The sequence below is a fragment of the Trichomycterus rosablanca genome, chromosome 11 (assembly GCF_030014385.1).
Source record: "Trichomycterus rosablanca isolate fTriRos1 chromosome 11, fTriRos1.hap1, whole genome shotgun sequence".
Lineage (NCBI taxonomy): Eukaryota > Metazoa > Chordata > Actinopteri > Siluriformes > Trichomycteridae > Trichomycterus > Trichomycterus rosablanca.
Window position 1 is genome coordinate 30,520,973 of NC_085998.1, and position 144,179 is coordinate 30,665,151.

General features: G+C 41.7%; 3 protein-coding genes across 4 annotated transcripts in view; 1 reads left to right on the forward strand and 2 right to left on the reverse strand.

The window, feature by feature from the left end:
- The window catches only part of lonp2 (lon peptidase 2, peroxisomal), a 29,979-nt gene extending 29,277 nt beyond the window's left edge, over positions 1-702 (forward strand). Inside the window, exon 15 of the mRNA XM_063004161.1 lies at positions 102-702. Within this exon, the coding sequence (XP_062860231.1) occupies positions 102-326 (225 nt within the window). The 3' untranslated portion in view covers positions 327-702. The remainder of the gene's footprint in view (positions 1-101) is intronic.
- A 3,765-nt stretch (positions 703-4,467) lies between these two features.
- On the reverse strand, positions 4,468-36,865 carry siah1 (siah E3 ubiquitin protein ligase 1). 2 transcript variants are annotated; one of them, XM_063004692.1, is made up of 3 exons: positions 36,747-36,865; positions 19,177-19,233; positions 4,468-6,558 (listed from the first exon to the last, which is right to left on the reverse strand). In XM_063004692.1, the coding sequence occupies exons 2-3, from the start codon at positions 19,184-19,186 to the stop codon at positions 5,705-5,707; spliced, it is 864 nt and encodes a 287-aa protein (XP_062860762.1). In that variant the 5' UTR covers positions 19,187-19,233; positions 36,747-36,865; the 3' UTR covers positions 4,468-5,704. The 2 variants fall into 2 exon arrangements, with proteins under 2 accessions (XP_062860762.1, XP_062860761.1); XM_063004691.1 differs by lacking the exon at positions 36,747-36,865 and adding an exon at positions 25,566-26,174.
- Positions 36,866-50,035: 13,170 nt separating this feature from the next.
- On the reverse strand, positions 50,036-70,229 carry n4bp1 (nedd4 binding protein 1). Its single transcript, XM_063004162.1, has 7 exons — positions 69,764-70,229; positions 63,610-65,081; positions 56,035-56,165; positions 55,167-55,263; positions 54,260-54,367; positions 51,796-51,897; positions 50,036-51,703 (listed from the first exon to the last, which is right to left on the reverse strand). Exons 1-7 carry the CDS (start codon positions 70,043-70,045, stop codon positions 51,448-51,450), a joined length of 2,448 nt encoding a protein of 815 aa, XP_062860232.1. The 5' UTR covers positions 70,046-70,229; the 3' UTR covers positions 50,036-51,447.
- Positions 70,230-144,179: the final 73,950 nt, after the last annotated feature.

Consider the following 144,179-nt stretch of genomic DNA (forward strand, 5'->3'; position numbering starts at 1 on the left):
CACAACCTAAATCACAGTATCCACTTTCAAGAAAGCTGCTCATGTTGAGTTAGCATCACATCATGACAACACCTTTACGTTTTCCTTTATTCCCCTTTTAGGTGGGAGGTATTAAGGATAAAGTCCTGGCAGCTCACCGTGCTGGTCTCAAGCGGCTCATCCTCCCCAAACGAAACGAGAAGGATCTGGAAGAGATTCCAGCTCATATCCGTGCAGTACTGGACTTTGTTCTAGCCAGCACTTTGGATGAAGTTCTCAACGCTGCTTTTGATGGTGGATTCCCCACTGCCAGTATCACACATCCACAGATTAGCAGCAAGCTCTGAATTCTCTCACCTAACTCAACAGCTGTATCTGATAGAAATTAGAAGCACTTAAGTTAACAGGTTTAGCTCATATATTTGCCAGTAAAACACACAATAAAAACAAGATTGGAACAGATATCTTCATGTGAGCTTGAGAATACCAATAGTTGCTATTAATAAGGTATTAAATAATAATATTTTATTAATTTCCACACTGATAATGAAAACAGGTGTTATTGCTACTAATAAGAGGTACTCTTTAAATGTTTGGCGGGCCTACAGAAATGCCTACTGACTTGTAATTGTATTGTTTAATAATATGAATAATAAAACTAAGCACTTATATGAACAATCACTGAAATAGTAAAATAATAAAAGACAAAATATAGTTTATAAATACTGGAGTTGGTCCCATTCATTTACCTGTGATTAACGGCTCTATATTTGGTGCTACTTCACTAAAGGATTTCAGAGATTCTGGTTGATTTGTTGCTTGGAGGGTTAGGGGGTTTGGTGGAGGGGTAGATAACTGGTGAGAATGAGAATGGGTAGCCAGTTTTAACTATTCGAAAATTTAGAGAGGTATAAGGAAAGCAACAGACGGAACCCACCCTACAAAAGTCTCCAGGTGTGTTTGTTTGTGTGTGTATATATACACCGATCAGCCATAACATTAAAACCACCTCCTTGTTTCTACACTCACTGTCCATTTTATCAGCTCCACTTACCATATAGAAGCACTTTGTAGTTCTACAATTACTGACTGTAGTCAGGACCCTCACAGGACCACTACAGCGCAGGTATTATTTAGGTGGTGGATCATTCTCAGCACTGCAGTGACACTGACATGGTGGTGGTGTGTTAGTGTGTGTTGTGCTGGTATGAGTGGATCAGACACAGCAGCGCTGCTGGAGTTTTTAAATACCGTGTCCACTCACTGCCTACTCTATTAGACACTCCTACCTAGTTGGTCCAACTTGTAGATGTAAAGTCAGAGACGATCGCTCATCTATTGCTGCTGTTTGAGTTGGTCATCTTCTAGACCTTCATCAGTGGTCACAGGACGCTGCCCACAGGGAGCTGTTGGCTGGTGGACTATTCTCAGTCCAGCAGTGACAGTGAGGTGTTTAAAAACTCCAGCAGCACTGCTGTGTCTGATCCACTCATACCAGCACAACACACACTAACACACCACCACAATGTCAGTGTCACTGCAGTGCTGAGAATGATCCACCACCTAAATAATACCAGCTCTGTAGTGGACCTGGGAGGGTCCTGACCATTGAAGAACAGCATGAAAGGGGGCTAACAAAGCATGCAGAGAAATAAATGGACTACAGTCAGTAATTGTAGAACTACAAAGTGCTCCTATATGGTAAGTGGAGCTGATAAAAGGGAAAGTGAGTGTAAAAACAAGGTGGTTTTAATGTTATGGCTGATTGGTGTACATCCAGCTGTTACATTCATTAATTATTTATTTTATAAGCTACACCAACCATGCAGATGTGGCTATACAATTACTGACTGTAACCCTTCTGTTGCTTCGTACACTTTGTCAACCCCAACTTTTAATCTATACCGATCAGGCATAACATTATGACAACCTTCCTAATATTGTGTTGGTCCCGCTTTTGCTGCCAAAACAGCCCTGACCCGTCGAGGCACGGACTCCACTAGGCCCCTGAAGGTGTGCTGTGGTATCTGGCACCAAGATGTTAGCAGCAGGATGCTCGACTGGATTGAGATCTGGGGAATTTGAAGGCCAAGTCAACACCTGACACCTTTCTATCAGAACCAGCAGTAACTTTTTCAGCTATTTGAGCTACAGTAGCTCGTCTGTTGGATCGGACCACACGGGCCAGCCTTCGCTCCCCACGTGCATCAACGAGCCTTGGCCGCCCATGACTTTGTCACGGTTTACCACTGTTCCTTCCTTGGACCACTTTTGATAAATACTGACCACTGAAGACAGGGAACACCCCACAAGAGCTGCAGTTTTGGAGATGCTCTGACCCAGTCGTCTAGCCATCACAATTTGGCCCTTGTTAAACTCACTAAAATCCTTACGCCCATTTTTTCTGCTTCTAACACATCAAATTTGAGGATAAAATGTTCACTTGCTGCCTAATATATCCCACCCACTAACAGGTGTTATTCACTTCATCTGTCAGTGGTCATAATTTTATGCCTGGTCGGTGTATATAGACCACACTGACCAGATGGTTTGAGTGGTGTTGGATCATTCTCAGCACAGGAATGACACCGTAGTAATAACATGGTAGTGTGTGCTGTTTTTGTATAAGTGCATCAGGTGCAGCAGTGTTGTTGGGATTTTAAAACATCTCATTGAATTCAATAGCTTCCAGTGATAACACAGTGTCCACTAATAAAAGACTAGAGGAAGATTATCACATTGTGCATGAAAATTGTGCCTGGGAGCAAAAAAAAACCCAACTATGTTGCTGTCTGGACCCACCCTACCGATTGCACTGGAATGGGCAGCTGGAAGAAATTAAGCAATGACTGTGCAGCCAAAATGCAAAATTTATGTACATCTAAACCAGCTCACTGTGTTGTGCAGGAAGATTTTTACCAAAACGCAGCTTCCAACTGATAAGACGCATTTTTAGCAGTTATAAAAACTAGTAATCAAATAGTTGCTGGTTCAAGCCCCACCACTGCCAGGCTGTCAGTGTTGGTCCCTTGAGCAAGGCCCTTAACCCTCAGTTGCTTAGACAGTACACCGACCAGCCATAACATTAAAACCACCTCCTTGTTTCTACATTCGCTGTCCATTTTATCAGCTCCACTTACCATATAGAAGCACTTTGTAGTTCTACAATTACTGACTGTAGTCCATCTGTTTCTCTGCATGAGGTGTGTTGTGCTGGTACGCGTGGATAAGACACAGCAGCACCGTCACTGCTGGACTGAGAATAGTCCACCACCCAAAAACATCCAGCCAACAGCGCCCCGTGGGCAGCATCCTGTGACCACTGATGAAGGTCTAGAAGATGACCAACTCAAACAGCAGCAATAGATGAGCGATCGTCTCTGACTTTACATCTACAAGGTGGACCAACTAGGAGTCCTTACCCCTCAGTGGCTTAGTTAGCATACTGTCACAGTACTGTTATGCCAAGTTCACACTAAACGACTTTCCAAATCGTCAGGTCGCTGTACAGTTCACACTACACAACTGGATCTCTTGTAATCAGGAGTCTTTCAAGTCGGTGTGGCTTTCACACTACACGATCTATCACCAACTGGAATCGCAGGCGAGCTTCTCTGGTCTCCCAGACTACGTTTTGTCATGAAAACAAATGTGAGTGATGAGGGGTTTAATGATACCAACAATAAGCGAGTGATCAAAGTTTGTGTGCTGATGTGCAGCGTAAAAGCAAGTAGGAAAAATAAATGGCTACGCGACCAGCAGGGATTGTTTGTTCTATAGTGAGTTGGAGGTTAATAAATATATATTTTTTTTCAATGCAACGTTGGTGTTATGTTTTGTAGAGAACGATAAGGTCAGAAATACTGTAAAACTTGAGCTATTGCCACTGTCCCACCTTTTTACAACTCCTCCCCTGCGTTTCCGCTCACCTTGTATCTTGCGTTCTCATTGGCTGTTCGACATCCTCACTCATTGCCAGTCGGCCGACTAATATCCAGATATCGAGTGTGCTAGATATTCATCTCGGTGAGCCGTTCGGATTGTTTGTTTGTTTGATTAGGATTTTACCGTCATGTTTTACACACTTTGCTTACATTCATGACAGGAATGGTAGTTACTCGTTACCGGAGCACCTGGTGTAAACCCACGCAGACACGGGGAGAACATACAAACTCCACACAGAAAAGACCCGGACTGCCCCACCTGGGGATCGAACCCTGGGCCTTCTTGGTGTGAGGTGACGGTGCTACCCACTTAGCCACCCCCCGCTCAGATTGAGTTGTTGAGCAGTTCACACATAGCGATCGAGAGCCGGGTTTCGATCGCCGCGAGAAAGCCAAATTGCTCCCGAGCTGGCAAATCTAGCGCCAACCAATCAAAAATTTGTGTAGTGTGAACTAGGCATTAGTCGCTTTGGATAAAAGCGTCTGCTAAAACGCTGAAAATGTCAAATTTAAATAATAATAATAAAAAAAATACGAAAAATAATTATGAAAAAGATAGATTTATTTAATGGCAAAATAGAACAAAACAAACATTAAAACTAAATAAAAACAGATCAGGACGAGCAACAGTACAACATATCCACAGAGATGTTTGGCGTTTGTTTTACCCAATCCTCACAAAAACAGAAAGACGCACAAACAACAAAAATCTGTACTTACAAAAAGAACAAAAGACGAGTCTTCTGAACAACAACACTATATACAAACACTGAAGATTAGCCACAATGTTACACCAGCCTTTTCATTCCTTTTTAGGTCGTAACAAAATGATAACAATAAATCGATAACGACGGTAAAAAATCGCCCCCGTTCGTAGTCCGATATACAGGATTTGAAGAGATCATAATTTCCAGGCTGACACGATGCATCATACGCCCCCTGCAAAGAGTCATGCATCTTGTAGTTTTTAGCAGTTTTGATTAAAAGGACTTACCATTCATAACAGGCTGCTGTTAAAGCACCTGGTCAGAAGTCACAAGTTCGTCTGTTGGGAAAGAAGCTGAACATTTCAGGAGGAGAGTGGCTTTTAAGGACAAACCAGATGTGCTTCTTACAAAACCCATCGCACAGAGAAAAAACCTGGGACGAACACTGCACGTACAGTGAGGAATCTCTAATGAAATCCGGACGCATCAAGCCTCAGCCAGTGGTCATGCAAGCATCTTCAGTATCCTTCCAAAGAGAAAGGGAGGGAGGGGGGGGGGACGAAAACAAACCAAAAAAACGGGCTGAATGAAAACTAAAAAATTAGTGTTTTGGTTGAACTAAAAATGCAAAGTCAGGAGAGGATTAACGGGGTGTTAACGACAATATCTAGGGACAATTGATCATTTAACCGTTTGTAGAGCCCACCCCAAAACCCAGACGTGCTATCCTACTGCGCCATCCTTCACCCATCTTTTTAAACAATGCTGCAAGTGCGAAGAGTCCGCTTCACAAGACTCCTTACCATCTTGAAGGGCGATGTTGCCTTCAAAAGAGCTAGAATACATTAGTTTAATTATTTAACTTATTAGAATATGGTAGCATAAAATCGAAAACCAGGGGCGGGAGGTCCAGTTGCTGGCTGTGCCAAGCTTTGATAAATGCCAGTTCTATCGTGTACTCGGAACGTTCAGCAGCGAGAGGCTCTTTCAGTCGGATCACCCCTCCCCAACGGTTCTGAAATGTTGAGTGTATGCTTATGCTTTTGTAGATGTGAGTGTATGTGTGGTCAGTCCTCAGCACATGGATATAGTGACGTTAATGCCTAGGTTTCCGTTCTCGGCGAACAGCTGGGCGATGGAGGTGTCGAACACCAGACAGTCACTGTTCATGATGGCCGTGGCGATGCCCTCGTGGATCGACCGTGGCGTGGCCTCCCAGGTGAGGCGCCGCCGGTGGCCGTTCAATTCGAGCCTGTAGGCGAAGTTTTCCGCCTGTTTGCGCGTGCCGATGAGCTGCACGATGGCGAAGAACTGCTGGTGGCCGTCGTACTTCTCCTGCTTCTCCAGCACCAGCATGAAGTGGAAGCCGAAGCAGGACTGCATCATGACCCAGTCCACGGCACCCGGGAGGTTGATGTCCGTGGCCAGAAAGACAATGTCCTCGCCCTGCAGCGTCGTGATGGACTTGTGCTGGTGCAAGAGATGCGGCATGACGGCGTCCAGGGAGCCCTGCCACTTGCACGAGGCGCCCGGGCACGGGCACGAGTACGGCCGGAACTCGCACAGCTCCTCGTGCTCGGCCTTGTCTGTGTGCGGCAGGGTCACCTCGCAGCCCGACGAAGCGTACTTGCACGGAAACAGAACCGAGTTGGCTACTTTCTCCATGGCCAGGTTGCGGATGGAGCCCAGGGGGCCGCGGCACGTCGGGCAGCACGTCAGCTTGGGCCGGCAGTTGCTGCACACCAGGTGACCGCTCTGGCACTGAAGAATGGGTGGCAGCACGTAGTCGAAGCATACCGGGCATTCGAACAGACTGGCGAGGTCACTGTTGGAGGCGGTGGTGCCCGTCAGCGGCTGCGACACACGCTGAGAGGGGGCGCACTTGGAGGTTCCTGTGGGCAGCGCGGTGGCAGTCTGGCGACTCATTTCTGATAAACAGGAGGGAAAAACAAGAACATGTAGAGTTACACGCTAACATAATGCAGGACAAGACAAATAGACCTTAAACATATAGACAACGGTTCATTGTCATCAACTGCTTTTTAGGGTTGGTCAAGGTCAGGGGGGTTTGGTTCCTCCAGGAAACATTGGGCACAAGGCAGGAACATCCGAGACAGAGTGCCAATCAATCTCTGGGCTTTGGTCGCCCTCCCAGACACATTGGCCAGCCAATAGCACAGCTGAGATTCAAACCCTGAGCTCAGCACCACCCGAGCGCCTATGTCAAACACTCATGGACAATTCTGTATCTCCAATTCACCTCACTTGCATGTTTTCGGACTGTAGGGGGGGAAACTGGAAACCCACGCAGACACGGGGAGAACATGCAAACTCCACACACAAAGGACCCGGACAACTCCACCTGGGAATCGAACCCAGGACCTTCTTGCTGTGAGGCGAGAAGCCGTGCCGTCCATCATCTTGTCTTAAACATTTGTACACGGATAAGAAACAACTGTCTATTTCATAAAGCTTATTACAGTGCATTATGGGAACAGTAGTTCCCTTGAGTAAGACACAGGTCTGTTTTCCATTCAACAACTAGGTAATTACTCGGTTATATTTAGCAGAAATGTCCCAGCCTTGCATCATGCAGTGTTAATTTACCGGGTTGCACCCTTTTACGCATGAAGGTACGTAATAAATTGGATAAAAATAACATCATTGTTTATGAGCTGCGTCTTTTCCACTGTTTTGGACTCAGTGGTCCCTCAAATGATTCTGCAATATGGAACTAATTTAATATAAATAAATTCTTCTCATAATGCAGCCTCCCCACCCCCAAACAAGGACAGCAGTCAGTCACATGCCCCCTTCAGAAAGCACTAAGTCACCGACCGCTTCTTTTCACCTGCCAAAGGCGTGCGATCACAGAGCAGCTAATCTCGTACGCAGAGGCTCGCACTACCATCCGCGACTGACCATCCAGAGGCTTGGTTTGTGATTGAAGCAGAACTGAGGAACCCCTGCATGATCGTTTCCCTTCTCTACACACACGAAGCTAATCATGTCGATAGACCACTGTGCCACAGAGTATCTTTTCAACAGTTTCTTCTAGACATGGACCGATCGGGGTTTTTGGCTCCGATTCCGATCTCCTTTCAGGGACATCGGCCGATAGCCGATTCCGATCGGGGGGGGGGGGGGGGGGCGTTTAGCAGTAAATAAACTTAAAAAGAGCCTCACAGTAAAGATAAACCGGAGCAGCGTGCACGTGTGTGTGTTTGTGCCTTTAGAAGAGACGCTTTGTTCACAGTATCGCTATAAGTGATTCATTGATTCATGAGTTGATTCGTTTTTATGTGAAGCGTAAGTTTCTCTTCTCAGTTATCTCTCCGTGTTTACTGTTATTAATTAAATGTCGTGGTTTTAAATAAACACCAGCTACTACAGAACATTCTGTGTGACTCTTACATTAAAAAGCTTAATTAAACTGCTATTACCACAGATCTGTAACCGAGTCAGACTCGTTCCGTCTAAGAAGCTAAAAGTTTTCTAAAAGTTCAGCAGATGATCCTGAACTAACGAATTTGGTAATGAATAAACTTTTGCCTCGGATTGGCTCTGTAACGTCTTCTGTTCTCATCTACATCACAAGTAAGAACCGCTTACGATTTACCAAAGTGAACCAGGAGTTTATATAACGTGCTGATAGAATCGACTCAGATGTGACCGGGTTGAATTATCTTTTTAAAGTAAATATTACAATCAGCAAAATTACATCGTAAGAGCTTTCACGATGGTTTCTGTACGATGGTTGATGAATGGTGATGTGATGGTTGGCGCTTCGTAGCTCAAAGTCTGGATCAATCCACTGAGCTGTTAACTTAACGTGGTCTTTATATATCACACGATCGGATCGGCTACTTTTAGGAAATATCGCCGATCGCCGATTTTGATTAAAAATCGGCCGATACCGATTCGTAGCCGATCGATCGTCCCATCTCTAGTTTCTTCCCCTCCAAATCCTAAATATGTACATTTTATTACATTTGACATGTCTGAGAAGTTCATGTCATAACAGTTCTTTCACCGATAATAAAATGATGTAAAAGATAAAAGGTGAATCTAATAATGTGGACAGTAAATGTATATATGGTGTGAATTAACCCTTTTGTTCTGGAAGGGGAAAGACTGGGCTTATTCACAAATACTGTATACATGTTTATTTATTTATTTAATAGGATTTTAACAACATGTTTTACACACTTTGGTTACATTCATGACAGGACAGGTAGTTACTGGTTACACAAGATTCACCAGTTCAAGTCTTTAAATGTCAAACACAGTCAATTCACCTCACTTGCACATCTTTGGACTGTGGGAGGAAACCGCAGCTCCCTGAGGAAACCCACACAGACACGGGGAGAACATTAAAATCCCCACAGAAAGGACCCAGACCGCTCCACCTGGGAATCGAACCCAAGACTTTCTTGCTGTGATGCGACAGTGCTACTGAGGTATACATGTACTGTGTGTGTACTGTAGCTTTGAATGATCAGTCCTAATTCAGAGCAGAGCTATACATACGATATATGGCCAACATTAGGGCAGTGGTAGCTCAGTGGTTAAGATACTGGACTAGAGATCAGAAGGCTGCTGATTCAAGCCCCACCACTGCCACTGTTGGGCCCCTGAGCAATTGAATAAAGGTGTCTGCTAAATGCCACAAAAGTAAATGTTGCTGGTTCAAGACCCACCACTGCCAGGTTGCCACTGTTGGGCCCCTAAGCAAGGCCCTTAACCCTAATTGCTTGAATTGTATAGTCACAATTGTAAGTCACTTTGGCTAAATGCCGCAAATGTAAATGTATGCAGACACCCCATCTAGTTTTTCAGTTTTTCACTCACACTCATTGCTAACAGCTGTACAAAATCAATTAAAAAAATATACACCAAATTTTATGCCAACAACTTTGCGACAACAGCTTGGGCAAGGCCCTTTCCTGTCCTAGTATGACTGTGGAACAGCTTTGGGATAACCTGGAACGTCAACAGCAGGCTAAACCTTTTCACCCAACAGCAGTGCCTAGGCTCACAAATGCCCTTCTCACTACACTACACTACACTACACAAACTGTAAAAAAAATGGCTCCAAGCGCCCAGGTGGCGCAGCGGGATATTCCGCTAGCACACCAGCACTGAGTTTCTGAACTCCTCGGTTCGAAACTCGGCTGGGCGCCATTCGGCGGGCATAATTGACAGTGCCTGCAGCAGATACTAATTGGCTGGGTCTTCATACGCTGTGTAAGGACCCTGATTGGCGGAAGAGACGCCCGTGCAGAATGCAGGGGCGAGAAGAGGAGGGCTGTACGCGTGTCGAAAGAGGCGTGTACAGCGGCGTGCTCTCCTTGGATGCAATCTGGTATCTTTCAGCAGCCGAAGACAAATTGAGTGTGCAAAATCGGGGGGAAAATTGTTTTTTTTAAAAGGCTCCAAAATCTAGTCGAAAACCTTCCCAGAACTCGGTTATGGGGGTAAGCGCATGATTCTGAAATCCGATCTCCAACAAGCTCATAGTTTGATGTTTAATGTTCGTTATTTACCGGGAGAGCAGCACCGAGCCACGAACTGTAATTAGTCCTGCAGTGACAGTGAACAGTGCTCCCAGATACTGCACTGATAAAACCAGACCCAGGCCTCCGGGAAGTGCTCGGGGGCGTCTATTTTTGGCCTGGGCGCAATTTCCACACTTTTCTAAACGGCAGACAGAGTGCGCTGGATCAGGCAGCTGCCAGGGCGCATGTCTGCTGAAGCCATGTTGCTATGACGACGGGCTGTGGAGAGGCGAGTGTGTGGATTGGAGGCTGAGATCACAGCTGGATTATTCTCTGCTGCATGACAGAGGCAGGATGTGATCCAGTCCTCATACTGGCCTCCTTCATTTAATCTACCTGAATATACATAGAGCACAGCGTTCAAAATATGAAATAATTCAGAAACTCTATTTTTATTTGCCTAAAAATACTAATTAAATTCCCCACGGTGGCATTAAATTGATCAGGAATTATAGTTAATATACACTGATCAGCTATAACATTAAAACCACCTCCTTGTTTCTACACTCACTGTCCATTTGATCAGCTCCACTTACCATATAGGAGCACTTTGTAGTTCTACAATTACTGACTGTAGTCCATCTGTTTCTCCACATACTTTTTTAGCCTGCTTTCACCCTGTTCTTCAATGGTCAGGATCATTCTCAGCACTGCAGTGACACTGACATGGTGGTGGTGTGTTAGTGTGTGTTGTGCTGGTATGAGTGGAGTTTTAAATACCGTGTCCACTCACTGTCCACTCTATTAGACACTCCTACCTAGTTGGTCCACCTTGTAGATGTAAAGTCAGAGACGATCGCTCATCTATTGCTGCTGTTTGAGTTGGTCATCTTCTAGACCTTCATCTGTGGTCACAGGACGCTGTTGGCTGGATATTTTTGGTTGGTGGACTATTCTCAGTCCAGCAGTGACAGTGAGGTGATTAAAAACTCCATCAGAATTGCTGTGTCAGATCCACTCATACCAGCACAACACACACTAACACACCACCACCACGTCAGTGTCACTGCAGTGCTGAGAATGATCCACCACCTAAATAATACCTGCTCTGTAGTGAACCTGGGAGAGTCCTGACCATCAAAGAACAGGATGAAAGGGGGCTAACAAAGTATGTAGAGAAACAGATAGATTACAGTCAGTAATTGTAGAACTACAAAGTGCTTCTATATGGTAAGTGGAGCTGATAAAATGGACAATGTGTGTAAAAACAAGGAGGTGGTTTTAATGTTATGGCTGATCGGTGTATTAGCAATGTCATAACTTACTATTATTTGAATACAGTTGTTTCATTTACTTCATTATTTCCATTTTCATTGACCGCTTTATCCTGGTCAGGGTCATGGCAGGCCCTGTTCCCCTGGAATCACAGGCAATGCAGCAGCACACACCGGACAGGACGCCAATAACCACGTCTCTATGTAGATGCTCATCGATTGCTGGGGACTCGAACCCTGACCCCAGTGGTAGTAGGTTAGGGCAATCTACCCGAGCGGCCCCCACTTTATAACATTATACTATGTCAAATAATCGACTATTTGAGGCAATAACCATGGCATTAAATATGTTTAGGGGGTGTCTTGCTTGGATTGAATGGATTTCAGGTGTGCGAACAATAACAAAGGCCTCTCACATGTCTGGAATTTAAGCATGATTAATTTTAGGTTAAGTTAGAAACCAGTCTTACTGGGATGCTAAAGTAACGGTCGGTGAAAATAAGGCTTTGCAGTCTTTAACTGAGTCAGTCATTAGCAGATAATGCCAATTTAATGACATCTTGATAATTAAATGTATCAATTTCTATTAAAAACAAGATCTTTTTCGTGGGAGAGTATTTTCTTGTTCTACCCACTATTATCCAAAGCAAAAAATCAGACAGAATACAGTTAGAATGAGGAACCAGCTCATACGGAGTGAAGGAGGGGGAGGCGGGGTGGATAGCTAGCTGTGTGTGCACGTAGATGGCTCACAGACTGCTTGTAAACACATCTGCTGTGATAAAGCCTTGTGTATTTATATCCCTTTACTGAGCTGTTCTCATGCAACAGCCCTAGCCAAAATTAGCACGGAGCACAAGAGGCCTTCAGCCAGCCTTAAACATACGACCACAAGTGTGGTTAGGCTGTATGTGCTGGTAATTCATTTTTGCTGGGTCCTATATGTGAAAGGAGCACTTTCTAGTTCTACAACTACTGACTGTTGTCCATCTATTTCTCTACATACCTTTTTAGCCTGCTTTCACCCTGTTCTTCAATGATCAGGACCCCCACAGAGGTGGTGGATGATTCTCAGCACTGCAGTGACGCTGACACGGTGGTGGTGTGTTGTGCTGGTACGAGTGGATCAGACACAGCAGCGCTGCTGGAGATTTTAAACACCTCACTGTCACTGCTGGACTGAGAATAGTCCACCAATCAAAAATATCCAGCCAACAGCTCCCTGTAGGCAGCGTCCTGTGACCACTGATGAAGGTCTAGAAGATGACCAACTCAAACAGCAGCAATAGATGAGCGATCGTCTCTGACTTTACATCTACAAGGTGGACCAACTAGGAGGGAGTGTCTAATAGTGTGGACAGTGAGTGGACACGGTATTTAAAAACTCCAGCAGAATTGCTGTGTCTGATCCACTCATACCAGCACAACACGCACTAACACACCACCACCATGTCAGTGTCACTGCAGTGCTGAGAATGATCCACCACCTAAATAATACCTGCTCTGTAGTGGTCCTGTGGGGGTCCTGACCATTGAAGAACAGCATGAAAGAGGGCTAACAAAGCATGCACAGAAACAAATGGACTACAGTCAGTAATTGTAGATCTACAAAGTGCTTCTAGATGGTAAGTGAAGCTGATAAAATGGACAATGTGTGTGGAAACAAGGAGGTGGTTTTAATGTTATGGCTGATCGGTGTATACATGTGTAGAGAACCCTAGAGCAGACAGGGTTAAGCAGAGCTTGGATTTGAACCGTCAATCTTCCGATTGATAACCGAAAGCTCTACCCACTAGGCTACCACTGTCCTGAAGATGGATAGCAAACCAGTCTCTGTATGTTGCATTACTTATTGTTATTGTTGGAAAGTGTGCACAAACTCTAGGTGTAATAATACATTTAATGACGTGCTAAAAAATATAATTTTGTTAGTTTGTTAAGGACATTGTGTCCTGTGTGTTTTTGACACGCCGAGAGCTGGATCGAGAAGTGCTGAACGGAGCTGAGTGTGCACTGTTTAATTACACCAACACTCAAGAGTGTCTGCTTCTCAAGCACCGTCACACTGACTGATATAATACAGCAGCCAGAGAAATCGCCTTTAGATACACTTTATCTTTAGATCCAGTTACCATTCAGGGAACAGGGGTGGAAATGTACCCATCTGCAGCTACTTTGGAGTTCAGCTCAAAAAGAGGCAGAGCAGACTGTAAGAGCTAAGATCTTTTAACATCAGCAGGCCCCTTTTGTGCACCTTCTATCAGTCTGTGGATGCTCTGCAAGAAAAAAAACAACAACTGGACATTTGCTCTTAGTCCCCGCTTCAATATTCTAAGCATCAGCTTTGTTTATTATTTTTTTGGGCTAGGCGCTCAGGTGGCACAGTGGTAAATTACGCTAGCCCACATGGTGTCAATCCCTAGCCGAGCCGTCATGATTGGCTATGCCTAGGAAGGGGGTTGGGGTGGTGTGTCAAGGCCCTGAACTGGATTGGCATCATGTCCAGGGTGTGTTACTGCATTACGCCAAGTATTTCCAAGGAAACAGGACCAACCGTGACTGAAAATGATGACGTCGGGTTTTGACATACACCAATCAGCCATAACATTAAAACCACCTCCACTTACGATGTAGAAGCACTTACTTAGCAATTACTAACTGTAGTCCATCTATTTCACCCTTTCATGCTGTTCTTCAATGGTCAGGACTCTCCCAGGACCACTACAGAGCAGGTTTTATTTAGGTGGTGGGTCATTCTCAGAACTGCAGTGATACTGACATGATGGTGGTGTGTTAGTGTGTGTTGTGCTGGTATGAGTGGATCAGACACAGCAGCGCTGCTGGAGTTCTAAAACACCTCACTGTCACTGCTGGACTGAGAATAGTCCACCAACCAAAAATATCCAGCCAACAGCACGCCGTGGGCAGCGTCCTGTGACCACTGATGAAGGTCTAGAAGATGACCGATAGAGCAGTAGATGAGCGATCGTCTCTGACTTTACATCTACAAGGTGGACCAACTAGGTAGGAGTGGACAGTGAGTGGACACGGTATTTAAAAACTCCAGCTGTGTCTGATCCACTCATACCAGCACAACACACACTAACACACCACCACCATGTCAGTGTCACTGCAGCGCTGAGAATCATCCACCACCTAAATAATACCTGCTCTGTGGTGGTCCTGGCCATTGAAGAACAGGGTGAAAGCAGAATTTTAAAAGGATGTACAGTCAGTAATTGTAAAACTACAAAGTGCTCCTATATGGTAAGTGGAGCTGATAAAATGGACAATGAGTGTAGAAACAATGAGGTGGTTTTAATATTATGGCTGATCAGTGTATATACAAACAAGCTGTGGCACCTAAACACATGGTCATTTTTCCATCTGTGGTACAATTTTCCACGTCTGAATAACATTCTAAAATGCTATACTGGATTTTAAAAGCGTTTACAAAAATCGCTGCATATGTTCTTCAATGGCGCAGTAATAATAAAGCTAATCTGCTAAAGAAAACAAAAAAATCTAGCTGTGTAAAATCTAATACAGAACGATCCAGAAGACCTGTCACATGCCTCATTCCAGGAAAAAAGCTAAATTGCTGTGTGAGTGGAAAGTCTGAAGTTCATCACATTATACAGGAAACCCTGTATCCCTGGAGGAAGCCGCTTCAGCAGCCCTAGTAAAAGCCTTTACGCTAATGCCAGATAAAGAAAAAGACTATAGGCTATACTGTCTTGGCTGCTAATTGTAAAACATTTGCTATACCAGTGTGACTAATAAAACTTCAAATATTTATTTATTTTAGGGAAGGCTATAATGTGCGAAATAGGGCTGCAACTATCGATTATTTTTGTAATCGAGGATTCTATCGATTATTCCAGCGATTAATCGAGTAATCGAATAAGAAATACTTTTGCTGTAATGACGAGCAAAAATAAATACATATAAGATTACGTCTCTTAAAACAAACTGCACATTTTATTCCTTGCATACAGAACAGTTTAAAGAGAACACTTTGAAATGCACAAACATTAAAAATAAAACATTTTTTTTTACGCCACTTTCTACACTTAATTGTGTTATTTATGGCATGATAGGTGTTATGTTTAAATTAGGGCTGTCAAACGATTAAAAATTTTAATCGCGATTAATCTCAGAATTTCATATAGTTAATCGCGATTAATCGCATTAAATAAAATCTGTGTAAATGTTATAGAAAACAAGGTTTTTTAAGTGAAATGTGAAAAGTGGACGTTTCTACACGAAGTGAGTGTGTTTTGACCCTTTTGGGGCTTCCATAGTTCATGGACTAGCGTGCTTGACTCCGGTATTCAGTGCCGTAACAGATTAAGTTAATGAAGTGTTTTGCTCGACAACTTGTGAATATAGCGTGTATTTATTTCTTTATTATGCAAGTGCATCCCTACGACGCTCAGTTATATTATTTTAACAAACCGCAAATGAACAACGGTGGCAAGTCCGACATTAAAACGTTGGTTCTACCAGTCAAGTCTCAACATGAACTAGAATTTGCGTTAACGGCACTATTTTTTTTAATCGCGTTAAATTGAGATTGCGTTAATGCGTTATTATCGCGTTAACTTCGACAGCCCTAGTTTAAATCTTTTTTTTTTTTTTTTTTTTTGTTCTCATTTTTGTTAGTTTAATATTTTTCTTTTGTTTTCTTGGTTTAGGGCTTCTTTAACAGTTCCAGGTATGTGTAGTTGTTGTCTCTCTCTGGTGTATTTAGGGGATTCAATTAAGGTGTGTTTTATTGTAAGTTGTGTTTGACAGCTTTCACATGTTGGGGGGATTGTCTCCTTTTATTAGGTATTGATGGGTGATTTTTGTATGACCTATTCTGCATCTTGTGTATATAACCTGATCCTCTCGTCTTCCTTGGTGAGTTCTTGGATTGTTGTGTATATCAAAAATAAAACATTAAAATTACTTGTAAAATGTATACAGGCAACCTAAAACTAAGGCATAAATAATAATAAACATTTACATTTTTGGCATTTAGCAGTTTGTTTGTTTGTTTGGGTTTATTGCCATATTAGCAACACATTGGCTATTTTATGGCATAGACATTTTTTTTAGATCCTTACTATTAGAAATGTATTAAAAACATGTGAAAATAAATATAGCTCAGATAATTTGTTTAAAATTTAGACTTTCTAAAAAGTTAAGAATTTTAGATGGAGAAATCTTCTCGAACAGTTCTTTTATGTTCTCAACCCTGTAAAAATGGTCTCTGATGGCTGAAACTGTAGGACATTCTAATAAAATGTGTTTGATTGTTTGGGGTGTACCACAGAATTGACAGGTAGGTGGCATTTAGCAGACGCTTTCATCCAAAGTGACTTACAGTTGTGACAGTATACAATCTAAGCAACTGAGGGTTAAGGGCCTTGCTCAAGGGCCCAACAGCTGCAACCTGGCAGAGGTGAGGCTTGAACCGGCAACCTTCTGATTACTAGTCCAGTACCTTAACCACTAGGCTACAACTGCCCTATTGTTTACATAAACAGTAATACGTAAACATTGCCTCTAATTTGAGCAACCTTCAGAACTAAGTTTCAGCTACAGCTCACGCAGAACATAAGCTTTAATATTTTGTTGGGAGGTTTTGTGGCATTTGTAGGAGGTTCTGTCAGGATTGTATCTCCTAGATGAGGTACATTTGGTGTTTGTGTGTGTGTACTAGGGCTGGGCGATTTTCACGATTAATTCGGTTAATTCGAATGAACGTTTTCACCCGATGTTAGAATGTGACAATCGCGATTGTTTACATACTTTATATTTTAATTAAAATACCAACATGTCACGAAGCAGAAACTGACCAGACGCTCACGGAATATAAATCAGGGAAAGTTTAATATAAAAAGGGCGAAAACAGTGTCCAAAACCAGCGAAAACCAAAACAGTAAACGGAAGACAACAAGGATTATACACGGTAACGGTTAGATTCAGTAATAAGGAGCGCAAACACGATCTGCAAAACGAGACACAAACAGAAGAGTTTAATTAAGATTCACTGAATCAAACACCGCTGAACTGAATCAAAATACGGAGCCGATGAGCGCGATCAGGCTGGAAAGTAACGAATTACATTTACTCGCGTTACTGTAATTGAGTCGTTTTTGTGTACTTGTACTTTTTAAAGTAGATTTTACAGCCTGTAATTTTACTTTTACTTAAGTAAGTTTTGTACTAAGAATTGTAATTCGCTACATTTTAAATCACATCCGTTACTGAGTAAAAAAATCGCGTCTGGGAAACTGCTGCAGTGAATTCTGTGATGGGGAGTCGGATCTTTTGTCTCGGTTCCTTTTAAAGAGCCGTATGTATGTAACGACTCCCAAATGCGCGAATCAATTTTGGCTTAAAGGGCCGTTCAATAGAATCGAATCATTCTACGACACATAATAGTGGTTAATACAGTATGAAAGTTTTATGGGACTAAAATGACACATTACACATCCTTAAATGTTTAAAATGTTGTATCCACCCCCCAAATCACAAGAGGACAAAATTAAAGCTGAGCTGAGTGATCACTTGATGCCCCCCCATGTAGATACTGATACAGACTCACTCAGTGGTGGAAACAGCACAGTACAGGCTCGTGTTCCTTTTAAGAAACCTGTAAAGAACTTTTTGTAGTTTTTTTCCTAATGTAAGGAGGTTCTGCTGAACATTATTTAAAATTAAAGTTGTTTGTGAGCTATTCTTAGATATAGATAGATAAGGATATAGATAATTTAGATCTATTTTGTTTTAATTATTGTGATATCGTTATTGTTATAAAGTTTGAGTCCCTTAAAAGGATAATTATAGGTGGTGCTGTTACTATTTTTGCACTTCTGCAGCCTTTAATTACAATGCAAAAAAAGAAATTTGAGTCTTATTTTAATTGCATTATACAAGAACAAAAAAAATCGAAATCGTAATCGACAATCGGCTATAATTTTAAAATAATCGAGATTTTTTTTTTTTTTTTTGCAAAATCGCCCAGCCCTAGTGTGTACATGTGTGTTTGCCTTCAAAAGCCTCCAAAAAAAGCCTGTGGTGGTTGCAAAGAAGAAAAGTCAGCGTATCAACAAGACGCTCTGATGGCGTGGATGTTGTACTGAGTTTTCGTTTATTCCAGCTTAAAATGATCTCGAACTTTCTGTGGTTTTCTCTGTTCAGTCTCCTCTGTTCGCCCCTCGATATTTTCTCGGTCTCCCTATTTTGCAGTCCGCGCTATCAAGAAGATTTTTTTGTAGTTTTTTGTAGTTCTCCCATACATGTAACCTAAATGATGCTCAGTTCAGGTCATGTGACACACAGTGGCTTTGCCTGTATCTTTCCACTGCAGTTACACACTGAGAATAAAAAAAAAAGCATTCCATGGACCTGGCTTGTAACCAGCTCACAGGGACAGTAGGCAAAAGGACGTAACCCACAAGGGAGAGCTACTGGCACTGAGGTAAACTGTGATTTAAAGTCTTTAATCTCTTTACTTTTGTGCCTTTAACTAAGTGATTTTTTACTGAAACTGTATTGCACACTACTATGGTTAAACTTCGTTAACTGATCCACAGGACCGTAGGGGGTGATTTGTTCCGATCACAGATTGTCCGTGTCCCGTTACACCACTTGTATATACCCAGCACTTGGATACAGTGATCTCTAGGGGTGTTCACATAACACCACCCTTACTAAACTGCACCTGCTAAATGCCATAAATGTTCCTAAGTTAGTAAAACAGATAAAACCGAGAACTTGCCTTCGTCCATATGATTCCCCAGTAAGGCTAGCTCTTTCTCTTGAAATGTGTGGACCTCTGGAAAGAAAAAAAAGACACAAATTAACACAAATGAAAAAAGAAAAGAAACTCACCTTAAGGTCGACTGCATGGCCTACAGGCTGAGGTGCTGTTAAGCAAGTTACCCTTCTATTCAACGAGACTGGCTTTACCTGAAAGTTGAAACCAGATTTTCATCAACGTTCAGCGCAAGGACTTGCACAGACAAGTAAATGTAACGTTTCAACAAAACTGAGCTGAAATTTGTTGAAGATAAAGTAGTCAAAGTCAAAAAACTTTTTAAAAAGCTTTCAGCTGTTTTTTCTGAAGTTCCAATCCAGTATCTAGAATTGGACTTTTAACCACTAATTAGGCAACGTCATTCTCTGACTTCTTTTGGTCATATAGGTCATTTAAATTTATTTGCAAAAGCAGACATGATTTGAATACAAGAAAAAAGGAGATGCTGATACCTCACACTTTAGCAGCATAGGGGAATGACGTAAATTCAGACTCAGCTAAAATCTGAGTGTGCTGAATCAGTTGCATCAGTGTATAATACTAGACAATCACTTATGTGAATCTTTAATGAACCAAAAAAACAACTGCGGCTTTAAATCAACAACAGGGATTCGATTAGGATTCTATTAGGTGTGGCTGGTAAACCAGTTGCATGTGGCAATTATATTAAACTCAAGGCCGCTCAGGTGGCGCAGTGGTAAAAACACACGCTGGAACCAGAGCTGGAATCTCGAATACATCGTATCGAATCTCAGCTCTGCCTGCCGGCTAGGGTGAGCTGCCACATGAACAACGATTGGCCTGTTGTTTAGATATGGGTGGGACTAAGCCGGATAGGGTCTCTCTCTCTCATAACTAATGCAGTTACGACCTCTGCTGACTGATTGATGGTGCCTGCACAGAGATGAGAAAAGAGTGCTCTCAGGGTGTGTCTCTCTGAGCCGCACCGCGCTCGTCAAAGTGTAGGCGATAATATGGATACGGCATGCTGCCCACATGTCGGAGGGGGCGTGGGTTAGCTTCGTTCTCCTCAATCGGAGCAGGAGAGGAAGCATGACGCAATCGGGCAATTGGACGCACTAAAAGGGAGAAAAAAGGGGAGAAAATGCATGAACACAATAAAAAAAAAAAGAACGAAATGATATTAAACTCAGCATGTGTGGATTTGTGTATGACGTAATTTGTCAACAAAAGTGATTCGGCTATTTTGCCCCATGCTCAAATATGAAGGTGGAATTCTGCTTAACTTGTTATACTAAGTAATGTTAATGGAAACAGCTTTAAGGTACAAGCTGGATCTTTATTTGCTTAGCATATTTAAATGTCATAAACTGCTTTCTGCTGGCATTACTGCCGCCACATTAAACTGTTTTGAATTTAATTAACCCTAAAACTGGGTAGATATGAAACTCAGAGGTGTGTTCAATATTTGAATGGATTGCTATAATTTTGTCAGTAGGGCTGGGCGGTATGACCAAAAATTTGTATCATGGTATTTTTTAAGATTCTGACGGTTTCACGGTATATCACGGTATGTTCTTTTTTTTTGTATGACTGGGACTATTTATATGTCTGTGGCTTTTTCTACTGTCATAAGTACATGGAATATAAAAAGTTTTAAAATTACTATGTATATAATAAAGGTTTTGAGGAATATAAGCTTTGCCAGAGCTTTACCACAAAATGACACAATGTGTGATGGAATCAGTATGCGTGAAACTGTTGCAATAAATAAATTTTTTATTGTTTATTTAATATTTAAGTAATGTACAATCACCCCTAGCTCTCCCTTTAACAAATAAAACGACGTTTGAAAACTCCACTGTACAACTTGACCACAGGTCTGTTGTAGAAAAGTGGACAACTTTAAATATCTCGGCTTCCAGTTCGCTTATAACGTTGGTTTAGCGACTGACCTGAAGTTCAATTATTGCTCTGAAAGCTTCATCCTCAACAGTCTACAGAGGAATATTATATGATCTGCTGCCTACTGAAGCCTACAGCTGTTGTATTAACTATGCTACGGTATGGCGGTATTTGAAAAATCCATACCGTATAGGAATTAAAGACGGTATACCAAATGTACAGTCATATCACCCAGTCCTATTTGTCGGTTAACAGTTAATAGAAGATTACCAATGCTCAATCATGGACAAATTGACAACATTTGAATTCCTACTACCCACATACGAGCCAATACCTGATACTGGCCAAAATCATTCAATATTAGTTTTAATTACAAAAAGAATTACATGGACCTGGCTTGTAACTAGCTCACAGGGTCAGTAGGCAAAAGCATGTATCCCACAAGGAAGAGCTATTGGCACTGTGGTAAACTGTGCTCTTCAGAATAACACCGTGTGCACTTGTTCAAGCATTAACATTGGGCTTTTATAAAATAATATAAAAGAAATATCCTATGTCATCAAGACGTGTTTTTTGCGTCTAGCATTTCTTACAGACCAAGCGTTAAACTGATAATGGTCCATATTTTGACCCGTCCATTAATTGGCAGCCAGACAACAAAAGTGGTGATTTGTTTAGCCAATACAACTATGCTGGGGTATACAAGGATCTTGCAAGACATTACGCCAACTGTTTAAGGTGTGATTGTGAAGTAGCATACATGCTGAAGAACATGAAGACTACTATTATCACAAGTGATAATCTGTGTGCTATCCGTCTACATCAGATCCAACACTGATCCCGCATCTTAGACCAGCGTCAATTGTGGCATCAAATCAGGTCAGTCTTAACGCAGAGAGTAAAATTCAGCAGCAAAAGTAAATAGGTGTTACAAAGAAATGCATGTGATGTTCCAGTATGTTTTCCAAGTCAGCATTGTCTTTGTGAGCCAGCTTGTTCTAACCTGACCTCAGTGTTCAATAGTAAGCAGTTTAGCATTTCTGAAGTAAAGCAAGAACAGCAATCCAACATAGAAATCAAGCTTTAGATGTTTTACTGCATGTTTTATTTATGGTGGGTTAGAAACATAACAGAGCAAAAGAAATCCCTTGAAATGACTGAATTTTTTATGCAAAAACCACAAAAGCAAATACGTTGGCTTTATCAAAACAAGAAAACTTTCCTGCTTTGCCTTTCAAAGTGTCTCTCGGTCTGGTGTAAGCATTAACACAAATATACACACACACACACACACACCAACCCTACTATTTGTCAGAAAGGTTGTAAGTTGAAATCCTAGTGCTTGAATAAGGATATCAACGCTGCTCATCTTTAAGTCTGATTCAATTCAAGTTCCTGCCTGTCAAATAAATCAATGTAAACAGGGTGGGTGGGTTATATAACACCGTCTTGACACATCAAATGGCTACTAGTTGAGATTCGTCTCTACTAATTATACCAGGTGTAGATGTGATGTAAATTATTATTTTTTTACATTTTAAATGTGTGACAAAGAGTGATATTTTAGTCATATAGAACTGAAAATGAATGAACAAACACAGTTTGGAGTTTGTTGTTGTTTGTTTGTTAGGATTTTAACTAGAGATGTACCGATCAGGGTTTTTGGCACCGATTTCGATCTCCGATAGCCGATTCCGATCGGGGGGGGGGGGTTGGGTAGTTAATGTTATCCAGTTCAGTCTGAAAAAAAAAACTTAAAAAGAGCCTCACAGTGAAGATAAACCGGAGACAAACGCAACAGCGCGCGTGTGTGTGTGTTTGTGCCTTCAAGAGATGATCTGTTGAGTGTCGCTAAGTGATTCATGAGTCGATTCGTTTTCATGCGAAGCGTAAGTTCTTCTTCTCAGTTATCTCTCCGTGTTTACTGTTATTAATTAAATGTCGTGGTTTTAAATAAACACCAGATACTTCAGAACAGTTTGTGTGACTCTTTTACATTAAAAAGCTTAATTAAAAAGCTTAATTAAACTGCAATTACCACAGATCTGTAACCGAGTCAGACTCGTTCCGTCTAAAAGTTTTCTGATGATCCTAAAAGTTCAGCAGATGATCCTGAACTAACGAATTTGCTAATGAATAAACTTTTGCCTCTGATTGGCTCTGTAACGTTTTCTGTTCTCATCTACATCACAAGTAAGAACCGCTCACGATTTACCAAAGTGAACCAGGAGTTTATATAACGTGCTGATAGAATCGACTCAGATGTGACCGGGTTGAATTATCATTTTAAAGTAAATATTACAATCAGCAAAATTACATCGTATGTATGATGCACAACGTTAATGATGTTATTTTAGGTCATGAAGAGCTTTCACTGTGGTTTCTGTACGATGGTTGATGAATGGTGATGTGATGGTTGGTGCTTCGTAGCTCAAAGTCTGGATCAATCCACTGAGCTGTTAACTTAACGTGATCTTTATATATCACACGATCGGATCGGCTACATTTAGGAAATATCGGCCGATTGCCGATAGCATATTTTGATTAAAAATCGGCCGATACCGATTCATAGCCGATCGATCGTCCCATCTCTAATTTTAACGTCATGTTTTACACTTTGGTTACATTCATGACAGGAACGGTAGTTACTCATTACACAAGGTTCTTTAATTCACAGTCATGGACAATTTAGTGTCTCCAGTTCAACTCATTTGCATGTTTTTGGACTGTGGGAGGAAACCGGAGCACCCGGAGGAAACCCACGTGGACACGAGGAGAACATGCAAACTCCTCACAGAAAGGATCCGGACCGCCCCACCTGGGGATCGAACCCAGGACCTTCTTGCTGTGAGGCGACAGTGCTACCCAGTTAGCCACCGTGCCGCCCGTCAAAAGGTCGTGAGTTGAAATCCTAGTTTCATCAAGCAGTCATCATTGGGTGCTTGAGTAAGGCTATTAACGCTGCTCATCTTTAAGTCTGATTTAATTCAAGTTCCTGCCTGTCAAATAAATCAATGTAAACAGGGTGAGTAATATGACACACCGTCTTGGCACATCGGAATGTCTACTAGTTGAGATTCGGATCTACTGATTTTACCAGGTATAGCTGTGACGTAATAAGTTTTCACATTTTAAGTGTTTAGTTTTGGGGTTTTTTTACATGAAGAAAATGATAAAATGTGGCAAAGAGTGAGATTTCAGTCACATAGAACTGAAAATGAATGAAACAAACACAGATTGGAGTTAAAGTCATCTGTACTTGTTTTTTTTTAAGTTAGACACTGTACACAAGCAAATTATTTACAATGACAATGCAATCTAGACTGTTATGAAATACATAGAACAGGGCGGCACACTGGCTCGGTGGGAAGTGCTGTCGCCTCAGAGCAAGAAGGTCATGGGTTTGATTCCCAGGTGGAGCGATCTGGGTCCTTTATGTGTGGAGTTTGCATGTTTCCCCCATGTCTGCGTGGGTTTCCTACGGGAGCTCCGGTTTCCTCCCACAGTCCACAGACATGCAGTCGGGTTATTTGGAGATACAAAATCGTCCATGACTGTGTTTGACATTTAAACCTGGGGCGTCACGGTGGCTAAGTGGGTAGCGCTGTCGCCTCACAGCATGAAGGTCCTGGGTTTGATTCCCAGGTGGAGCGATCAGGGTCCTTTCTGTGTGGAGTATGTTTTCCCCGTGTCTGTGTGGGTTTCCTCCGGGAGCTCCGGTTTCCTCCCACAGTCCAAAGACATGCAAGTAGGGTGAATTAGAGACACAAAATTGTCCATGACTGTGTTTGACATTTAAAGACTTGAACTGATGAATCTTGCATAACCAGCAACTACCGGTCCTATCATGAATGTAACCAAAGTGTAAAACCTGATGTTAAAATCCTAATAAAATAAATATACATACAACATTGTGTAAAGTAAGTGTTCTGGGCTTGCAAGTGTTTCTTTCCCTTCCTTTAAACAGTAAGGCTAACAGGTAAATCAATGAAATTAATTGCTATTTCTTTTGACCAAGTTGCTTTATTGGTTAGTTAGTTAGTTAGTTAGTGTTTAGTTTTTAACACCATGTCTGCCCTTTAGGCCATGTTCATGGCAGGAAAGGTTGTGATCTGTCTTTTATTTACTTATTTCATTTGACTTAGAGAAGCTATTGCTTTATTGGTAATAATGATAGTAGGACACATTAATTACCATTTTATTTTGAAAAAGGTAAGGTTTTAGGACTAAGTACAGAACACTGATCTACATGTCCTCCGTCAATGTAGTCACTATTCAGCAGGAAGCCATTCATATAGACGACCTAAAGCAATCATTTTAGACTGCCAGGTTTGTAAGCAAGCAATGTTCTAGAACTGGGGGCTGGTGTGTAAAAAAAGCTAAATTTACTCGTATAATTCAGGCACAACGTACAACAACATACCACACAAACTTTCTAAAGCAGGCGAACAGTGAGGAGCCTGAAAGCAGTGGACTCGTGTTACCTTTAGGCTTGTTGGCCGTTCGGGCAGCTACACATGTGAAGAGCTTGAACACCCCCTTCCATGAGTACACAGGTTGTAGCCTAGCAGTGGGCGACATGGGGAGCACAGGGACTCTTCATTGCGCTTCCATACAAACAAAACAGCCCATACCAGAGGGCTCCGACCGGTCAAGAATCTGAACCAATTTTAGAGTTGGCTCAGATGAAAATACAGCTCCAATGGTTCTCACGGTTTCACTTTTAGATACTCCATTTAAAATATCCAAATAACGGCTTCCCAAAGAAACACTAAAAGAAAATCAATCACAAGGAGGAGGTTAAAAAAAATCCAGTAAGGTATTCCGGGAAACTTATCCAGTCTGGAAATAAGCTTGACCGGGAGCTCAAGGAGAGCAGGAGGCAAAAGGGAGTACAGAGCAAAACCTACAACATAAAAGCAAGTTTTCCCACTCGGCTAACAGCACATTCCAGCCCCAGCCTGAAGGGCCACTCCCTGGCTGGCCCAAGTATCCTGCATAAACTCCAGATGAGAGACGGAGAAAAAGTGTAGTCGGTGTGAGACAGCAGGGTAAACTCTCCTCTCCGTCCAGCGTTACAGAGAGACACCACCCATCCTGCCTGGCTGCACTTTCGCCAATGCAGCTTGTGGGCCGGGGAGTCGAATGTCAAGCTGGAATTGGCATGCCTCCTCACCCCCTCCCTGTACATTTCTCCCTGAGAAGGAGGAATAGAGCCGTGCTTCCCTGCCTAACTCGTGTCAGATTACGCTGCTCCACCTCCTTTTACCGTGTCGTTTAGACAAAGAGACATTACAATACTGAAGCACTACACTAAAAGCTACAGGAGAGGGCACAGTAAGAGAGCAGTCAAAACGGACCTCGTATATCCACCACTTTATTTTTACTAAACAAGTTTGTCGTCACATAGGAGGAATTTTCCTGGAAAGGATTTAGATGTTAATCTAAACATATTAACCGAAGGCGGTTATTCCTGCTTATAAGCCTTCTTTAGCTGGCTGTAGACAAACAGAAATGCAAGGACGTATTACTTCAGTTATACGGAGAACAAACTGAATTACATTAAAAACAGACCTGAATAGAATTGAAGAGTTGGTTGAGATTAGGGCTGATTTAATAATCATTTAACTTGTTAAATATTAATATCCACAATTTTACACTATTTTACTGAACTACAAGGTTCTGTCTGTCAAAGGTCTGTCAAAATGTGTTTGCCCATTTCCAGTATGTTCTATTTCTATGTTCTATAGACAACACATGTTGCTGGATCAAGCCCCACCACCGCCAGGGTGCCACTGTTGGACCCCTCAGCAAGCCTCAAATGCCTAGAAAATAAACTGCCACAGTACTGTAAGTCGCTTTGATAATAAGCGCCTGCTACATGCCAAAAACGTAAATGCAAATGTAAAGATTTATTCAAACCCTATATCATCCAGGTGAAAAAGTAACAACCCTCCTAAACGTAGTAACTGGTTCTTCCTCTCTTAGCAGTAACAACTGCAATCAAACATTTCAGTAACTTACAACAAGTCTTTTAATCACTGTGTTTTGTTTTATTAGGATTTTTTAATGTCATGTTTTACACCCTTCGGTTACATCCACGACAGGAACGGTAGTTACTCGTTACACAAGATTCATCAGTTTACAAGGTTATATCGAACACAGTCATGGACAATTTTGTATCTCCATTTTACCTCACTTGCATGTTTTTGGACTGTGGGAGGAAACCGGAGCACCCGGAGTAAACCCACGCAGACCCGGGGAGAACATGAAAACTCCACACAGAAAGGACCCGGACCGCCCCACCTGTGGATTGAACCCAAGACCTTCTTGCTGTGAGGAGCCCTTAATCAATGTAAGAATTTTACCCTTTCAAGATCTTGCCACAGCATCTGAATGGGATTCATGTAAGGACTTTGACTCCACCACTCCAAAACCCTAATTTTGTTTCTTTAGAGCCATTCAGAGGTGCTTGCTTGTGCTGCATATCCCAGCTTTGCTTAGACTTTAGATCCTACAGGATTTTTTGATAGAGAGTAGAATTCATGGTTCCATCAATTATAAAAGGTCGTCCAGGTCCTGCGGAAGCAAAAGGGCCCAGGACCGTCACACCCTGGGCTGCCGTGTCAGCTTTATGCAGATGTAACAGGACCCATGTCCACAGACTATTATCCCAAAGGTCTGGAGAGTCACCTAGATGTTTGTTATCAATGCAAGATGAGCATTTGTGCTCTTTTTGGTCAGCAGTGGTTTGTGCCTTGTAACTCTCTCATGAAAGCCATTTTTGCCCAGTGTCTCCTTTATTGTGGAATCCTGTACATTTACCTTGAGGCGAGTAGGCCTGCAGAGGTTTTGCACCTTTTCTTGGTAAGCTGAAACATGGACTGACCACAGAATATGTTTGCACTGTCTTTCGGTCGATCTCAGATGACCTGGGGTCAGAGCACTTGTCATATGGCTTCCTTTTTGCATTTCTTGATGCATATATACACCGATCAGCCATAACATTAAAACCACCTCCTGGTTTCTACACTCACTGACTTCACGTAACGTCAGAGACGATCGCTCATCTATTGCTGCTGTTTGAGTCGGTCATCTTTGAGATCTTCATCAGTGGTCACAGGACGCTGCCCACGGGGCGCTGTTGGCTGGATATATTTTTGGTTGGTGGACTATTCTCAGTCCAGCAGGGACAGTGAGGTGTTTAAAAACCGCAGCAGCGCTGCTGTGTCTGATCCACTCATACTAGCACAACACACACTAGCCCAACACACACCATGTCAGTGTCACTGCAGTGCTGAGAATGATCCACCACCTAAATAATACCTGCTCTGTGGGGGTCCTATATGGTAAGTGGAGCTGATAAAATGAACAGCGAGTGTAGAAACAAGAAGGTGGTTTTAATGTTATGATCGGTGTATATATAAGTATACGTTTTGGCTGACTGGAAAAAACAAATAAAGCAGGACATACTGTCTACTAAACTGCTAACTGCAGAATGTATCCTCTCCATAACCTCATCAGCAGGAGCATTATCGATAACTATCCTGTCCATGGAGAGCGTCCATTAGTGCACTGCCTGGAAACCTGATATGTGTGGAGAGCGAGCACTCCGACTGCTAAGACAACCAGCAGCTGAAACCATTATCAGACTAATTCAGCAAACCATGTGACCAACAGTGTGTACAAATCCACCCCACCATTCTGTCTCTGGACTTACGGCTTAGCATCCAGAGCAGTATGGTGGCAAGCAAAGCAGACACCAAGAAGATTTGGGACCAAACACAAATACAATTAGGAGAGAATTATCATAATTTGGAGACAAAAAAGGAACCCAAAGTAACAATTCTGTACCTTCAGCTGGGAAACCAGAGACTAAATAGTTGCTCCCAGCATTATGGCTATAGATGATTTACATCTGGTTCGGGAGGCAAAATAAATTCAGCTTTAATTACTTAAACTTATTCTCAGCACTGCAGTGACACTGACATGGTGGTGGTGTGTTAGTGTGTGTTGTGCTGGTATGAGTGGATCAGACACAGCGATGCTGATGAAGTTTTTAAACACCTCACTGTCACTGCTGGACTGAGAATGGTCCACCAACCAAAAACATCCAGCCAACAGCGCCCTGTGGGCAGCGTCCTGTGACCACTGATGAAGGTCTAGAAGATGACCAACTCAAACAGCAGCAATAGATGAGCGATCGTCTCTGACTTTACATCTACAAGGAGGACCAACTAGGCAGGAGTGTGTAATACTGTAGAATGGACACTGTATTTAAAAACTCCAGCAGCGCTGCTGTATCTGATCCACTCATACCAGCACAACACACACTAACACACCACCACCATGTCAGTGTCACTACAGTGCTGAGAATGATCCACCACCTAAATAATACCTGCTCTGTGGTGGTCCTGACCATTGAAGAACAGGGTGAAAGCAGGCTAAAACAAGCATGTAGAGAAACAGATGGACTACAGTCAGTCATTGTAGAACTACAAAGTGCTTCTATATGGTAAGTGGAGCTGATAAAATGGACAGTGAGTGTAGAAACAAGGAGGTGGTTTTAATGTTATGGCTGATCTGTGTATAACAGCACTTCTACTAAATACAGCATTGTTTACCAGACATAGTCTCACCATGACCTCTTAATTTAGTTATATCCAAATACATGATCGCATTTTGCATCCTCTACTGCTGCTGACCTCCATTCTGACCGAGAAGGGCCGTGACTATCACACACTCCCTCTTACACATGCAGTGGCCGACCACTTCTTTTTCACTTGCATGAGGCAGGTTCATATGGAGGTGCGATTCAAACACAAAGTCACGCACTGATCCCCTTTATCCCCTGTCTCTGAGCAGGTGCTACAGATCAGTCAGCAGATACCACAGTTGAAGAGGTCATGAGGAATCCCCTAAGACACTCCCACCCTCTGACGAGGATAGGCACCCGACCTGCCAGTAGCAAAGCTTCGAACTCAAAAGCTCTACTATTATTAGAACTATTATTTAGGCACGAGGCGTTGCAATAAAACTGCTGGAACTTCACTATTGTTAAACCACCATTACACCCTCGTTCCTTATTGTGATACCAATGTAAGCCTTCTAAGCACCAAATTAAGCATAGGCTTAAATTAGAGATGTACCGATCGGGGTTTTTGGCACCGATTCCGATCTCCGATCTCCTTTCAGGGATATCGGCCGATAGCCGATTTACTGCAAATTTAGCAGTAAATAAAGTACATCAAACAATTATTTTTTTTACCCACAGGAGACATATTTCATTAGTCTAACTGACCACACACACACACACGCAGGTTTAATGTTATCCAGTTCAGTCTGAAAAAACCTTAAAAAGAGCCTTACAGTGAAGATAAACCGGAGCAGCGTGTGTGTGTGTTTGTGCCTTTAAGAGAAATTATCTGTTCACTGTATCGTTTAAAGTGATTCACGAGTCGATTCATTTTTCGCGAAGCGTAAGTTTCTCTTCTCAGTTATCTCTCCGTGTTTACTGTTATTAATTAATGTCGTGGTTTTAAATAAACACCAACTAATACAGAACATTTTGTGTGACTCTCTTACATTAAAAAGCTTAATTAAACTGCTATTACCACAGATCTGTAACCGAGTCAGACTCGTTCCGTCTAAGCAGCTAAAAGTTTTCTGATGATCCTAAAAGTTCAGCAGATGATCCTGAACTAACGAATTTGGTAATGAATAAACTTTTTTCTCTGATTGGCTCTGTAACGTTTTCTGTTCTCATCTACATCACAAGTAAGAACCGCTTACGATTTACCAAAGTGAACCAGGAGTTTATATAACGTGCTGATAGAATCGACTCAGACGTGACCGGGTTGAATTATCTTTTTAAAGTAAATATTTCAATCAGCAAAATTACATCGTATGTATGATGCACAACGTTAATGATGTTATTTTAGGTCATGAAGAGCTTTCACGATGGTTTCTGTACGATGGTTGACGAATTTTGATGTGATGGTTGGTGCTTTGTAGCTCAAAGTCTGGATCAATCCACTGAGCTGTTAACTTAACGTGGTCTTTATATATCACACGATCGGATCGGCTACATTTAGGAAATATCGGCCGATCGCCGATAGCATATTTTGATTAAAAATCGGCCGATACCGATTCATAGCCGATCGATCGTTCCATCTCTAGCTTAAATCCTTTACACAAAAAAAGGACACAGAATTTTTAATGAGAAGTGCATCAAATTCAGAATGGAATTATCATGACATTTCTGTGGCGTGTTACTGGTAAAACATTGGAAGCTAAGAACAGTGTAAGCAACTGTACAGCACCCCTGAAGCCAAAATGATAAAGGACTAAATCTGGCTGCAAGGAAGAGCCTGGAATCAAACCCACAACCTTCAGGCTGATAGCCCAAATTTCTCCCCACTTGACAGCAGTTGTATTAAAGTTGTCAAAGGAGTCATTAATTACACCAAAGACTATTATATAAACTCAGCATAGCAGAAAATGTAATTAAAAAGTGAGGGATGGAATAAAAACACAGAACACACAAACAAAGAACAAAAACCCAACAGTCAAGGATTTATGTGTTACAGTTGGTCAAACAGATGGTCAGCCAGTATTATGATCAGTGCAGTGATTATCTAGTAGGCTCAATAGTGACACGAGGGAAAGCTGAAACAGTGGCAAGTATGTGTGTGTGATGAGTAGAGCACATGAGAGACACAACAGAGAGACACAATCAAATAGAGACAGATGCAAACCTGATAGTAAAAGGACTCAAAGGAATCAGCTGTTATTTTGCCTTGGGGTTACCGAGTGTGACTGGTTTGACATGTGCAGCTGCTAGTGGGGCTGCAAAACGCTGAGGGTCAAGCTGAGCCTAAGCACAAGGACAAGTCAACCAACACACTCAACACTGTAAGATTTATAACACTAGAAGATGAACTGGCAACACTAAATCAAGCACATACATAATCTGATTTGCATGACCATCATAGGCCAGTTTACACAGACATTAAACAGTCAATACAAATCACTAGTTGACTTACAAAACAGCAGATGCCAACTGAACAGATGATACTAAATGAAGGCCTTTTCACTGGCCATCTGTCATAATGCTTCCTTAATGTTGCTAAGGTCCCAAGAATGTTCAAATTTCGACTACATATCAGTGATTGAACTCAGAGAACCACATATCGTATAAACCTCACTCAGTCAATGTGTTTATAATTGCCTTACGCAATTAACTGTTCTGATTGAGATATCGAAGCTGTCTTCCATTATACTATGGCTATTAAGCACTGGTATACAATAACAATACATGCTCATTACATCATTTAAAGCATTTCCAATCCGTCTTAAGCACATTAAATGTCTATGGAACATGATATTACATTACTGGTAGGTGACGAATAAATCTCCGATAAGAAAATGTGGTTGTACAGACTTCTCTAGCTGATGCTCGATGCTGGTCCTTTAGCACAGTAGTATGCCATGTTTGTGTTTGATGAATGCATGGCTTTTGGGGGCAGGTCTAAAATAGGGCTGACAGGAGAGATGTAAACAAAGCAAGCAGTCCAGGCTGTGATTGTAGACACTGTTTTCTTGGGTGTACTGTATTGTAACTTGCGTTGATTAAACTGTTTTAACAACGCAATAAATAAAGAGAAATTAACCAAGGCGCCCTTAGCGTAACAATAAAGAACACAAACTGTTTTAGCAGCAAATATAAAGAGAGCTTTGGACTATAACTGTGTTTAAAAGTACATTTAACATCTTTTGCTTTACAGTGTTTGTTTTTCATCTGAACAGTGTTGCAGTTAAAATTGGATATAAATCTCAACTTACCGTTTCATTTTCCTGTCCTTACTTAAGCTTTAGATTCACATTATATTCGACAAATCTGTACAGTTTAGAGCAGTTTTGTAATGTACAGAACTAAAGAATGGTGTATACTTGAAGTAGATATGTACTAGACCTGCACATTTGCAAATCACAGCCAGCTGTAATACAATACAGAAACAGAGGTAATTGCTGTAATTTTGCTATTTTCAGTCCAGCTATTCCATAAAGTAGTGGTGGTGTTTGTGATAAGGACTGAAATACTAACTCACATTATATTTGCGTTGTTCAAAAAGTTTCAGCACTTTTGAAACTCTAAATGACATCACTTTTCTACATAATCACCTTCCAATGCATTTTTCCCAGCGTCATACCAACCATCAGCAAAAAATGCTTTGGTTGAGCGTGTAGCCACTAAAGCACCATCATCATCACATAAAAAACGTCTTCCCCTTAAAGCTTCTTTGAGCGGTCCAAAAAGGTGGAAATCAGATGGCGCTAAATCCGAACTATAAGCTCTTTCCCCTTTTCAAAGATCCCCCGTATCTACATTATCAAGGACGCTGTTTACATTAGCATGAACCAAACAACCAATACCAATACTGTACCACTACTGAACCACTGTATTTAACCACACTAATGGTAATGGAACATAACTGGATTTGAGTATGGCTCATGTTATAGTTGCCACCTTTATTAAAGTTATTTAAGAAAAAGGCTCATCCAAATGATTACATGTTTATTTTTTTATTATGATTTTAACGTCATGTTTTCCACACTGTGGTTACATTTTAAAGTCAAACACAGTCATGGACGATTTTGTATCCCCAATTTACCTCACTTGCATGTCTTTGGACAGTGGGAGGAAACCGGAGCTCCCGGAGGAAACCCACGCAGACACGGGGAGAACATGCAAACTCCACACATAAAGGACCCGGACCGCCTCACCTGGGGATCGCTGTGAGGCGACAGTGCTACCCACTGAGCCACCGTGCCGGCACAAATGATTAGATGTATATCCACAAAGTTGAATCAGTTCATCTGGACACATCTCTACAACAAACTTGTGTGGATTTGTGTACATGGATTACTGAGCATGCATCAAGAGATTAGATGTAAATGTATTACAGTGAACTTGAGATCTGTACACTGTGTCAGATGGTGACAAAACTATAGCTGTGGTATTTAAGCATTTCCAAACATTCATTTTTACGATAAGAAACTGAACTTTTTTAGCATATCTGAATGAAAGGCAGTGATCATGAGTATAACGTGATCCAGCAAAAACCTGAAGTGTCACTCTTAGGAACCTTTAACCAGACAGGTAAATCATCAATGGGAAGCATGTAATGAACAAGCAGCTCACAAACATCACAATTAAAGCCAAAGATCCTGATAAATGTAATTCAAAGAAACAAGCAATTTACCGAAACCACTGACAGAAGCTAGATTTTAGGTTGTCTCCACCGTTGGAATCTGGGTGCAGAAACAAGTAGGTGGTTTTAATTTTATGGTTGATTGGTGTATATATATATATTTTTTCTTGGACTGTGAGAGGAAACCGGAGCTCCCGGAGGAAACCCACACAGACACGGGGAGAACATGCAAACTCCACACAAAAAGGACCCGAACCGCCCCACCTGGGGATCAGACCCAGGACCTTCTTGCTGTGAGGTGACAGTGCTACCCATTGAGCCACCGAGATCTCATGATAAAATGAAAAATATGATATAGAGATAGACATTCTATTCCATATTACGTTCTTAAAAGCAGATATGATAAAGAACTTGAAAAAACTGGATTGATAACATCAGAGTGACATCAAATCTCTAGATTTTAGGTCTCCACAGTTGGGATCTGAGTGCATTTTCCCTTAATAAAGGCAAAGTGATCTGAACAGTCAGTCAGTAGGACCAGTATTGCAGCATGTTACCATATTACTTTAGTACCTACAGGGGTTGGACAATGAAACTGAAACACCTGTCATTTTAGTGTGGGAGGTTTCATGGCTAAATTGGACCAGTCTGGTGGCCAATCTTCATTAATTGCACATTGCACCAGTAAGAGCAGAGTGTGAAGGTTCAATTAGCAGGGTAAGAGCACAGTTTTGCTCAAAATATTGCAATGCACACAACATTATGGGTGACATACCAGAGTTCAAAAGAGAACAAAATGTTGGTGCACGTCTTGCTGGTGCATCTGTGACCAATACAGCAAGTCTTTGTGATGTATCAAGAGCCACGGTATCCAGGGTAATGTCAGCATACCACCAAGAAGGACAAACCACATCCAACAGGATTAACTGTGGACGCAAGAGGAAGCTGTCTGAAAGGGAGGTTCGGGTGCTAACCCGGATTGTATCCAAAAAACATAAAACCACGGCTGCCCAAATCACGGCAGAATTAAATGTGCACCTCGACTCTCCTGTTTCCACCAGAACTGTCCGTCGGGAGCTCCACAGGGTCGATATACACGGCCGGGCTGCTATAGCCAAACCTTTGGTCACTCGTGCCAATGCCAAACGTCGGTTTCAATGGTGCAAGGAGCGCAAATCTTGGGCAGTGGACAATGTGAAACATGTATTGTTCTCTGATGAGTCCACCTTTACTGTTTTCCCCACATCCGGGAGAGTTACGGTGTGGAGAAGCCCCAAAGAAGCGTACCACCCAGACTGTTGCATGCCCAGAGTGAAGCATGGGGGTGAATCAGTGATGGTTTGGGCTGCCATATCATGGCATTCCCTTGGCCCAATACTTGAACTAGATGGGCGCGTCACTGCCAAGGACTACCGAACCATTCTGGAGGACCATGTGCATCCAATGGTTCAAACATTGTATCCTGAAGGCGGTGCCGTGTATCAGGATGACAATGCACCAATACACACAGCAAGACTGGTGAACGATTGGTTTGATGAACATGAAAGTGAAGTTGAACATCTCCCATGGCCTGCACAGTCACCAGATCTAAATATTATTGAGCCACTTTGGGGTGTTTTGGAGAAGCGAGTCAGGAAACGTTTTCCTCCACCAGCATCACGTAGTGACCTGGCCACTATCCTGCAAGAAGAATGGCTTAAAATCCCTCTGACCACTGTGCAGGACTTGTATATGTCATTTCCAAGACGAATTGACGCTGTATTGGCCGCAAAAGGAGGCCCTACACCATACTAATAAATTATTGTGGTCTAAAACCAGGTGTTTCAGTTTCATTGTCCAACCCCTGTACATACTGGTAATAGTACATGAGCTGGTCCTGGCTTGACTGGACGTCAAAACAGCTTTCCGCCCACAGTGTTGCTTACAAGCTAAACCATTACCCAGGGACAGTTATGGCTTATTATTGTGGGTCACAGGGTTGAATACTAGCTCATATTATATTGTAGGTACATTATCATTATTTAGGACACTATTTACCATATGATACACCAAATATCCAATACTAGTATTGCTTATTGCATTGCAGAACTGCACGTACAGCTAGCCAGCCTGCTGCTTACACGAGAAAATCACCTAAGCTAAAGTCCACATAGCTTGCAACGCTAGCGTGCTAACCACAACTAGCTGTTCGAGCCAGCTACATATAATTCAAACCATAGAACAAAATGCGTCCAAGTATTATAAATAGTTTGTGCTAAAATATAAACTATCCATACAAAGCGCTGAATACACTGTATATATTATAATGACAAACTATTCTGTTATGTTTACAAGCTATCATCATTAGCCTGCAGGCTAACAGATGCTAACTGACCGTTGTTCAAAACGTACAGGCTACTGGTTTGAACCAGGAATGTCCAGTTTATCCAGTAAGAGTAACCAGCCGCTTACCTCTACAGAAATGTCCGTGTGGTTCTATTTTTAAAAACACAAATCATATATTCCGTCCACGGTGTATCGTCCGGCCGCTTCAATTCCCACATTCGCAGCGGAGCTACAGCCGGCAGCCTCGGATCCGTACACTCAGTACTCAAATAGATTTGTAACCCAGCCACTGGGGGCGCTGTGCTCCGGTGCTTGTAAATACAACGCTGTAGTGAAGGGTTTACTCACTCACTGACAGTGTGCACCAGCCTTTTACAGAATAAAACCATGTATTTTTGTTATATTTATTTATTTATTCATTCTTTTTTTTTTTTTATTCATCGTCACAAACAGCTCTGTTCTGGTCAAGGTTGCGGAGGGTTCAGGGTTGCGCAACGCAAGGCAGTAATACATCCTGCACACAGCATCCACTTCACTTTCACTTACCCACTTGCTTACACCAAACAGTGTATTACAGAAGATAATCTACCCTCTGCATGTTGTTAGAAAGTGGGAGAAACCCACAGACGTGTGACATCTAACCTCATGCTAGGAAAAAAAGAAATATCTATAGATATGTTTAGTCTGTATACATGAAATTATCTTGCATATACACCAATCAGTCCATTTTATCAGCTCCACTTACCATATAGGAGCACTTTGTAGTTCTACAATTACTGAATGTAGTCCATCTGTTTCTCTGCATGCTTTGTTAGCCCCCCTTTCACCCTGTTCTTCAATGGTCAGGACCCCCACAGGACCCCCACAGAGCAGGTGACTGCAGTGACACTGACATGGTGGTGGTGTGTTAGTGTGTGTTGTGCTGGTGTCCACTCACTGTTCACTTTATTAGACACTCCTACCTAGTTGGTCCACCTTGTAGATGTAAAGTCAGAGACGACCGCTCATCTCTTGCTGCTGTTTGAGTTGGTCATCATTTAGACCTTCATCAGTGGTCACAGGACGCTGCCCACAGGGCGCTGTTGGCTGGATGTTTTTGGTTGGTGGACTATTCTCAGTCCGACAGTGATGTGTTTAAAAACTCCATCAGCGCTGCTGTGTCTTATCCACTCATACCAGCACAACACACACTAACACACCACCACCATGTCAGTGTCACTGCAGTGCTGAGAATGATCCACCACCTAAATAATACCTGCTCTGTAGTGGTACTGGGAGAGTCCTGACAATTGAAGAACAGCATTAGAGGGGAACAAAGCATGCAGAGAAACAGATGGACTACGGTCAGTAATTGTAGAACTACTGATAAAATGGACAGTGAGTGTAGAAACAAGGAGGTGGTTTTAATGTTATGGCTGATCGGTGTATATTCCTGTGAAAGGAAACCGAAGCTCCCGGAGAAAACTCACACAGACACGGGGAGAACATGCAAACTCCACACAGAAAGGACCCGGACCGCCCCACCTGGGGATCAGACCCAGGACCTTCTTGCTGTGAGCCCTATATATGAGAGAGATCTCATGATAAAATGATATATATAATATATAGATAGACATTCTATTCTATATTACATTCTTAAAAGCAGATATGATAAAGAACTTGAGAAAACTGGATTGATAACATCAGAGTGACATCACATCTCTTAAGCAGGGAAAGAACTTGACTCTATTCCTCAGATGGCCTTGTCTCAAATTAATTATACACATATAGTTCATGCCACTCCAATAATTCTTGAGAGTTGGGTCAAAGTTGGTTCAGTTTATTCTAAATTAATTAAAAGTAAAAAGAAATCAAATGTAACTGTTCCTTTTTAAAATAAAAAATATACACTACTACTTTACTAGTATTAGTGAATACAAAAGTGTAACAACAAAACTATATTAACACTGTCTGTATCACTCCAATGTTGTACTATTAGTTAGTTAACAGCCTAATACAGTATGTGGTGTAATTAACCTTTTATATCCAGTTGCAGTCCCAACACCAGACTATTCCTTAAGTATATTAATAATTCAGTCATGGGCTCCTGAGACCAGCATGTCTAGAAGAAGCACTCAGATACTTTTCACTTCATACTAGCCTATAGTATTACTCAGGCTCATAATGAAGATATTTTATACTCTGGATTAAGACCTCAGGTAGGAACTGTATCAAGGTTTCAAGTGACTAAGTGTACTGAGATGCATGCATTAATAACACGTAGATATTAATATGCAATGGTGATGTCTGTTAATGCTTCTTACTCTTTAAGTTGATTTCTTTTAACCTAACAGGAGTATTTATTTTTACATTGCACAAAATATTTGAAACTGAATCTGGACACAGCTCAAGTTCTACACACTGTGCACAATTATTAAAGTGAGTATTCTGACCTTATTAAAACTACAACCCCCATTTTAGGGAAACTTGAGACATTCAAGAAAAACAACATTCATGTCACCGTATGTGCAGTGTACAGTGTAGTATAGTAGTGTTCTCCCACAGGACCAATTAGAAACCAGGCACTCTACTATGGGTGGTGCCCCTGCAGCTTAAAACTCACATTTTTCCAGCTGTCAGACGATGTATGCAAATAGTGTTTAACAAGTCTGACTCTCGGCTAAAATGAATAGGTGTATTTGAGAACCACAAACTTTGTGTGTAGATCATGTGGTTTGGTCATTACATCTATACCAGCCAGGGTTATTATTATTCTAGAACAAAAAAAAACCACAAGCCGCTCAGGTGGCGCAGCAGTAAAACACACGCTGTTCCCACGGTGCTGAGATCTCGAATACATCATATCGAATTTCGACTCTACCTCGCCGGGTGAGGCTGAGTGGCCACATGAACAACGATTGGCCTGTTGTTCAGATAGGGGCGGGATTAAGCCGGATGGGGACTCTCTCTCAGACTAGTGCGATTACGACCTCTGCTGGCTGGTTGGTGGCACCTGCACGGAGATGGGAAAGGAGTGCGATAGAGGGTGTGGCTCTCCGTACACAGCGCTGTACTGCACTGCGCTCGACAAGTGTAGGTGACAAGATGTCCGATTGCTGTGGGGCGTGGAGCAGCCTCGTCCTCCCCAATCAGGAGCAGGGACCAGCATTAGTGAGAGGTTGATTGACGGGCAGAAATTGGATGCGCTAAAGTGGGAGAAAAAGGGGGAAAAAAAGATTGAAACTACAAAGCTATAAAAGTTGGGGCATTTTTGTAAAATGCTATAATGGGGTTTGGGGTTTGTAATAATTTAATTACCCTGATTGCGTCCTCTATACTGATTCGACCCCTCACCGCTGACTGAGGACGCCTCTCAACTGACATACCGGCACGTACAGTCAGTACAGACTGTACAGATTTTTCACCTGCACGAGTCGAGTTCATATACCGACGGACACTGTGTACAGAGGGCCACACCCCCATCAGCATTATTCCTCAGCCCTGTGCAGGCGCCATCAGTCAGCCAGCAGGGGTCGCAGTTGCACCAGTTATGAGGACCTATGATCCGACTTTTTACCCCTAACCCGGAACAACAGCCAATCGTTGTTCATGCTGCCACCAAGCCCAGTCGGAAGGCAGAGCTGAGATTTGATACGATGTATTCGAGACCCCAACTCTGGTGCGCTAGCGTACTTTACCGCTGCGCCACCTGAGCGGCGTAAAGACCTTTTTAAAATGTCTTTATTTATTTCTGAACATCTACTGGATCATAAAAACACATATGAAAACCCAGATTATTTTCATATACAGTACATTTAATTTGGTGGTAAAGCAAGTAACTGGAGCTGGTCGCTCCTTTGTACCTACATAAATAGGGTACACAGAACAGTGGTCTTTTGCCAGCACTGGAAAGGAAAAATGAACGTCATCACTTGCTATGAGGAAATTTGTCTGGATAGTCAGATGTAATCCAAGAACCACCCCAAAACAGGACTGCCATGAATCAGCAGCATGATGAAAGAAAGAGCTTGCTGTTAAGTTATGCTCAGTGTTACCCATGTTCCGGCTTTTAATTCATGGCAGTTTTTCTCTCAACATGAGACGATAACCCTAGTAAAAGACCAGTGTTCCATGCACTTTTGTTTCATGTCATTTTATTAATACATTGTTGTCCTAAATTGAAAAAAAAACCTAAACTGTTTAACACATGAACTGTCAGAAAGTTGTTATTCTTATTACCAACTGTCTATTTTATCACCCCTTTATCCTGGTCAGGGTCACTTGTTTGCCTAAATGAATATGTAATTTTAAATTGTACTGAATGAGGAAAGCGCAGCAGCGTCTTTACTTCTTGAGGAGACAACCTGTCTACTCAAATCCTCACAAACTTTTTCCTGCTGCACCATCGAGTGCGTACTGTCCAACTGTGTGACAGTGTGGTACGGCATTTCCACTGTGGCTGACAGGAAGACCCTTTACAAGGTGGTGAGGACTGCTCAACGAATCATCGGTACACAGCGCCCTACCATCGAAGACCTTCACCACCAGCGCTTTATGCACAGAGCACACAGCATCATCGGGAACCCCTACCACCCCAACCACACACTGTATCACCTTCTGCCATCTGGGAGGAGATACAGGGGCATCTGTGCCAGGACCAGTCGGCTCAAGAACAGTTTCTATCCCACCTCAATTACTTTACTGAACACCACACTACACCACCAACACCACCAACACCCCAGACTATACACTGGACCTATTATTTATCATTTGCACTTGCCCACTTACCATATAGAAGCACTTTGTAGTTCTACAATTACTGACTGTAGTCCATCTGTTTCTCTACATGCTTTGTTAGCCCCCTTTTTATGCTTTTCTTCAATGGTCAGGACTCTCCCAGGACCACTACAGAGTAGGTATTATTTGGGTGGTGGGTCATTCTCAGCACTGCAGTGACACTGACATGGTGGTGGTGTGGTGTGTTAGTGTGTGTTGTGCTGGTATGAGTGGATAAGACACAGCAGTGCTGCTGGAGTTTTTAAATACCGTGTCCACTCACTGTCCACTCTATAAGACACTCCTATCTGGTTGGTTTACCTTGATGTAAAGTCAAAGACGATCACTCCTCTATTGCTGCTGTTTGAGTTGGTCATCTTCTAGACCTTCATCAGTGTCACAGGATGCTGCCTACGGGGCGCTGCTGGCTGGGTATATTTTTGGTTGGTGGACTATTCTCAGTCCAGCAGTGACAGTGAGGTGTTTAAAAACTCCATCAGCATTGTTGTGTCACTGCAGTGCTGAGAATGATCCACCACCCAAATAATACCTGCTCTATAGTGGTCCTGGGAGAGTCCTGACCATTGAAGAACAGGGTGAAAGGGGGCTAACAAAGCATGCAGAGAAACAGATGGACTACAGTCAGTAATTGTAGAACTACAAAGTGCTTCTGTATGGTAAGTGGAGCTGATAAAATGGACAGTGAGTGTAGAAATAAGGAGGTGGTTTTAATGTTATGGTTGATCAGTGTATCTATCTATCTATTATCTATCTAATATATTAATTTAGACTATAGAGGTCCACGCATACACATCTGCCCTTTTTACTTTTAATGGTTTATAATTACACTTTAGTGATTAAATAAATAATTATTGTTTGGGTGTATTCCCATATGTTTTTGCAGTAGGCTCCAGACCATGGCCCTAATAAAGATGAATAAATGAATGAATATATAAAACACTAATTAGTAATAACAATGATTTCAAGAACAAAATGAAACAAGATGTGTCGTAACATAGGTGAGAAGTTTAATGTCATCATGAGTCATGTGTTCATAAATAGAAACTACCCGCTCTGTCACAGTATTATTCCCTTCTTGTAAGTAAATAATATGCAAATGTTCAGAGAGAGCCGCACTTTGTGTAGGCATGTTCCCAGTGCACGGAGATATAAAAAAAGCATTTTGAACACACCACTACACTCGTGAGTCAGTGAGTCTTTCAATGTTGCCAGCTCAGCCACTTTGAGGAAATGACATCATTGTTTGTGACTCTACAGCAGATGGAGGGAAGGGAGTGGTCCATCCCTGAGCCAAAGGCACAGCCAGTGTGCCATATGATGTAGTCAAAACAGTGCTTTCTCAGTCTTCCCTGGAAAACACGCAAAATAGTCACAGAAGTTCATGATTCCTGCTTGTAGCGGCTGCTTCATTAACGAACTCATGAATACAACCATTCACTAGCCGAAATTATCCAAATATGTCTGCAGTCGAGAACGCCGAGCGAAGGCATACGTACAAACAAACTGTGCTGAGATGTTTCATAGGAACAGGACGAAATCTAGACCACAATAAACACTACATGACCAGTTCTCAGCACTGCTATGACACTAACATGGTAATAACATGGTAGTGTGTGTTGTTCTGGTATGAGTGTATCATGTGCAGCAGTGTTACTGGGATTTTTAAATACACATACCCTTATGGCACTATTTTTGCACAGTTGTCATTTATTAGTGGACACTTTCTGATTAGACAACACTGTTGGCTTTATATCGTTAATTGGAACACTATTGTCCCCCTAGTATTGACAATGAGATGTTTAAAATTGCTGCTAAACCTGATGTACTCATAACAGGACACTACGCTACCATGTTATTACAGTTTAGTGTCATAGCAGTGCTGAGATTGGTTGAGGATTAGTTTTGTTTCCTAAATGTACAATGACGTTGTGTGGAACGTCATTGTACACATCATTGTGAAGTTTGGAAACCACTGATCAAAAAGTTAAAATAAAATATATATTGGATAGTAAGTCTAGAGCCACTTGACTGTCATTGGAATAGTGTTTGAGTAAGTATTTCATTTCATTGTCATGTTTTACCACCACTTTATCCAGGTCATGGATGTAGGTCCGGATTTCCCAATCATTGATGGGTGCAATGCAGTAACACACCGCAGACAGGACGTCAGTCCATCAAGGACTTTGGACACCCACTCCCCCTTTCCCCACCATTTATGGCCAGTCATGTCTGTATGTACAACCCCAAATCAGAAAAAGTTGGGACAGCATGGAAAATGCAAATAATAAAAACACAGAGTTTCTTACATTTATTTTGACTTTTATTTGATTGCAGACAGGATGAACCTGAGATATTTCATGTTTTGTCTGCTCAACTTTATTTAATTTATTAATAAACATCCATTCCGGCATTTCAGGCCTGCAACACATTCCAAAAAAGTTAGGACAGTAAAGCATTTACCACTTTGTAATGTTACCATTCCTTTTCACCACACTTAAAAGATGTTTTGGCATCGAGGATACCAAGTGATTTAGTGTTTCAGCTTTTATTTTGTCCCATTCTTCCTGCAAACACGTCTTAAGATGTACAACAGTACAACTCCACACATTCTCTATTGGGGACAGGTCAGGACTGCAGGCAGGCCAGTCCTGTACCAAAAAAGACCTGGAATGCTGATTCATCTGACCACAATACATGTTTCCACTGTGTGATGGTCCATCCTAGATGCCTCTGAGCCCAGAGAAGTCGACGCCGCTTCTGGACATGGTTAACATAAGACTTCTTTTTGCACAGTAAATTTTAAGTGGCATTTGTGCATGTAACTCTGTATTGTAGTGCTTGACAAAGGTTTGCCAAAGTAATCCCTCACCCATGTAGTTATATCAGATATTGTTGAGTGGAGGTTCTTGATGCAGAGCCGTCTGAGGGATCAAAGATCACGGACGTTCAGCTTAAAATTGCACCCTTGGCCTTTACGCACTGAAATTCCTCCTGATTCCTTGAATGGTTTAATGATATTATGCACTGTAGAGGGAGAAATATGCAAATCCCTTCCAATCTTTCTTTGAGGTACATTGTCCTCTGATCATCTTTGCTCATCAAAGACTCAGCCTTCCCTGGATGCTGCTTTTGCACCAAACCATGATTACAATCACCTGTTGACATCACCTGTTTGGAATCACATCATTATTTAGTTTTTTCACCTCATTACTAGCCCTAAATTGCCCCCATCCCAACTTTTTGGGAAAGTGTTGTAGGCATGAAATGCAGGAATGGATGTTTATTAATAAATGAAATGAAGTTGACCAGACCAAACATGAAATATCTTGGGTTCAAACTGTCTGCCATTAAATAAACGTCAAAGTAAATGTAAGGAACACTTATTTAGAAGGTTCTGTAGAAGTAAGTATGAAGGATTTCTTGGTAAGTTAAACAATTCCACTTAATTACAACATCACTTAATTGGGGCAGCTCTAGCAGTCTGAAATTATTATTCTGTATTACTGTTATATTAAAAAGTTACTGCATTCTTCAACAAACTTTCTGTTTTGAAAGATTTACTTCTGTATGATTGATTTTGGCTCCTCTTAGCAGTGGGTGTAATTCGATAAACTCATCATAATATGATTTGAATACACTGTCTGTGCTCTTATATTTATTACAGAACTGACACTGATCAGCCATAACATTAAAACCACCTCCTTGTTTCTACACTCACTGTCCATTTTATCAGCTCCACTTATCATATAGAAGCACTTTGTAGTTTTACAATTACTGACTGTAGTCCATCTATTTCTCTACATAAATTTTAGCCTGCTTTCACCCTGTTCTTCAATGGTCAGGACCCACAGAGGACCACCACAGAGCAGGTATTATTTGGGTGGTGGATCATTCTCAGCACTGCAGTGACACTGACATGATGGTGGTGTGTTAGTGTGTGTTGTGCTGGTATGAGTGGATCAGACACAGCAGCACTGCTGGAGATTTAAATTGCCACGTCCACTCACTGTCCACTCTATTAGACACTTCTACCTAGTTGGTCCACCTTGTAGATGTAAAGTCAGAGACGATCGCTCATCTATTGCTGCTGTTTGAGTTGGTCATTTTCTAGACCTTCATCAGTGGTCACAGGACGCTGCCCACGGGGAGCTGTTGGCTGGATATTTTTGGTTGGTGGACTATTTTCAGTCCAGCAGTGACAGTGAGGTGTTTTAAAACTCCAGAAGCATGGCTGTGTCTGATCCACTCATACCAGCACAACACACACTAACACACCACCACCATGCCAGTGTCATCCACCACCCAAATAATACCTGCTCTGTAGTGGTCCTGTGGGGGTCCTGACCATTGAAGAACAAGGTGAAAGCAAGCTAAAAAAGTATGGACTACAGTCAGTAATTGTAGAACTACAAAGTGGTAAGTGGAGCTGATAAAATGGACAGTGAGTGTAGAAACAAGGAGGTGGTTTTAATGTTATGGCTGATCTGTGTATTTCGGTAATTCTACACAATAACAAGCTTGCATATGAAGTCATGTGTTTGATCGTTCACATTGCATGCTGTACCTCTAAAATGCCCCTTATTTAGTCTCTCAGTTCTACAAATGTGAAAAAAGCCTCTACACAGGAATGCTGATGATTAAAAAATGAAGCCACTTCCTTAAACTTAATCAAGCAGAAATCCTGATTTTTGATTGCTTATAAAAAGAAAAAGAAAGAGGAGAAGGAGAGCAGGGGGAATTTAGAGGGAGGAGATTTGGGGAGCAAAACACTGCAGAGAATGTTGGACTGTTTTGGAATGTTGATGGTATTTGAGTTTTCCTCCCTGAACAGAACACTGAGTCTTTTTTCCTTGCCATGTTCGGAAGAAAAATTACAAATAAGAAGAGGCTGGAAAAAGGGGGCAGATGGGGTTCTTTTCTTTGGATTTCTTTCTCTGACCAGAACATGGAATAAACAACACTGAAGTCAGCTTAAGAGTGTATCATTATATAATAGAGCAGGGGTGTCCAACCCATTTTCTGCATTATGGTGGCCCTCAAAGGGTTGATTGTAACTTCTGCTTCACTTACCATATAGAAGCACTTTGTAGTTCTACAATCACTGACTGTAGTCCATCTGTTTCTCTGCATGCTTTGTTAGCCCCCTTTCATGCTGTTCTTCAGTATTCTTCAGGTATTATTTAGGTGGTGGGTCATTCTCAGCACTGCAGTGACAGACACTGACAGGGTGCTGGAATCAGTGGATAAGACACAGCAGCGCTGATGGAGTTTTTAAACACCTCACTGTCACTGCTGGACTGAGAATAGTCCACCAACCGAAAACATCCAGCCAACATCACCCCGTGGGCAGCGTCCTGTGACCACTGATGAAGGTCTAGAAGATGACCAAGTCAAACAGCAGCAATAGATGAGCGACTTCACATCTACAAGGTGGACCAACTATGTAAGAGTGTCTAATAGAGTGGACAGTGAGTGGACGTGGCAATTTAAATCTCCAGCAGTGCTGCTGCGTCTTATCCACTCATATCAGCACAACACACACTAACACACCACCACCATGTCATTGTCACTGCAGTACTGAGAGTCATCCACCGCCTAAATAATTCCTGCTGTGGTGGTCATGTGGGGGGTCCTGACCATTGAAGAACAGGGTGAAAGCAGGTTAAAAAAGTATGTAGAGAAACAGATGGACTACAGTCAGTAATTGTAGAACTACAAAGTGCTCCTATATGGTAAGTGGAGCTGATAAAATGGACAGTGAGTGTAGAAACAAGGAGGTGGTTTTAATGTCATGGAATAACTGTGGTTAAAAAGTGCTACAGCTCTGGGGAAGAAGCATGTCGTACTATTGGTACTACTGGAAACAGCTGGCTGTGTTACTACTGTGGTAATAAGTGTGTTTTTTCTACTGATTGTGTTACAAATTACGAGTGTAACCTCTGCACTTAACAGCAGTTTAAAAAAAGAGAGATTATTTCAGTAAACACTTGATATTTCCTTTACCGATAAATTGACCCATTTTTACAAAACAAGAAAATGCATCAACTCAGCCGCTTTTTCGGAATCTCAGTAATATTTTTGTAAACATTAAATAAGGGCCGGTCCCAAGCAGCAATTCTCAGCGTACTCCAAAAAAATCAACTTGCGTCAGTAAAATTTGCATAGTAAAATAGGTTTCAGTCAGAGGTTACAGAACCTTTGAGAATCTGATCACTGAGTTTAATAGGGACGCCCCCACAGCCACAAAACTCTTCCCCGAAATTTTGGGCCGCCCATGCTTCTCCAAAATTAGCAAACCGATTTTCCTGGACGTCTTTACAGTTTCCACCTTCTTGCATGTCAGGATTTGGTCTATCATGAACCTGACCCACACTAAACCATCGACAAAACTTCTTGTCAGCCATTGTCAGCCCTCAGCAACACAGCCAGAAAACACCAGAATCGGTAGTAAAGAATGTTGTCACAGAGGGGCACCTGTGTGAAGAATACAAACTTGCCCATTCATTTTTTTTCCAGCACACTTGATATTTGGAAAGTATACATATGCACATTAGAAAAACTGAAAGTGTCCGCATTAATAGTGGATAATTGGACCTTCCAGGAGGACAATGATCCCAAGCACACTTGCAAGTCAAATTTGGTAAAGCAGTCAGTCCTGGAATATCCTAAAGTGGCTTACTCAGTCTCAATCTTGGGTGGGATTGTTTGTTTGTTTGTTTATTAGGATTTTAACGTCATGTTTTACTCTTTGGTTACATTCATGACAGAAGCGGTAGTTACTCATTACACAAGATTTATCAGTTCACAAGGTTGTATTGAACACGGTCCTGGACAATCTAGTGTCTCCAATTCACCTCACTTGCATGTCTTTGGACTGTGGGGGGAAACCCGGAGCACCCGGAGGAAACCCACGCGGACACGGGGAGAACATGCAAACTCCACACAGAAAGGACCCGGACCGCCTCACCTGTGGATCGGACCCAGGACCTTCTTGCTGTGAGGCGACAGCGCTACCCAGTGAGCCACTGTGTGGGTGAAAACATTTGCAGAATGAAAGTCATCATTGCTTATTAGAGGTTATTAGGGATGTGTTAAGCATGTGTTTTTAAAAACTGAGGCTAACAGAGCAGACATTTGTCAAGAGAACTAGATGTTTTTTATTTAAACTCAAAATGGTCAGCATGTATGTATTAATAAACAGTATTTCTCTGTTTACTGAGGCTTCTTGTTGTATATTTTCACTCAATTCTAGTTGTATGGTGTTGAACCTGCATGCATACACAACGCCAGCAATCAGCTGTTCTTCAGGACACAACCATGTCTCCCTCTACTGCTGATTCAGGTCATAAACAGATTAAGTACATTCAATGCAGTTCACTAATGCACCAATAGGGGGCAGAGTCTTACTGATCATGTCATAACGTACAGTACAGTATAATAAACCAGACAGAGTGGCAGAAATGGAGTAAGGATTACTGTATTCAAAATACCTAGTTTACCCATGGGAGTGGCACAGTGGTTTAGCACTGTTAGAGTTGGTGGGGTCCGTGTCCTTTCTGAGTGTGGTTTGTATGTTCTCCCCGTGTCTGTGTGAATATATACATGTTCAGTCACATTATTATGACCACTTCCTACTTTCATGAAGAAACTGCACATACTGTATATCCCTCATGTTGTCATGGGTAAAAGTACCATGGGTAAAATGGCCTTTCCTGGGCAGATGGGATCTTCCATGAAGACAATGTGACATGTCACACGGCTAGAAATGTCCAACATTGATTAAAAGACCATGACCAAGACTTCCAAGTACCACCCTGGCCTCCTAATTCCCCAGACTTGAACCCAGTCGAGCATCTGTGGGATCCTCCTTAACGCACCCCGCACCCTACGGCAGCTGTGGCATGCACTGCAGTCAGCATGGCTCCAGATACCTGTGACAACCTACCAGGACCTTATTGAGTCACTCCCAGCCCGTCTAGCTGCTGTCTGTGCTGCAGACGGTGGTAACTCTGGATATTAGCTGGTGTTCATAATAATGCGACTCAGTAAAACTGCCAGGTTTGGAGCTAAAGGAACAGACAGACAGAAAGACAGACACGTAGGGTTGACGGACAAAAAGAGGTTATAGAAAATATTGGCTTTTTAACACACGTCAGGGCATCACACACTCATCCATTCACTCACACGCCTGCCCAGTTTTTGGGAAAGAACCCATAATCAAATTCACTTGTTCACTCCAAGTTGTGGTGTGAATGATGCTCTGCAATAAATCAGTGCCAAGTTTAAGCTCTATTCTATTTTGGAATAGGCTTTGGATTTATCAAGATCCTGACCAAGATAAATTGCGAACTAAAGATGCATAAATAAATGTAAAATAATGTGAAACGTCTTATACTTATTCATAATAATCATGATAAAATCTTTTTAATTAATTTCACTGCTTTATCCTGGACAGCTTTCCTGTAGGGGTCCAGAACCACTCAAAAACACTAGATGCACTCGCACAAACACACATCTAGATGCCAATTAATGCAGCCAATTGAACCAAATGTACCCTAAAAACGACAGAGAGAGTTCTTACAGGCCCTAGTGCTATAATAAAAATGACTTAAAATCACTTAGTGATAAACACATACGGCCTTTTATTGAAACCATCATCCACTGACGAAAACCAGCTGTTTTTAACAGCTGCACTGTGAGATACCCACATTTCACCAGGATCATATGCTGTCTGCCCAGGCCTTGACTATCTCAAATTCAGAGGGATTCCACAAGTCCCAATATTATATACAAACCTTTAAATGATACCCCCACTGCTGCACAATGAAGACAGCAAAAAAAAAAAAAAAAACATTTACAGGGTCGAAGCGAAGACACTGACGAGCTGTGGAACATTTCCATGGAGGTTACATTACGTAGAAATCTGTACATGAATTACAATATGAAAGTCAGCCACTTAGTTTCACATTGAAGTCACTTCCTGTAAAGCTGGTGTTACACAATTGTAAGATGGGAAAGGAAGTATTTGATAATTGAGCAACGTGTCTATGAACTTTAAGACATTCTAAACAGAAACAGGCTTGATAAGGAAACTGAAAAAAAAAAAGTTTGAAGTGTTTAGACAGGGCGGCACGGTGGGTAGCACTGTCGCCTCAGAGCAAGAAGGTTTCCTGGGTTCGATCCCCAGGCGGGACGGTCCGGGTCCTTTCTGTGCGGAGTTTGCATGTTCTCCCCGTGTCTGCGTGGGTTTCCTCTCCTGGAGCTCTGTTTTCCTCCCACAGTCCAAAAACATGCAGTCAGGTTAACTGGAGACACTGAATTGCCCTATAGGTGAATGGCTGTGTGTATGTGTGTCTGCCCTGCGATGGACTGGCGCCCCGTCCAGGGTGATACTGTGTGCCTAAGCGCCTATTGAAAAGCTGGGATGGGCTCCCCCCTACCCCCGCCCATTACTGGATAAGCGGTTAAGAAAGTGAGTGAGTGTTTAGACCGTTTCTATTAAATGCAATTTTAAATGCAACCCCAAAAACATTGTTTATTTGAATTTAAATGATGATTGGTTCATGTCAAAGTACATTTTGTCATCTGATTCTTATGGCACTTAATCAGGCTATAATAAATTAAAGAAAAAAATGATGAATTTGCCATGAAACTGACAATCCTAGCAAAAAAAGGTATGTTTCTTAGCAGACATTGCTGCAAAGCCAGTAAATAAGAACAGTGTAGCTGGTTTACCTTTTAGAACAAAGATTTCGTCTCGTATCATTAATAAATGATAACCAGAATATTTGCATTAAACATTTACATTAAATATATGCCACGTGGACTGTACATCTCTTAAGATCTGACACTTCTGTTCAAAGCAAATTCAAGCTAAAGTGTATTAGCTGTGCTTGTAGCTACACTGGAGGATTCAGTAATGTTAAAAACAGAGCAGTAGAGAAAACCTTAAAGCAAACAAAGTGACCACAACGTCTTTTGTAGAAACCAAACACTCTCCCTGGTAAAACTGTAGTCCGTTGTATTAGTCACATGTCTGAACCGGAAGTGCTCATCCCAGTAACAGCCCCGACAGCGCGTTCAGGTCTCGCATGTAAGGATTTTCGTTGAGTATGCGGTCGATGAGCTGCTTCTGGTCAGGGAAAATGTCGTATAGCCTCCTTTTCAGCTCCGTGGTTTCCAATGGCGATCGCTGTGACGGCGGATTAGGAGGCGGGTGAGGTGGATGCCAGTCGGGTGGGCCGAAATGTGGTGGATGAGATGTGGCCAGCAGATCCCTTCTAAGAGGGGGCGTGACAACATTCGGCCTACGGGAAGAATAAAGAGGTGTCGGGTACTTTTTTTGTTTTTAAGGACCTTTGCAAGTACCTACAAGGTATATAGGTTTGGAATCACCTACCGGCTATCTTTGTGCAGGAAGTGATCCAAGTGAGGCCCACGCTTTCCCAAAGGATCATCTGGGATCATGAAGTGATCCTCCACAAAGATAAACTGTAAAATCCTGAACAGAAACATTTGAATTATTATTTATTAGGATTTTATTTTATTATTATGTTTTACACTCTTTGGTCACATGACAGGAACGGTAGTTACTCATTACACAAGGTTCATCAGTTCACAAGTTTATATCAAACACAGTCTTGGACAGTTTAGTGTCTCCAATTCACCTCACTTGCATGTCTTTGGACTGTGGGAGGAAACCGGAGCTACCAGAGGAAACCCTCGCAGACACGGGGACAACATGCAAACTCCACATAGAAAGCACCCGGACCGCCCCACCTGGGGATCGAACCCAGGACCTTCTTGCTGTGAGGCGACAGTGCTACCCACTTAGCCACCGTGCTGCCCAGGATTTTTTAACGTCACGTTTGGTTACATTAATGACATACTCGGTAGTTACTCATTACACAAGATTAATCAATTCAAGTTTTTAATATCATGGGCAATTTTGTATCTTAAATTAATCTGCCTGCATGATTTTGGACTGTGGGAGGAAACCGGATCTCCTGGAGGAAACCCTCGCAGACACGGGGAGAACATGCAAACTCCATACAGAAAGGACCCAGACCGCTGCAGCTAAGAATTGATTTATCAACTCAGCCATTATGATAGTAAAAACATGTTTTATATTGAAATCCTCTGTTCAGAAAAGTATTTCCACTCCTTGTAGTGGACTTTTGGTGTGTCCAGGTACATTCTGTTTGCTAGGATGTACAGAATCATTTGGACATTGTATAAATAGGCACCCACCCAGATCTTTAAGGAGCCACAATTTACAATGCATACACAGGAAAAAAAACAAAGCATCGTATGCAAATTTTCATGATCTAAAAGTAGCAATTCGCAGCAGTGTGTTCCCAAGACAACTGTGGCCTCGATGACAGAGCTTGCCACAACTTCAACCTGCCTAGAACTGGCTGTCTGGACAAAAAGGGCCTTGGTCAGAGAAATAAGAAAAAAACAGGCACTGCACAGCTACTCTTACGGTGATACAATAATTTGTTCCCATCATGGTTTGAAGTATTGAGTTCTATCTGTTTTATGGTAGGAGTGGATCCAAAGGTTTATTGGTGGTACAAGTTTTCAGTTCCTTTTGCCAAGCTTCTGTGATGTACCATTTATGGCTGGTCTGAGATCGGATGCTGGGTGTTAGATCTTAGTTACACTTATGTCCATATACTTATGGTATTATGCCTAAGTATTTCTGCTCTTTTCACTGCTCATGAGCTGAGAATGCAGTTCTGAAGGTTGTTCTGGCTAGTTTTGTTCTTGTTGATCAAAACTGTCCTCCCTAAAACTTTCTCATGTAGTTTAGCCTTCACACACACACACCAACCACACACACACACTATGAAAAAACACACACACACACACACTCTCTCTCTCTCTCTCTCTCTCTCTCTCTCGCTTCGCTCACTCACTCACTCACTCACTCACTCACTCACTCACTCACTCACTCACTCACTCACTCACTCACTCACTCACTCACTCACTCACTCACTCACTCACTCACATTTACACACACACACACTTTTCTGGTCTTTATAAAAACTCTGTTTTCTTTCAGTAAACTAAGGCATTCATTTGACTTGGTGTCTGGTCTGGGTGCTTTCCTTGTACGAGATTCAACATATGAATCGTCTGCTGGTTCAAGTCTAGTTCAAGTCTAGGGACAGGACTTTGAGAAACTACCTAACAAATGGTGGAGAATGCGGACATAATACCATAAGTATTGAAGGTAAAATGGCAATTATAAAACGGATAGTTCCGGTCCTAAAATCTGATTGGCTGAGCCGCGTTCGAAGCCGTTGTAAAATCCCCGATAAACGCACACCTATGACCACCTCACATCATTCCATATTAATACGCCACTGAATCGAAAAAGTTAATGTTATTTTCGCCCTCATGTTGCCTAGCAACACTGTTAATCGAACTATTTTCCGTCGCGGAAGAATGCTTTATTGTAAGTTTATACACAATAAATACATTTATGAATTAAACATTGTTGTATTTATTATATTTTTGGTTGACCGCCGTTTTATAAAAGCAATAAGCCACGAGAGGCCGTGCATTACTGTTATGATTTTAGCACGGGGAAAGAAGTTTTAGGCACTCCGCTTCGCGTCGTGCCAAAAACGGCATCCCCGTGCTAAAATCACAGTAACGCACGGCCTCTCGTGGCTTATTGCTTTATGATATCTATTTAAAATCAAATCCACAACACAAAGTGTGCAAAATGGCAAGGGGTCTGAATACTTTTATAACTCACTGTTGAATATTACATTTCCCTGGCTACCAAAACATACAGAAATACATAGATAGTTTCCCCAACTGAACAATAAAACTGAGTGTAAAAAAAATACCTTTCTTTGATAATCTTTGCCCAAGCATCAGACTGGGCAACGAAATCCCTCAGGTTGTCATTGGTGACAATGATGCCTCCCGTCTTCTCTGCCAGATGAAGCAGGAATCTACAAACAACAACAACATTTTATTTCTTTCATTATTTGGGTATTAACACCATGTTTAACACATATGTGTCATTTAATGACAAAATAGGTATTATGTTTCTGTCTGTTTATTTTATCTAGTTTTTATTTTATTTTAAAAACTTTTATTTTATATTTTCATTTTTATTTTAATGGCTGCAAGGTAGGTTAAACTGTTCTTGTGTTGTCTTGTGTAAGGGTTTCTTTTATGGTTTTAAGCATGTGTACTTGTTTTCCTTTCTTGGTGTATTTGGGATATTCTATTAGGATGTGTTTTATTAAAACAGGTGTTTTCCCAGAATTTCCCTTTCATCAGGTGATAGTGGGTTATTCTGGTTTGGCCGTTCCTGGTTTAACATTGATGTTTGGGTGAATTTCACAGTTTATTGGTGGTCTAGGTGCTCCATTCATATTTCCTTGATGTAGAAACACTGATCAGCCATAACATTAAAACCACCTCCTTGTTTCTACACTCACTGTCCATTTTATCAGCTCCACTTACCATATAGAAGCACTTTGTAGTTCTACAATTACTGACTGTAGTCCATCTGTCCATCTTGCACTCCAATTTTGTACTAATTACTAATGTGGCCGAGAAGTCACAAAAGCATTTCACTGCCAAGTGTACTGTGTATGACTATGTGTATGTGACAAACTTTTGATTTGATTTTTAACAACACAGAGGTATTATGGGTATTACGCAGCAGCGGTGTGAACTCAATCTGTTGGGGCAGCAAAACCTTGCACGTGTATTGAAATTGCTCATAAGCTTAAGGACTACCTGTCATCGTGAGAAGCTATTCTTTGTCCACAGACCTCCCTGGATGGGGTGAAAGACAGCAATCGCAAGTCCTCTAACTGATTAAGGAGATGTTGTTCTATAAAAACACACAACAATCATGTAAAATTACAGTTCCGACAGCCAACACTTAATGAAATAGTAAAATGGCAAATTCAGCAAACATCCTGGACAGGTTGCCAGTCTATTACAAGACACACACACAAACACACACACACACACACGGAAGACTTTTTAGTAGCTCCAATTAACCTGACTGCACGTCTTAGGACTGTGGGAGGAAACCCACGAAGACACAGGGAGAACATGAAAACTCCACACAAAAAGGACCCAGACTGCTCCTCCTGGGAATCGAACCCAGGACCTTCTTGTTGTGAGGCAACAGTTCTACCCACCGAGCCAGCGCAAGATGACAATTTGCAAAGCGCTTATCCAATTAGAGTCGTGGGTGCTGGAGCCTATCCCAGCTTTTCAATGGGCGCAAGGCACAGAGTAACCCCCTGGACACACACACCCATTCACCTGTAGGGCAATTCACTGTCTCCAATTAACCTGACTGCATGTATTTGGACTGTGGGAGGAAACCGGAGCACCTGGAAGAAAACCCACAGAGACACTGGGAAAACATGCAAACTACACAGAAAAGCCCCAAACTGCTCCATCTAGGAATCGAACCCAGGACCTTCTTGCTATGAGGTGACCACCAAGCCACTATATGATAATTTGTCTTATGAGTCATATGAATCAGCAAGAGGAATTTCACACAATTTGCAATTCAAATCAAAAGGCTTAAATGTAATTCTCCGTAATTCCCCCATTATAACGAGCTCACGCTGGCAAAAATCCTTACCAGTAATGTTGGGGTCTCTTTTTTGCCTCCACTGGGGGACAAAGACGGTGATCTCGCGATGTCCCCTTTGCCAAAAGGCCTCCACGGCAATGGCAATCCCTCGACATGAAAACACTCGATGCAGTCCATGCCTAAAGGAAAGAAAGAGAAAGGGTTTTATAAATAAAAAGGGTAGAAACAAAAATGGGTTTACTTTCTAGTCTTAAACAGTGCTTGTCATTTAAAAATGGAGATTTTGGTTTAGGTGTAGGAGTAAAATCACCATGGAGATTTTTTGTATTTACAATAAAAGTACAGAAGCAAACCCAGACACTTGTGTGTGTGTGTGCGCATGCAAACAGTGGGTTGTGACTTTGTTCTAAGATAATACACATCAATGGGAACTTCCCTCTGAGAGAGAAAGTGATTTTAAACAGGAAGTTTTGCTAAATCTACCACAGTTGACGTATATAGTAAAATAACCTTGCCAATCTGGAAATACAAATTGCAAAATATGCAAAAGTCCCACTAATTACTCCCTTGTATATTAAACATTAAAACACACTTGGTAATTTTAACTAACACCCACTGCATCACCGGCTGTAATGCTTAATTTGCTGACGCTGATATCTTATATAGATAGATGAAGATGTACTTTATTTATCATATATACATATACAGCTGTACAGTACAATGAAATTCTTTCTCTGCATATCCCAGCTTGTTTGGAAGCTGGGGTCAGAGCTGGGGTCAGCCATGGCACGGCGCCCCTGGAGCAGACAGGAGCTGCGTCCGGAATCGCATACTTACAGAGTATGTACTAGATTGGAGGAAGTATGCACTACTCTGCAGGTAAAAAAAGTACATACTTCCAGTACAGAAGTATGCAGTATGCACACAACACTGCTACGCACTACATCCGCCATCTTTCCAACGTCAAGTGATGACGTGGGACGTGATGACGTAATATCACCATGGTTACAGACTCATTACAAACCCCACTCGCCAAACTTTTGGATATTTATCGTGTTTTTGTTATTAATTCGTCTTTAAAATGTTTTATTTTATTTATCTTACTTACACTTGTAAACAGAGGACCGCTATCTTTCTTGTTTCTTATTACGCTTCGAACGCCTACGCAGCTCCAGTTGCATTATGGGACACATTAACGGACCGCAAGTGTGCATCGCTTGCATACTCAAACATGGCTGCCCAATAAGTGGGTCATCCGGGTACTTCTCGCGTACCTCTTTGTGTATAATATGTATTCGGACATACTAACCGCTCTCGCGTACTCATTTCGCGTACTATTGGGTATGGAAGTATGCGATTCCGGACGCAGCCAGGGTTAAGGGCCTTGCTCAAGGACCCAACAGTGGCTGCATAGCAGAGCCTGGATTTGAACCGCCAATCTTCCGGTTGATAGCCCAAAGCTCTACCCACTAGGCTACCACTGTCCCAGTAGGTCTAAGTATCATGCAGTAATTATTACACAAAACTAAATCCTGAATTTGCTAAATGGTAAAACTCATTGTAACACACGGTAATTACTAAGGGTGTCCTGGTCCATTTTTTCATATCTACTCTGAATTATTTAAGGTTGTGAACCATGTTGATTTATCACGGTCATCACATCAGATGAGAAAGCCAATACAATTAATTGTGCAGCCTTTATAGACAAAAAGTATGAGGATACTTCCCACAGGCAAGTACTAAAATAGCAACAATTTATCATAAACCGAGTTGGTCATCTATCTATTTGCATTATGTCAAATATACACCGATCAGCCATAACATTAAAACACCTCCTTGTTTCTACACTCACTGTCCATTTTATCAGCTCCACTTACCACATAGAAGCACTTTGTAGTTCTACAATTACTGACTGTAGTCCATCTGTTTCTCTGCATGCTTTGTTATCCCCTTTCATGCTGTTCTTCAATGGTCAGGACCCCCACAGGACCACTACAGAGCACAGTGTTGTGCTGGTATGAGTGGATCAGACACAGCAGCGCTGATGGAGTTTTTAAATACCGTGTCCACTCACTGTCCACTCTATTAGACACTTGGTCCACCTTGTAGATGTAAAGTCAGAGACGATCGCTCATCTATTGCTGTTGTTTGAGTTGGTCATCTTCTAGACCTTCATCAGTTGTCACAGGACGCTGCCCATGGGCCGCTGTTGGTTGGTGGACTATTCTCAGTCCAGCAGTGACAGAGAGGTGTTTAAAAATTCACTCATACCAGCACAACACACACTAACACACCACCACCACCATGTCAGTGTCACTGCAGTGCTGAGAATGATCCACCACCTAAATAATACCTGCGTTGGTCCTGACCATTAAGGAACAGGGTGAAAGCAGGCAGAGAAACAGATGGACTACAGTCAGTGATTGTAGAACTACAAAGTGCTTCTATATGGTAATAATGTTATGGTTGATCGGTGTATATCATTATTCAGTAAGACCTGAAAAAATAGCATATATTCAATATAGTTAATAATTTACACATTTTGTCTTATAACAGTAGACTAACTGGAAAAAGGCAGCAGTGTGTAGAATCACTGTCATGCTGAAGGGTGTTTGAAGCAGCTTTTTATTTGCTGTTATATACAGTGCCTTGCAAAAGAATTCAGCCCCCTTGAACTTTTCAACCTTTTGCCACATTTCAGGCTTCAAACATAACGATATGAAATTGTAATTTTTTGTGAAGAATCAACAACAAGTGGGACACAATCGTGAAGTGGAACGAAATGTATTGGATATTTTAAACTTTTTTTAGAAATAAAAAACTGAAAAGTGGGGCGTGCAATATTATTCAGCCCCCTTGCGTTAATACTGTGTAGCGCCACCTTTTGCTGCGATTACAGCTGCAAGTCGCTTGGGGTATGTCTCTATCAGTTTTGCACATCGAGAGACAGACATTTTTGCCCATTCTTCCTTGCAAAACAGTTCGAGCTCAGTGAGGTTGGATGGAGAGCGTTTGTGAACAGCAGTTTTCAGCTCTTTCCACAGATTCTTGATGGGATTCAGGTCTGGACTTTGACTTGGCCATTCTAACACCTGGATACGTTTATTTGTGAACCATTCCATTGTAGATTTTGCTTTATGTTTTGGATCATTGTCTTGTTGGAAGATAAATCTCCGTCCCAGTCTCAGGTCTTTTGCAGACTGCAACAGGTTTTCTTCCAGAATGGTCCTGTATTTGGCTCCATCCATCTTCCCATCAATTTTAACCATCTTCCCTGTCCCTGCTGAAGAAAAGCAGGCCCAAACCATGATGCTGCCACCACCATGTTTGACAGTGGGGATGGTGTGTTCAGGGTGATGAGCTGTGTTGCTTTTACGCCAAACATAACGTTTTGCATTGTGGCCAAAAAGTTCGATTTTGGTTTCATCTGACCAGAGCACCTTCTTCCACATGTTTGGTGTGTCTCCCAGGTGACTTTTTATAGATATCTTTGAGAAATGGCTTTCTTCTTGCCACTCTTCCATAAAGGCCAGATTTGTGCAGTGTACGACTGATTGTGTCCTATGGACAGAGTCTCCCACCTTAGCTGTAGATCTCTGCAGTTCATTCAGAGTGATCATGGGCCTCTTGGCTGCATCTCTGATCAGTCTTCTCCTTGTTTGAGCTGAAAGTTTAGAGGGACGGCCGGGTCTTGGTAGATTTGCAGTGGTCTGATACTCCTTCCATTTCAATATGATCGCTTGCACAGTGCTCCTTGAGATGTTTAAAGCTTGGGAAATCTTTTTGTATCCAAATCCGGCTTTAAACTTCTCCACAACAGTATCTCGGACCTGCCTGGTGTGTTCCTTGGTCTTCATGATGCCCTCTGCGCTTTAAACAGAACTCTGAGACTGTCACAGAGCAGGTGCATTTATACGGAGACTTGATTACACACAGGTGGATTCTATTTATCACCATCAGTCATTTAGGTCAACATTGGATCCTTCAGAGATCCTCACTGAACTTCTGGAGTGAGTTTGCTGCACTGAAAGTAAAGGGGCTGAATAATATTGCACGCCCCACTTTTTAGTTTTTTATTTCTAAAAAAAGTTTAAAATATCCAATAAATTTCGTTCCACTTCACGATTGTGTCCCACTTGTTGTTGATTCTTCACAAAAAATTACAATTTCATATCGTTATGTTTGAAGCCTGAAATGTGGCAAAAGGTTGAAAAGTTCAAGGGGGCTGAATACTTTTGCAAGGCACTGTATTTATTAGGTTTTTAATGTCATCTTTTACACACATTGGTTACATTCATGACAGAAACTGTAGTTACTCGTTACACAAGATTCATCAGTTCACAAGTTTAATGTCAAATACAGTCCTGGACAATTTTGTATCTCCAGTTAACCCAACTGCATGTCTTTGGACTGTGGGAGGAAACCGGAGCTCCTGGAGGAAACCCACGCAGACACGGGGAGAGCATGTAAACTCCACATAGAAAGGACCCAGACCGACCCCACCTGGGGATCGAATCCAGGACCTTCTTGCTGTGAGGCGACAGTGCTACCCACCGAGCCACCCAGATCAAGGTAAATATTTACTGAGAGTCTGTGTGGCCCTCATTTTACTATATTTTCTTTTAGTTTTTTCACGTTCTTAATTTATCTCTCTGTTTTAATTTCATGTTCTCTTCATTGTGACTAAATGTTTGCAAGAAGTCTTTCTGAGGTTCTAGATCTCAGGAATGTTTTAATGCTTTTAATAGTTCCTTATGTAAAGCACTTTGAATTGCCACTGTGTATGAAAGGTGCTATACAAATAAACTTGCCTTGCCTTAAAAGATGTTTCACCAAGCACTGAGACAGGGTACTGAAGATTGGTGCACATGGACAACTAGATGTCCATGAGAACTAGATCATTTTCATTTAAACTCAAAAGTACATTAAACTTCATTAAAATCTTGTTGTTGGTTCAGCACACACTGTGTTCATTTTATAATACTATTTACCTACTTGTACTTTTGGATCAATTAACAGTCAAAGGTAAGACAAGGTAAAAAGCAAAGGTAATGTTTATACTGAGGTTCTGGGCAAATCTTACTCATGTTAAAAATGTATTACTATTTAAAACTATTACATGGCATAATCCAATGTGTTTACACTATTTATTTAAGTTTCTTATGGTTATAAAAAATTGCTTTATTAATAGTCCTAATGACTCCGACTGAAAAATCACATTATTCTGCCAACAGTACAGCACTGGAAAAAACAGACAATGGGTGAGAAGTGTTCTAACCCATGGACTCTTTTTTTTAAAAGGCCAGGAGTTACCACATTTCATCTTACTATGATTTCTCTCACTTCTATTTAACATGATGACTTTTTTTAAACCTTCCACTACTACTACTTCATTCCCACGTTAAACTTTACTATTATTTAAATACGTCTTCATTGTAAGTCTTCCTCCCACTCGTAAAGCATTAATCACTCAGGGTCCACGGTTACTGTCACAACAAAAGATCTGTGCAGGAAATCACCTACAGAACAGCTGAAAAAGAAGCTAAAGACAAGAGAGAAGAGGAAGTATGAAGATGTGTGGGCAGGGAGCCCACAACCTGAACCAACAACCAACACAGGTCACCCACACGCTTACACACATTTTCACACCATGGGGTTAAAAACATGCACATTTACACAGCTTACTGGAAGTGACTCCTTAACCTTTAACACCTTTTTACAGATTCAGAAACATCATAAAAAACTTGAAATTGAAGCACTGATGTATACAGCCCATCCACAGCTACTGTAAGGAAACATGAGCTACGATTTACTTTGTTTTCCAGGACAGTTAAGAAATAAGAACACAGCCCAGGACGAAGTTCTTCATAATTACCAATCAGCATTTTGGTTATGAAGAATATCCCAAACTTTAAAACATCCCCAGAGCAGCAAAAAACTCCATTAACAAAAAATGAGTTAAAAATTACACTGATCAGCCATAACATTAAAACCACCTCCTTGTAAATTCACTCACTGTCCATTTTATCAGCTCCACTTACCATATAGAAGCACTTTGTAGTTCTACAATTACTGACTGTAGTGCATCTGTTTCTCTGCATGCTTTGTTAGCCCCCTTTCTCCCAGTACCACCACAGAGCAGGTATTATTTGGGTGGTGGATCATTTTCAGCACTGCAGTGACACTGACATGGTGGTGTGGCACTGATGGAGTTTTTTAAACACCTCACTGTCACTGCTGGACTGAGAATAGTCCACCAACCAAAAACATCCAGCCAACAGCACCCCGTGAGCAGCGTCCTGTGACCACTGATGAAGGTCTAGAAGATGACCGACTCAAACAGCAGCAATAGATGAGCGATCGTCTCTGACTTTACATCTACAAGGTGAACCAACTAGGTAGGAGTGTCTAATAGAGTGGACAGTGAGTGGACACGGTATTTAAAACTCCATCAGTGCTGCTGTGTCTGATCCACTCATACCAGCGCAACACACACTAACACACCACCACCGTGTCAGTGTCACCGCAGTGCTGAGAATGATCCACCACCTAAATTATACCTGCTCTGTGGTGGTCCTGTGGGGGTCCAATGGGAGCAAGGCACACAGTAACACCCTGGATGGGGCGCCAGTCCATCGCAGGGCAAACACACACACACACACACACCCATTCATCTATAGGGCAATTCAGTGTCTCCAATTAACCTGACTGCATTTTGCTTTTTGGACTGTGGGAGGAAACCGGAGCTCCCGGAGGAAACCCACACAGACATGGGGAGAACATGCAAACTCCACACAAAAACGAACACAGGACCTTCTTGCTGTGAGGCGACAGTGCTACCCACCGAGCCACTGTGCAGCCCAGTTTGGAAAACTCCCAACCAATTATGAGGACACAAAAGGGGGGGGGGGGGGTGTCATCAAAACACAAATATCATTTAATTTATACGTGTTTTTTTACTGACTGCCGTGAAACGTGGCACTTTTCTTTAAAAAATCTGTAGTAAAATCTGCGATTTTTGAAAAACGAGGTCTGTGAAATTAGGTAAATTTTTCTGTGAAATTAGGTAAATTTTTCTGTGAATTTAGTTGGGCCCTAAAGATAACTATCAAACAATGACCAGATTATATTATTCCTGAGGCTGCGCACATTCAGTTTCAAACAATGATGCTCGCCTACAAAGCCAAAGATGGAGTGGACCAGCCCAAGGTTACCTTCGAGGTCTAATAAAACCCCGCTCTGTACCAGGCAACCTCCGAGCCACTAGTCTCGCTCGACTTGATCCTCCACCCAGGACTCGAGAAAGACGAGCATCAAGGCTCTTCTCTGTACTTGGACCCAAGTGGTGAAACGAACTTCCTCTGTCTGTCTGAACATCTGAGTCTCTTGCTGTCTTTAAAAGACGATTCAAAACCTTCGTCACCTCTTTACTAAGCACTTAAGCTGACGTACTCATTTCTTGAATAAAAAAACCTTTGGTTCTAACAGGGTTTCAGCAGATTTGTATTCTAAACTACAGTAAGGTAACGTTTACTATGGAAGCACTTCTGTAAGTCGCTCTGGATAAGAGCGTCTGCTAAATGCCGAGTATAAAATACAGTTAGATTATTGAACACGACTTACGCCATGGCCACGTTGCTGCCGTCTATAATAACGTGCCGGAGGTCCGAGCGTCCGGGGACGTCCTTTAAGGCCAGGCGATACGGGGTGCGCAAGGACTGCTGAAAGCGCGACATCCCTGTGAGAGGAATGGCCTTGGGGGGCGCTGGTGGCTCTGTTCGCACCGGTGACAACCGTGTACTGATGGTCTGGTAGGAGCACCCCGGGCGTGACTCCGTAGCGGAGCTGCGCAGAGGCATCACCGTTTCCATCCGCGTAGGACCAACAGTCTGAGAGCCTCCCCGTGACAAGTAATCAAACATGGAGTCTGGTTTACGCTCAAGTGGGCCAACTGTCCTGCACTTCCTCCCTACCTCGACCACATCATCATCGCTGTCCAGACTTATTGTAGGGATGGTCTGGCTCTTCTGGCTCCAACCATTACTGCTGGGCACTCTTATGTTCTCTTTTAACTTGATCTCCGTTAGCGCTCGGCCCTGCACGTGCTCCTTCTCCTTGAGTCGGACGCAAGTGGAATTAAAGTCGCTGGTTGTTGGGGCTGATTTAGCCATAGTGGAGGCGTCCTGTGTCTTCTCGACCCTCTTGCTCTCTGCCACTATGCGCTCCAGGAGCAGGAAGGTGTCTTCGGTCTGGCCGGTCTCACGTACCACGCGCTCCACCACGTCCTGTGGGTAGCCCATGGTCTTAAAAAAGTTCACCAGGCATCGCAGATTGGTCTTGGGGCTTACGGCTTCCTCCTCGTCTGATGTCTCACCCGAGTCCTGTACCAGCGTGACGCTTTTGTCAAGGGGCCTGGTCCGTGCCCGTCTGTCCTTTTGTTTCTCCCTGTCCTGCTCCTCGTCCCATCTCTCCAATGAGTACTGCCTTTTGGTGTCTCTCTGCTCGCTCTCGGATGAGCGACGCTTGTGATTCGGGCGCCCGTTTAGCACCAGCACATCGGGCACGGACACAGGCCTGGATAATTTGTCCTCGAATTTCTTGTCCCTCGACGATGCCTTGTCTTCAAAGGAAGCAACCAGAATTTGATTGGAGAGGTCCGTGACGGGAGTGCTGGTCTGAGAGCGGTCCTGCTCCAAGCCTACAACAATATGCTGTGTTGGACTGTGCACCAGCCCCAAAAGCTCCTCCTTGAGAGCGCTTGGCAGGAGCAACAGCTCCATGGTGTATTTGTCTGCGCGCTCCTCTACAAAAGTCTTAAAAGTTCGCTTGACGGAGGGCTCTCGGTCAGCAGGCATGCTACGTTTCTCTTGAAACAGGGCGACAAACTGCTGCACTCGGCTCTGCGCCATCACCACGGCTTCGGCGCAGCCCAGGAGCCTCAGGCGGCCTGGCTCCAGTACCTGCACCTCAGCGCTCGTGTCTCGCAGCAGGTGGTCTAGGAAGAGACCGCCGGCACCGACGAAGATGCAGTGCATATCCACCGGGTATCTCTCCTCCTCCTGAAGCTCAGGGTCACAGAGGCCTTTAACATACTCCTGCAAAACAAACCACAGTATGGCTGCATGAGTTTGCCTATTTAAAAATAAATAATAATTATTTTATGTGATTGAGACCATTATGCATTAAACGTTTATATATAAATATATATATAAAGGCCCGACATTGGTTATGAAAAACATATAAGTGACATAAAAATAACTCCACAATTTCAATGTATTCCTTTACCCCCCTCACCCTCCACCAAAACCACTGTGATCCTGCATGACTACCACATTTATGATGTGCACAGGATTACCCAACTAGATACAACATTGCAGATTTTGTGGTTGGGAAACATTATTGCTTGCTTTACTATTTGTTTAGCTAGTAAAACAACTAAAGAATAAAAAAAAAAACACTTCTTAATAGTTGACTCAGAGAGCATGTATGTGGGCCTGGGATGGAATGACTGCGTTCCTTTCCTTCTATGCAACAAATATAAAGTGTCATTATGACACAGGAACCCCCTGGGGTAGACCATAGCAAAAAAAGGTCGTGTTTCTGTTTAAATGAGTGTTCAATTTACCGTATTTTACAAGCACAAGCACATACTGCCGGTAATGACAAAGGCTGAAGTTCACAATTCTTAAGGGCATTGGAAACTGAAAATGAAGTATATCCGGGGGGTATCCCCCACTGTGACAGAGCAAAATGCAAAAAAGCTGATGTCATCATGGAAGGTGTGACACACCTGTATTACAGAGAGGTGTGATATCAGATATAAGCCACAGCTAAGCTTCACTGAAAACTGGTCTTCTGATTAATGAGTCACTGTAACATGACAGTAAAATAAATGAATTTATCGATCACGGGTGGGTGACACAGCCAAACCATCTAACATTATCACAATAACAGTATCTCTCACAATGTAGTACTTTTAGGGAAAAGAAAGGTAGAAAATACGATGTCAGATTTTTATGAACTGAACCATATTCAGACCATATATTACCTCAGAAACTATTTCAACAGGACTGCCCAGTTAGTGATTTTTTTGTGACAGTACAGATGTAACTAATCAAATACAGTGGTACCTTGAAACTCAACGTCAATTGGTTCTGGGTCCGGAGTTGAGTTTAAAAGGTGTTGAGTTTCAAGGTATTTTTTCCCCATAAGGATGTATGGGAAACCTGTTAATGCGTTCCATGGTCCCGTGGACTTGCATATATTTTAGGCTTATGTAAAATAATGGGGTTGTTTTTGACACTTATACACTAAAAATAACACATAATATAAAAAAATAAAAAAAATATAACAAAAAATTCTCAGAACCTCAAGCTGTAACACAAGTTTCAAAGTGAAACAGTGAAGAAAATCCAGCTAAACACAGATACATGTGGAGCTTTTGGACTGGATTTGACGGTTATTCCACACAAATGCAGATTCGTCTGATATGCGCACTTTGATGACGTCTTACCGCACCGCTCAGGCCGAGCGCTGAACAAAGCGACTGTTCATTGTTAATTTGAAATTAAATAAATACATTTTTAAAAAAACAAAGTGAACACGTTGAGTTTAAGGGAAAGGTTGAGTTTAAGAGTATGAATTTCTCGACGAAGGGCGTTGAGTTTCAAAGATTTTGAGTTTGGGGGACGTTGAGTTACAAGGTACCACTGTACACAGTTATAAACAGCAGAGCAAAGCCAAGTTAGGATTTGAGATAAGTAGTTATGTAAGTGTCCGATCCACATCATATGGCAACCTTAGTTACGCAGTATGTGGTGGTGAACATAAGTCTGCAATGTCTACAGGTGACAAACAAACATTAATTTGGGCATACTGATAAAAATGATCACCTTCAATTCTAGTTCTAGTCTATTGAAGAGCCAATGATAATTGACAGTATGGATATTTGATATGCAGGAATATGCAATACATTACAAATCAGTAAAACATACATTTATATATTTTTCTCATTTTATTGCATGGAAATGTTTATTACTACTAATAAACATTTCTAAGAGATTAATGACAAGACATGACATGTAAATCTGTAAAATAAGCCATGGCACACAATACCATAATTTTAAATTACACAATAGTATAAAGCATCAGTTTGAATATTCTACTCAGAACAAAATTATGCCAGTCCTGGGGTTTTCCATTCCAGTGTTATTACTTTGTGGATATTCCACATTTCCTGGCACCAGCAGTGCTGGTTTCTGCTTTACAACTGAACGTAAACATCACTGCGTCACAGGAAGGGCATAATAAAGTACAGCCGTGGTGGATGGTTGTGTCATGTCGAGTTCAGCAGTTCAAGAAATTTCTGCTGTGCTAACATTACGGTAAACTGCAGTTTCGGTAAAGAGAGTAACGTGAAACCACGTGTATAAGATCATGATCAGAACTGTACTAGCCTTTTAAAACATATACTGAATACAAACCTGGTGTGACTCATTAGTGTTTCATATTGAGCTTTCAAAAGACTCAAGATTATCTGGTAAACTAGTCTAGGCTATCTAATCTCATAGAAGGAAATGCAAGGGTAACAAAATGATCTCCAAGGTTGGGTCACTGTTTTATGCTGATCCTGCATGGCACAGACACGGTGATGCCATTGGTTAATTTTCAACGACTTTCTCTTGCATAAAACTTTAAGATGAAGCCATTTTTAAAACAAAAAAAAAGCCGATTCTAAGAAATACCCAAATGTGACTGCTCACTTTAAAAGTGCACAGGGTCAAATGTAGGCACCAGTAGTTACAAGGTAAACCACAGCAGCAGATGTGTTTCCTCTGCCGTCACAGTTTTACTAGATTAAGCTAAAGGTTTAGCAAAGGAGTCCGTCATGCTTTGATTGCTGTGAGGCGACAGTGCTACAGTTGCAGAAGTAAAACAGATAAACATTGACCAGTGTAATAGTGGGTGGCTGCAAGCCAAACAGCATACTACTGTACTAAACAGAATGTTAATGTAGTTCCGACACCATTGGTGGCATACTAATATTGCATACTACCTAGATAAACATTGACCAGTGTAATAGTGGGTGGCTGCAAGCCAAACAGCATACTACTGTACTAAACAGTATGTTAATGTAGTACTGACACAATTGGTGGCATACTAATACTGCATACTACCTAGATAAACAGATAAACATTGAACAGTAAAATAGTGGGTGGCTGCAAGCCAAACAGCATACTACTGCACTAAACAGTATGTTAATGTAGTACCGATACAACTGGAGGCATACTAATATTGCATACTACCTAGATAAACAGATAAACTCTCAGCAGTGTACTTTACATGTACATCAGACACACAGAATAGTGGCTGGATGCAAGCCGAACGGCATACTACTGTACCAAACAGTATGTTCATGTAGTACCGACATAACTGGTGGCATACTAATAGCATACTACTTAGATAAACAGATAAACATTGACCAATGTACTTTACATGTGCATCAGACACACAGAATAGTGGTGGATGCAAGCCAAACGGCATACTACTGTAGTAAACAGTGTATATGTGGTAATTACACAATTGGTGGCATACAAATATTACATACTACTTAGATAAACAGATAAACATTGACCAGAGTACATTAGATGTACATCAGACCCACAAAATAGTACAGTAGTATGTTGTTTGGCTTATAGCCACTAAACAGTATGTTCATGTAGTACTGACACAATTGGTGGCATACTAATATTGCATACTACCTAGATAAACAAATAAACCCTGAGCAGTGTACTTTACGTGTGCATCAGACACACAGAATAGTTGGTGGATGCAATCCAAACGGCATACTACTGTACTAAACAGTATGTTCATTTGGTAATGACACAATTGGTGGCACACTAATACTGCATACTACTCAGATAAACATATACACATTGACCAGTGTAATAGTGGGTGGCTGCAAGTCAAACGGCGTACTACTGTACTAAACAGTATGTTAATGTAGTACCTACATCATTGATGGCATACTAATATTGCATACTACCTAGATAAACAGATAAACACTGACCAGTGTACTTTACATGTACATCAGACCCACAGAATAGTGGGTGGCTGCAAGCCAAACAGCATACTACTGTACTAAACAGTATGTTCATGTAGTACTGACACAATGGTGGCATACTAATATTGCATACTACATAGATCTACATACATCTAGACTCAAAACTCACCTGTTCAAAATAGCCTATTCTCTGTAATTTCCACTTTATTGTCCCTGTATGTTTTGTGTCCTTTTGTATGTTTGTTTTAAAAACTCTTGTAAAGTGTCCTTGAGTGTTATGAAAGGCGCTTATAAATAAAATTTATTATTATTATTATTATTATAGATAAACATTGATCTGCAAGCCAAACAGCATACTACTGTACTAAACAGTATGTTCATGTAGTACTGACACCATTGATTGCACACTAATATTGCATACTACATAGATAAGCAGACAAACATTGACCAGTGTAATAGTGGGTGGCTGCAAGCCAAACAGCATACTACCATACTAAACAGTATGTTCATGTAGTACCGATACCATTGATTGCATACTAATATTGCATACTACCTAGTATGTATTAATAGAATGTAGTTTTCAGAAGTAGCTGACAGATATTAAGTAAACACCGCCGTCTCAACTTGGCCAGTCTTGCGTTGTAGCCAGAAAGTTAGCAATGCTTATTTATAAAATAACAGCAAATAACATTAGTTTAGTTAGTTTAAATGTACCTTAGCTTTCGATACATCCTCTTTCTTCCCCTTGAGCTGAAGCCAGATTTGCCTGGACGCTTGACTTCCGTGCGCTCCATTTGGGTCCAACAGGCCGATGATAGTAAACGAGACTTGGAAAACTTGTTCCACTCGCGGTTTGGCGCATTTTAACTCGGGTTCTTTATCTTCGTGTACGGTAAACTCGTCCACCGTGGGCTCTCTGGTGGTGGTGGCGGCGGCGGGAGGAGCGCGGCTGGGTCCCGGGAGCTGAGTGTAGGTTAGCTCGGTGATACGCTTCATGCCTGGGAGCGGCCGCGTTATTATTTATTTCCTCTCAGTGTGTTCAGCGTGTGTGTTTACTCTATATAAAACACGCAGAGCGGTAGGACTCGCTTCCACCCTTCATGTTTACTGTGGTGTTCGGTCTCTTCTCAGCGCTGAACGGTTTCTCACAGCTCTGTGGCGTCCAGCAACTTTTAAGTTAGCTTAGCTGATGCTATCAGACTCCCCCTTTCACCCGGAAAACCCCACGTGACGTCATAAACACACGACATTGCATACTTTTAACGCGTCAAAGGGTTTGTAGTCACAAATATGAAGAATCCCTTATTTACTTATTTTGGGTTGACTTAATTAACTTAATTTATTCTATTTGCGATCATTAAAAGTGATATACAGTGGTACCTTGAAACTCGACGTTAGTTGGTTCTGGGAGTGGCGTTGAGTTTCAAGGTATTTTTTCCCATAAGCAGACATCCCAAGTTGCAAAAACTCATTTCAGGGAGGTACCCCCGAACCCCTACACATACACACACACACACAAAACAAAACTAGATAGTGTGAAAGATAATAGATTAATGTTCCCTACATAATGCACTAGTTTGTATATTAGAAAAGAATTTATGTTCCTTACTTAGTGCACTAGATAGTGTACTAGGTAATAGACTTATGTTTCTTACATAATGCTTTAGGTAGCGTATTAGTTAACGGATTTAGGTTCCCTACATATTGCACTAAATTGTATATCAGATAACGGATTTATGTTTCCTACATAATATGGTTTTTTTTACCAAGAAAAGAAACCATATTACACCAGTCCTTGCCTCACTACATTGGCTGCCTGTTCAGCACAGGATTCATTTTAAAGTGCTTTTATTTGTTTTTAAAGCGCTTAATGGTCGAGCCCCGGCTTATCTCAGTGGTATGCTTTCTCCCGCAACCGCACAGCGATCTTTAAGATCAGCCACTCAGAATTTGTTGACTGTTCCTAGGGCTCGTTTGAAGCTAAAAGGTGATCGTGCATTTGCAGTTTATGCTCCGAGGCTATGGAACACTCTACCTCCTAATATTCGACAAGCACCTTCGGCCGCTGTTTTTAAATCACTCCTAAAAACATACCTTTATAAGCTGGCATTTGAACAGTGAGGAGCCGTGTTAATTTTAATTGTTTAGTCTATTTTTATCTGTTTTATTTTGTCTCTTACTCTGTATTTTTATTTGGTTCTTACTTTTTTAATATAATGTTGTGTTATGTATGCTTATTCGATGTACAGCACTTTGGTCAACGTAAGTTGTTTTAAGAGTGCTTTATAAATAAAATTTACTTACTTACTTACTTACATAGTGCACTAGATAGTATTTTAGATATGAATTTATGTTCCCTACATTGTGCACTAGATTGTGTATTAGATAATGCATTTATGTTCCCTACACAGTGCACTAGATTGTATATCAGATCACGGATTTATGTTCCCTACATTGTGCACTAGATAGTGTATTAGATAACGCATTTATGTTCCCTACACAGTGCACTAGATTGTATATCAGATCACGCATTTATGTTCCCTACATTGTGCACTAGATAGTGTATTAGATAACGCATTTATGTTCCCTACACAGTGCACTAGATTGTATATCAGATCACGGATTTATGTTCCTTACATTGTGCACTAGATAGTGTATTAGATAACGCATTTATGTTCACTACATAGTGCACTAGATAGTGTATTAGATAACGCATTTATGTTCACTACACAGTGCACTAGATAGTGTATTAGATAACACATTTATGTTCACTACACAGTGCACTAGAAAGTATAACGAGATGATGATTTGTGTTCCTTACATAGTGCACTAGATAGTGTATTACATAATTAATTATGTTCCCTACATAGTGCACTAGATTGTATATTCGATCATAGATTTATGTTCCCTACTTAGTGCACTAGGCAGTATATTAGACAACTGATTTATAATTCCCTACACAGTGTGCTAGATTGTATGTCAAATAACGGATTTAATACGCGTGCGCGTGTGTGTCGCTCATGGCCGCTCGTTCTAGATTCCGGGAGATTTTATCTGACTTGCGGGCATCAGGGAGCCGCTATGTATATGCGGGAACTTCCGGGACACTTGGGATGTCTGCATAAGGATGTATGGGAAACCTGTTAATGTGTTCCATGGTCACGTGGAACTGCATATATTTTAGGGTTATGTAAAATAATGGGGTTTTTGACACTAATACACTGAATATAACACAAACTCACTCACTCACTGTCTTAACCGCTTATCCAATTAGGGTTGCAGGAGGGTGCTGGAACCTATCCCAGCTTTTCAATGGGCGCAAGGCACACAGTAACACCCTGGACGGGGCGCCTGTCCATCGCAGGGCAGACACACACACACACGCACACATAACATTCACCTATAGGGCAATTTAGTGTCTCCAATTAACCTGACTGCATGTTTTTGGACTGTGCAAGGACACCAGAGATCCCGAAGGAAACCCACGGGGGAAAAAGACACGGGGAGAACATGCAAACTCCACACAGAAAGGACCCGGACCGCCCCGCCTGTGGATCGAACCCAGGACCTTCATGCTGTGAAGCGACAGTGCTACCCACTTAGCCACCGTGCCGTTGCTGAATTTAATTAAAAAGACATAAACATTGAATGTTCCTTTTGTCACAAATATGATGAATTCCTCATTCACTTATTTTGGGAATGCACATTGTGTTCAGTCTTTTTGAATGACTTAAATAATTTTCTTAATAGAAAAATTAACCATATCAATTAGGGATGTAATGATACACTCTACCCATGATACGATTCACGATACTGGGTTCACGATACGATTTTTTCCCGATTTTTTTAAATAAAATTAAATTGAAGACAAATTATAACAAAGTTTCCTTTTATTATTTCTCTTTTAAAAAAATAAATAAAATACTGTATTTGTGCTTATCTTTTATTTATCTAAATAATGAATGCCCTTTTATTTTTGAGGTAGGTACAAACTATGCAAAACAATAAAACTGAAACGAAATCGTACATTAAATAAATAAATGAATAATACAAATAAATAAAATATCCTCACATAAATAAAATGTGGCTAGAAAATTCTAAACCTGGCAACCCTGTAGTGACGTCAACCAGACGAGGTAAATAGCGCCAGTGCCTTCTGCTGTTTAAAGTGAATATCGATTCATTATACATGCAAACCGATTTGAATTGTTACACTTGTGAATCGATTTTTAACTGTCTTGTGGTGCATCGTTACATCCCTAATTAATCAATTAACCAAATCAACTACTTTATATGGGCCGCACGGTGGCTTAGTAGCACTGTTGCCTCACAGCAAGAAGGTCCTGGGTTCGATCCCCAGGTGGGGCCATCCGGGTCCTTTCTGTGCGGAGTTTGCATGTTCTCCCCGTGTCTGCGTGGGTTTCCTCCGGGAGCTCCGGTTTCCTCCCACAGTCCAAAAACATGCAATCAGGTTAATTGGAGACACTGAATTGCCCTATAAGTGAATGTTTGTGTGTGTGTGTATGCGTGTCAGTCCTGCAATGGACTGACACACAGTCCAGGGTGTTACTGTGTGCCTTGTGCCCATTGAATAGCTGGGACAGGCTCCAGCACCCCCCCTGTGACCCTAAATGAATGAATTAACTACTTTATATGCCACTTGCTGCCCTGTTAAACACAAATTAAGGCAACAATACCTCTGCTATCCCAAAAAGCTCAGGAAACTTCACCTCTCTTGACCGGAGAGCCCTACAAAGAGTTGTATGTACGACTCAGAGTATCATTGAAGGTATTCTGTAATTTTTAAGGTATAGCTTTCATTTTTCCAAGATATTTACACAAAAAGACACCTGGAAGAGCACCTGGAAGATCAAGTTAACTTAGCCACCCAACTAAGGTCATGAGTAAGGATCGATAGTCTTGAAACACAGAATGTTACAAAGTCCTGTTTTGGCCTTTTTTTTCTGGCTCAGCATCTGGCCCTGCTTCTTCCCACATCTGTCATGCCATGTTCAATGGTTTTTCCAAATCTTTCCATTTCTCCTGTTTCCTAATATAGTCTATTAATGAAATTGAATCTCTGCCTCATGCTACTGCTACTGTTTTTATCTGTTTATGAAAAGTCTAAATAAAGATCCCACACACATTTGTGCCCACCTGCTTCTCACTTTCATTTATCTTAACACTTACATGTAGTATCTGATTTCAGTATGGAAAGCACAGGAGTTTTCTCTCTGGAAAGACGGGGAATTTGCATCCCATTATTCACTGCACTGGTAATGTTTATGGAAACAACACAAGAGTTGAGGGTTCTCATAGTTGGTTTCACTTCAATTTTTTTTTCTAATTAGTTTTGCTTTAACTGTTTATAAGAATATACACCGATCAGCCTTAACATTAAAACCACCTCCTTGTTTCTACACTCTCTGTCCATTTTATCAGCTCCACTTACCATATAGAAGCACTTTGTAGTTCTACAATTACTGACTGTAGTCCATCTGTTTCTCTACATACTTTTTTTAGCCTGCTTTCACCCTGTTCTTCAATGATCAGGACCCACAGAGGACCACCACAGAGCAGGTATTCTTTGGTTGGTGGGTCATTCTCAGTACTGCAGTGACACTGACATGATGGTGGTGTGTTAGTGTGTGTTGTGCTGGTATGAGTGGATCAGACACAGCAGTGCTGCTGGAGTTTTTAAACACCTCACTGTCACTGCTGGACTGAGAATCATCGTCCACCAACCAAAAATATCCAGCCAACAGCGCCCCATGGGCAGCGTCCTGTGACCACTGATGAAGGTCTATAAGATGACCAAATCAAACAGCAGCAATAGATGAGCGACCGTCTCTGACTTTACATCCACAAGGTGGACCAACTAGGTAGGAGTGTCTAATAGAGTGGACAGTGAGTGGACACGGTATTTCAAAACTCCAGCAGAGCTGCTGTGTCTGATCCACTCATACCAGCACAACACACACTAACACACCACCACCATGTCAGTGTCACTTCAGTGCTGAGAATCATCCACCACCTAAATAATACCTGCTCTGTGTTGGTCCTGTGGGGGTCCTGACCATTGAAGAACAGCATGAAAGGGGGATAACAAAGAATGCAGAGAAACAGATGGACTACAGTCAGTAATTGTAGAACTACAAAGTGCTTCTATATGGTAAGTTTTTCAGGATGAACTCAAGTTCATATGCATGTGAAGGCAGGCGAGCGAATACTTTTGGCAATATAGTGTATCACTAACTATATGTTTTTTATCTGATCGGACAAGTCGCTCATTACAAATAGTGGAAAACACCACTCAATGGTATTTCAGTGTTTTTATATTATATTTGTGTTATTTTTAGTCTATAAGTGTCAGAAACAACCCCATTATTTTACATTAACTCATTAACAGGTTTCCCATACATCCTCATAGGAAAAAAAAACTTTAAACTCAACGTCTTTTAAACTCAACGCCACTCCCAAAACCAATTAATGTCAAGTATTCTTCTTTGCACTGTTTTCACTAGATGGAGCTCCTACACACTATATTCCACAATCTGTTCTCTGCCTTCTCCAGGCTGGCACTGGGCAAAATGTAATTCTCAGATCAATATTTTTTTATTGTTGGAGGTTCAGACGTACAGAACAGGGGATTACAGCCTTTATTGAAGTTTTACTAAAAATAGATGTTGTTATGAACAGCACAAGAAGGATGAGTGTGTGTAATCTAACAGTGGATATACAGTAAAACACTTTATATTGTGTGCTTACTATATACTTACAACCTGTTTCATTATTTACAGTCATAAACATGACCAGCTGAGTAATAAGTATTAAGTACAGTAGGCGGTATTACTACAGGGTGTCCCTAAAGTCTGGACTCATAGGCAAATGCATTTTATTTCATTAGAATATGAATTAATAACATCTTCAATGTGTTTTCCACTATTTGTGAAGCAATATTTATGTGTGTATTTTAGTAAACATATAGTACATATTGCTAATGACTAATAAGGCAGTGAAATGCTTTTGAATATTAGACATGTAAGTCCACTTTGACTGGAAATTTTATATTTTATTAGTTATTTGCATTAAAATCATAAGTTTCTGCTTTCTTAGCACAATTAGCAGAGGTAGAAGAAACTTTTGGGAGGTTTCTGAGGTCCAGAGATATGTTGACCTTGGCATGGGCACCCCCGCACACACAGTTTTGATACTTGTGCAAGTACGCCATATTGATTGTATGAATGAATAAACATAAATAAATAAAAAAATATATAATACAGTTTTTTGAAGATGAATGATAGAATTTCAAAGGCACTTTTTCAGGGATTAAATAAATGTGTTGGCTGCTAAATCTGTCTGATTAGTCTTGTAATCTGTGCCATTTTACCCTTTTACCACCAGATGTCACTCTTTACATTCACATTTACAAGAAATGGAATTACACGTCTAATATTTAGCTTGTACTCTTATTACAGAGGTGGACAATGACATTTTTAAGGGGCCACATGTCAAATTGAGACTGTTGTGGAAGGCCGGACCTAAATCTGTTTATTATTAATTGTATCTCTTTATAGAAAGCAGTAAATTGTACAGTTCTGATAAGCTGTTACTGTTAAGCGTAGATGTTACGATCAGGCAAAAACATCAACACTAGTGCACTGTTTATTCAACGATCATGCAAACAGGTGTGAACTAAATGTGCAGGTTTTTTTTTTAATGCATTTTCTCCCGAAAAATTTTAGCACGTCCAATTTTTACCCAATTGCGTAAATGCGCAAATGCTTCCTCTCTACTGGAGCTGACCTGATTGAGGAGAGCGGGACTGTCACACGCCCCTTCCGACACGTGTGCAGTACTTTGATTGATTGATTGATTGATTGAGTACTTTATTAATCCCCTAAGGGAAATTGTGGTGTCGCAGCAGCAATAACAGTTATTACAAAAAACATCACACAATGAAATTACAATGAGGTAAATGAAAGAATCAAAAAAATTAAGACAAATGTAAATACAAGTAAGATATAAAATCTAAATATATATATATATATATATACATATATATATATATAAAGAAAATAAAATATAATAATATAAAAAATATAATTATTTAAAAACATCTAACAGGACAAGAACAAAAGAAACTAAAAACTAAAGGCGGGGGCCTAAAGGTGCAGTTAGTGTGTACACTTTTTCACCTGCACGAGGCAAGTTCATATGCCGATCTGCTTTGTGCACGGAGAGCCACGCCATGATCAGCATTATTCCTCTACTCTGTGCAGACACCATCAACCAGCCAGCAGAGGTCGTAATTCACTCAGTTATGAGGAACCCGGTCCGGCTCATCCTACCCTATGAACAACAGCCAATCGTTGTTCATGCAGCCGCCCAGCTCAGCCGGATTCGAAATCCCAGCTCTAGTGTGATGTGCAGGTTTTTATTTATTTATTTATTTTCTTTATGCATTTTCTCCCTTTTTCTCCCCTTTTAGCACGTCCAATGCATCATGCATCCTCTCCACCAATGCCGATCTCTGCTCTGATTGAGGAGAACAAAGCTAACCCACGCCCCCTCCGACACGTGGGCAGCATGCCGTATGCATCTTATCCCCTACACTTTGACGAGTGCGGTGCAGCTCAGCGTTGTGTACGGAGGGACACACCCTAAGAGCACTCTTTTCTCATCTCTGTGCAGGCGGCATCAATCAGCCAGCAGAGGTCGTAATTGCACCAGTCATGAAAGAGAGGCCCCATCTGAACAACAGGCCAATCGTTGTTCATGTGGCCGCTCATCCTCAGCCGGCAAGGCAGAACTGAGATTCGATACAATGTAGTCGAGATCCCAGCTCTGGTTTCAGCGCGTGTTTTTACCGCTGCGATACCTGAGTGGCCTGATGTGTAGGTTTTAAATGAATTTTACACAATGTGCTATTGCTATTTTGTTTGGATGCTTATTACCTCATTTGCTGTTTTTCATTATTTGTTCTTGCTGGAAAATCTTTCCTGATATCACAAAGCTGATCTAGAGTTCTTCCTTCCTGGATGTGTAAAACGTAATAAAAAAGTACCTTGATGCTTTTGCCTTTTGTAGTTTAGCTAGCAAGCTTCAGTGGGACTGCCCTGCATCATTCAAGTTCTTAAGTTCTTGTATTTCTCTGTGTGTTTAGTACTGTAAAACTTGGGTGTCACAATAGATTCAGATCTCTCCTTTGATACACACATTAATAATATTACTCAAGTTGCTTTCTTTCATTTGCGTAATATCTCTAAAACAAGAAATATACTATCTGTTAACAATGCTGCTCCTGCCAGATGTGACAGAAACCTGGCGTGTTTGCACCAAGAATGTCAAGAGCTCACTACAGACTTTATCACAGCCTGGACTAGTTATAACTTTTAGTTCATTTAAATTTGTGTATATGATATTGTGTAAATCCAAATTATTCAAATTATTCTCCAGGCCACCCAAGAAGGATGGGTCCCTGCTGAGTCTGGTTCCTCTCAAGGGTTCTTCCTGTAATTTTAGGGGAGTTTTTCCATTCCACTGTCGCCCTCGGCTTGCTCAACAGGGGTTTTTTGTTTTTGTATCTGTTGGTCCTGGATTCTGTAAAGTTGCTTTGAGACAACGTCTACTGTAAAAAGTGCTATATAAATAAAGTTGACTTGACTTGAAATAGAGATTTAAATTGTAATCCTTAAACAGCAGTAAATAAATACTTAGAAGTCCATGTCTTGTTAAAACGCTGCTGTCTCTTTCAATCACACTCACAGTTCTGTTCGCCAACACATTCCAGTGAAGCTGGATACACTCGCATTGTATATGTGAATATATGTAATACATGTCATTGTATTGCATGTACAATGTACGCTTATTAACGTCTGATTTCCACTGAACCACTGAACTCATGCGGGCTTGTTGGGGACGGCCAAAGGGCTACATGTGGCCTGAGTTTACCATGACGACTTTCAATTACCAATGTAAAGTCTCACAGCTCTGGTGCACCAAAATATCTTCATCTTCGTCCTCTTCGTCTTTCTTTTTCGCTCTGCACCTCTCCCCACTCATCCCTACTGTATCTGAGAAGGGCAAGTGGGCGGGTGTCGGCTTCACATCCTGTACAGGAATGCGCAGTGTACTCACCTGCTGCTGTTTGGAGGATAAAAACGGAAGACCAGCAGGGGAGCAGCGCCGTGTGGTGAAACTGAGCTTGTCGCACCTCCCAAGAACTGTAATTTGTAATTCTACACAGGCATTGTTTAAGCATTTTGTTCTCGGTTTACAACATGATACATAGGGACAACACATTTGTTCAGCTCAGGAAAGGGCCACACTTAACCAAAAGTATGTGGACACTGGGGCATCACATCTATCAGAAGAGGCTCGTCCATTGCGGAAAGGGAGGACCGTCCTCCCCCCAAAAATTAAAGTAATCTGTTAAACTACTAATAATATTACTATTTTATCATTTTGAATTCACAAAAATCATCTCCCTGTGTCAAAATACCAACAGCACCCCCTACGGCAATCAAAAATGACTGTAGAGAGGTCTGACCTCCCTAAGCCCCCCATTAACATCAATTATAAAAGTGTCTTACCCAAGTACCCCATTAAACCTGGATTTTAACATGAGGTTGAATGGCAGTAAAGGAGGACAGACCTCCCTTAAGGCGGGTCTAACCAGAGCTTAACATCAGTGCACCAATCAGCAGAGCCGACTGTGCTGTTGAATACCCTTCTGGGTGGCTGTTTGGCCCTGGAAACCCAATCCATGAACTGTCAACACAATGAAACTTAATAATAAGGGATAAGTTGTTGTGTGCTTTACACTATTTTAGCTGATTTGCTATTATAAATGGTCATTAAATTTTATGTGCAGCTACTTGGCTATACAAACCTAATCCTCGAACCTTTTGATATAAATTTCTAGTGCTGATTGTTGCAAGAGGCATTTTTATTTTTTATGCTACCAGTACCTAGATGTTGCTCCTAAACATTTCCACTTGACAGTAACAGCAGGGAGAGCACATCAGAATTAAAAGTCTGTATCTAACTATGCTGAAGATCTTGCTCTGCCGAAAGCAATTCATCTCTTTACTTTGACTTTAGAGATTACATGACTGTACGCTTGATTTAATGCACCTGTTCGAAAAAGGGATCCCGCTAATTAGGAGTGTTTACATACTTTTGTGCATTTGAATAAATGAGACGGTAAAATGTATTGTTCTTGTGTAAGTATTCACAAACGCTTCACAAATGAGACAGAGAAGTGTTAAATAACGTACTGTGATGCCCCCTACATGTCCCCTATGTCTGACCGACTCAAGTGATGGACGCCAACTCCCAACTCGGCGCGCCATCCCGTGGAGCGGGAAATAAATATAACGGCACATAAAAGGCAGCTCATGAATAATAAAACAGCCATAAATTCTATAATCTGGCTGGATGATTTATGAATTTACAGTGTGATGTGGCCCTGGCCATACTGTAAATATTCATGCGACAAGCACTAAGCTCTATTTAATTGTGATTAATGGTAATGCATCCAAGCAGGATCATAACTGCCAACTTTTATTACAGGCAGCTGGCTGAATGCAAATGTTATTCCATGTAAGATTAGGGAGACAAATTGGGCCCTTCCGCTGGCTTTGGGCGTGTAGGACATGCTCAGTGTCTCAGCAGGTGGTCCAGCCAGAATTCTGGCTGTGTAGCTTCGCCAAATGAATAGGTGTGACGCCATTGATGTATGCTTTATTTTGGAGGGGAGATTGGTGTTCCTTTCCTACCTGTAGAGTTTCCTGAAGTTTTTAAATTGCCACAGTTTGAAAACTTTAGAAAAAGAGCAGACGTAGGTTGTATGTGCTGTGTTTACCAACATTTGGGATTGAATGCATCATGTTGAAAAAACTGTAAGAGTAGTTGGAGAAGTAGTTCTAATTGCAGGTACAATTAAGCAATCAAATGTATTTCTCAGCGCCTGTATAAATAGGGCTAGGTTAACTAATTCTATCAGGAAAAGCGGGGCTCTTTTGCCAAAATTGAGAACCTCCGACCTAAAACTGTCACCCAATACATCGATCGCACAGTGTGCGCTGGTAGATTGTGCCTCATTCAAACAGGTCAACGTGATTGACATGAAATGTGGCCACTGTTAATTGCTTTAATTTGTGGTTTGTTACCATAGCTACGCCTCAGCCTGCCTAAAGCACAGCTAATTTAAAAAGTTTTCACTCATCAGTAGCCAGTTTGCGCCATTTTTGCATTTTTTCTTTTGTAACCTGCACTGTTTGTGAAGACGAGTGAGCCACCAAGCACAAAGAAACCAAAAACGGTTCAATTCGGGCAGGAACACTGCAAAGACGGCTGTTTCGTTCATATGTGGAAGAAGCTGACGGAGAATATTCAGATCTCATGTTACATACAGAAATTTAGACACTACAATCTGACATTTATATGAAGTTAGGGGCCTCTGCTGGACTATTTTGGAACTTGCTGGCTAAGGAAAAATACTCAAATATAAGAAAATGTGCCTCGTATTTGACAGCATTTTTTGGATTAACTTACTTGTGTGAATCAGCCTTTTTCCACATGAACACTTACTGATAAACACTTTGAAGCTGCTTGAGAATTGGCATCAGCAGCTTCTGTCCAGACTACATAAACCTGGCTGTCACTATTCAGAGCAAATCAGCAGAATAAGGTTAGTGTGATTTTTCAGTCGCTTGCCCTGTAAAGCTGAATATCAATATAGGAACTCAAGCGCATTTTAAAAAGAGCTCCAAAGCATTGAAGTTCGATTCTCAGCTGGAATGGTCCGGGTCTTTTGTGTGTGGAGTGCATGTTCTCCCTTTGACCGTGTGGGTTTCCTCAGGGAGCTCCAGTGTCCTCCCACAGTCCAAAGACATGCAGTCAGGTTTGTTGGAAATACTACATTGCCCTTAGGTGGTGGTCTGGCAACCCGTTTAGGGCGTTTCCTGCCTTTCGGCCAGTGAATTGTACCCACCGTGACCCTGAATAGGATAAAGCGGTAGTAAAACAGACAATGAATGAATGGTCTAAAGTAATAGGGCAGTTGTAGCCTAGCGGTTAACATACTGGACTAGTAATTGAAAGGTTGCTGGTTCAAGCCTCACCACTGCAAGGTTGACACTGTTGGGCTCTTGAGCAAAGCCCATAACCTTCAATTGCTTAGACAATATATACTGTTACAGTACTGCAAGTCACTTTGGATACAAGTGTAAATGCAGATGTAATCCAGAACCACTAAAAACACTGCAGTGAATTAGAAGATGCTGGAACATGACTGACTAGGTCCACATTTAAGAAAGTCCTGGGTTTAATAAAGGGGTTTAATAGTCTCTGTCCTTTGATTACCAACATATTTTACCAAAGCTTTTAGGTTTTTAAGCAGAGCCTGCTTTGTGCATGCCAGCCTCTAAGCCCAATATAAAGCTCACTTAACTGCAGTCAATGTCGCCCATAACAAGTCAACACACAATTTCATCTTTAAGACATCCATACTATAGCAGAGGTTTAAAATTATTATTCTAATCTTTTTCATGATATCACATTTAAAGTAATTTGTATGAACTATGCATCATCGAGTGTTTAAATATATGCAATACAGTGGAACCTCGATTTAACAAACTAAAAGAGGGGAGCACTGGTCCGTAAGATGTGATTGTCCGAAACAGTGAGGTTTTTTTCCAGGGGTTGCAAAAAATATATAAAAACACAGCACTGAGGTCACAGAAGTGCTTAACATGCACATATTACATGCACGTAAACAGTAAATAAAACAACGTAGCTGTTGTACAAATATGTAATGTAAAACCTGTAAATAAATATACAAATTGGTGTACTGTACTAGTGGGGAAATTTCATTTACCGTGTGTGACGCACTGCTGGTGGCTACTGGAGCAGTGCTGGTGCGTAAGTAAGCACTAGAACTTGCAAACTTAAGCATTAAACACAGAGAAAAAGGCGAGAACAAAGCGAGCCTCCTGACAAAATAAAGCCTATCACTCATGTAAACAGGGAGACGTGCACCCAGTGATGGCATAGTTACCTTGAAAAAGTAATCTGATTACTGATTACTCCTTTAAAAAGTAACTTAGTTACTTTATGGATTACTTGATTTTAAAAGTAACTAAGTTAGATTACAAGTTACTTTATTAGTTATATAATGCGGTCCGCTAATGTATCCCATAGTGCAACTGGAGCTGCGATTGAGAAACAAGAAAGACGCGGAAAACGGAGTCCTCTGTTCACAAGTGTAAGTAAGTAAGTAAGTAAAATGTTAAAAATAACATTTTTAAAGACAAATAAATAACAAAAAGACGATAAATATCCTACATTTTGGCGAGTGGGATTTGTAACCAGGGAGTCTGTAACCATGGTGATATTACGTCATCACGTCCCACGTCATCACTCGGCGTTGGCCGAGTAGTGCACACTTCCTCCAATCTAGTGCACACTCTGTAAGTAACCGATTCCGGACGCAGCCCGTGACTTAACTGTCGCATAGGCCAGACGTCACTCCCCGAGACGCAAGAAGAAAGCAAATATATATCTTTTTACTAAGGAAAATGACAAAAATAGTAACGCACAGTAACTTGGATAAGTAACTTTAATCTGATTACTGGATTGGAAATTGTAACGCGTTAGATTACTCGTTACTGAAAAATGCGGTCAGATTAGAGTTACTGACCTTCACTGCGTGCACCAGCTAGTGGACCGGACGTTTGTCCACCAAATCCGAAATCTGTTAAATGGAGGTCCGTTGAATTAAGGTTCCACTGTATATGCAAATCCATCTGCATCAATGCTTGTGGATCAGGTTACCAACTGATATTCACTTGTCTGCCACTGGAGGTCACTGCTGGCCATAAGAGTGGACAGGAGGGCTTTGTCTCTCTGCGAGGATTAGTTGGTGTCATTTTTTGATTTGTTGTTGACAAGTATGGTAGTTTTTTAAAACTCTGAGCTAATCCTTTGTCTAGTTGCTGTTTACACAGGATTGTGAGACTTGTATTGCGTATTAGTTTTAAAATTTCTAAAAACGTTTATGTGAAAGAGATCCTGACAAGGCTGTCGTTATGAATGAACCAGGGTCGGCCGTACCTGCTAGGAATAATATGTGAAGAATTCTGAAAGGTTTCCATTAAACATCAGGACAGCAGTATTCAAAACCTCAAGGCTGTAACTTCATCTGTATTAAATAAACCCAATATTTCCGTGACTAAATCGTTTTCTACCATACTGCATGCATTCAATTCTCTTTACCTTGGCTGTATTTGACACCCACTCTACATTCACTCTTCTCTCTTTGATTGTACTTCTTCATTATGACAAAGTCAGTTCTAAACTTCACTTTGTTACGTGGGGGGAATAAACAGGACCCAGGATGCAGAGAATTATAACAAAAAATGTTTTATTAATAAAAGTAAACAAATAATAACCAGGGATATAACATTTAACTAAAGAAAACTTCACCGTGTCGCGAATCCCCATCGCGGCTTGCGAGGCCGTCGCAACCGGTGCTGAAGGGATGGAGCTTCTCCATGGTGGAAACAAGAGAAAAACCCCGAGCTCGCCGTCGCGCAGTTCGGGGATCAGATGGCTCTGTCACCAGCCGCGTTTTACAGCACAGCTGGTGATGGAGCCGATCTATAGGAAAATGAGAGAAAGGTCTGAACTCGCCTCAGCACAGTCCGGGAAAACCGGCGGTTCCGTCTCCAGCCGCACCATGCTGCTACCGGGCAGAAGCACACCTACAGGAAATAAGAAAACCCCCCGAAATCACCTGTGGCGAAGTTCGGGGGAACCGGTGGCTCTGTCACCAGCCGCTTGCATAGCGGGCTCATGGGATGAATTCCCAAAGACCGCATAAGCGGCGGGGGAAAACAGCCAACCCGTATAGTGCAAGGAACACGCCGAACTCGCCGTCGCGATGTTCGGGGATACACTGAACTCACCGTCGCAAAGTTCGGGAATCGGGTGGTTTCTCACCAAGCTGAAGCTGGAATGAAACCAACCCGTATTGTGCAAGGAACACACCGAACTCGCCGTCGCAAAGTTCGGGGACAGGTGGCCATGTCACCGACCGCGCCTCAGCACGATCGGGAAGCCGCACACCTGTTTAGCACACAGGACACCCCGAAATCGCCGTCGCGAAATTCGGGGAACCCGTGTGCTAAATCGCCAGCCAATCCTTGCTGTGGCTGGGAGTAAAACAAAACACGTCGACTTAAACTAAAAAAACCAAACCAAACGAAACAGGGACAAAGGCATGACAACCTGTGGCTGCATGGTGCCTGCTTAAATAAGCAGGTGCAGCTGCAGGTCGTCAGCCTTAATTAGGAGACCTCTAATTTAAGGCCTTTGTTCCAGAGGATCTGTAATTCCTGCAACGCCGGGGACCAAGCTAGGTTAACCCCAACGCCGCAGGAAACCTTACACACTTTTAGCGCTTTTCCACCAAAAGAACCCTGGTTCTTGAACCGGTTCTGTTCAGGTTTATTAGAACTTTGGTGTTTTGTAGAGAACCGATGCACGTTTCCACCAGTTTTTGAGAACCAAGTGTGCGTCATTAACGGTGGGCGTTGCTTGACGAAAGTAAAGAGTAGTAACGTGATGGCGGAGCGTGTAGATTATGTGCGAGCATTTGTGCTGTTGTTACAGATGTTCATTTTTTATGCAAAAAGGATCGATCAGCTGTTGGTGATAAGAAGACGTAGACATGTTTGTCGCAGGTGTTGTTTTCTTTAGTTTATTGACCTGAGAAGCGGTTTGCGCTTTGCTCTCACCGCGACCGTCGGTACAGATTTTGAACCATCAAATCCAGTCTAAAAGCTTCACATGTATATGTGTTTAGCCGTATTAACTTCACATGTGGTGGTTCTGCAGCTCGGGGTTCTAAATCTTCTCTGGAGAGTCGAAAAAGCGTAATGTAAAAAATAAAACTTAACGTGGCTGAATGCACTAAAAGTATGACATAAAAACACTCAATTTATCCCAGTAATTACTGGTTATAAGTGCTCTGTACTGCCAAAATTCATCGGTCGTTGTTTTAGTACAAGCTACGTTACGCTTTATTTTTCACGTTAAGCGTTTTTCGTTCTGGGTCACTTTTACCACGTCATATCACACAGTTCATCTTTTTTAAGGCGCTTTGAAAATATCAACGGCAAACTGGATCAAAATGTAATCAGGTGAACTTTAAAAGATAAAAAATGCAGCGTCAAGCTCCATACGAGACAACAGCACAGTGGTTTAGCAAAGCACCCAAACCTCTACATTGTGACACACCCACAGATGACGCCACGGTTCACGTTGAAAAACCAAGTATCCTGTGGTGCCAGATTGGCCCGCTAGTTCGCTGTCTGGAACCTCTTTTTTCGGGGGAAACACGTGGAACCGGTTCAAAATCAAGTTCGCAAACCGGAACCGTTCCGTGTCAGTGGAAAAGGGGTGTTTGTGACAAGGTGGGAGCTGAGAAATCAATATATCTTGATGAGCTTCTGCTAATTTTTGCTGTGACATTTAGGAAAAAAAGCTCAGTAATGAGCCAGTGTTAAGGTCCCAGAAACACACGTTACGTTATACACATCTGGTGAATATCCTCTCTCATAATAGTTCACTGCTAAAGTCTTAGCCCATTGCTTCAGGCCAAGCAATCTAACAGAACAATTGTTTAGCGAAGACAAGGCGCCACCTGCTATGCTATGAAAAGATAAGCAACCATATTCTAGGAGAGGCGGCGAAATGAACAGACGCTCTGCACAGCGAGAGTCCAACATACACACACCTTTTTTATCACTCACAAAATTTCCTATTTCCTTATCCAAGAGAGATTAAAGTTGGCCAATAACTTTAAACTGAACTTATATTATAGTCTAATACACCGATCAGCCATAACATTAAAACCACCTCCTTGTTTCTACACTCACTGTCCATTTTATCAGCTCCACTTACCATATAGAAGCACTTTGTATTGTAGTTCTACAAATACTGACCTGACTGTAGTCCATCTGTTTCTCTGCATGCTTTATTATCCCCCTTTCATCCTGTTCTTCAATGGTCAGGACCCCCACAGGACCACTACAGAGCAGGTATTACTTGGGTGGTGGATCATTCTCAGCACTGCAGTGACACTGACATGGTGCTGGTGTGTTAGTGTGTGTTGTGCTGGTATGAGTGGATCAGACACAGCAGCGCTGCTGGAGTTTTTAAACACCTCCCTGTCACTGCTGGACTGAGAATAGTCCACCAACCAAAAACATCCAGACAACAGCGCACCGTGGGCAGCGTCCTGTGACCACTGATGAAGGTCTCGAAGATGACCAACTCAAACAGCAGCAATAGATGAGCGATCGTCTCTGACTTTAAGTCTACATGGTTGACCAACTAGGTAGGAGTGTCTAAGTGACAGTGAGTGGACAGTGAGTGGACACGGTATTTCAAAACTCCAGCAGCGCTGCTGTGTCTGATCCACTCATCCAGCACAACACACACTAACACACCACCACCATGTCATGATCCACCACCTAAATAATACCTACTCTATGGTGGTCCTGACCATTGAAGAACAGCATGAAAGGGGGCTAACAAAGCATGCAGAGAAACATATGGATTACAGTCAGTAATTGTAGAACTACAAAGTGCTTCTATATGGTAAGTGGAGCTGATAAAATGAACAGTGAGTGTAGAAACAAGGAGGTGGTTTTAATGTTATGACTGATGGGTGTATATACCTTTCCTATATTCCCTTCCAGTTTGGGAAGTTTAGACCACAGCACACTGATATATGGTCAACAGGTTAGACAGTAGGGGCAGCAGCTGTTTCTGATTTTTATAAAAACGAGACAGTAACCAGTTTGCTCAAAACGGCGTCTCTCTGCAGGGGCTGAATCAGCAGACATGCTTCTCGGGCGCAGGAGCAGATTTAAGTCCGACTGCAGCACCGCTCCCTAATTGGTGGCGGTGTGGGGACTGGCACACAGCCTGGGGAGGTGGAGGGAGGCAGGGAGAGGAGGAAGGTGGATTGTGCCTGTCTGGCTCTTTCGCCAATTGCAGTGGTTAAAAGGAAAGTGAGAGAAGTGGCAGGAGTGGTCCTCACGTCAATGACCACTCACGGGAGGCAGCTGATGGAGAGAGGAAAGTGAAGATAATGTGCCGATTTGGCCCACTGTTAACACGTCTGCTGTGTCACACGCAATTCTTATCACCTTTCTCTCACTCTCGCTGTTTTGTTCCATCTCTCCGTCTTCTCTCCGTCTTGTTTTGTGTCATCTATGTATTTTTTTCTTTATGGCAGATCCTGTTGCAGGCACTACGGCAAGATTGTCCTTGGGGTGACGCGTCGGAGCTGAAGGTGTCAGCAGGACAGACAATAGTGCAAATTAATGTCAAAAGTGAGTACAGCTCAATAACTTTCTAATGTCACATCATCAATCACAAGGCGGCCGACTTTAAAGCTCAAACAGGGGAATGTATCAGGAGGAAAAAGTAAAACTCCCACATCCTAGACTTGTAAACACAGCTGAGTAAACTGAGATCACTAAACAGTCTCTATTACAAACCTAAAAATGCAATACAAACTAAAATCAGAAAAAGTTGGGACAGTATAAAAAAATGCAAATAATAAAAAAACACAGAGTTACATTTACTTTGACTTTTATTTGATTGCAGACAGGATGAACCTGAGATATTTCATGTTTTATCTGCTCAACTTAATTTCATTTATTAATAAACATCCATTCCTGCATTTCAGACCTGCAAAACATTCCAAAAAAAGTTGGAACAGTAAAGCATTTAACCTGTTGTAATGTTGCCATTCCTTTTCACCACACCAAGTGATTTAGTGTTTCAGCTTTTATTTTGTCTCATTCTTCCTGCAAACACGTCTTAAGATGTGCAACAGTACGGGGTCGTCGTTGTCGCATTTTCCGTTTCAAAATTCTCCACACATTCTCTATTGGTCAGGACTGCAGGCAGGTCAGTCCAGTACCCGTACCCTCTTCTTCCTCAGCCATGCCTTTGTAATGTGTGCAGCATGTGGTTTTGCATTGTCTTGTTAAAAACTGCATAAACGTCCCTGGAAAAGATCTTGAAGGCAGCACATGCTGCTCTAAGATCTCAATGTACTTTTCTGCATTAATGCTGCCAACACAGAAGTGTAAATGACCTTTGGAGCCCCATACACTAACATGACAGACCCTGGATTTTGGACTTGTTGCTGATAACAGTCTGGATGGTCCTTTTCGTCTTTGGTACGGAGCACACGGCGTCCTTTTTTTTTGGAATGCTGATTCATCTGACCACTATAGACGTTTCCACTGTGTGATGGTCCATCTTAGATGCCTCCGAGCTCAAAGAAGTCCACGCCGCTTCTGGACATGGTTAACATAAGGCTTCTTTTTTGCACAGTAAAGTTTTAAGTGGCATTTGTGCATGTAACTCTGTATTGTAGTGCTTGACAAAGGTTTGACAAAGTAATCCCTCACCCATGTGGTTATATCAGCTATTGTTGAGTGGAGGTTCTTGATGCAGAGCCGTCTGAGGGATCAAAGATCACAGGCGTTCAGCTTAAGCTTGCGCCCTTGGCCTTTACGCACTGAAATTCCTCCTGATTCCTTGAATCGTTTAATGATATTATGCACTGTAGAGGGAGAAATATGCAAATCCCTTCCGATCCCCTACACGCATTTGTTGACAAACTGGAGATCCTCTGATCATTTTTGCTCATCAAAGACTCAGCCTTTCCTGGATGTTGCTTTTGTACAAAATCATGATTACAATCACCTGTTGACATCACCTGTTTGGAATCACATCATTATTTAGTTTTTTCACCTCATTACTAGCCCTAAATTGCCCCTGTCCCAACTTTTTTGGAATGTGTTGCAGGCCTGAAATGCAGGAATGGATGTTTATTAACAAATGAAATGAAGTTGAGCAGATAAAACATGAAATATCTCAAGTTCATCCTGTCTGCAATCAAATAAAAGTCAAAGTAAATGTAAGGAGCATTGTTACTTCATTTGCTTATTTGCATTTTCCATACTGTCCCAACTTTTTCCTCTTTGGGTTGTATATAAAAATAACAACAGCTTAAAAATAAGGCTAGAAATAATGACAGCATCACTAATTGAATGCGGTGGTGGAGCAATAAAACCAGTGTTTTGTAAACCAGCCACCACAGACCATTTAAACCCTCGACCTGATTCTATATACACCCTAAATGCCCTCCCTCCAGCTCACCCCATTTCAGCGCCTTTACAAGCCTTGCTCAGCAGGGTAGAAAAGCCACTAAAGCCAATTAACAGCCACATTACAGAGTGTTTTTACTCAAGGGCTAAAGGGCTCATTAAGCATTAAGAATTCATGACATTTAACTCCACAACATGGCAACCACAAAGCTCCAAATATAGAGGATGGCGGTTGAAAATGTTGGTAGAGGGAGGAGGGATGTCTCCACAATAATCAACAAATAGACCACTTTGTGCCCTCACAGAACTCGGAAATAAATAAGACAAGAGATCTATAATGTGCACAGGAGTGCCGATTCTCATCGAGTTAAATAATGGAAACAGCTGTAATAGCATGCATGCACAGTTCATGTAATTGACTGTTAATTGATTAGTTATTAACTATTAATGAGGGTTTCTGGAAATGCACCTAATGTACACCGATCAGCCATAACATTAAAACCACCTCCTTGTTTCAGCTCCACTTACCATATAGAAGCACTTTGTAGTTCTACAATTACTGACTGTAGTCCATCTGTTTCTCTACATACTTTTTTAGCCCCCTTCACCCTGTTCTTCAATGGTCAGGACCCCCACAGGGGACCCCACCCCTTTTTACGGGTGTTTTTTCCCACCCAGCAGACTAGTGACCAATTTTGTCTGCTGCGGGCTCCTGCTAGACTCTTTTATGAAGTGCAATATCAGACAACGGAAACCTCATATTATTGAGCAGCAGAAGTGTTATAACAGGCAAATCCACTTTCACAACTGCAGCAATTGTTGTTTTCAGTTCCTAAATGATTAGAGAACATTGGTAAAAGGAAAGGTGATGTAACACTGTGGTAAACATGCCTCGAGCTGTGTCAACTCATTGCTGTTTTTATTTAGTCTTCCTACTGTCTTAACTATGTTGTTTTTAAGACCAAATAAGAAGTATTGCTGATAGACATTTCTTGCTTTCACATTGAAACACAGTTACCTTAAGGTTATTAGTTACTAACTAGTCCAATTTCAAGGTGCTTAGATGTTTAAATGTTTATTTTTAATGTTTAGGCTAGAAAACAATAGTGTATTAAGTAATAAATCAACATTAATATAAAAAAAATTGTAATGTGAAAGGATATTGTTAGAATATACGATGTCATGGTGCTCAGTTGGCGCAATGGTAAAACACGCTAACACACCAGAGCTGACATTTTGAACTGGGTGCCTACATGAACGACGATTGGCTGTTGTTCAAGGGCAGGGTGCCGGAGGGAACCTCATAACTGATGCAATTACGACCTCTGCTGGCTGACAGCCTCGAGGGATAATATGGTCAGGGTGTGGCTCCCCGTACACAAAGCTGATCCGCACAAGAACACCTCGTGCAGGGGAAAAGATGCAGTCGACTACTGCACACGTGTCGGAGGGGTTGTGTATTGGTCACGGCTCTCCTCAACCAGGGTGGAGGTCAACATCAGTAGAGAGGAAGCATAATGCAATGGGGTAATTGGATACGACTAAATTGGGAGGAAAAAAAGAATATACAATGTTTTCATTGAAACTGTGCCCCTGTGCCAAAAGTTTGTTTGCTTGTCTATTAGGATTTTAACATCATGTGTTACACATTGGTTACATTCATGAAAGGAACGGTAGTTACTCATTACACAAGGTTCATCAGTTCACAAGGTTATATCAAACACAGTCATGGGCAATTTATTATCTCCAATTCACCTCACTTGCATGTCTTTGGACTGTGGGAGGAAACCCACACAGACACGGGGAGAACATGCAAACTCCACACAGAAAGCACCCGGACCGCCCCACCTGGGGATCGAACCCCGGACCTTCTTGCTGTGAGGCGACAGTGCTACCCACTTAGCCACCGTGCCGCCCCTGTGCCAAATAATACATAGGTGAGGAAGATCTTATCACCAGTTCACTAGAAGATTGTTTTCATTATGGATTCATCAAATTTCCCATGAGCAAGAACACAAAATCATCGTTGCTGAAAGTGTAAGAACAATATCACAACCTGTGTCAAGTGGGTCCTGGGACATTTTTTGAATATGAGGGGTCTAAGCAAAAAAAAAAGTTTGAGAGCCACTGCTCTAAGGACCTTGACTAACTGATTAAACACGTATCAATGTGGATACACATAAAAAGCCCTAAATTAACAAAAGGTCTGTCTTGGCTCAACAAGGTGTTCAGGACGGGCTATACTGCCTCCGGAGGTCAGTAAGATGTCCAAGATGAAAAAGACGTCTGGTTGAGATCATTCATTTGATCATATGAGCAAGTTTTTACTCATCCAATTGTTTACTGAAGTTTCCTGTGCTGTGCGTCTGTGCTGCCAAATATGTTTACCTGATAAGGACGATTATGTATCATCTGCGGAACTGAAAGCTAAAATTGTTTATGTGAATTACGTGTCCCGGGGATCTGCGCATAAAGAAAACGCAATTAGAGGACTGGAACCAAGCCTTGTAAGACACCATATGTGATTCAAAATTGATTAACTAAAGTATAAGTTTGCTACTTGTATTATTTTAGTCATTTTAATCACTTGTAGTTGGTGCAGTAAAGCGTACATAAGGTAAGCAGTTAGTAGCATGTATGCTTATCATCTACATTCAGGAGTGGGCAGTAAAATGATTATATCAGGGACACTAAATTGACAAAGACAGACAATGTTACTTTCTTTTTCTGGCCCCACCTTCACTAATGATGTTACCTGTCTGAAAGCGCAGCTATTCTGTGTTGCTATGGCGACAAACATATTAGCACCCTTCTAGCACTTCTAGCGCATCTGAGATATTAGCCGTCCGCATTAATACGTGGCAGTGATGGAATGTTTGTACAAACCTTCTTCTGTTAGTGAAGGACTACTGACCGTAAGTGCAGGAATAAAATATATAAGGTGTACTTAACCCATGAGGCATTGCTGTCGGAATTAGTACAATTAGTCCAAGTCAAGATATTTAAACTGCAGTGAACCAGTCGTAGTGATAATTATAACTTTCCAGATACAGTGTATGGCAGAAGTATGTGGATGCCCCTCTTAATTATTGAGATCAGATGTTTTAGTCACACCTGTTGCTATCGATTCCTGCATTTCAGGCCTGCAACACATTCCAAAAAAAGTTGGGACGGGGGCAATTTAGGGCTAGTAATGAGGTGAAAAAACTAAATAATGATGTGATTCCAAACAGGTGATGTCAACAGGTGATTGTAATCATGGTTTGGTGCAAAAGCAGCATCCAGGAAAGGCTGAGTCTTTGATGAGCAAAGATGATCAAGGGATCTCCAGTTTGTCAACAAACGTGTGAGAAAATGATTGAAATGTTTAAAAACAATGAACCTCAAAGAAAGATTGGAAGGGATTTGCATATTTCTCCCTCTACAGTGCATAATATCATTAAACCATTCAAAAAATCGGGAGGAAGTTCAGTGGGAATGAGACAAGAAGAATGAGACAAAATAAAAGCTGAAACACTAAATCACTTGGTATCATCAGCGCCAAAACGTCTTTTAAGTGTGGTGAAAAGGAAACTGAGTTGAAAAAATGACATTCTTTAACAGTGGCATGGTAAATGACATTGAACTATCTAGTATGAGATGTTTTTCTATAGAGACTGCTATAGAGACTACTTATGGCTAAAATATTATAGCTAATGTCTAAAAGAATTGTATAGATGTAAAGAAAATTTGTCTTTACTACGTCAAAATGCTTCTTCTTTTTCCACATGATGAATATGTTTAGGGCATCTGAGGCCGGCGCAGTCTTTACAAAACAAATGCGAAGCAATTAAAAGGATGTTCGCTACGAGTCCCTTGACAAGAATAGGTGCTTGGAACAGATGCGCTTAGGACAAATCGATTCTGCAAAGAAGAGAAAAACAGCATGAGGTTACTCAGGAGAAAAACAACAACAACCTGATACTGCTGTGTGTGTGTGTGTGTGTGTGTGTGTGTGTGTGTGTGCATGCTCAGTCAGCTAAAGCGTTCCCTTGGTCACTCTGGTCTGTTATTGAGCTGTCGGGTGAGTGGAGGGAAAGGTCCGCAACCTCTTTGCCTTAAGCGTACACCGATCAGTCATAACATTAAAACCATCTCCTTGTTTCTACACACCTTGTCCATTATATCGGCTTCACTTAATACATAGAAGCACTTTGTATTGTAATTCTACAATTACTGACCTGACTGTAGTCCATCTGTTTCTTTGCATGCTTTGTTAGCCCCCTTTTATGCTGTTCTTCAGTGGTCAGGACCCCCACAGGACCACTACAGACTAGGTATTATTTAGGTGGTGGATCATTCTCAGCACTGCAGTGACACTGACATGGTGGTGGTGTGTTAGTGTGTGTTGTGAGTATGAGTGGATCAGACACAGCAATGCTGATGGAGTTTTTAAACACCTCACTGTCACTGCTGGACCAAAAATATCTAGCCAACAGTGCCACATAGGCAGCATCCTGTGACCGCTGATGAAGGTCTAGAAGACGACCAAGTCAAACAGCAGCAATAGATAAGCGATCGTCTCTGACTTTACATCTACAAAATGGACCAACTAGGTAGGAGTGTCTAATAGAGTGGGCAGTGAGTGGACAACACACACCAGCACACCACCACCATGTCAGTGTCACTGCAGTGCTGAGAATGATCCACCACCTAAATAATAATGATCTGTGGAGGTCCTGTGGGGGTCCTGACCATTGAAGAACAGGGTGAAAGCAGGCTAAAAAGTATGTAGAGAGTCAGTAAAGTGGACGTGAGTGTAGAAACAAGGTGGTTTTAATGTTATGGCTGATCAGTGTACATCCTGCAAGCTCTCCTCTGAATATAAGTAGATCTATAAAATATGGTAACCTAAGAAATCTGTAGGTGTAAAAAGTCTCTCTTTCATTTATTTGAACAGCACTGCTGATATCCATGCATGTAAAGACGTCTCAGTTCTCAATTTAGCGGTTCAAACATTAATCATTTCCTTACAAAACCCTGAGTCGTGTCTTTAAAGCTGCAGTTATGAAAAAAGGATTACATAAACAATCCAATTCACATCCTGAAATAACACAGTGATTCTATCCGCACACTCACGCACCGTTTTCAGACTCAAAAGAGCTTAGAACTGTAAATTCAATGCTTTACTGAGGAAAAGACCTGACAGAGAGATGGTGCGGGAGGTGCGGGAGATGCTGACCTGTACATAGAGGTGAGCGTGTTATCACTGGGCTTGTTAATGGGCCGATGCAGCGGGGAAAGCTGACCTTTTCTCAAAGGTACTGGAAGTGCTCTAATTAGCCAATGCTTTGAAAAGAAGGAAACAGATGACCATAGTAAATGCTGTTCGAATAACTTAAGGTGGAAGTCAATGATGCGCCACGGAAGACAAATGACCTTTTCCTACATCTACAGCTTCTTTAGGATAGGATTTACAAGTATGTACACACACACACACACACACACATGCACACAAATAATCTGAAGATGAATGAATTTTGGTTGTAATTTTATTATTAAGTATTTAAATACAACCCCAAATCAGAAAAACTTGGGACAGTATGGAAAATGCATATAAAATTAAAATGCAGTGTTCCTTACATTTACTTTGTCTTTTATTTGATTGCAGACAGTTTGAACCCAACTTTTCAGGCCTGCAACACATTCCGAAAAAAGCTGGGATGGGGGCAATTTGGGGCTAGTAATGAGGTGAAAAAACTAAATAATGACGTGAGAAAATAATTGAAATGTTTAAAAACAATGTACCTCAAAGAAAGATTGGAAGGGATTTGCATATTTCTCCCTCTACAGTGCATAATATCATTAAACCATTCAAGGAATCAGGAGGAATTTCAGTGCGTAAAGGCCAAGGGTGAAAGCTTAAGCTGAACGCCTATGATTTTCGATTCCTTTAGACGGCACTGCATCAAGAACCGCCACTCAACAATAGCTGATATAACCACATGGGTGAGGGATTACTTTGGCAAACCTTTGTCAAGCACTACAATACAGAGTTACATGCACAAATGCCACTTAATACTTTACTGTGCAAAGAAGAAGCTTTATGTTAACCATGTCCAGAAGCGGCGTCGACTTCTCTTGGCTCAGAGGCATCTAAGATGGACCATCACACAGTGGAAACGTGTATTGTGGTCAGAGGAATCAGCATTCCAGGTCTTTTTTGGAAAAAATGGTCGCTGTGTGCTCCGGACCAAAGACGAAAAGGACCGTCCAGACTTTTATCAGGAACAAGTCCAAAAGCCAGGGTCTGTCATGGTATGGGGCTGTGTCAGTGCCCTTGGCAAAGGTCATCCGTTCCATTTGGTTATTTTGTTTATTTACACTCAATCCATCCTCATCATTAATAACTGCTCTGTAGCTATGCAGTATATGTAAAACTACATTCAATCTGTCAAAGTGTTTGTACTTTCTCGAATTTATATTGTTGTCATTTTTTTCTTTATAGTGTGTATTTGATTTGATTTGATGTACAATGCTACTGGGACTCTAATTTCCTTCGGAATCAATAAAGTATCTATCTATCTATCTATCTATCTATCTATCTATCTATCATCTATCTATCTATCTATCTATCTATCTATCTATCTATCTATCTATCTATCTATCTATCTATCTATCTATCTATCTATCTATTTACACTTCTGTGATGGCAGCATTAATACAGAAAAGTACATTGAGATCTTAGAGCAACATATGCTGCCTTCAAGACGTCATCTTTTCCAGGGACGTCCATGCATTTCTCAACAAGACAATGCAAAACCACATGCTGCACACATTACAAAGGCATGGCTTTGGAAGAAGAGGGTACAGGTACTGGACTGGTCTGCCTGCAGTCCTGACCTGTCCCTAATAGAGAATGTGTGGAGAATTTTGAAAGGAAAAATGTGACAATGACGACCCCGTACTGTTGCACATCTTAAGACGTGTTTGCAGGAAAAGTGGGACAAAATAAAAGCTGAAACACTAAATCACTTGGTCTCCTCGGTGCCAAAACGTCTTTTAAGTGTGGTGAAAAGGAATAGTGACATTACATAGTAGTAAATGCTTTACTGTCCCAACTTTTTTTGGAATGTGTTGCAGGTCTGAAATGCAGGAATGGATGTTTATTAATAAATGAAATGAAGTTGACCAGACAGAACATGAAATATCTCAGGTTCACCCTGTCTGCAATCAAATCAAAGTCAAAGTAAATGTAAGAAACTCTGTGTTTTTTATAATTTGCATTTTCCATGCTGTCCCAACTTTTTCTGATTTGGGGTTGAACAATGAATTAAGTACGTTTGAATTTTCAACTCTGCAATATTTTAAAGCTGCAATATTCTCTGCTTTTGATTCTCTAAAAGAAGCCAGATAGAAATACGTTTGGAAAGGCTTCGGGGGTCAAGCTATTATTGGGTGTGATTTTCCATCAGGGGCGTCAAATGTCTGATGCCGACCGATTTAGCAGCCTTATGTCAGAAATGAAGAGTTGTGGACAAGGAGACAGACAACAGATAAGGGGGAGCTTAACTCCTACTCTTATCTTCTTGAGAGGTATATGTGAGAGAGTAGTGTGACAACTTTCATGTAAAAGCTGTGTAAAGACTTGGTTGGGTAGTAACAGGAAAAATTGTGATGGTGGATCCAACATTGGTTTGAAACTTGTGTGTTAGTTATTGCAATTATACACAAATACTGTATATTACACATACAAGTTTAGGAGTGATCACATTACAGATTTTCCAAGAGGAAGAGTAGATTAAAAATTTTGTTGTCGTTCAATATGCATACATGTGAAGATTCACTAGATTCCCCAACAATATGAGTGTCGTACCATTTTAATACCATAAGCAGAATATTTTTTGGTTGAGCGTGTAGCCACTAATGCACTGCTGCTTTCACATCATCATCACATGAAAATCTTCTTCCCCTTAAAGCTTCTTTGAGCATCCAAAAAGGTGGAAATCAGATGAGGCTAAATCCAGACTACAAACTCTCTCTCATACCCCTTTTCCACCGACGCGAAACGGTTCCGGTTCTGGTTCGCGTGTTTCCACCGAAAAAAAGAGGTTCCAGACCGCGAACTAGTGTTCTAATCTGGCACCACAGAATACTTGGCTTTTCAGCGCGAACCGTGACGCAATCGGTGGGCGTGTCACAGTGTAGAGGTTTGGGTGCTTTGCTAAACCACTGTGCTGGTGTCTCGTATGGAGCTTGACACTGAATTTTCATCTTTTAAAGTTCACCTGATTACATTTTGAGCCAGTTTGCCGCTGATATTTTTAAAGTGCCTTAAAAAAGATGAACTGTGTGATATGACGTGGTAAAAGTGACCCAGACAGTACGAAAAACGCTTAACATGAAAAATAAAGCGTAACGTGGCTTGTTGTACTAAAACAACGACCGATGAATTTGGGCAGTACAAAGCACATATAACCAGTAATAACGGTGAGAAATGTAGTGTTTCTATGTCGTACTTTTAGTACATTCAGCCACGTTACGCTTTATTTTTTACGTGAAGCTTTTTCGACTCTCCCGAGAAGAATCAGAACCCCGAACTGCATAAACACCACACGTGAAGTAAATCCAGTTAAACACAGATACATGTTGTATTTTAGAGTAGGTTTGATGGTTATTTCACACAGATGGATGTTCGTGTTGTGGAACTTTAGTGATGTTTTATCACTCAAGTCGAGCACTGTGCAAATCGGCTGTTTGCGCCGAGAGTCGCAGGGGGTGAGAGCGAAGCGCAAAATGCTTCTCACGTCAGTGAACTAAAGAAAACAACAACTGCGACAAACACGTTTACGTCTTCTTATCACCAATAGTTGAGCGATGCTTTTTGCATAAAAACGAACATCTGTAACAACAGCACAAATGCTCTCACATAATCTACACGCTCCGCCATGATATTACTACTCTTAACTTTCGTTAAGCAACGCCCCACCGTTGATGACACAGGCTTGGTTCTCAACAACTCAAAAATCAAAAACACCAAGGTTCTAAGAAACCTGAACAGAACCGGTTCAAGAACCATGGTTCTTTTGGTGGAAAATCGCTATCAGTCTCTCAGATACGACCAGTTACTACTCCTCCTGCCCTCACCGTTTCCAAACAAAATTTTAAAGTGCGGAAACTTTTTGAAGATCCCTCGTATTATAAAGCCATTACAAAGAATTTAGGTAAATGTAGTGAAATGTGCTAAAACAATATAGTTATGCAGATTTTAAACTCTGAGCTTTCTGACATTGTATTTGGGCTATTTTCAGACGCCCCTTTTTCTGAGGACAATACAGCCTTAAGCCTGACAGAGACATTTTGCCACAAATTAGCCAGTGCGGTTAGCTCCCATCCATACACAGTAATTACACTGTTTCCTTCTCTTTCTCTGCTGCCCTGCCGGCCATTGAGTCACCCAGCTCAAAATTACACTGAGCCAGCCTTCCACCTTCCCTGGTTAATTCACTTAATGCATAAATATACACTGATCAGCCATAACATTAAAACCACCTCCTTGTTTCTACACACATTGTTCATTTTATCTGCTCCACTTACCATATAGAAGCACTTTGTAGTTCTAAAATTACTGATGGTAGTCCATCTGTTTCTTTGCATGCTTTGTTAGCCTCTTTTTAAGCTGTTCTTCAATGGTCAGGACCCCCACAGGACCACTACAGAGTAGGTATTATTTGGGTGGTGGATAATTCTCAACACTGCAGTGACACTGACATGGTGGTGGTGTGTTAGTGTGTTGTGCTGGTATGAGTGGATCAGACACAGCAGCGTTGATGGAGTTTTTAAACACCTCACTGTCACTGCTGGACTGAGAATAGTCCACCAACCAAAAACATCCAGTCAACAGCGCCCCGTGGGCAGCATCCTGTGATCACGGATGAAGGTCTAGAAGATGACCAACTCAAACAGCAGCAATAGATGAGCGATCGTCTCTGACTTTACATCTACAAGGTGGACCAACTAGGCGGGAGTGTAGAATAGAGTGGACAGTGAGTAGACACTGTATTTAAAAACTCCAGTACCGCTGCTGTGTCTGATCCACTCATACCAGCACAACACACATTAACACACCACCACCATGTCAGTGTCACTGCAGTGCTGAGAATGATCCACCACCTAAATAATACCTACTCTGTAGTGGTCCTGTGGGGGTCCTGACCATTGAAGAACAGGGTGAAAGCAGGCTAAAAAAGTATGCAGAAAAACAGATGGACTACATGTGTAGAACAAATGGACAGTTTGTAGAAACCAGGAGGTGGCTGATCAGTGTATATATACAGTGTATCACAAAAGTGAGTACACCCCTCACATTTCTGCAGATATTTAAGTATATCTTTTCATGGGACAACACTGACAAAATGACACTTTGACACAATGAAAAGTAGTCTGTGTGCAGCTTATATAACAGTGTAAATTTATTCTTCCCTCAAAATAACTCAATATACAGCCATTAATGTCTAAACCACCGGCAACAAAAGTGAGTACACCCCTAAGAGACTACACCCCTAAATGTCCAAATTGAGCACTGCTTGTCATTTTCCCTCCAAAATGTCATGTGATTTGTTAGTGTTACTAGGTCTCAGGTGTGCATAGGGAGCAGGTGTGTTCAATTTAGTAGTACAGCTCTCACACTCTCTCATACTGGTCACTGAAAGTTCCAACATGGCACCTCATGGCAAAGAACTCTCTGAGGATCTTAAAAGACGAATTGTTGCGCTACATGAAGATGGCCAAGGCTACAAGAAGATTGCCAACACCCTGAAACTGAGCTGCAGCACAGTGGCCAAGATCATCCAGCGTTTTAAAAGAGCAGGGTCCACTCAGAACAGACCTCGCGTTGGTCGTCCAAAGAAGCTGAGTGCACGTGCTCAGCGTCACATCCAACTGCTGTCTTTGAAAGAGAGGCGCAGGAGTGCTGTCAGCATTGCTGCAGAGATTGAAAAGGTGGGGGGTCAGCCTGTCAGTGCTCAGACCATACGCCGCACACTACATCAAATTGGTCTGCATGGCTGTCACCCCAGAAGGAAGCCTCTTCTGAAGTCTCTACACAAGAAAGCCCCAAACAGTTTGCTGAAGACATGTCAACAAAGGACATGGATTACTGGAACCATGTCCTATGGTCTGATGAGACCAAGATTAATTTGTTTGGTTCAGATGGTCTCAAGCATGTGTGGCGGCAATCAGGTGAGGAGTACAAAGATAAGTGTGTCATGCCTACAGTCAAGCATGGTGGTGGGAATGCCATGGTCTGGGGCTGCATGAGTGCAGCAGGTGTTGGGGAGTTACATTTCATTGAGGGACACATGAACTCCAATATGTACTGTGAAATACTGAAGCAGAGCATGATCCCCTCCCTCCGGAAACTGGGTCGCAGGGCAGTGTTCCAGCATGATAATGACCCCAAACACACCTCTAAGACGACCACTGCTTTATTGAAGAGGCTGAGGGTAAAGGTGATGGACTGGCCAAGCATGTCTCCAGACCTAAACCCAATAGAACATCTTTGGGGCATCCTCAAGCGGAAGGTGGAGGAGCGCAAAGTCTCGAATATCCGCCAGCTCCGTGATGTCGTCATGGAGGAGTGGAAAAGCATTCCAGTGGCAACCTGTGAAGCTCTGGTAAACTCCATGCCCAGGAGAGTTAAGGCAGTTCTGGGAAATAATGGTGGCCACACAAAATATTGACACTTCAGGAACTTTCACTAAGGGGTGTACTCACTTTTGTTGCCGGTGGTTTAGACATTAATGGCTGTATATTGAGTTATTTTGAGGGAAGAATAAATTTACACTGTTATATAAGCTGCACACAGACTACTTTTCATTGTGTCAAAGTGTCATTTTGTCAGTGTTGTCCCATGAAAAGATATACTTAAATATTTGCAGAAATGTGAGGGGTGTACTCACTTTTGTGATACACTGTATATACACACACACACACAGTTCTTTATTGCTAATCGTATTTCTCAGACGTTCAGATGAGAAACAATAAGCAAAAACATGATGTGAGCTTTGAATTCCTGGTAATTAGAACCCATGAAATCGCACCATTGCCACCTGCACAACACTCTAATTTTCAGTTTAATCACTTTAGAATGTGTGAATAAATGCTAGGATGAGTGTTATGTGATCAAATAAGAAAAATATCTTGGAAAAGCAGGTATTACTGTGAAAAATTTCCCTTTTTTTTCTACAAATGAAGTGATATCCATATACCCAACAATCAATCCCCCCTTCCAGGAGGGCAGTACGTAGCACATCCTCTCTGACAGTGTGTCTTAAGGAAACTAATTTGCATTAAACTACACACAGAAGTGATATATGCATGTTCTGTGTAGCAGGTGGGTGTGGTTTAGGTGGAAGTTGTACAGGAGGTGCGAAATCAGGATTAATTAAGTGTATGTGCCTCTTGGGTGTCTGTGCTGTATTAACAGTGTTCAGTGACAGTGTTATTTAAATAAACCCTACTTCTGAAAAAATTGGGGCATTTAGTAAAAAATAAAGTAAAATGCAATAAAATGAAACATTTGTTAATTCACTTAAATCTTTATAGAACTGACAAAAGCAGAAAGAAAGACGTCCAATGTTTTCACTGATCATTGTATTTAATAAATATTAACAACTTTAGAATTTCATGTCTGCAACCCACTCCAAAAAAGTTGGGACAGAGGCAAAACAAGAAACACACTGATGAACCATAACATTAAAACCACCTCCTTGTTTCTACACTCACTGTCCATTTTATCGGCTCCACTTACCATATAGGAGCACTTTGTAGTTCTTCAATTACTGACTGTAGTCCATCTGTTTCTCTGCATGCTTTGTTAGCCCCCTTTCATGCTGTTCTTCGATGGTCAGGACCCCCACAGGACCACCACAGAGTAGGTATTATTTGGGTGGTGGTGTGTTAGTGTGTGTTGTGCTGGTATGAGTGGATCAGACACAGCAGCACTGCTGGAGTTTTTAAATACTGTGTCCACTCACTGTCCACTCTATTAGACACTCCTACCTAGTTGGTCCCCCTTGTAGATGTAAAGTCAGAGACAATCGCTCATCTATCGCTGCTGTTTGAGTTGGTCATCTTCTAGACCTTCATCAGTGGTCACAGGACGCTGCCACGGGGCGCTGTTGGCTGGATATTTATGGTTGGTGGACTATTCTCAGTCCAGCAGTGACAGTGAGGTTTTTAAAAACTCCATTAGCGCTGCTGTGTCTGATCCACTCGTACCAGCACAACACACACTAACACACCACCACAATGTCAGTGTTACTGCAGTGCTGAGAATGATCCACCACCTAAATAATACCTGCTCTGTGGTGGTCCTGTGGGGGTCCTGACCATTGAAGAACAGCATGAAAGGGGGCTAACGAAGCATGCAGAGAAACAGATGGACTACAGTCAGTAATTGAAGAACTACAAAGTGCTTCTATATGGTAAGTGGAGCTGATAAATGGACAGTGAGTGTAGAAACAAGGAGGTGGTTTTAATGTTATGGCTGATGTTTTAAAAGAGCTGTCTTATTTTTCTTTGTGTTGTGGAAAAACTACAGTAGGGACAGTAAGAAATGGACAGTATAGGGTTAGGTGAGACCTGTAGCTTTTCATGTCCTGCCTCTCCTCCCTGTTATTTAATGATATTTTACTTCTTTCTATTTTAGGCTCATTATGCCACCACTGCCTCATTATCCACCCGAAGCTCAGTAGGTACGGTGGGCAAGGATCCCCTCACGAAACCCGAGCATAGAATGACCCCGGCTGTCTTGTGCCCCTCCCGTCCTGTCTGCACATCACCAAATTGCTTGTTATTTCTGCATTTCTGGGTTTTTGTCTTCTTTCCGACTGTGCTGTAATGACAGCCGGGGTGAGAAGCAGCGTTGATATTTTTGTTAAGCAGTCAGAGTGTTCAAATAGTTACACCTACGAAAACACCTGTCACTCACTCACGGGACATGCCAGCACTGTGAACTTCTCTTTTATGGTGGTCTCAGGTTTGCAGTAGTGGACCATGCTTTGTTTACAGTTCAGACCCATAAAAGAGTATTTTTAAGTCATTGGTCCTGGAAATTGATCCCTGTCCTAACTTTATATACTGTATGTTGCAATAGGATAAAATACCAAACTATGCAAGCCAAGGTACTGCAGGTACTAAAAAACACTCTATATAGGATAGCATTACCTACAATGATTATTAAGTAACTGTATTGACCTATATTCATGCATTTATTTATTTACTTATTTAATTCCTCATCCTTATTAATCACTTTATGCTAATGAACATCTCTGTGGTTCCTGAAACACTGTGCACATGATAGATATACACTCACTGAACAATTTATTAGGAACACCTATATGCTTATTTTATACTTGTGGGTAAATAATTACTGACTGTAGCTCATCTATACGCTTCCTCTGTACGCTTTGTCCCCCTCCTGTTCCCCTATGCATTAATCTAAATGGACCCCCTTGACCAGATCATGTCTGGTCGTGCGCTGTTCTGTGTGCAGCAGGTGTAGCAGTGTTGTTGGGATTTGATTCTTTATTAGGATTACAAGCCCTGCTAGTGGTAGATGGACATGATGTGTGTTCATCTAGTCTAGTTTTTTATCAGTGGACACTTTCTTATCACATGATGCTATGGGGACAGTCAGTAATTGTATACCCACAAAGTATATCTGTATGGTAGGTGGATCTTATAAAGTAATACATGAATATAAGTACCGGAATGGTGTTTCTAATAAAGTGCTCAGTGAGTGTACGTATACATTATGGACAAGCTGCTAGTCAATATTCACCTACTTATTGTCATTCACTCACTTATTCACATGTGTAGGTAATGTAATACACCCTCTGGTATGTTTTGGGAAGGTAGGAGCAAATGGTCTAAAGGTTTGCAAAAGTATGACCAAGGTAGGAACAAACCTTATGTGACACCCCAAGTAACCCCCCCACACATAGCCTGAGGCTAACTGTGTTAGCTTATTAAGCGAAAACTGTGGTTACGTAATCGCTGTAATCGCTAAATAGTGCGTCCAAATAATCTGATGTCTCATTTGAATCCTCTCTACTTAGGCAGCTGCCCAGGTAGGCAGTAGGCAGCAAGGCAGCTCACTAGGTTTTCAGACAGACCCCATGTGCATATAGTATGGTATCATAGTGTCTTATAATACAGATTTTATTTGATATACATGCCAAAACACACTCTGCCAGTTATGCAGAGTAATAAAATGTAAAATATAAAAAATAATACAAAAGTTCAGTTAACACAAGTTCAAAGAACAGTCTGAATCCGTTTGAAAGCTCCTGATTTATGTAATCGCCGGAAAAAAGGACAGTTTGTTCAGATTACAAATCATTCTTTATTATTCTGCAGATTTTTAACAAAAGGAAAATATTGTAATGAGTCGCTACATTCCTCCGTACCTTTCTTCTTCCTCTTACTACGAGGTGAGTGCTCATTTTTCAGCCATAGATTTGCATAAATTCACATATCTTAAGCATTCCCTGCCAAAAGTGATAAAGAACACCCTATGCGGTGTACCGTAGGGTGGTAGAGCCGGTGTAGGGGGGTGATGAGCAAAGAGAAAAGGTACATGCAGATTTTACAACCCCAAATCAGAAAACGTCGGGACAGCATGGAAAATGCAAATTTTATATAAAAAAACACAGTTTCTTTATTACTTTGACATTGATTTCATTGCAGACAGGATGAACCTGAGATCTTTCATGTTTTATCTGCTCAACTTCATTTCATTTATTAATAAACATCCATTCCTGCAAAAGTTGGGACAGTAAAGCATTTACCACTTTTGTAATGTTGCCATTCCTTGTACCACACCAAGTGATTCAGTGTGTTCCATTTTTCCTGCAAACACGTCTTAAGATGTGTAACAGTACGGGGTCGTCGTTGTCGCATTTTTCGTTTCAAAATTCTCCACACATTCTCTATTGGGGACAGATCAGGACTGCAGGCAGGCCAGTCCAGTACCCATACCCTGTTTTTCCTCAGCCATGCCTTTGTAATGTGTGCAGCATGTGGTTTTGCATTGTCTTGTTAAAAAATGCATAAACGTCCCTGGAAAAGATGACGTCTTGAAGGCAGTACATGTTACTCTAAGATCTCAATGTACTTTTCTGCATTAATGCTGCCATCACAGAAGTGTTAATGACTTTTGCCAAGGGCACTGACACAGCGCCATACCATGACAGACCCTGGTTTTTGGACTTGTTCCTGATAACAGTCTGGATGGTCCTTTTCGTCTTTGGTCTGGAGCACACGGCGTCCATTTTTTTCCAAAAAAGACCTGGAATGCTGATTCATCTGACCACAATACACGTTTCCACTGTGTGATGGTCCATCCTAGATGCCTCCGAGTCCAGAGAAGTCGATGCCGCTTTTGGACATTGTTAACATGAGGCTTCTTTTTGCACAGTAAAGTTTGTATTGTAGTGCTAGACAAAGGTTTGCCAAAGTAATCCCTCACCCATGTGGTTATATCAGCTATTGTTAAGTGGCGGTTCTTGATGCAACTACTTGTATAATCACAAATGCTACCCATTTACAAGTTTGTTTTACACTGCTTTTAGACACATGATGCATAAACCAGACTAAAGTCTCTCACCTGCCACTTTACTAAGTGCTGCTGGAAGCCATTCACAAGCCTAGGAACATTAAATATAACCAGGCTTAGGTAAGAAATATTACACGTGGGCTAGAATAATGAAGTGGAGGTTGAAGAGAGAAGGGTACAAGATGGTGAAAGCGTAAAGCAGGTAGATTTACAAGGTGTTGATAGGCGGATGGGACAGAGTGTGGCGGGGTAAGTGGAAGAATGAGCGAGGCACTGTTTTTACAGCAGCACTTAAACCGCTGTGTTTAAAGACAGGCTTTTAAATTTCACTACAGGAGTGATAAAGTACAAGTGTGTGTGTGGAAACCTCAGGACATATGTGTTCAGCCTCCTATATTTTACCCATAACTTTGTGACATACGGCAAAAAGGGAGACAGAATCTATTATCCTAGTAGTCTCCTAGTAATACTTGTACAGTGGTACCTTGAAACTCGACGTCAGTTGGTTCTGGGACTGGTGTTGAGTTTAAAAGACGTTGAGTTTTAAGGTATTTTTTTCCCATAAGAATGGTTTGAGAAACCTGTTAATGCGTTCCACTGTCCTGTGGAACTGCATATATTTTAGGCTAATGTACAATAATCCGGTTGTTTTTGATGCTTATACACTGAAAATAACACAAATATAATATAAAAACACTGAAATACAATCAAAGTACAGTTAAAAACCTATATATAAATACAATAAAATCTGCACTTTACTTTTACCTTTTTATTGTTTCCTTATGCTTCTTAATCGTGGAGATGCTTGATCTTGGAATACCGTATTACGTTCAGTAAAGGCACATTCACATGAGAAGAGGCAAAACTGCTTTTTTGCTGCCTGTGCCAGAGATGGGGACTCGAGTCTGCAACGTAAGTCGCACACACAACGACTTCAGACTCGACTCGGACTCAACTCATGACTCGCAAAAAAATGAATCGTAAACAACAAGAGTCCCTAGCGTCAGCATGTGTTAACATTAGTTACATGTGACAATTATAGATACATCTCACTTAATCTCACTTAAAATGGTGGAATACCCTACGTAGTGCACTTCACAGGAACAACTAGGGGGAATGAAACGCTCCTACAGAATTGGCGCTAATGATTGTAAGAACCGCTTTCTGAACCAATCAGACCGTCTGATTTAAATTTTTAGTAAGAAATTCTGTTATTTGCATGTATTCAGTTTGCGTCACACTGATGATGTGTCAGTGAAACGCTTGATTGGCTTTCTAATGCGTTTGTGTTTTACTTCACAACCGGAAAAAAGTTTGGAGGTTTTTAATTATAAGCACAAATTTACAAAATGGGACAACACACGGTTATAAATTTAATAGCATCTGGAAGAACATAAGCTAAGGTAAGCAGTGGTTATAATTTTTTTTGCTGTGATTTGGATTTTGGCCGCTATTTCTACGCTACATTTCCAATATATGTTTTGTGTATATTATATTGACTCGTTACTTGACTCCGACTCTAGTCTAAAGACTTGTGACTTGACTTGGACTCTAGCCTATAGGGTCGTGACTTGACTCGGACTCGTATTTTGTGACTTGTGAACATCTCTGGCCTGTGCCGATATTTCCTATGGAGTGTGTCGGTGGACAAAGCTTAACGTGACTTATTGTACCAAAACAACGAGCAAGAAATGTCATTAGGGGAGAGAACTTATGAGCAGTAATAATTAAGAGAGGTTTTTTAACAATAAGTGTTTTAGACTCTTGGAAAAGCTGATTCTCACAACTGCTCAGCACCCAGAGCGATAACACAAGTTTAAAAGTGAAACAGTGAAAAAAAATCCAGCTAAACACAGACACATGTGGAGCTTTCAGAGTGGATTTGACGGTTATTCCACACAAATGCAGATTCGTCTCATATTCGCACCTTGATGACGTTTTACCGCACTGCTCAAGCCGAGCGGTGAACAAAGCAACAGTTGCACACACATCAAGTTTAAGGTAAACGTTGAGTTTAAGGGTACAAATGTCAAAGATTTCGAGTTTAGCGGAGTTACAAGGTACCACTGTACTTGTACATTCTTTGGTGCCACACACACATACAAGATCTCTCATGATAGCCTGGCTTGTTTTAAGACAGATATCACGTTTCACTTGTACCTGAGAAATATAACATATTAACTATAGATGAGATAGAAATCTCGAGGCTGGAGGACTGTGCCATGGTGAAATACACTATACCAGGGTTTTTCAAACTTTTTTTAGACCGACCCACATTATGTCCATGATTTTTTACACGACCCAGGCAACACAAACAACATCTTACTCTCTCTCTTTTGCTCTATACAATCTGGTCTGACTGTGGTTCACAAGATGACATAAAGCCTCCACATGGGGGCGATCACGTACACGTTTATTTTGTGCTGTTAAAATTTAATTATTTTAAATACAACCCCAATTAGTTTTAAATACAACCCCAAATCAGAAAAAGTTGGGACAGTATGGTAAATGCAAATAAAATAAAAACACAGTGTTCCTTACATTTACTTTGATTTTTTTAATGCAGACAGGATGAACCTGAGATATTTCATGTTTTATCTGCTCAACTTCATTTCATTTGTTAATATACCTCCATTCCAGCATTTCAGGCCTGCAACACATTCCAAAAAAAAAGTTGGCACGGGGGCAATTTAGGGCTAGCAATGAGATGAAAAAACTAAATAATGATGTGATTCCAAACAGGTGATGTCAACAGGTGATTGTAATCATGGTTTGGTACAAAAGCAGCATCCAGGGAAGGCTGAGTCCTTTATGAGCAAAGATGATCAGAGGATCTCCAGTTTGTCAACAAATGCACGATAAACTTATTCAAATGTTTAAAAACAATGAACCTCAAAGAAAGATTGGAAGGGATTTGCATATTTCTCCCTCTACAGTGCATAATATCATTAAACCATTCAAGGAATCGGGAGGAATTTCAGTGTGTAAAGGACAAGGGTGCAAGATTAAGCTGAATGCTCGTGATCTTCCATTCCTCAGATGGCACTGCATCAAGAACCACCACTCAACAATAGCTGATATAACCACATGGGTGAGGGATTACTTTGGCAAACCTTTGTCAAGCACTACAATACAGAGTTACATGCACAAATGCCACTTAAAACTTTACTGTGCAAAAAAGAAGCCTTGTGGTAACCATGTCCAGAAGCGGCGTCTACTTCTCTGGGCTTGGAGGCATCTAGGATGGACCATCACACAGTGGAAACGTGTATTGTGGTCAGATGAATCAGCATTCCAGGTCTTTTTTAGAAAAAAAAAAGGTCGTCTTGTGCTCTGGAGCAAAGACTGTTATCAGGAACAAGTCCAAAAGCCAGGGTCTGTCATGGTATAAGGCTGTGTCAGTGCCCTTGGTAAAGGTCATTTACACTTCAGTGATGGCAGCATTAATGCAGAAAAGTACATTGAAATCTTAGAGCAACATGTACTGCCTTCAAGACGTCATCTTTTCCAGGGACGTCCATGCAATTTTTAACAAGACAATGCAAAACCAATGCAAAGAGGGTATGGGTACTGGACTGGCCTGCCTGCAGTCCTGACCTGTCCCCAACAGAGAATGTGTGGAGAATTTTGAACCCGGAAATGCAACAACGACGACCCCGTACTGTTGCACATCTTAAGACGTGTTTGCAGGAAGAATGAGACAAAATAAAAGCTGAAACACTAAATCACTTGGTCTCCTCGGTGCCAAAACGTCTTTTAAGTGTGGTGAAGAGGAATGGCGACAGTAAAGTGGTAAATGCTTTACTGTCCCAACTTCTTTTGGAATGTGTTGCAGGCCTGAAATGCAGGAATGGATGTTTATTAATAAATTAAATGAAGTTGATCAGACAAAACATGAAATATCTGCATAGCATCTGTAATGATCGGTAGAGGAGGAATAATGGTTAAGGGCTCTATTGATGATTTTGGCTGGACCACTCAGATCCAGTACATAGATCCAGTAAGATCTAGTACACTTAAATCTGGCTTAGATATTCCGCAAACGCACCAATGCTGAATTCTCCGAGTTTAAATCGTAGCTGGCGCCCTCTAGCAGGTACATTTGGCAGTTCCTTCACCACTCTGCTCTGTGGGAAAAGACCAGACTAAAAAGGGGGTGGGGTCTTTAATGCTGCGTAAGGACCCTGGTTAGCAGCCTGAGGCTCCTGTACAGAACTGGAGGAACATGAAGATCAGTGTGTGACTCTTCCTGTGCGAGACTGGGCTTATGCACACATTCAACAAAGTATGGGCAAGTACGATGGGGTCGGTGGAGCTTGTGTCAGGCGAATATACCCTCCTCGGGTGCGATTAGGGTCCTCAGCAGCAGAAGACTAATTGGCTATGTTAAATTGGAAGAAAAAAGGAGAAAATGCATAATTAATATAGTAAAAATATATGTACCATTTAGCTGTTTGCTCATTTGGTTAGCCATTGGAAAGTAAAACCAATGCTCTGTCTTTAATTGGCTTTCTTTTGCATTTTTTTTTTATCATCCTAGTACAGGCACAGCTTCATTTCCTTTCTGGTTCCTGACCAGCACAATCTGTTCTTGAATCTTCATGCAGTTTGGTTAAATAGATAATAAAAAAAATCACAGACTCTTACATAAACTGATAAAAAAAAATGCTTTCCCTTTAAACCTTTAATGCATGAGTTATTAAAACATCATGTCGATTTTTATTACTCAAAATCATGCTCAAAGTTTCAGTTTATTCATTTTTGTTTTTACAAAATTCTTTTTTTTAATATATATTTTCTCCCCTTTTTCTCCCTTTTTAGTGCGTCCAATTGCCCGATTGCATCATGCTTCCTCTCCACCAATGCCGATCCCTGCTCTGATTGAGGAGAACGAAGCCAACCCACGCCCCCTCCGACACGTGGGCAGCATGCTGTATCCATTTTATTACCTTCACTTTGACGAGTGCAGTGCAGCTCAGCGTTGTGTACGGAGAGACACACCCTGAGAGCACTCTTTTCTTGTCTCTGTGCAGGCGCCATCAATCGGCCAGCAGAGGTTGCAATTGCACCAGTCATGGGAGAGAGACGCCATCCGGCTTAGTCCCGCCCATATCTGAACAACAGGCCAATTGTTGTTCAGGCCGCTCAGCCTTAGGCAGAGCTGAGATTCGATACGATGTATCCTCTCATCAAACAAAAGAGAGAGGGGCATGAGAGAACCTTGCTGAAGAAGCTGGGGGATCCCCGATTGAATTCGAGGAGGATATATTGCTGCCCACGCCTCATCCGACACGTGCACACTTGTAGTGGACCCCTTCTTTTCGCCCGTGCATTCTGCACAGGCCTCTGTCAACTAATTGGGGTCTTTGCACAGCGTTTAAAGGCCCCACCCACATAGTCCGGTCATTCCGCCCTAGCAGACACGGTGGCCAATTGGTGTCTGCCACAGGCACTGCCAATTACGTCTGCTAGATGGCGCCCATTCAACAGGTGGCAACGCCGAGTTTCGAACCGAGGAGTTCAGAATCTCTGCGCTGGTGTGCTAGCGGAATATCCCTGGGCACTGTAACTTTGACCATAGCAAACAGGATCGTAAATATTATGAAATGATAAAATCATGTTGTTTTATGCTGCCACACCCCGACTCACACTGCTGAAATCTTGACCCTGTAAGTTTTGTATGCTTGTATGCTTTTGTGGAAACCATCTTCCACCTTCTGTCTGTCTTTCATCTCTCACTCATGTGTTAGATTTTTTATTCCCCCTATTTTGGAGATACCTTTCAGAAACCATGCAAGGAACCAGTTCAAATAAGATTCCTCTCGTCAAACAAAAAAAAAAGGGAGGGGCATGAGAGAAGGAGGAAGGTCAAAGAGAAAAAAGCGAGAAATGATGAATTTTTGATCCTCAAGGTGAACAAATAGGACAGTATGCACCAAACACCAGCAAGGGAGGAGAACAGAGACATATCAGACATTATCAAACTGATAGAGCTTTTTGAATTTGCATTTTAAAAGCCCCTAACCTTGGCTGTGAGAGTACGTCTTAGCAATAGTGGAAACGCTCGTACGTGATGGGAGTCGGGCGACGTTCGGGCTCGCCGGAGTGAGGCGCAATTTAATTGCCTTGAGACGCTAACTGTAACCACTAATAATCTCCCTCATTTAAAGTCTCATCACTTTTCGAATATGCCCGTCTAGAGTGGGTCTCCGGCGAGGCCCGGAGAACTCTCTCGTCCTGTCTGTAGACACACTCTGGGCCGCTCCGGCAGAGCCCGGCGCTCTTACCGAAAGCCCTGACGTGGGTAGGTCCCCGCGTGTGGGTCAAGAGACGCCGCTTTTTCTCCTCCGGTCGTCCTGACAGGCAGGTGACAGAGATTAATAGCCCCCATATTGACTGAGTAACTTGCAGTTCCTTATCTCTGTCAGGTCTGGGCTTGGCCTGAGAGCATGCCGCTGTTATTAGAGGTATAATTGCAGAGACATTTAAAGCGTTTTCCCTCCAGGGACGGTGGAATCCAATAAAGCTTTCATAAGAGCAAGGCAAGGCGAGCCGCTGCTTTAAGCGAACACACACACACACACACACACACACACACACACACATATACCCAGCAACAGCATCTAAGCTCAGAATAAGCTCACAGAGTCCATAGTAGTGAGAAAATGAGTGATTTATGGTACGTCACACAACTTCAGATTAGTTGTTTTATTAAAACCACATGAGGTGAGGCTATGGATATGAAAAACGTTGTGCCTTCTATGCACATCAAATAATCGCTGCAGTTAGAATTATGGGTAGGACACGTGTGGGTGTGTGATATTTCCCTGCATGTTTGATGGTATTCATTCATTCATTGTCTGTTTTACCACAGCTTCATCCTATTCAGGGTCATGGTGGGTCTGAATCAATGGGCGAAAGGCAGGAAACACCCCTGGACAGGTCGCCAGTCCATCACAGGACACACTCAGGGAAGGGGGGTGGGGGGGTGGACTTTTTAGTATCTCCAATAAACTTGGCTGCATGTCTTTGGACTGTGGGAGGAAACCAGAAACTCCACTTAGAAAGGACCCAGACCGCTGCACCTGGGATACAAACCCAGGACCTTCTTACTGTGAGGCAACAGTGCTACCCACTAAGCCACCCATACTTCTGTGAATTTGCACGTGAGGCCAGTCTGGCGCACGGAGAGTCACATACTAATCTCTACATTCCTCCACTTCTGTACAAACGCCTCGGGCAACTAACAAGGGTCCTTACACAGTGTCCCCAAAGTCCCCACCCTCTTTTTAGTCCAGTCTTTTTCCACCTAGCAGACAAGCACTGCCAATTGTGCCTGCTAAGGGGGTGCTCAGCCGACCAGTAGCAGAGCTTTCAGAATCCCAGTGCTGGTGTGCTAGAAGAATATCTCGCTGTGCCACCTGGGCACCATGACTATATTTTTAATCCACTTTTAGTGTGGGGTTAATAAAATAGCATGTTCCAGGTCTGGATTACCCATACATCTATTATATTAACAGTGGCAACCTGGCAGTGGTGGGGTTTGAACCAGCAACCTTCTGCTACTAGTCCAGTACCTTAACTGCTAGGCTACAAATGTCCCCTCCAGTGGCCAGAATGGACACTCGGGTGGCGTAGCTATAAAACACCAGAACTGACATCATGAACTTGAGAGTTCGAGTCTCAGTTCTGCTACTCGCCTAGTGCAGGTAAAAAGATGCAGTCGGCTACTGCACAAGTGTCGGAGGAGGCGTGTGTTCGTCACTGTTCTCTTTGGTCAGGAGTGGAAGTCAGCAGCAGTATAGAGGAAGCGAAAGGCAATCGGGTAATTAGATCAGACTAGATTGGGATGAATGGCCAAGACATTGTTTTTTTATATTTTGTTTTTATGCATTTTCTCCCCTTTTTCTCCCTTTTTTTTAGCGCATCCAATTGCCCGATTGCATCACGCTTCCTCTCCACCAATGCCGATCCCTGCTCTGATTGAGGAGAACTAAGCTAAACCGCGCCCCCTCCGACACGTGGGCAGCATGCCGTATGCATCTTATCACCTAAACTTTGATGAGTGCAGTGCAGCTCAGCATTGTGTATGGAGAGACACACCCTGACAGCACTCTTTTCTCATCTCTGTGCAGGCAGCATCAATCAGCCAGCAGAGGTCGTAATTGCACCAGTCATGGGAGAGAGATCCCATCCGGCTTATTCCTGGCCATATCTGAACAACAGGCCAATCGTTGTTCATGTGGCCGCTCAGCCTCAGCCGGCAGGCAGAGCCGAGTTTCGATACGACGTGTTCGAAATCCCAGCTCTGGGTCCAGCGTGTGTTTTTATTGCTGCGCCACCTGAGCTGCCCTGGCCAAGACTTTGTTTGCATGTTTTGGAAGGACATACGAAACCAAAGTCCTTCCAGAGTAAACCCACAGTGACAGAGGTAGAAGATCCATTTACCAGCTGCACCAATCTTGGTCAATCCGGCTTTGTTATTCCTGTATTCGCACAAATAAATAATAATCTAACCATGGATACATGTGCTGTTGTCCTTCGGTTGAGTACGTGGGAGGATATGGAAAAAAAAGGAAGGCTGCTGAATATGCAAAACTAATCTGGACTCTAACTCAATTGCACTGAAAATGAAGTTTGCAGCCTCGGGGGAGAAAGTGTTGAGGTCATTCTGGTCCCTCCATCAAAAAACGAGCATGCAGGGGACAGATTCTGCTCTCCGTTTCCTTCCTCTCATCAATCAGGACAACAATTACTTCTCTAACTCTCCGAATAACCACTCATCCTCCTTCTGGAAAGACAAACACACTTCAGATATGCACCAATAAACCAAACGAAAGATTAGAGAAAGACACAAAGGCAAAATAGAGAGCTTTGTTTAACGTCTGGACAAGTATATTTGTAAGGCTTTTTCTTAAGTGTGTTTCTCAGTATTTTCTAGTCTTACTTGCCCTATCTATGCTTCACCTTCACCTTGTGTTCATGTACTATGCAAAAAGGAACACAAAGATGGTAAATAAAAATGTAAGACAGTGAAAATGACCAGGTCTGTGTGAACCAGCCTTCACTTTCTGCTTGAATGAGGTAGACTTGACAAAGCAGAGAGAGAAAGAACAGACAGCAGCATCAGGCGACGTCTTATCCTTGAGACGATGCTCAGGATCTTTTAAAAAACAGTTTTTACATGTCAGGCTAACAAGTTTTCCTACTTTATATAGCCAAAAGTACTTGGACTCCTGAGCATGAGCTTGTTAGACATCCCATTTCAAAAACAACTGGTATTAAAATACTGACCTCTATGTGATCGTTTCAGCTATAACAACACCCAGGCTTTGGTGTTGCCTCCAGGCCACCCAAAAACGATGGGTCCCTGCTGAGTCTGGTTCCTCTCAAGGTTTCTTCCTGTAATTTTAAGGGAATTTTTCCTTGCCACTGTCTCCATCGGCTTGCTCAATAGGGGGTTTTTGGCCTGTTGGTCCTGGATTCTGTAAAGTTGATTTGAGACAATGTTCATTGTAAAAAGCGATATATACACTATATTGCCAAAAGTATTCACTCACCCATCCAAATAATTGAATTTAGGTGTTCCAATCACTTTCATGGCCACAGGTGTATAAAACCAAGCACCTAGGCATACAGACCGCTTCTACAAACATTAGTGAAAGAATGGGTCGCTCTCAGAAACTCAGCGTGGTACCGTGATAGGATGTCACCTGTGCAACAAGTCCAGTCGTGCAATTTCCTCACTACTAAATATTCCACAGTCAACTGTCAGTGGTATTGTAACAAAGTGGAAGCGATTGGGAACGACAGCAACTCAGCCACGAAGTGATAGGCCACGTAAAAGAGCAGCTGCATTCAAGCCTTACATCACCAAGCGCAATTCAAAGCGTCGGATGCAGTGGTGTAAAGCACGTCGCCACTGGACTCTAGAGCAGTGGAGACGTGTTCTCTGGAGTGATGAATCACGCTTCTCTGTCTGGCAATCCGATGGACGAGTCTGGGTTTGGCGGTTGCCAGGCGGTTGTCAGTTCTATCTATCTGTCTGTCTGTCTGTCTGTCTATCTATCTATCTATCTATCTATCTATCTATCTATCTATCTATCTATCTATCTATCTATCTATCTATCTATCTATCTATCTATCTATCTATCTATCCATTCCTCCATCCATCCATCCATCCATCCATCCATCCATCCATCCATTTATATCTATCTGTTTATTTATTTAGGACCCCCCTCTGTTTGTGAATCCCCAGAATTATTACCTCTTTACCAGAGTTGTAATACTTTGTTGCCAGAATAATGCAGGCAGTCTTTTTTGCCCGAAGGTTTAAGACACACACACAGTGCAGCTCATTTTCTTAAGCAGTTGGCGGAGTGTATATTCTGGTAATGTCTCTATAATCAGATTAGCCTATAAGCTCTCCGCTGACCTTGTGCCACTTCTCACTGTCATTCCGCTGCTGACAGAGGGTGAGAAGGCTGGCAGTAATGTAATCATCGCTGTGTACGTGTGTGTGTAAAAAGTGAAGAGAGGCAGAAAGGTGCATTAGGACAAACAGTGCCCGTTTGTCCTGGTGAGCGCTGCCTCATGTTTGAGCCTAGACAGACACAATCAATCAACTTCAGAATGTCAATGCTTGTACTTTCGCTGGTCCTTCTGTACTCTGGCTGTCAGCTTTTATTTTGCTTCTCAAGATGGCCAGATGTCAGGGAAGGCCAGAGAGGTTTAAAAGGGAGAAAGTCAGCCGTGAGAGGTCAAGAGTGGCACACCAATGTCAAAGCTTAGTTAATAAAGGCAGGCCAGGGCTGAATGTTTACAGCATAATGTTTACAGGTAGCACTCAAGTAAAAAATATTGTATTTTAATGGTAAGTGCTTATTAATTTCAAATTTTGAACATATAAAAATAGGAAATATTAGGGCGGCAGGGTGGCTGTATAACCAACTTCATCCTACTTTAAATCTTAGAGTTTGCCATGCAAAATGAATTCCAAGCTTTAAGAAGGATGTGTTCCAATATTTTAGGCACATGAAAAGCAAAACCTTTAAGCAAAACAGATGTACAACCACCACTTTGGACAGTGAGGAGGTTTAGCAGTGGTTTGTTCAGAAGTTTGGAAAGAAAGCTGTGCTAATTTGATCAGAACTGGATTTAGACAGTAAAACATGTATACATGTAAAATCTACTACCCAGTGTTCCACAAGTGAGCTCATTCAGTGTTATATCACTGTTCCTCTGTCTGCTCAACTAATAATGACCCAATTAATGCTGCAATTTCGTTAATAAAGAGCGCTGGCCATCAGCTGGCTAATTAAACCACAAGCACTTAGCACTGGAGGTAATGACCTTCAATTATTAATGAAAAACCAGACCGTTTAGTCAATGTGTAAAATGGAAGCCCTACTGATCACAAAGACATCAATATTTCCTTAATCTTCTTCAACCAAGAGAAACCACTCTCATCCTTATTAGGAACTTAAACTGGTACAGAGTGGATTGAAATAAGGTATGTCCAGGACCATGGTGCAACATATACCAATGCAGAAACTTAGAAGACTATAGAAGAATATAGAAGACTAGGTAAAAGTGCTTTGATAGACTTTGTTTTTCAGTCACAAGTCATTTAGGACTTTAGGAGTGTTTGGTGAATTTTTGAAAGCTTTTTAGTACCCTTGTCTGGTCGTTCATCTTATTCATGCACTCAACAATAGCTGATATAACCACATGGGTGAGGGATTACTTTGGCAAACCTTTGTCAAACACTACAATACAGAGTTACATGCACAAATGCCACTTAAAACTTTACTGTGCAAAAAAGAAGCCTTATGTTAACCATGTCCAGAAGCGGCGTGACTTCTCTGGGCTCAAAGGCATCTAGGATGGATCATCACACAGTGGAAATGTGTATTGTGGTTAGATGAATCTGCATTCCTAGACTTTTTTGGAAAAAGTGGATGCTGTGTGCTCCGGACTGAAGATAAAAAGGACCATCCAGACTGTTATCAGTAACAAGTCCAAAAGCCAGGGTCTGTCATGGTATGGGGCTGTGTCAGTGCCCTTGGCAAAGGTCATTTACATTACTGTGATGCAGCATTAATGCAGAAAAGTACATTGAGATCCTAGAGGAACATGTGCTGCCTTCAAGACGTTCATGCATTTTTTAACAAGACAATGCAAAACCACATGCTGCACACATTACAAAGGCATGGCTGTGGAAGAAAAGGATATGGGTACTGGACTGGCCCGCCTGCAGTCCTGACCTGTCCCCAATAGAGAATGTGTGGAGAATTTTGAAATGAAACATGCAACAACGACGACCCCGTACTGTTGCACATCTTAAGACGTGTTTGCAGGAAGAATGAGACAAAATAAAAGCTAAAACACTAAATCACTTGGTCTCCTCTGTGCCAAAACGTCTTTTAATTGTGGTGGAAAGGAACCTCAACATTATAAAGTGGTAAATGCTTTACTGTCCCAACTTTTTTTGGAATGTGTTGCAGCACTGAAATGCAGGAATGGATGTTTATTAATAAATGAAATGAAGTTGAGCAGATAAAACATGAAATATCTCAGGTTCATCCTGTCTGCAATGAAATAAAAGTCAAAGTATAAGACAAAAGGCAAATTGTGCAAATTGCAGCACAAAATAACACTAATTATAATCATGGTTGGGCCTCAAATACTTATTACATTTTGTACGTGGTACATATTAATGAATTACTTTTCACTGAATGTGCTAATTTTAGTTGTCTAATGCACCACAGAGGCAAAGTTAATATGATTATGTGTAATTTTTAAATGTTCCAGAGAACTTTTATATGTAATTCAGGTTTTTCCTTGCACACAAAGAATCATATTATATTATATGATTCATTCATTCATTGTCTGTTTTACTACTGCTTTATCCTAGTCAGGGTTGCGGTGGGTGCAATTCAATAGGTGGAAAATAGGAAACACCCTGGACAGGTCGCGAGTCCATCACAGGACACACACACATAGGACAATTCAGTATCTCCAGTTAACCTGACTGCATGTCTTTAAACTGTGGGAGGAAAACGGAGCACTCGGAGGAAACCCACGCAAACATCCATACAATAAAGAACCATAGTGCATAATATGCATTTCTTTATAATGTAGTAATTAATCCACCACCTGGTGTTTTTGTTTATTAATTTCCTACCCACACCATTATGAGAAAACTGTATGGGTCTCACTAACTTGTAATTCTGTATGTGAGGTATAGTATCTGTGGTATCTATTACTATGTTTGTATGTCACGTTATGTGTTAGCACTGCTGGATTAACACCCATGCTGTGAGTGAAGCATCTCAAGTTTTATTTTGTTTACTTTTGTGTACAGCTTTATCTGCTGTCTTATGTAAAAGTTTGCTGTCTTCATATTTAATATGTACCAGGGTTCTTCAAAAAGTTTCAGCACTTTTAAAAACTCTATTTATTAAGAATTTAAAAAATAAATGACATTACTTTTCTACATAATCACCTTCCCATGCATTTTTCCCAGCATCGTACCAACGTTCTAATGCCATCAGCAAAAAATTTTTTTGGTTGAGCGTGTAGCCACTGATGCACCGCTGCTTTCACATCATCATCACATGAAAATCTTCTTCCCCTTAAAACTTCTTTGAGCGTCCAAAAAGGTGGAAATCAGATGCTGCTAAATCCGGACTATAAACGTCTCTCAGTCTGTCAGACACAACCGATTACTGCTCCTCCCGCCCTCACCGTTTCCAATGAAAATATAAAAGTGCGGAAATGTTTTGTAGATCCCTCATACTACTGGGTACCGGGTAAATACTGGGTACCCAGGATCAATTCTGGGCGAAATTAGCATCATTACCAGAATTCCAGTGTGACACAGAACTAGGAGAAGAAGTAAGACTTAGGTGTGTAGACATACTAACATTATTATTTAAGCTAAGCTAACGACTAAGGGCAAGCTGTAGCCTAGTGGTTAGGGTACTGAATTAGTAAACAAAAGGTTGCTGGTTCAAGCCTCACCACTGTCAGGTTGCTGCTGTTGGGCCCTTGAGCAAGGCCCTTAACCCTTAAATGCTCAGATTGTAAACTGTAACTGTACTGTAAGTCGCTTTGGATAAAGGCGTCTGCTAAATGCTGAAAATGTAAATTTACTGAAGAAAACAAACAAGCAATACATAACTCAACAACAGGGACTAAGAATTAACATGACAGGTATTTATTAGGGACTAGCAGCACAGAACACAAGGAACAAAACACACTGAACACTTCAAACAAAAAATAACTGAACCAAACCCTATGAAAAACTGCTAATGCTAACACTAAGTGCTAACCTAACGCTAATATTAATGCTAAATACTGCAAAACAAAGAGGTCCCTAGGCTAAACTAACCTACACTAGTACAAATAGTACATGCTAAACCTTATGCTAAGCTTATATTAATGACTAAAAAAACAAAGAAGAGATTCCTACACAAATGTAATCTGATCACTAACCTAAATAGAAACCAGAAATGCTAAACGCTGTGCTAATCACTAATGCTAAGCTAACTAGAGAAAACATGAACTGGTGAGGACAAGCACAAGGACATGACAAGGACAAGACTAGCAAATAACAATGACACACCGTACAGAACACAAGGGTTATTAAATACACATCTTTATCATGAACACATCAGGAACAGCTGGGGATGATAATCACAAGGACGAAACACAACAAAACATTTAGGCCATGTGCAGAGTGACAGAAAGGGACTGAAATCGTCCATAGTCCTTGATATATATATATATTAGGGCTGTCGAAGTTAACGCGATAATAACGCATTAACGCGACCTCAATTTAACGCGATTACAAAAAATAGTGCCGTTAACGCAAATTCTAGTTCATGTTGACACTTGACTGGTAGAACAAACATTTTAATGTCGGACTTGCCACCGTTTTTCATTTGCGGTTTGTTAACATAATGTAACCGATCGTCGTAGTGATGTACTTGCTTAATAAAGAAATAAATACACGCTATATTCACAAGTTGTCGGGAGCAGAACACTTTATTACACTTAATTAACTTCTTCTTCTGTACCGAATACCGGAAAGCTGAGTCAAGCACGTTAGTTCATGAACTATGGAAGCCCCAAAGGGTCAAAACACACTCACTTCGTGTAGAAACGTCCATCAAACCATTGTCACGATACAACCACAGAAAAGTCTGTTACAATAACTACGCCTTATCCCATCTAAAGCACCGCTGATCTACAGTGTTTGCTGATGGAGAAATTCTAACCTACAATCTGACATTTACTGCCTAGTATGTGAGTGAATAAAACTCCCTTACAGTTTTCTCTTGTCCCAGCAGTTTTTAACATCAGTACATTTAGCATAAAATGTGTTCACCATTTTAATTGTAACATTTCACTTAAAAATCCTTGTTTTCTATAACATTTACACAGATTTTTTTTTTATGCGATTAATCGCGATTAACTATATGAAATTCTGAGATTAATCGCGATTAAAAATTTTAATCGTTTGACAGCCCTAATATATATATATACGTATATACACACCGATCAGCCATAACATTAAAACCACCTCCTTGTTCTTACACTCACTGTCCTTTTTATCAGCTCCACTTACCATATAGAAGCACTTTGTAGTTCTACAATTACTGACTGTAGTCCATCTGTTTCTCTGCATGCTTTGTTAGCCCCCTTTCACCCTGTTCTTTAATGGTCAGGACCCCCACAGGACCACTACAGAGCAGGTATTATTTGGGTGGTGGATCATTCTCAGCACTGCAGTGACACTGACATGGTGGTGGTATGTTAGTGTGTGTTGTGCTGGTATGAGTGTATAAGACACAGTGGCGCTGCTGGAGTTTTTAAACACCTCACTGTCACTGCTGGACTAAGAATAGTCCACCAACCAAAAACAAATCCAGCCAACAGCGCCCCATGGGCTGTGACTGTGACCACTGATGAAGGTCTAGAAGATGACCAACTCACACAGTAGCAATAGATGAGCGATCGTCTCTGCCTTTACCTCTACAAGGGGGACCAACTAGGTAGAAGTGTCTAATAGAGTGGACAGTGAGTGGACACGGTATTTAAAAACTCCAGCACTGCTGTGTCTTATCCACTCATACAAGCACAACACACACTAACACACCACCACCATGTCAGTGTCACTGCAGTGCTGAGAATGATCCACCACCTAAATAATACCTGCATAATACAGGGGGTCCTGAACATTGAAGAACAGGGTGAATGCAGGTTAAAAAAGTATGTAGAGAAATAGATGGACTACAGTCAGTAATTGTAGAACTACAAAGTGCTTCTATATGGTCAGTGGAGCTGATAAAATGGTAGAAACAAGGAGGTGGTTTTAATGTTAGGCCTGATCGGTATATATACAGTATATATATATATGCCCCACCAATCAATGTTCTAAATTTTATAGTGTTCCTACATGGCAAGACAGATAAGACAGGATTTTAGCTCTGAAAGCTTCATAAAAGCCCTGATAGCTGTGACATCTGTCTAAAAAAGGTCACAGCTTCATTTTGTGTGACTTATGAGCTAGGTAGAAAGGGCAAGCTATTTGTGAATGCTGAACACAACTGGACACAGGAATGTTTAAGGGACTTTTTACAGAGACAATAAGATAAAATAAAATAATAGAAAATAGAAAAGCACATAGGGGGTAAAAAAGCAGGATTGTAACCTTGTACCTGCGGGATGTTAAAGTAATGAACCAATGCAGATCAATATTGTGGCTAAAGAACAACGAATTAACTTAACAAAAAAACTTACTAAAACTTTAGATGAACATACGAGACATCCAAACCATAATCCACAGCCTGAAGTGGAATTACAGAACAGTACAGGCATGTGAAGGCACATCACATGAGTAATAATACTGAACTCCCAGTGATCACCATAAAAAAAAAAAAAATAGGGCAAATTATTGCTCAGTGCAGTCTAATCAGTGATCATCCAGAAACCCACAAAAGAGAGATAGACTGGAAATGAAAAACAATGGAACTGGTCTGCCATGTGTACCAGCTAGTTGATCCACCAGTAAGTTAATAAACAGTGAGTTTATAAACTTTAGAAACTGTATACACATTTAACAGATGTTTTAAAATACAAAACTCTGGTGTCCAGCTGATGGCGTGGCAACTCACGTCCAGGATGATTCTCTTGTGATGGATATACACAGAAATGCCGACAACAATACACCAGGGTAATATGCCACTAGCTAAGTTTCTGGAAATTAGATCAAAAGGACACTGGTGGGGCGACCAGGTGGCACAGCATAATTGGCAGTGCCTGCAGCAGACACATCTCTGCTAGGGTGGGATGACCGGACAAACGCTGTGTAAGGATCCTGATTGGCAGATAGAGAGGCACCTGCTGTTCATCCCCAGCTGTTCCTGTTCCTTAGCGGTTAAGGTAGTGGACTAGTAATCAGAAGGTTGCCGATTCAAGCCCCACCGCTGCCAAGTTGCCACTGTTGGACTCCTAAACAAGGCCCTTAACTGTCAGTTGCTTGAATTGTATAACTGTGTATTATAATTGTAAGTTATATAAAGCTCCATTTAACCTGGCTGCATGTCTCTGGACTACAGGAGGACACTGGAGACACGGGATGGGGGAGAACATGCAAACTCCACAGAGAAAGGACCTGAACTGCTCCACCCGTGAATCGATCCCAGGGGCTTCTTGTTGTTAGGCGAGAGTACTACCCACGAAGTCATAGTGCCGCCCTTAGTTGCTTAATGCTTTTGATAGAGAGGAATTTGTGCCACCTTGGCCCCTGCCGATCAATATTTATCTATATAGCTAATCAAAGTAAGTAATCAGGTTTTATGGTTTGTTATAAGAATGGAATGCTATAAGAAGACCTTAAATGTGCCTAATATAAAAGCGGTCTGTAAAGGAGGGTGGGATAGATTCCTTCACACTCATGTGAAAGGCTGATCTTTAGTTATCTTATCTTAAGTTGGCACGATCAGCTGTGTCCTTCTGTGCCAGGGTACAGGGTGCAAGTGAGAGTAGGGTGGTAGCTTTAAACTCTGAATCGGGGCACATTAGAGCCCACACAATTAAATTAGCCTGCACCTGACACTCAGTGCTCTTGCTGTAACCCAGCTTCCCTGCTGATTTAATTTCCTCTGCGGTCCGGTCGAGAGTCTGTTCACAAAGCCCTCAGTGACCGCTTAATAAACACACCTACACACACACACACACAATCAAAAAAGTGTTTAACACAGCTCATTAAACTTAAACCCTAATTTCAAAAACAGTTGGGACAGTAGCAAAAAAGAAAATAATAACAGAACAATTGTTTGCAAATATGGGCGGCACAGTGGCTTGGTGAGTAGCACTGTCGCCTCACAGCAAGAAGGTCCTGGGTTTGGTTCCCAGGTTTGTGTCCTTTCTGTGTGGAGTTTGCATGTTCCTCCGTGTCTGCATGGGTTTTCTCCGGGTGCTCTGGTTTACATTTACATTTTTTATATTTAGCAGCCGCAGATATATACAGTATATATATACTGTATATATATACACACACACACAGTTTTGTGAGTTCTACTTGGCTTCACACATCTTGTGTGTTCCTACTGCTGTATGTGTCTATCTATATTTCATCTAGCAATCTTGTATCCTGCCTACACATCACCTCCGAAACACTCTCACCTTCCCACACTTACAACCTCTCTGGGCTCACCTATCCACACAAACACATACACATAAAATACGACCGGAATACAGCAAGTGTAGAATAACAGCTTGCTGGAGGAAGAGCTTTTCCTTACAACTGACTAGTATCTCTGGGGATCTGTGGTCGAATCTCATCTAACTATCAGCTTTTATTTGTACATATACACGAGTACAGTGCAATAAAATTCTTCTTCTGTGTATCCCAGATTGTTTTGATGTTGGGGTCAGAGCGCAGTGTTAGTTATTGTATGGCGCCCCTGGAGCAGACAGGGTTAAGGCCCTTGCTCAAGAGCCCAACAGCGGCTGCATAGTAGAGCCTGGATTCTAACCAACAATCTTCAGACCTGCATGGACATGTTTGGCTAATGTTCAGGGGGTGGAGGGATGACCGAAATGGCCTAGCCATCGTGAGGTGCACTTGTCGGTGCACTCTCTGTGCCGGTTCCAAACTCGGACAAAAAAATAGTAGGGATGCTTCAGGAAGGGCGACTGGTGTAAAAACTTTGCTAAGTCTGATATCCAGACAAGATTTGCTATGGTGGCCCCTGTATACCAGGGCAGCCCCAGCCCTGTTGTAGCCATTATTTAGCACCACCAACAAAAAGCCGGTAGTAGCTACTATTAAGTACCACAAATAACAAAGACTTACGCAAAAACACTTTAATTTGAGTCAAAAAAGCAAGTAAATCGGGTCAGATTTTGGTTCAGACCATAATATTAAACTGAAAATTAGGTGGGGGGCCTTGCTCATAATGGTCTAAGACTTTTTGAAGAGCTCTATTTTACTCAAGCATGATTTAATGACCCTGTTTGAGTTTTTTTTTTTTTTTTTTACTGATGCTGATCCCCACTGCTGATTGAGGAGAGTGAGACTTTCACACACCCCCTCCGACACGTGTCCAGTAGCCGACTGCATCTTTTCACCTGCACGACGTGAGTTCATATGCGGATCAACTTTGTGTACTGAGAGCCACATCCTGATCGACGTATTATCCCTCGACTCTGTCAGCAGAGGTCGTAACTGCATCAGTTATGAGGAGTCCCTAACCAGCTTCCCAACCTGTATGAACAACAAGCCAATCAATGTTTATGTAGCCGCCCAGCCCAGCCGGATGGCAGAGCTGAGTTTTGAACCGACGAGTTCGAAATGTCAGCTCTGGTGCTAGAGTATTTTACCGCTGCGCCAGCTGAGCGGCAACAGGCATCAAATTCTGAATGTATGTACAAAAATAACCATATTGAAAAGGTACAACATAGGGTAAATGTTTTTGTCTTTGTATTGTTTCGGTTTAAACACAGTTATCAGTCGGAAGACTATACTATCAATAGGAAGATTGTTGGTTCAAATCCAGCCTCTGCTATGCAGCCACTGTTGGGCCCTTGAGCAAGGCTTTTAACCCTCTCTGCTCTGTACAATGGCCAAGCCTACGCTCTGACCCCAGCTTCCAAACAAAAACCCATTCTTCTTCTTCTATTTCATACTGTATATAGACTCAGTTTCCCTCCACATGCACACATACTGTTTGCTTAGATGATGGCATAAGCTAAAAAAGTTGGATGGTCTCCAAGTGTCCCAGGGTTCTGTAATATTGCCTTTTCCACATTTTACTTCCTCTCTCCTGAGTGCTGCTGAGCAAACTTAATCAGCACCCCCACCCCCCAAACACACACTGCGCCCCAACATCCTGCTGCACATCTGAGCTGCGTGTGCCATAAATGCATAGAGCCAGATGCCATGCCATCTTCCAATAAAGAATTAAAGAATATTATGGATCGGAAAGAGAATTTAGTTTGAGTTTAAGAGAAACTACTAGAAACTTACATTTGCTTTTCATGTCTGAGCAGTTAAACATAAGCCTAAAATCATCATGTGTAATAGCAAGGGTCAGCTGGTGTGATATAAAGAACACCATAGTGGCAGTTGTGCTAAAGTTAAGTGGAAGAGCAATAAAATAGGCTGCTTTTATTGGTTTGTATTATATCTTTTTTATTTTATTTTATTTTTATCTGTATGCATTTTCTCCCTTTTTTTCCAGATTTTTAGCGCGTCCAATTTTTACCCAAACCCTCTGTGCAGACGCCATCAATCAGCCAGCAGAGGTCGTAACTGCATCAGTTATGAGGTCCCTATCTGGCTCCCTACCCTGTATGAACGACAGCCAAACGTTGTTCATGTAGCCACCCAGCCCAGCTCTATGAGAGTGGCCCTGGTTTGTATTGAATTTAAATGCTATAGCATAGTCGCAAAAAGCTATTTCCTGTATAAGTATGCTAATAAACTGAAATTCTGTCAGAATTCTGTCTGAATAAACTGAAAAAATTAACTGAGCCAGGTCTTACAACCCAGATCTGGATTTGCTAAAGGTCTAGCAGCTATTTTGTCTGCTGCAGTTGTGCCTGCTAGGGGGCGCCCAGCCGACCTGGTGCACTAGAGGAATATCTGGCTACGCCACCTGGGCACCAACTAAACACCTTTGGGATGAGGGGTTAGACCCAACATGAGCGCCTGAACTTTCCACAAAGTCATGTGGAAAGCCTTCCCAAAATAGTGTTCAGACCCTTCTATATAAAATGCCTATGATATTGAAATAGGATGTTCATCAAGCTCATGGTTGGGTTTGGCCCTGTTCTGAAGAAAGCAAAGATACACTATATTGCCAAAAGTATTCACTCACCCATCCACATTATTGAATTCAGGTGTTCCAATCACTTCCATGGCCACAGGTGTATAAAACCAAGCACCTATAGGCATGCAGACTGCTTCTACAAACAGGAGCTCAGTGAATTCCAGCATGGTACCATGATATGATGCCACCTGTGCAACAAGTCCAGTTGTGAAATTTCCTCGCTACTAAATATTCCACAGTTGACTGTCAATGGTATTATAAGTGGAAGCGATTGGAAATGACAGCAACTCAGCCATGAAGTGTTAGGGCACGTAAAATGACAGAGCGGGGTCGGCGGTCACCAACTTTCTGCAGAGTCGATCGCTACAGACCTCCAAACCTCATGTGGCCTTCAGATTAGCTCAAGAACAGCGTGTAGAGAGCTTCATGGAATGGGTTTCCATGGCCGAGCAGCTGCATCCGAACCTTACATCACCAAGTGCAATGCAAAGCGTCGGATGCAGTGGTGTAAAGCACGCCGCTACTGGACTCTAGAGCAGTGGAGACGTGTTCTCTGGAGTGACGAATCACGCTTCTCCGTCTGGTGATCCGATGGACGAGTCTGGGTTTGGCGGTTGCCAGGAGAACGGTACTTGTCTGACTGCATTGTGCCAAGTGTAAAGTTTGGTGGAGGGGGGATTATGGTGTGGGGTTGTTTTTCAGGACTTGGGCTTGGCCCCTTAGTTCCAGTGAAAGGAACTCTTAATGCTTCAGCATACCAAGAGATTTTGAACAATTTCATGCTCCCAACTTTGTGGGAACAGTTTGGGGATGGCCCCTTCCTGCTCCAACATGACTGCACACCAGTGAACAAAGCAAGGTCCATAAAGACATGGACGAGCCAGTTTGGTGTGCAAGAACTTGACTGGCCTGCACAGAGTCCTGACCTCAACCCGATACAACACCTTTGGGATGAATTAGAGCGGAGACTGTGAGCCAGGCCCTCTCATCCAACATCAGTATCTGACCTCACAAGCGTACTTCTGGAAGAATGGTCAAAAATTCCCATAAACACACTCCTAAACCTTGTGAAAAACCTTCCCAGAAGAGTTGAAGCTGTTATAGCTTCAAAGAGTGGGCCGACATGGATTAAGAATGGGACGTCACTCAAGTTCATATGCGTGTGAAGGTAGACGAGCGAATACTTTTGGCAATATAGTGTATTAAGATAAGGAGTACAGGTCAGAAATGTTCTTACAGCCAATGACGACCTGTTCAAGGTGTTTCCTGCGTTTCGCCTGGTGAATCGTACCCACAAGCGGTTGTAGAACAGACAACAAATGTATGTGTGAGTAAAAACAGACTGAATAATAAGTGACTATAGATGATACATTGTAAAATAATGTTTCCCACACACCCTGAATCATTATTTGTGTAGCTACTTCAGTTTTATTACACTTCCATTGCATTTCAGAGTGATGCATAAGTTGTACAACGTTGTCATCAGTCTAACATCAGCTAATAATAATTGTATCTATGTCTGCACCAGGGACTAACTACATTAACATGTATAAAAGAAGAAGCAGGATTGTTTTCTCCTCAGTTTCTGGGTGTTACGGTGGATAAATAGGTTGCATTTAAACTTGCATTTAAAGTTGAATCTTTTTTAATCATACGCACAGACAATTGCATCAACCTCCCATCATTTGTTCTATACAACATCAAAAGCCTTCGGAGACTGTCGAGCAGAATAACCCTGTCACTCTGGCACAGCTGGTCTGACAGCCCAGATGTTCACTGTAGTCATGGGAGTAAATGATATGTTGCAGGAACATCATTCATTCGTTCTGAACATGTAATCGACCGATCAATCTTGTAATCATATTAACACCTCAGACTTACGGATCTGTAGTTATTTTGTAACACATCTGTAGTGTAATTACTGTACGCTTGTAGGATGTAATCAGCATCAGTTTCTGGATATATACACTATATTGCCAAAAGTATTCGCTCGTCTGCCTTCACACGCATATGAACTTGTGTGACGTCCCATTCTTAATCCATGTCGGCCCACTTTTTGAAGCTATAACAGCTTCGACTCTTCTGGGAAGGCTTTCTACAAGGTTTAGGAGTGTGTTTATGGGAATTCCTTTCACTGGAAATAAGGGGTCGAGCCCAACTCCTGAAAATTAACCCCACACCATAATCCCCCCTCCACCAAACTTTACACTTGGCACAATGCAGTCAGACAAGTATCGTTCTCCTGGCATCGGATTGCCAGACGAAGAAGCGTGATTCGTCACTCCAGAGAACACGTCTCCACTGCTCTAGAGTCCAGTGGTGGCGTGCTTTACACCACTACATCTGACGCTTTGCATTGCACTTGGTGATGTAAGGCTTGGCTACTAGGCCATGGAAACCCATTCCATTAAGCTCTCTACGCACTGTTCTTGAGCTAATCTGAAGGCCACATGAAGTTTGGAGGTCTGTAGCGATTGACTCGCACTATGTGCCTCAGCATCCGCTGACCCCGATCTGTCATTTTACGTGGCCTATCACTTCGTGGCTGAGTTGCTGTCGTTCCCAATCGCTTCCACTTTGTTATAATACCACTGACAGTCGACTGTGGAATATTTAGTAGCTAGGAAATTTCACGACTGGACTTGTTGCACAGGTGGCATTCTATCACGGTACCACGCTGGAATTCACTGAGCTCCTGAGAGCGACCCATTCTTACACTAATGTTTGTAGAAGCAGTCTGCATGCCTAGGTGCTTGGTTTTATACACCTGTGGCCATGGAAGTGATTGGAACACCTGATGTCAATGATTTGGATGGGTGAGTGAATACGTTTAGCAATATAGTGTATATACTACATCACCAAAAGTGTATGGACACCTAAACTACATTTGTCTTTGTTGAGGATTTTCCTGTAAACCATGAATATTAATACGAAGAAAATCACTTTGGGAAAACATTACACCAGATAATAACACAACACTGCAGTGATTCATTTATTTATTTTCACTGCTCGCTTGATCCTGGTCAGGATCATGGAGGGTCAGGAACAATCTGCAAACATTAAGTGCATGAGTTGTGGCCACAGTGACTGAAGTGATTTACTTCCATTTGCTCCACAAAGCTTGTTCCACATAAACAGCCCTTGTGGCTGTCACTACAAGCTATCACCAGTCCAGATACTCCTTAACCCTCACTACAGCCTATGCCACAGTGAGTCACAGTATTCTTCTGTCTACCCTCTACAGCCTTGGAATAAAGGCTTCCAAGCATGGCAGTGGGTGCCTTTCAATTTAGAAGGGTGTTCTTACTAAGTGTCATGTCTTCCATGCAGTCTTTCAACTGGATTCAACTGGTTCTTGCCTTTTTCCTTAAACAACTGCTCTATTGGTAAAGTTATATAATCTGATGGTCTTTTCCTCCATTAGACAGCCTTCCACCCATCCATCCATCCATCCATCCATCCATCCACCCACCCACCAATCCATCCACCCATCCATCCATCCATCCATCCATCCATCCATCCACCCACCCACCAATCCATCCATCCATCCATCCATCTGTCCATCTATTCACCCACTTATTTATTTATCTATCTGTTCATCCGTCCGTCCACCCACTCATTTATCTATCTATCTATCTATCTATCTATCTATCTATCTATCTATCTATCTATCTATCTATCTATCTATCTATCTATCTATCTATCTATCTATCATCTATCTATCTATCTATCTATCTATCTATCTATCTATCTATCTATCTATCTATCTATCTATCTATCTATCTATCTATCTGTCTGTCTGTCTGTTCGTCCGTCCGTCCACACACTCATTTATCTATCTATCTATCTATCTATCTATCTATCTATCTATCTATCTATCTATCTATCTGTCTGTCTGTCTGTCTGTCTGTCTGTCTGTCTGTCTGTCTGTCTGTCTGTCTGTCTGTCTGTCTGTCTGTCTATCATCTATCTTGTCTGTCTGTCTGTCTGTCTGTCTGTCTGTCTGTCTGTTCGTCCGTCCGTCAACACACTCATTTATCTGTCTGTCTGTCTGTCTGTCTGTCTGTCTGTCTGTCTGTCTGTTCATCCGTCCGGCCACCCACTCATTTATCTATCTGTCTGTCTGTCTGTCCGTCCGTCCGTCCATCCACCCACCCACCCACCCATCCACCCACCCACCCATCCATCCATCCATCCACCCACCCACCCATCCATCCATCCATCCATATCATTTATATAATGATAATCTATTTTGTATCTACATTGATACTGCTGTTCCGAAGGGATAAAGTAAGTTAAACGTTGTCAGTTTCACCTAAACTGACCATTGGCGTCAGGATGGTTTTACTGCACTATTGAAAAAAAAGAAGATTTTACCTTGAAGCTTTTATAAGAGCACTTGTTTGTGCGTGGGAGTGTGTACATCTGAGACTGGGTTTTATTTTACTGAGCAGTATTCACAAAGCAGTTTGGAAAAGATTCAAGCTGCAGGGAGCCCAGACTGTTCCAGTATCTCTCTTCACCGAGCAGATGCTTACTTTCATTGACTGCTCGCGCATGTGTTAGCGGTACCCGTGTGTGTCGGTGGAAATGTTTGTGTGTCCACATCCTTCGACCTCTAACAGAACTGAACCTTTTGTGCTGACTGGACTCTCTTGATACAGAAGCTGTTATTCCAGCTAAAACGTTCCGCCTCTCACACATATGCTCCAGCAGCACGTGCCAACAGGGATAGACGTGCAATAATATACACCACACCACGTCTTTCTTGTCTTTCTTTCTATTTCTGTTTGCTGTCAAATAACGTCAGCAATACCCTGACACGTTTAAAAATCTCGCGACCATACTCTCTCTGTGATCGGCAGTACACCAAATTGTATTTTTTATAGTTCTTTGAGCTATGCACACCGTGTAAAAGCCTGGAAACAAGCCTGCCTGCCTGACGATGATCGACGGTAATGAGCAGCACACGCCAGATCAGTTACAACCAGCTTTAGCAGGATAACAAAGCAAGAACTATAGATGCATTCAATTTCTTTTGTACTGCACAGACATTAAAAAATACTGTAGTTATGGCTTACTCTGCTAGATAGAAATGTATTGTTATGGGGCAGTTATTTTATGTTAAAGCCTGGACACAAGATCCAATTTATTGCCTTTTTCCCCAAGTTACCCTATTGCATTATGCTTCCTCTGTACTGATGTTGACCTCCACTCTGACTAAGGAGAACCGTGACCAACACACGCCCCCTCCGACAAGTGTGCAGTACACGACTGCATCTTTTCACCTGCACAAGGCAAATTCATATGTGGATCAGCTTTGTGTACAGACAGACACACCCTGATTCTCGCTATCCCCCGTCTCTGTGCAGGCACCAGCGATCAGCCAGCAGAGGTCGTAATTGCAGCAGTTATGAGGAATCCGCTCTGGCAGCCTCCCTTGTTCGTGTAGGTGCTCATCTGCTGGTAGCAGATCTGCGATTCAAACCGACAGGTTAGAGATGTCAGCTCTGGTGTGCTAGTGTGTCGTACCACTGGACAACCTGAGCGCCCCACACCATATTTTTTACATTTGAAATTGAAATTGTAGCATTAATCCTTTTTTTATTTATGAATCATATATTTTTTAGCCTTTTAAACTGCAAACTTCAGGTCAATAAAATTGTAACAACATATTTGTTTGACAGTATGTTAGAAAGGCTAACTTAATAGATTAGAATTAGTAAATGTTCTTTTTTGGATGTGTTTTAGTTGATTATGTGGATATACAGTAGTCTAGTGTACATATACAACCTTATTTGTTTCTTTTTAGGATGCCAAATTGCATTTTATACCTGTCCAGTCACAGTAACAGTTTACTTATATAGGGCATACATGCAAATTGTCTGTAAACTTAGTTAGTTTTATTTGTCATTTCCTATCAAATAATGACAAATAGGGCACCCGGATGGCGAGATGGCGCAGCGGGATATTCCACTAGCACACCAGCGCTGAGATTCTGAACATCCCGTTTCTAATCTCGGCTCTGCTACAGGTCGGCTGGGCGCCATCTAGCGGGCACAATTACCAGAATTGGGAAAAGACCGGACTAAGTGGGTGGGGTCTTCAAATGCTGTGCAAGGACCCTGGTTAGCAGACCGAAATGCCTGTGCAGAAAGTGGATGAGCCTCATGTGCAAATCCACCGAAGCACTGGCGTATAAGAAGGGGTCTGCAAGGACTGCGCACGCGTCGGAGGGGGCGTGAGCAGGCAAATACCCCCTCCTCAAACGCAATCAGGATCCCCAGCAACAGAAGACAAATTCACTATGCTAAATCAGGGGGTAAAAGGTAGAAAATACAGTATGAATAAATACAAAAAAGGACAAACAATGACAAATAAAAATTACTAGTCGATGAGTCACGATTAGATAAGGTGTCTCAAATCCAGTCTGTTAATAGATATAAGAGCATGAGAACTTTATGTGTAACTAGCAATACAGTTCAGAAACAAAACAAACAGTGTTTAGTGTAATGTTTAGTGTATTTAAATTTAAAAATCTGTCCAGAATATAAAATAAATTAATTCTAATGAGTAGAAATCATATGTACGTACTAACAAGCATTGTTTACTTGTGTACACATTTATTAACATAAAACAATAACTCGGTTATAAGTGTAGGGCGGCACGGTGGCTAGGTGGGTAGCCCTGTCCTGGGGGGGGGGGGGGGGGGGGGGGGGAGACTGGTAATTGCACCAGTCTCCCATGACTGGTGCAATTACGACCTCTGCTGGCTGATTGATGACACCTGCACAGAGACGAGAAAAGAGTGCTCTCAGGGTGTGTCTCTCCGTACACAGTGCTGAGCTGCACTGCACTCGTCAAAGTGCGGGTGATAAGATGCATACGGCATGCTGCCCACGTGTCGGAGGGGGCATGGGTTAGCTTTGTTCTCCTCAATTAGAGCAGGGATCGGCATTGGTGGAGAAGAAGCATGATGCAATCCTAAAAGGGAGAAAAAGGGGAGAAAATGCATATATAAATAAATAAATAAAAGGTCCTGGGTTCGATCCCCTTTCTGTGCGGAGTTTGCATGTTCTCCCTGTGTCTATGTGGGTTTCCTCCCACAGTCCATAAATATGCAGTCAGGTTAATTGGAGACACTGAATTGCCCTATAGGTGAATGGGTGTGTGTATGTGTGTCTGCCCTGCGATGGACTAGCACCACGTCCAGGGTGTTACTGTGTGCTCTTGCGCCCTTTGAAAAGCTGGGATAGGCTCCAGCACCCCCCCTGCGACCCCAATTGGATAAGCGGTTAAGAAAGTGAGTGAGTGAGTTATAAGTGTGTTTATAATTATGGGAAGATGTGTTAAACTGTGGTTATTGCTCATATTGTGGAAATTTGTTTAATCCTTTAATTTGGGTAACTGCTTTTGGTGTAGTACATAGAAGCATGTGATTGGAAAACTATCATAGAACAAATGGCGAGCACATGAATTGGAATCATATGCACAATTGGGATGGAATTGTTGACTAAACTGTAATGAGGCCCAAGCAGAGCTGTTCATCCTGCAAAGAAGCAAATTGTGAGCTCAGGCTAATGTGAATAAAACTGCCCAACAGCGCCCAACCAGGGGGAATCAGGCCCTCAGAGGCACAGCCGGGAATAAATATAAAGCAAATTAGGATGGAAATTAGGAAAAAACATAGAAAACATAGAGAACACTACAAATCTATGAGAAAATGATGCCGGGATACATTATACATGATCTTGAATGTAATACTGTTCCATAACAATACATTACTAACTAGCAGACTGAGCCATAACTACAGTATTTTTAAAGCCATATTAAATTTTATAGTCTGTGCAGTACAAACAAACCTAAATGCATCTATAGTTTTCTCTTTGTTATCCTGCTAAAGCTGTTCGGAACTGATCTGGCGTGTGCTGCTCATTACCGCCGATCATCGTTAGGCAGGCAGGCTTGGTTCCAGTGGAACACACACACCACTGCATAGATCAGCAGTGGAAATAGGGCGTGACGTTAACAAATGTCACTAATGCGTCCTGACAGAAAGCAGGGTAGTACTCAGAGACTAGGATGCCTAAACATCAACGACAATCATGCAATTCCACTGGCTAAGCCATCGGCAATAGACGATATGCATGCATGGTTAAACACGAAGGATAGCAGGGTTGATGGTTCATCTAAATCTGATGGGTATATACATGTACAGACGGTATAGACAGAATTACAGGAGATAAGAATAAGAGGGGAAATAAGATCATGACATATACACTGATCAGCTATAACATTAAAACCACCTCCTTGTTTCTACACTCACTGTTCATTTTATCAGCTCCACTTACCATATAGAAGCACTTTGTAGTTCTACAATTACTGACTGTAGTCCATCTATTTCTCTATACACTTTTTTAGCCTGCTTTCACCCTGTTCTTCAATGGTCAGGACCCCCACAGAGCAGGTATTATTTAGGTGGTGGATCATTCTCAGCACTGCAGTGACACTGACATGGTGGTGGTGTGTTAGTGTGTGTTGCGCTGGTATGAGTGGATCAGACACAGCAGCGCTGATGGAGTTTTTAAATACTGTGTCCACTCACTGTCCACTCTATTAGACACTCCTACCTAGTTGGTCCACCTTGTAGATGTAAAGTCAGAGACGATCGCTCATCTATTGCTGCTGTTTGAGTTGGTCATCTTCTAGACCTTCATCAGTGGTCACAGGACACTGCCCACGGGTTGCTGTTGGCTGGATATTTTTGGTTGGTGGACTATTCTCAGTCCAGCAGTGACAGTGAGGTGTTTAAAAACTCCATCAGCACTGCTGTGTCTGATCCACTCATACCAGCACAACACACACTAACACACCACCACCGTGTCAGTGTCACTGCAGTGCTGAGAATCATCCACCACCTAAATAATACCTGCTCTGTAGTGGTCCTGGGAGAGTCCTGACCATTGAAGAACAGCATGAAAGGGGGCTAACAAAGCATGCAGAGAAACAGATGGACTACAGTCAGTAATTGTAGAACTACAAAGTGCTTCTATATGGTAAGTGGAGCTGATAAAATGGACAGTGAGTGTAGAAACAAGGAGGTGGTTTTAATGTTATAGCTGATCAGTGTATAATAGACACATTAATATAGATAATTATAACAGATAAAATAGAAAAACAGAAATGGGTATGAATATATATAATAGTAGTAATAGTATAATTACAGATGATATATACATATACTGTATGTATAAATATAAAAATTTATATGAAATATATCAAAGAAATGTATGAATGGTATGTAAATGATAATATTGGTGTAAATGAGTGTTTAAATGTTTAGTCTGATTTAGCGCCCCCGCCGTCATGTGGCATTAAAGTCTTTTAATGCTTTTATGTCTTTAATAAAAATTCATGAATGTTTTACAGGTGGCAAGTTAAATAAAGTCTCATTTGACTTAATAAGTCTATGCCATCATTTACATTAATATGCAGTTCTGTATTTATTATCCAGTTTAGCATGGAGTGTCTTGTATCTGCAATGCTCATTAGCAGCTCAAACAGGGGTACAGACTCAGCAGCACACCTGCACACCTCTCTCAGTGTGTGTGAGGGCCGATGCAGGTGCATCGATTTGGCTCTATCACACCCTGCTGGGTCGCTTCCTCAGAGAGCCCACTCAACAGATGGCGCCATGGCCCTGGCCTCTGGAATAGACAGATTTTCCCTGCACCAAACTTAGCCTGAAACCAGCTTCTCCACCCGGACCTTTACCGCCTGCTAGAAGTGGCTGCTTCCCTCCTCCTCTTCTTCAACACCCTGCCCAAGCATGAGGGCTAAAGCCGTGATGTGATGCTTCAGTGCTTGGGGTTGAGGAAGGGATTTCAGTCATGCAGTGCTGGAGGTTTGAGGCTCGGGCTGAGGTAAACAAACAAAGCTGCATGCTGTGAGGAACAAAGCGGGGGTAGACAAAGTGAGGAAACAGTGATGTAACAAAAGGCATCTGTATCATCAGGGTAGTTAAAGAGACAGAGAACCGTTATCAGCCATCAGTCCCAATCATTCATTCATTCATTGTCTGTTTTACCGCCGTATTATCCAGTTTAGGGTCGCGATGGGTCCGAATCACTGGACAGGTTGCCAGTTCCTTACAAGACAAACACACTTTCACACCTAGTAGGACTTTAGTATCTCTAATTAAACCTGACTGCATGTCTTTGGACTGTGGGAGGAAACCAGCGCTTCCAGAGGAAACCCAAACAGACATGGGGAGAACATGCAAACTCCACACAGAAAGGACCCAGACGCTCCAGTGTAAGTATTCTGGTGAATAGCAGTGTGATTGTACTCTTAGTGAGCTGCCTTGCTGCCTACTGCTTACCTAGGGAGCTGAAAAGTAGAGAGGATTCTAATAAGACATCAAACTTATAAGGCTGATTATTCAAGGCCATTCAAACCAATGGGCTGAGGTGGCACAATCCTCTAGCATGCCAGCTAACGTCTCCCTCCGCGTACCGAAAACAGTTCAATTGTCACTGATAAGCTAGAATTTGGAAATAAACGACACTTGTACACCTTTATACAAATTAAAAATCTATAAGAATTTATTTACGTTTGAAAAAAACTCCGTTCGTTGGCCTGCATTTGTCCACCATGTTTGTACTTCTTATGAGTAAGCTGTGCCACAATTAATGCTGGGATTACCTTCATTGTTAAGGAAGCATCGTATGCGAGCTCATCATTCAGTCAGTTTATATCAGGGTTGTTCTAAAACAAACTACATCACTTTTCTACATCGTCACTTTCCGATGTATTTTTCCCAGCGTCGTACCAACTTTTTAAAGCCATCAGCGAAAAACGTTTTTGGTTGAGCGTGTAGCCACTGATGAACCGCTGTTTTTACATCATCATCATCACATGAAAATCTTCTTCCCCTTAAAGCTTCTTTGAGCGGTTCATAAAGGTGGAGATCAGATGGTGCTAAATCCGGACTATAAGCTCTCTCTCAGTCTGTCAGGCACCACCAGTTAATACTCCTCCCGCCCTCACAGTTTCCAATAAAAAAATTAAAGTGCTGAAGATCCCTCATAGTTTTAGAAATAAGGCACCTCAGTAGGCAGCATTTTAAGATATCTAAGAATTTAGACAGCCTTCTTCTCTGGAGTAAATTATGTCTATGTAGAAAGCTCACTAGGTTTTCAGACTGACCCTTAAATTATTTTTTGCACAGTATTGTTGCACAGGAAACAGATGGACCTGCTAGAGCGGCACAAAAGAGCAGGACAAAAAAATTTTACCTAAAATTTTCAGATTTATTTATTTTTGGCAAGTGGATTTAAAAAGATGCAATTTCAGGGGTCAAAATGCTGTAAATAAAATTATATCCTTTTATTTGGATGGGTTGCCTTCAGATGCTCTGGTTTACTCCAACAAATACAAAGACATGCAGTCAGGCCAACTAGAGCTACTAAAATTGTGAGTGTGAGTGTGTGGGGGGTGTTTGCCCTGTGATAGACTGGCGACCTGTCCGGGGTGTTTCCTGCCTTTAGTTGTGCTGGTAGCCTAATACAGAATTAGTATAATACAGCATGTTAAGCCATTGATCTAATGAACTGATGTCTGGACTGCAGTTGGAGGGAGTTAGGCTTAAGAGCATGAACCATTTCTGTGTCACTTAGACTATTTATGGTCGCTAAAAATTTCATAAACATTGGCTTATTTACTTAGCAAAACATTTACACATTCTTCTCACACATATAACAACAGGCTAATTACAGCCCAGACAACAACACCTCCCACTCACTTTACATTTACATCCAATTAGGATCAACTATTTTTTTCCCGGATGTCTTATGCGTTATTCTGACCTTGTTTTTAAATTGAGCTGTGTGTGTATGGACACGGCTTTTAATGCAATTGGGTAATAATACGTATATATAGAAAAAAGAACGGATTTGCATGTTGATCAACAGAAGCATGAAATATCTGCCTGCTTGTAATGGTCCACATCAATGGAAAACTATTAGCAAAAGAAATAAAAAATAAAGTGTGTATAAATGAAGTACAAACTTATGCATTTTATTTGTCTGCACAATCCCTAACAAATAAGTTCAGACTACATGCTTGCATGGCAGACTATAAGCCCACTGTTTTGTAGTGGAAACGTGTATTGTGGTCAGATGAATCATCATTCCAGGTCTTTAAAAAAAAAAAATGGACACAGTGTGACCATCCAGACCATCCATATCAGCAACAAGTCCAAAAGCCAGGGTCTGTCATGGTATGGGGCTGTGTCAGTGCCCTCGGTAAAGGTCATTTACACTTCTGTGATGGCAGCATTAATGCAGAAAAGTACATTGAGATCTTAGAGCAACATGTGCTGTCTTTAAGACGTCATCTTTCCAGGGACGGCATGGCTCCGGAAGAAGAGGGGACGGGTACTGGACTGGCCTGCCTGCAGTCCTGACCTGTCCCCAATAGAGAATGTGTGGAGAATTTTGAAGGGAAAAATGCGACAACGACGACCCCGTACTGTTGCACACCTTAAGACGTGTTTGCAGGAAGAATGGGACAAAATAAAAGCTGAAACACTAAATCACTTGGTCTCCTCGGTGCCAAAACGTCTTTTAAGTGTGGTGAAAAGGAATAGCAACATTACAAAGTGGTAAATGCTTTACTGTCCCAACTTTTTCTGATTTGGGGTTGTAAAAAACATTGGTAAATTTGGTACAATCCCCAAACAACTATTAATACGAAACTAGCTGAGGCAGGAGAGGTAAATTATTGTACATACTGCCACATCTATGTACTTGTCAGCCCACACTGTTGATTTACTCTAAATGATTTATTACAAGGACTCAAAAAGTGCATTATTTTTTGTTTAAAAAAAGGATTTGTTTACAGTAGACATGATTAATCCTGGAAGATAAATATTTGTAATAAAACACATGCCAGTGTATTCGTAATAGCTTAAAAACACCTACAGATTCGGGGCTGTAATAACCACCTTCATGCCACCTGCTGTCCCCGGTAATCTGTGCTCAAGCACTAAATGAATTAGAAGTACAGACTATGCAGGTATCAGTATCAAGCAGATACTATAAAAATATTGGGTTTTTTTTAAGAAAGTGAGACGTAGAAACACACGGGGGGGGGGGGGGGGGGGGGAAGGGGTGTTGGGTTAGGACTGAAAGGGCAGGGTTTTAAAGTGCTGGTGTAAGATGAAAATGGACAGGAGATGCAGGTGTCTGATGGAAAGCTTTGATGTGGTGTACAGGTGTGCACACAGCTGCTTACAGGAGCAGAACCGAGGTGTCCAGCTAAGTGCTTATTAGCACCAGTGTACACGACACAAGTTGGATGTGGTGCTAATCCTGATTTTAAATAATATTACAAAAGCTTCTGTGATTTAAAATACAACCCCAAATCAGAAAAAGTTGGGACAGTATGGAAAATACAGCTCAAATAAAAATGCAGTGTTCCTTACATTTACTTTGACTTTTATTTGATTGCAGACAGGATTTATTAATAAACCTTTCATTTATTAATAAACCTCTATTCCTGCATTTCAGGCCTGCAACACATACCAAAAAAAGTTGGGACGGGGGAATTTAGGACTAGTAATGAGGTGAAAAAAACAAAATAATGATGTAAATCCAAACAGGTGATTGTAAGTCTTTGATGAGCAAAGATGATCAGAGGATCTCCAGTTTGTCCACAAATGTGTGAGAAAATGATTGAAATGTTTAAAAACAATGTACCTCAAAGAAAGATTGGAAGGGATTTGCATATTTCTTCCTCTACAGTGCATTATATCATTAAACCATTTAAGGAATCGGGAGGAATTTCAGTGCTTAAAGGCCAAGGGTGCAAGCTTAAGCTGAACGCCCGTGATCTTCGGTCCCTCAGACGGCACTGCATCAAGAACCGCCACTCAACAATAGCTGATATAACCACATGGGTGAGGGATTACTTTAGCAAACCTTTGTCAAGCACTACAATACAGAGTTACATGCACAAATGCCAAAAAGAAGCCTTGTGTTAATGTCCAGAAGCGGCGTCGACTTCTCTGGGTTTTTTTTTGTGGAAAAAATAGATGTGTGCTTCGGACCAAAGGCGAAAAGGACCATCCAGACTGTTATCAGCAATGCCTTAATGCCTTAAAGTCAGTGTCAGTGCCCTTGACAAAGGTCATTAACACTTCTATGATGCAGCATTAATGCAGAAAAGTACATTGACATCTTAGAGAAACATATGCTGCCTTCAAGACGTCATCTTTTCCAGGGACGTTCATGTATTTTTCAACAAGACAATGCAAAACCACATGCTGCACATACTACAAAGACATGGCTGTGGAAGAAGAGGGTACAGGTATTGGATTGGTCTGCCTACAGTCCTGACCTGTCCCCAACAGAGAATGTGTGGAGAATTTTGAAAGGAAAAATGCAACAACGACGACCCCGTACTGTTGCACATCTTAAGACGTGTTTGCAGGAAGAATGAGACAAAATAAAAGCTGAAACACTAAATCACTTGGTCTCCTCGGTGCCAAAACGTCTTTTAAGTGTGGTGAAGAGGAATGGCAACATTACAAAGTGGTAAATGCTTTCTCCATGCAAGATATTGTTTATTTTTTATATATTTCCATGTATAACTTGTGTTTCCAAAGCTCCACATTACAGTAATGAGATTGCTTCTCGCTCTGCCAGATAAATACATGAGTAAATAATGCAATTAAGTCATATATGCACACAAACACACACACACACACACACACATATACATGTTCATAAATAACGGTGGAGCCTCACCACACAGGCTAATACTTCTGGGAGAAGAATCAGAAAGAGGGGTTATTTTGGAGAGTTTAAGGTCACTGTGCTCAGTGCCCTGGCATGCTGTGCTCTGATCTTAAGCATCTGAACGAGTCTTAGTCACCCTGCTGCATCAGAGCCGTTAATTACCCGTTCCCCTACTCTCGGACCAGGTGCCAGGAGACACGGCTCGGGTCACTGTGGCCACCAATGAAGAGAGTCATTTGCATTCTGTGTAAATTTGCATGTGTATCCACTTACTGGCCAATTTATCATTTATACCTAGCTAGTACTTACACTTACTGTCTATTTTATCAGCCGTACCCAGCATGATGGAGCCATTTGTATGTACACAGGTAATCATTTTAGCCCATCTGTCACTACGCTCAATTTGTATGGAACCTTTTACCCCATCCATCAAAGACAAGGATCACCACAGGACCAACACTGACCAGATGTTATTTGATGATAATTGGTTGAGCAATTTGGGCGAAGCACGGAAGTCAGAGTGGGAGAACGTACTGTAGGTGCTGGCACAAGTGTGTAGAAGCAGTATTTCTTTTTTAATTATTTAGCTTAATAGCAATGTTAGGTTAAAAGTAATGGACAAATACAACCCCAAATCAGAAAAAGTTGGGACGGCATGGAAAAAGCGAATAATAAAAAAACACTGAGTTTCTTACATTTACTTTGATTTTTATGTAATAGCAGACAGGATGAACCGGAGATATTTCATGTTTTGTCTGCTCAACTTTATTCCAAAAACAACACAACACATTCCAAAAAAGTTGGGACAGTAAAGATTTACCACTTTGTAATGTTGCCATTCCTTTTCACCACACTTAAAAGATGTTTTGGCACAGAAGAGACCAAGTGATTTAGTCTTTCAGCTTTTATTTTGTCTCATTCTTCCTGCAAACACGTCTTAAGATGTACAACAGTACGGGGTCGTCGTTGTTGCATTTTTCCGTTTCAAAATTCTCCACACATTCTCTATTGGGGACAGGTCAGGACTGCAGGCAGGCGTGCCTTTGTAATGTGTGCAGCATGTGGTTATGCATTGTCTGGGGATTGAAAAATGCATGAACGTCCCTGGAAAAGATGACGTCTTGAAGGCAGCACATGTTGCTCTAAGATCTCAATGTACTTTTCTGCATTAATGCT

What these genes read in the sequence shown, in the direction of transcription:
- n4bp1 (XM_063004162.1), bottom strand. Translation starts at nt 70,045, where the DNA reads ATGAAGCGTATCACCGAGCTAACCTACACTCAGCTCCCGGGACCCAGC. An exon ending in AGGATGTATCGAAAGCTAAG is followed by an intron (nt 65,082 to 69,763) that starts GTACATTTAAAC and finishes TTTGTTTTGCAG; the next exon opens with GAGTATGTTAAAGGCCTCTG. An exon ending in AAGAGACCCCAACATTACTG is followed by an intron (nt 55,264 to 56,034) that starts GTAAGGATTTTT and finishes GTGTTTTTATAG; the next exon opens with AACAACATCTCCTTAATCAG.
- siah1 (XM_063004691.1), bottom strand. Translation starts at nt 25,662, where the DNA reads ATGTCGCCCACTGCTAGGCTACAACCTGTGTACTCATGGAAGGGGGTG. An exon ending in AACGGCCAACAAGCCTAAAG is followed by an intron (nt 19,234 to 25,565) that starts GTAACACGAGTC and finishes TTTTCTTTCCAG; the next exon opens with AGGTCCACACATTTCAAGAG. An exon ending in GGGGAATCATATGGACGAAG is followed by an intron (nt 6,559 to 19,176) that starts GCAAGTTCTCGG and finishes CCTGTTTATCAG; the next exon opens with AAATGAGTCGCCAGACTGCC.